Source organism: Bos taurus, chromosome 2, assembly GCF_002263795.3.
Source record: "Bos taurus isolate L1 Dominette 01449 registration number 42190680 breed Hereford chromosome 2, ARS-UCD2.0, whole genome shotgun sequence".
Taxonomy (NCBI): domain Eukaryota; kingdom Metazoa; phylum Chordata; class Mammalia; order Artiodactyla; family Bovidae; genus Bos; species Bos taurus.
Window position 1 is genome coordinate 132,903,470 of NC_037329.1, and position 133,611 is coordinate 133,037,080.

General features: G+C 52.5%; 2 protein-coding genes and 1 non-coding gene across 12 annotated transcripts; 1 reads left to right on the forward strand and 2 right to left on the reverse strand.

Annotated features, from left to right (window-relative positions):
* The first annotated feature begins 12,272 nt into the window (after positions 1-12,272).
* Positions 12,273-117,355, forward strand: TMCO4 (transmembrane and coiled-coil domains 4). 10 transcript variants are annotated; one of them, XM_005203348.5, is made up of 16 exons: positions 12,273-12,316; positions 15,206-15,296; positions 20,897-21,010; positions 35,330-35,507; positions 42,859-43,033; positions 43,776-43,803; positions 54,704-54,836; positions 62,373-62,470; positions 62,866-63,009; positions 64,022-64,141; positions 68,491-68,655; positions 69,514-69,650; positions 72,305-72,389; positions 99,667-99,784; positions 106,178-106,295; positions 116,131-117,355. In XM_005203348.5, the coding sequence occupies exons 4-16, from the start codon at positions 35,338-35,340 to the stop codon at positions 116,536-116,538; spliced, it is 1,899 nt and encodes a 632-aa protein (XP_005203405.1). In that variant the 5' UTR covers positions 12,273-12,316; positions 15,206-15,296; positions 20,897-21,010; positions 35,330-35,337; the 3' UTR covers positions 116,539-117,355. The 10 variants fall into 10 exon arrangements, with proteins under 10 accessions (XP_005203405.1, XP_024838934.1, XP_059735967.1 ...); XM_024983166.2 differs by lacking the exon at positions 15,206-15,296 and adding an exon at positions 113,627-113,691; XM_059879984.1 differs by lacking the exon at positions 15,206-15,296 and adding an exon at positions 106,684-106,879 and having other exon boundaries at positions 116,131-116,212.
* TRNAS-GGA (transfer RNA serine (anticodon GGA)) lies at positions 83,354-83,425 on the reverse strand. Its single transcript has one exon. It is a non-coding gene; the product is annotated as a tRNA-Ser (tRNA).
* A 2,125-nt stretch (positions 117,356-119,480) lies between the features above and the next one.
* HTR6 (5-hydroxytryptamine receptor 6) lies at positions 119,481-131,909 on the reverse strand. The gene is made up of 3 exons (NM_001205717.1): positions 131,196-131,909; positions 120,134-120,292; positions 119,481-119,930 (listed from the first exon to the last, which is right to left on the reverse strand). Exons 1-3 carry the CDS (start codon positions 131,907-131,909, stop codon positions 119,481-119,483), a joined length of 1,323 nt encoding a protein of 440 aa, NP_001192646.1.
* Positions 131,910-133,611: the final 1,702 nt, after the last annotated feature.

The following is a 133,611-nucleotide window of genomic DNA, read 5'->3' on the forward strand; positions in this document are numbered from 1 at the left end:
CCAGAGACAGCAGCCCACCAGGCTCCCCCGTCCCTGGGATTCTCCAGGCAAGAACACTGGAGTGGGTTATCATTTCCTTCTCCAATGCATAAAAATGAAAAGTGAAAGGGAAGTCACTCGGTCGTGTCTGACTCTTTGCGACCCCATGGACTGCAGCCTACCAGGCTCCTCTGCCCATGGGATTTGCCAGGCAAGAGTACTGGAGTGGGGTGACATTGCCTTCTCCAGAGAAAAGCATAGAAGCCGCCAAATGCACAGCATACTCAGGGGCAGAGAGTAGACCTGCCTAGGTCAGGAATCAGCCAGGAACAGGGAAGAGGGCTGCGCCTAGCGGCAGACGGTCCTGCGTGCCAGGCTCTGGGCCCACTTGTGCACGTGAGCGTGCGGGCACGGACATGCTCAGAGTCAGCCCCGCCCTGAGACTCTGAACTAGCAGCACAGACTCTTGTTGGCAGCCCGTGACAGGGGAGCCCGTGCCTGTGTGCATGAAACGATGTGTCCACTGGAGGTGAGCGTGGTGGGGAGAATGGGGTACGAAAGGATGCAGTGAAGAGTTCTGGGCTTTGCTCCACTACTACAGAGCCTAAATAAACTTCTTTGGCCTTCAACAGCACCCAACCCTGTGTGAGGGGACATGGGGCAGTTTCAAGTGGTACTAACAGATATTCACTCGCTCACTCACTCATTCATCCAATAATATCACACAGTAAGCATTACCAGGCCTCCTGGTGGCACAGGTGGTGAGGAATCTGCCTGCAAGGCAGTTCAATCCCAGGGTCAGGAAGATCCCCTGGAGAAGGAAATGATGACCCACTCCAGTGTTCTTGCCTGGGAAATCCCATGGATAAAGGAGCCTGGCGAGCTTCAGTCCACAGGGTCACAATGAGTCGGACACGACTTAGTGATTAACACTAACACGAGGGTTAGCTTAGGTCCTAGGGACACAAGAGTCAGTGAGATACAAGACTGCTGGCCCCCCTGAACTTACCCTGGGGCACTGAGGGCCGCCTGCTCAACAGCCATCCCACCTTCTGCCTTCAGAGAAACCTGATTTTGTCCATGCAGCAATGTGCTCAATCAAGGCCGGCAAGAGTAGTCTCGGCTCAGTGCCCCATCCTTCACAAGGCCCCATCTGGCCTCTCCCAGCCATACCCCTCCTGACAGAGAGAGGAGTCTACAAGGCCAAGAGGATGTGCCCACCGAGCCCACACTGTGGGTACCTGGCACCTCAATATTCCCTGTCCAAACAGCCCAAGCCCACTTCCAGCCTGCTGGAGTGAGTCCCTCCCCGACCCACTCTCCTAAGAGTGCAGCCACTGCCCACATCTCTAGGCTTGATGAGTGGCGAAAGGGCAGCTGTTTGCAGGAGGGAGGCAGACAGGGCTTGGGTGTGTGGGAGTCCTTGTATGGGACGGGAAGGAACCAGGGCTGGCAAAAGAAGGAAGAGGGGCAGTGAGCCAGGAGCCACATCCTGGCCTGAAACTCTGAGAAGCTGGAGGATTCTAAATTCACACCTGATCTTCCATATTGTTTGAAGGTGTGTCTGTTTGGAAGGTTAGGACATGTTTTTTTATCATTCTATGTTCTTGCCCTAAGCTCCACAAATGTTCAAACTGGCCTGTTCCTTGCTGCGGGGATCTGAGTCAGTAGCCCTTGCCAGATTCCTTGCTTTCCCAGACTCCTTTGCCGCCAGGAATGATCAAGTGATCCAGACATGTGATCCCAGCAAAGGGATTCTGGAAAATCATTTCTCCCTTGATCATGGAAGAGAAACCTATGAGGAAAGGCTCATGAGGAGAGCTTCCTTTTTCTCTTTTCTGTTTTTGAACACAACTGCTTAAGAACCATCTCTGGGGCACAGGATGACAGAGTGTGCAGCAGCCAGCATGCGAGGATGAAGAAAGACGTAGAGACCTCGGGTCTTATCGTGCATGCTAAGCTGCTTGTGTCACGTCTGACTCTTTGCAACCCTGTGGACTGTAGCCTTCCAGCCTCCTCTGTCTGTGGGCTGCTCTAGGCAAGCATACTGGAGCAGGTTGCCAGGCCCTCCTCCGGGGGATCTTCCTGACTGCGCTCAAGTCTGTCTCCTGCCAGGCCCTCCTCCAGGGGATCTTCCTGACTGCGCTCAAGTCTTATGTCTCCTGCGTTGGCACTAGCACCACCGAGGTCATGGAGCTTAGGGCCAGCTCTGGAGCCATCTGCCTCTGGATTTTATGCTCCACAAGTCATCAGTGTCGTCATGGTCTTGGCCACACTGTGAGCAGTGAGTGATACAGCAGTGGCCAGCCATCCAAACAAAAACTTTGTGGTTTTTAATTTGTTTTTTGTATTTTTGTCCATGCTGCATAGCTTGCAGGATATTAGTTTCCCAAACAGAGATCAAACTCGGCCCCTGGCAGTCAAAGTGCAGACTCCTAACCACTGGACCACCAGGGAATTCCCAGAAACATGCTTTCCAAAGACTAGTGACAGAAATCAGTCCGGCTGGAAGATCAGCAATCTGGCTGGTGACATCTTGCCAGTCTGTGGGGAGGATTCCCCATCAGTTCAGTTCAGTTGCTCAGTTGTGTCTGACTCTTTCCGACCCCATGAATTACAGCATGCCAGACCTCCCTGTCCATCACCAACTCCCGGAGTTCACTCAGACTCATGTCCATTGAGTCGGTGATGCCATCCAGCCATCCCATCCTCTGTCATCCCCTTCTCCTCCTGCCCCAATCCCTCCCAGCATCAGGGTCTTTTCCAGTGAGTCAACTCTTCGTATCAGCTGGACAAAGTATTGGAGTTTCAGCTTTAGCATCATTCCTTCCAATGAACACCCAGGACTGATTTTCTTTAGAATGGACTGGTTGGATCTTGCAGTCCAAGGGACTCTCAAGAGTCTTCTCCAACACCACAGTTCAAAAGCATCAATTCTTCAGCTCTCAGCTTTCTTCACAGTCCAACTCTCACATCCATACATGACCACTGGAAAAACCATAGCCTTGACTAGATGGACCTTTGTTGGCAAAGTAATGTCTCTGATTTTTAATATGCTGTCTAGGTTGGTCGTAACTTTCCTTCCAAGGAGTAAGCGTCTTTTAATTTCATGGCTGCAATCACCATCTGCAGTGATTTTGGAGCCCCAAAAAATAAAGTCTGACACTGTTTCCACTGTTTCCCCATCTATTTCCCATGAAGTGAGGGGACCAGATGCCATGATCTTCGTTTTCTGAATGTTGAGCTTTAAGCCAACTTTTTCACTCTCCTCTTTCACTTTCATCAAGAGGCTTTTTAGTTCCTCTTCACTTTCTGCCATAAGGGTGGTGTCATCTGCATATCTGAGGTTATTGATATTTCTCCCAGCAAAGACTAGTGACAGAAATCAGTCTGGCTGGAAGATCATCAGTCTGGCTGGTGACATCTTGCCAGTCTGTGGGGAGGATTCCCCATGGGTGAAGTCAAACCAGAGGAAATAGAGAATTCTTTGCTATACCTGCATGCTACTTTTACTATTATTGTCTTTAAAAAATAATCTCATTTTGCCTAATGGTTTAAAATGAACTACATCACTATTTAGGGCTTCCCTGGTGACTCAGTGGTAAAGAATCCACCTGCCAAGGCAGGAGAGCTGGGTTTGATCTCTGAGTCAGGAAGATCCCCTGGAGAAGGGAATGGCATCCTACTCAAGTATTCTTGCCTGGAAAATTCCATGGACAGAGAAGCCTGGTGGGCTACAGTCCATGGGGTCACAAAAGAGTCAGACATGACCTAGCTACTGAACAACAACATATTACTACTATAAATGAAAAGCCAAGATGATTTGCTATTATAGAAAGTAATAAAAAGATTTTTTAAGTGAAATCCATGCTGAAAATAAAAAACTCTAAGTGCCTGTGGTATCCCACATTGGATCCTGGGACTGTAAAAGGACATTAGTAGAATAACCAATGGGACTTCCCTGGTGGTCCGGTGGTTAAGAACCCGCCTTCCAATGCAGGGGACATGGATTCAATCTCTGGTCTGGGAGCAACTGAGCCCATGTGCCCCAACTACTGAAGCCCAAACACCCTAGAGGATGTGCTCCAGAACAAGAGAAGTCACCACAGTCAGAAGCCTGAGCATCAGAACAGGAGAGTAACCCCCAGTCATTGCAACTAGAGAAAGCCCATGCACAGCAATGGAGGCCCAGTACAACCAAAAACAAATAAATAAGGAAATATTAAAAAAAGAAAGTGGAAGTCGCTAGTCGTGTCCAATTCTTTGTGACCCCATGGACTATACAGTCCATGGAATTCTCCAGGCCAGAATACTGGAGTGGGTAGCCTTTCCCTTCTCCAGAGTATCTTTCCAACCACAGGATCGAACCCAGGTCTCCCGCATTGCAGGCAGATTCTTTACCAGCTGAGCCACAAGGGAAGCCCAGGGGGAAGAAAAGAAAAACCAATAAAGTCTATACTTTAGTTAATGGTAATGTACCAACACTGTTGTCAAGTCCAAACTCGTACTGCTTACCACACAACACGTCAATAAACCGAGCAACAAGCTGTTGGGGCAAGGAATCGTGACTTTATTCAGAAAGCCAGCAGATCAAGAAGACGGTGAACCAGTGTCCCAAAGAACCATCCTCCCCGAGTTAGAACTCAGGCTTCCTTTACACTTAAAGGGGAGAGGGTGTGGTCGGGTGATGCCAGCTTCTTGGTGTCAAAATCCTTTACTCTTGAAGCTGTCCACACAGGTCAGGTCAGGATGTTCTTCTAAACCTCCAGCAGGGCAAATGCTATTCTCTGCTCTGCAACTTTTTATCTCTATGTGAATGGGAAAGTGTTGTATCTTTAAAGATCAGAGCCTTGAGAATGGGCTAGCCTGCGCATTTCAGGCCATAGGCAACATTCTTAACTGGAAGAAAGAGCAAAAGAATACAAAGGTTAAAGTAAAAGAAACAGCTCCAATACAGAGTCAGATTTGTTCTTCCTATTACAATACTGGTGTCTCTGTCTTAAAAAAAAATGTGGCATGGTTATATAAGATGTTAACACTGAGGAAACAAGGTGAAGGATTATATGGTTCTCAGGTAAGAATTCTGTACTGTCTTTGGAACATTTCTGTCAATCTAAACTCCTTTCCTTCCAAAATAAAAAGGTTATTAAATAAATAATCCAGTGCTTAAATCCTAACTCAGTATTCTGGAGAGCCAATGGCTCTGAGCTGAGGCCTGTTCTCCCTTCATTAAACAAAGATTAGCAGATGTTATAGGAGTACAATGGTATACTATTCTGTCTTAAAAAAGGAGAAGATAATCCCACTTGTGACAACATGTATGTACCTGGAAGACACTGCTCAATGAAATAAGCTAGACGCAGAAAGACAAGTATTGTATGATCTCACGTGGGTGTATCATCAAAAACAGTCAAATTCACAGAAGCAGGGAGTTAGAATGGTAGTTTCCAGGGGCTGGCGGGAAGGCGGCGGGAGATACAAGGACACGTCGGTCAAAGGGTACAAAGTCTCAGTTATACAAGATAAATGACTGTAAGCTCTGAAGATCGAACACACAGCACGGTGACCACAGGCAACAACGTGAAAGGTGGTCGCTCGGTCGTGTCCGATTCTCTGCAGCCCCATAGACTGTGGCCGGCCAGGCTTCTCTGTCCCTGGAATTCTCCAGGCAAGACTACTGGAGTGGGTTGCCATTTCCTTCTCCAGGGGACCTTCCCGACCCAGGGACCGAACCCAGCTCTTCCACATTTCAGGCAGATTTTTTACCGGCTGAGCCACCAGGGGAGCCCATATAGGCAACAATATTGTATTGTATCCTTAAAATTTGCTAAGGGGATAGATATTAAACCAAATCTTCTCAGCACACACAGAAACTATGTAGGCATGATGGATTAAATTATTCAGCTTGATTGGAGTGATCTTTTCACAAGGTATACATATATCAAAACACCAAATCGTATACCTTAAATATATATAATTGTATATGTCAAAGATGTCCAATAAAGTTTTTTTTGAAAAAGAAATATACAAACCTTTTGTTTATGAACCTGTAAGTCACAAAGAAAAATGGTTTAAATAACGGCCTTGATTACTAGTTTATGAGAAACAAATAAAAATTGTACCTCAACAACAACAAAAAGATTCAATAGTATCAAACTGTGTTCTCAGTAGAATAAAGATTGAAGGGAATAACTTTCTTATATAGGACTCAAGGTGATTTAACACAAGTTCACGTACCAGCTGAAGATACCTCGTGTATCACCAGTGATAAGAGTCTCATGCACTAGAAAATATTAGATCAGGGGCAAATACAAACATTCTTAGATGAGAAGCAAGTAGGGGTCAGCACTCATGCCTCCGTGTAAGAGATAAAGCAGAGAACTACAAACGTGTTACCTAACACACAAGAACAGTGGGGGAAAATATTAACCCAAGTGACTTTGACCCTAAATGACTGCCATTCAGCTTAGCCAATTCTAGTTGATGGTCCCATCAACAGAAAGATGTTTAGTTCTTTGGGTCAAAGACACCTTAGAAACGCAAACAAGAGATAAGTCGGCAACACAGCAGTATCCATGGTAACGAGAAACCACCCACAGTACCCTCCACCCTGACTCTCCTCTGCAGGCGTGTCCAGTCCTTCCCCATGGTACCCCTGTTTATTTCTGAGTGTCATTAGGAAAGAAGTGACCATAAACGCTCTTCTGTGTCATTCAGTCTCAAGTTCAACATGACAGCATCATACGGATATTCTACAGGAAGGGATACGGGGCTGCTTTCAGCGACGTCACCCCCAGAACTCAGTACCATCCAACAAACACTCATGCCAGGCCAGCCCCCACCTACATCCTGGAAGGACAGACATCAGTGGAACACAGTGAAAGAGTCTCGTTCTGCTGGGGAGCCATTCTCTAAAACTCATCTAAATATCTTTGAACCTGTATTAATGTTTGAGCCCATGGGATGGCAAGACAGCAGAACCAATCAGATGTGGGATCAAATCCTGGCTCTGTGATCGTGGAGCTTGATGGCCCTGCCCAAGTTATTAAACACCCACCCCACCAAGCTTCAGTTCCTTCCCCTGTGAAGTGGGGTGAATAACAGTATAAACTGCATAGGATTAAATCATAGAAAGCGTACACGGGACATGAAGAGCTAGCCGCAAGAATAATGGTCTCTGAACAACATCCATGACAATTTCTATAATTTCTGGGAGAATCAAATCCAATGATCTGGTTGCTGCAAACCTAACTGATCACCCAGGGAACTTTTTAAAATATAAATTCCTCGGCTTCCACACACCTGAGAAATTCTAAATTGGGCCAGTCTGGGGCAGTACCCAGGAACCTAGGCTCCATGATATACATTTACAGTGTTTCACAGTGCCTAGTCTGCAGTGGGCCCTCAATAAATGCAGGCCTCATCCCTGGCCTGGACCATTGCACCAGTCTCCTAACCACTCACCTGTGTCCACTCTTATCCATGTGTCCACCTCCGGAAGCCAGCGGAATCCTTTGGAAACGTGAAATCATGGCACATCACTGCCCCCAAACCCTCTACAACTCCCCATTTCTTACCGAATAAAATTCATGAACAAGGCCATACATCAGCAGCTCCTGGGCACACATTAGAAATACCTAGTGAGCTTGTGAACAATACATAGGCCTGGCCTAACCCCAGACCAGCAGAATCAGAATCTCTAGGGGTAGGGCGCAAGCAGGGCCGTTACCCCACATAGAGGACACCCAGTTACAATGTACCCAGTGAATAACTTTGTGGTATAAGTATGTCCTGGGGAATATGGGGACATATTTATACTGAAAAAGTATCTATTTCTTGTATATCTAAAATTCCAGTGTAACCGAGTATCCTGTATTTTCATTTGCTAAACCTGGAAACCCTAGGCCACACATTAGCCTTTCTAAAAAGCTCACAGTGGGGCTTCCCTGGTGGCTCAGTGGTAAAGAATCTGCCTGCCAATGCAGGAGACATGGGTCCGATCCCGGTCAGGAGGATCCCACATGCTGCAGGATCGCTCCGCCTGTGAGCCACAGCTACTGAGCCTGTGCTCTGGAGCCCGGGATCGCGACTGCTGAGCCCACATGCTGCAGCTACTAAAGTCCGGGTGCCCTGGAGCCCGTGATCTGCAAGAGGAGAGGCCGCTGCAGCAGGAAGCCAACCCACCACGACTACAGAGTGGCCCCCACTCAGCACAGGGAGGAGCGCGTGCAGCAACCAAGACCCAGCACAGCCAAGGCTAAAGAAACAAATTAAATTATATTTAAAGAAAGCTCACAGTGAAACGGCCCCCATCACCTCTCATCTATTCCTCTCCCTCAAATCCCACCACTCCATCCTTCTCCTTTAAAGAGTCAGCCGCCTTGCCTGTCTCTACAGCTTGCGGTTGCTGTCTGCCTGGGATGCCCTGTCTGTGTCAGACACCAGCAAGCCTCCCTGACCTCTGCAAGAGCACCTTTTCCCAGGGTTCCCCTCGCCCTGCCTTACTGTGTCACTGTAGCAACCACACGACATGATGTATCATTTGTTTGGCTGTCCATCTCCCTTCCCCCACAAACTAGACTGTCAGCTCCATGACTTGTTGGAGACACTTTGGTTCTTTCCTCACTGTCTGTACAATGCCTAGAACCCTGCCAGCTACTCAGTAAATTCTGGCTGAATTAGTTAATGGGGGATGAAAAGACCCTTCCTTCCAGCACAACTCCCTAAGCATTCCCGTGGGAGGAGCTGCTAGATATCTTGGCTGAACTGGGTCTTGCTTGTGGCATGCGGGATCTTTAGTTGCAGCATGCGAACTCTCAGTTGTGGCCATGTGGGATCCAGTTCCCTGACCGGGGATCAAACCCGGGCCCCCCCTGCACTGGGAGTGTGGAGTTTCAGCCCCCGGAACACCAGGCACGTCCCAGCCCCAGCAGAGGTATCTTTTACTGAGATGAGAGCAGCTAACGTTTACTGAGCTTGTCCTGTGTGCCAGGCAGCATTCAAAGCACTTCACCTGCATATGCTCGTTTCATTCTCATGACAATTCTTGTAGGAACCATAACGATCCTCATTTTAAGAGGAGGAAAGTAAATTTTTCAACAGCAGACCTCAAAAACCTCCAGTGCCTACACCAGAGGGACAAATGTACTTTCTCTACGTTTCCTTCCTGTACCCTGGATTCTGGGTCAGGTCCCATGTGCTGCTCATTGCTGGGGTGAGGAGGAAACTGGGGTCAGGGGTGAGCACCGCGCAAAGCTGTAACTGCTCCAATGTCTGCAGTCAAGAGCGTTTGACACAGGGTCTCTCTTGAACTACACACAGGGCAGGGCTGTTGGGCAGAGTGGTGCCTGGAACCATAAAGCCAGTCTGGCTAAAAGAGACACTGAGCCCAGGAGGGCTGGCTGGAGGTTTTCTGTCCATGTTCGCGTCCATGTAGTTATTAATTCTGCAACTGATAAGGCTCGCGTGCTCAGAGATAGACCTCCCATGTGCACACCCATTTGACCCTCACAGTGGCCTCACAGGAAAGGAGAGCTGCTACTCTTTGTCCTGAGTGGCCAGTGAGATGAGGAGACACAAGCCTAGAACATTCCACAAGATGCATGAGTCACAGGCTTCTTGGAAGCTGGTCTCTGACCCTGATCGGTGCCTTTCCCGTTCACAGCACTGGGCTGTCTTCACCTGGAGTAACAGCGACAAGCTTGTGGCCGCAGTGACTCACCCTGGCTCACCACTACTGCTTCGGGGGCAGGAGAGAGATGGGCCCTAGGTGGCACAGCTTCTCCCTGTGGACAGAAGCTCCGTAACAGTGGGATGACGAAGGAGGCTGGGCCCTGCCCAGGTAAAGAGATAAAAGACCATATATTCCTCATTCTCAAAGTCAAGAACTCCCTGACCACACATGCACAGAAAGGCTCCTTGGAGGTCAAAAAGGGAGGAGGGATCACCTCATAGTAAGTGATATCAAGTACTCATAAGCCTCTTCACCAGAATCCACCTTGGCTGAGAGACGAGCACTGACACATGGGGGGATCCTGAAAGTGAAAGCGATACTTGCTCAGTCAGGCCTAACCCCAGGGACGGTAGCCCGCCAGGTTCCTCGGTCCATAGGATTTTCCAGGCGAGAATTCTGGAAGGGGGTAGCCATTCCCTTCTCCAGGGGGTCTTCTCAATCCAAGGATGGAACCCACATCTCTCACATTGCAGGCAGATTCTTTACCATCCGAGCCACCAGCGAAGCCTTAGAGAGGATCCTGAAACACACCAAATACGGACTCAGAATCAGGCAAATCAAAATGATTGGCCAGAGAAAACCTGGAAAAAATGCCATAAAAGTAATTCAAACTACCACAAGGATGCAACTTAGCAACTCTGAGTACTGTACTCTTGTTTTCCTCCTAATGAACACCTCACTTGTTTAACTACTTTCTGTTTTTGTGGGAATTCTTTTCTGCACAGCCAAAGGGCCAGGGCCTGGTCACTGGCCACTGGCTGACTTAGTGGCCAGGATCTGGTGCTCTCACAACAGGAACCTGGCCTCAGTCTCTGCTCTGGGAACCCAAGCTCCACTCCAAGCCACTGCAGGCCGAGACCACCTGAGATCACTGTGGCTTCTGCACAACCTTGACCTGAGCCTCAGTTTCCTTTCCTATAGAATACATGTGATGAGAATTCACAGGATTGCTAGAGGAATGCGGTCCATTTACACGTTTATGGACTCCAAAATCACTGCAGATGGTGATTGCGGCCATGAAATTAAAAGACGCTTACTCCTTGGAAGGAAAGTTATGACCAACCTAGACAGCATATTAAAAAGCAGAGACATTACTTTGCCGACAAAGGTCCGTCTAGTCAAGGCTATGGTTTTTCCAGTGGCCATGTATGGATGTGAGAGTTGGACTGTGAAGAAGGCTGAGCACCAAAGAATTGATGCTTTTGAACTGTGGTGTTGGAGAAGACTCTTGAGATTCCCTTGGACTGCAAGGAGATCCAACCAGTCCATCCTAAAGGAGATCAGTCCTGGGTGTTCTTTGGAAGGACTGATGTTGAGGCTGAAACTCCAATACTTTGGCCACCTGATGCAAAAAACTGACTCACTGGAAAAGACTCTGATGCTGGGAAAGATTGAGGGCAGGAGGAGAAGGGGATAACAGAGGATGAGATGGTTGGATGGCATCATCGACTTGATGCACGTGGGTTTGGGTAGACTCCGGGAGTCCGTGATGGACAGGGAGGCCTGGTGTGCTGCGGTTCATGGGGTCGCAGAGTCGGACATGACTGAGTGACTGAACTGCACTGAACTGAACACATTCATTATATCATTCTGAACCAAGTACTGGGTTCAGAATCATTCTCAGTCCCTGGGGCTGGGCACACGGCAGAGGACTGACTCTCCTGGCTTTTAAACTCTAGTGGGGACCGCAGGCAATAAACAGAAATGGGAAGATAAACCAGAACAATTTCACAGAGTGAGAAGCACTACAATTGACATAGAACAGGACGCGAAGCCTGGAGTGGGATTCCCCAGGCACTTAAACAGTACCTGGCACACGTAGGTGTTCAGAACTATTTTTTCTCTGACTGGACATGCTGGGTGGATGGGGAAGACTCACAGATGCCACCCTAGGGTGGTGGCGGGGAGGGCGGGGGGGAGGAGGGGTGGGCGAGGTGGGGCACCGGCAGGGAGAGCCAGGGTTGCAGCACCAGGCAGTTCAGTTCAGTCGCTCAGTCATGTCCAACTCTTTGCGACCCCATGGACTGCAGCACACCAGGCCTCCCTGTCCATCACCAACTCCCGGAGCTTGCTCAAACTCATGTCCATCGAGTCGGTGATGCCATCCAACCATCTCATTCTCTGTCGTCCCCTTCTCCTCCCGCCTGCAGTCTTTGCAGCGCCAGGCAGGGGAAACCTCAAAGGCAAAGAAACGGAAGGGAAACTTGACGGCTGGATAGATCTCAACGCTCTGTGAACTTCACGGGGCTGTCTACCTAGGTGGGAAGGCTGTGTCTGTGGCCTGCTCTTTGATTTCACATCATTTGCTTTTGACGATTTCCCCCGGATGGTCGCGCGGCTCTCGGCGTTGGGGGACCGAGTCCGGCGAGCACTTTCCGCAAAGCCGAACCCGCGAGGGCGCCGCGCGGCGTCCCCGAGGGCGCACGGGCCCACGGAGCGAGTTTCGCGCGGGGCTGCCGGGTCCCTGCCTGAGCCGGGCACCCCGGGACACGCTCCGGGGCCCGGAGCCCGGAAGCACCGGGAGCGCGCGGGGCGGGGCGCTGGGCGGCGGGGCGGGGCCGGAGCAGCCCGGCGCCCTGGCCTCCGGCGCGCCGCCACCGTCAGGTAAGGGGCGCGCGCCCCGCCGCGGGAGCCCCCGCCCCGCGCCGCCCGGCCCGCGGGCCCGTTGCCCCCTCCCCCGACCCCGGGTGCCAAGTGCGCGGCGGCGGCCCGGCGCCGACCGGCCCGGAGTCGAGGCCCCCGGGCGGCTTCTTGCTTTCCGTCCGAGCCGGAAGTGCGCTTAGAGCCACACGCCCTGGCCGCAGATGGGGAAACTGAGGCCGGGCCTCCCCTGGTAAATGAGGACTCTGGTCCGGGCCAGGGAGAGGACGGTGCTTGCCCAACCCAAGGTTACCCGGGGTCGCCGGGCTTCCCCGTGGCTCACGGGGCCCCTCGGGCGCTCCTCACCCCGCCTTCTTTGGCCCCTGTAGCCCTCTGAGCTCTCAGGAGACACTTAAACTGGGAGGGAGGAGAAGGTGTTGGGAATAACCTCTGGAGAAAAGGCCCCAGGGTCACAGGGAGCCCAGGTGGCCGCCTCCTGACTCCTATTGTTAGAGGAAGGATGAATTTCTGCTACCGATTTACTAACTTTGGGGGGGGGATTTTACACCTGGGTAAGCTGAGGCTCAGAGAGAGGAGGGAACTTCCCCAAGACCACTCGGCTGGGAAGGAGGTCAGAATAAGAACCTGGATTCTCCGACTCCAGAGCCTGACCCAGCACCTGGCACAGAGGAGGGCTACACACACACACAACACACACACACAGACACACACACACACACACCCCTCCAGTCTCCTCTCTGCCCTGCTCAGGGTGGCGCAGGAAGGCAGGACCACAGCGGGGCTAGACTCCAGGCCTTGGTCTGGACACCACTGCCTAACGCGGCGTAGGAGTCAACAGTGAGTTCTCTGTTCACTAACAGCGTTCATTTCAGGGCAGAAACATGAAGCCCTTTAAGCTTTGGGGGCGTCTACCAAATACTTATTGAACGCCTACTGTGTGCGGTTTAGGCACTGAGAATACAGCAGTCATCGAGACAAGAGCTGCGGGGGGTGGGGGGGGACGGGGGAGCGGGGGGAGGGGGTGGGGGAGCGGGGGGTGGGGCGGGGGGGCGGTGCGGGTGAGCAGTAGCTGGGTGGGGTACATTGCAATTGCAGAGAGTGGAGTAAACCCTGCCCTTCAGCCTGAGCGGGAGGAGGGATGAGGAGGAGCACTGGAATCTTCTCCCCCTGAAGTCGGAGAAGAGGGCAGGAAGGGATGAAAGCTCACAGCTCCAAGTCCTACCGGGCCTTGTTTGGGATGTTTTGCCAGCCTGAGCTCCCCCAACCCCACCCCCAGGGATTTGGGGAGGAGGGGCTGGGTGGGTAGAGGGCGTCCCTGAACTGACCTTAGAGTCTGGAAAGCTAGCTGTGTAATCTCGAGTGCGTCATTCTACCTCTCTTGGCTTCTTTTCTCGTCATAAGGTGGGAGTCACGATACTTCACAGCGTTGGTGGTGCTGTGCTGAAAGGCTTCGGAAATCGGGAGCAGGGTCCAGGCTGTGGCTCACATCAGAGGCCTTGCCGACTCAGGCGTGAGCCAGGGTGTAGTGTTTATTTAGAGGCTGTAGTGACCCTGTCAGAGAAGGCAATGGCACCCCACTCCAGTACTCTTGCCTGGCAAATCCCATGGACGGAGGAGCCTGGTAGGCTGCAGTCCACGAGGTCGCGAAGAGTTGAACACGACTGAGCAGCTTCACTTTCACTTTTCACTTGCATGCATTGGAGAAGGAAATGGCAACCCACTCCAGTGTTCTTGCCTGGAGAATCCCAGGGACAGGGGAGCCTGGTGGGCTGCCGTCTATGGGGTCGCACAGAGTCAGACACGACTGAAGCGACTTAGCAGCAGCAGCAGCAGTGACCCTGTGGATAACCCGTGAGTGCTCTCCGTAAAGAAATATAAGAGGCAGAGGGAGGCTGAAGGCTGGGAGCCTGAGCTTCCCTGCTCTGCTGTCTCAGAAAATAGAGCGTGTGTCGCGGTCTGCGTTTCAGCTCTCAGAACCCTTGCGGTCACATGTACTGCATCACACAGAGGTGGCTCAGGCCGTCAGTCCACAGCTCCCGGAGTCATCCTGAACAAGCTAAGTGACCTGTCTGTGCCTCGGTTGCCTCACCTGTAAAATACCTGTCCCCAGGGTTGTCACTGGGACGAAAGAGGCCAAAGCCACAAAGGGCCCTGTGTAGAGCTGCCACCCTCAGAGCCTTTCCAAGACCTGGGAGTGGTTGGATGGCACAGTTGGCTGCCTTGGTTGCCGTGGCCGAGCATGTACCAGAATGGCACCGTTTAGACACTGGGGTACAGCGGTCAACAAGACGCATGCTGCCCTGGTTGGGGTGGTGGGGAGGGAAGTTCATCAACGTCACAGCCTGGAGAGTTTCTCATGAGCCTGAGATCATCTTTCCCTGCACTAGTACCACGAGGCTGCAAGTGGCTGGATCAGCCTCCCGGGCCCTCACGTGGGACCTGAGAAATGTCATTAGGTGGTTTATCCTCACTCTGTCCTTTATGACCTGATGGTTTTGTGACCATTGCTGTACATTTTAAACTGCGGTAGCAGATGAAATGGGGGAGGGGGGGCCCTCGCTGCCTTGAATATGTTACAACGAGCAGAAGGGGGCTAGAAAGGGTATCGAACCCACTTGCCACTTTGCCACCCTCCTCTTGACAACCAGACCCATCCGATTGTACCACCCTCTGCTCAAAACCCTTCTGTGGCTTCCTACTTTCTTAGGGTAAAGAACAAAAACCTCAGCATGGCCCTTAAAGTCCTGCCACCTGGGCCCCACCTACACCTGGCCTCCTCCTCCAGCTGTGTCTCAGACCACTTTATCAGTAGCCCTCTGTACTCAAGCAGGCTGCTGCCTCCTGCCTCAAGGCCTTTGCACGGGCTCTTATAGACTGCTTCTCCTCCCTCAGCTCCCTTTTTCCAGGGTAACAACTCATCTGTCAGATCTGATCCCAACCTCGACTGGCATTCCAAGTTCCCCAGGCCACAGGACTTCCCCAGGTATGTGGGAGGTTTTTGTCAAAGTGTAATTATACTTGTGTATAATTGTGTAAGATATCACTGGGATTAATCTCAGCTTCCACCCGGTCACACACCCCCACCTCCAACTGTAACCCTCATGATTTCTGGGACTGCTCGGAGTTTGCTCTGAGATGCTCAGTAATGAAATCTCTTTGGGAGCAGCTCTTGAGTGCACCTGTGGACTTGCTTTATCTAAAATTCTATTGTCCTTCATCAAAAAAGAAAAATTGCACACGTCACTTCTTAGCTGTGAGGGTAGGTGTTCATTCCTTCTTTCACCTGCTCTGCCAGGCACTGTTCTAGGAGACATCAGGGAACGTGACACAGTAGCCACTGCCCTCATGGAGCTTTCTCTAATGAGGGAGACAGACCACAGATAGACAAACCTATCCTCACTGCCAGGTGGTGGCACACTGGATTACGAAAAGCCACACCGGGCAGTGGTGGCACCTGATATCTTACACCTGCATAAGGAGGCGCTCTGCTGAGGAGGTGGGAAAGCACAGGTGTCCTGGGCATCACCCACTGCCCCCCGCCCATCCTGCTTGGGGAGACAGGCACGTAGGCAACCAGCCTTCATGCCCAAGAGGAGGTGAGGTCCCCCAGAGAAAGCATACGCAGCGCTTCAGAGGTGGCAGGCTGAACAAATCCAAGAAGTCTCATGGCAGCCCCTGAGGCCCCTTAGTAAAACGGAGCTGGATTGGGGTCTCAAGTCACGTGCACCTGGGGAGATGGGTATCCTGGTCCTGCCATTTGCCACCGGTGTGGCCCTCCCCTCTATGAGCCTCAGTTTTCTCGTCTGTAAGATGGGGACAGTGTTAGTCTCTTCCTCGCAAGGTAGTGGTGAGGCTGAGCTGGGATCAGGAGAGTAAGTCTGCCGGAGCTCTTCACTGACTTTTCATTTTAATTTATGCTTGCACCGGGTCTTCATCACTGCCGGCGGGCTCTCCCCGGTTGCAGCGCGCAGGGGCTGCTCCCCAGTTGTGTGTGGGCTTCTCGTTGCGGTGGCTTCTCTGGTTGCGGAGCATGGGCTCCAAGTGCACGGGCTTCAGTACTTGTGTGCGGGCTCAATAGCTGTGGCACGCAGGCTCAGTTGCTCCTCAGCGTGTGGGGTCTTCCTGGACAAGGGTCAAACCTGTGTCTCCTGCGTTGGCAGGTGGACTCCCAACCACCAGACCACCAGGGAAGTCCTGATTTTATTTGTAAGCTGTGGTTTTGAAGAAGGGGGCTCCTCTGGTAGCTCAGATGGTAAAGAATCTGCCTGCAATGCTGGAGACCCGGGTTTGACCCCTGGGTGGGGAATATCCCCTGGAAGAGGGCATGGCAACCCACTCCTGTATTCCTGCCTGAAGAATTCCGTGGACAGGGGAGCCTGGTAGGCTACAGTCCATGAGGTCACAAAGAGTCAGACACGAGTGAGCGACTAAGGTTTTCACTTTCACTTTGAAGAAGGGCATTATTTGGAGATGAGGATCCGCTCCAAGAAAAAAAAACAGCTTGAGCTTCGTCCTGAGGTGGGAAACCCAGCATAGGCTGAAAGGAGCAGCGGCTCAGCTTGGGGGAAAGCTGCCTAGAAGGGGAGTGGGGAAAATAAAGTTGAAAAGTGGGGTCGTTACTGAACCAAACTTGCGTCTGTTCACTCGCACAGACCAATCTACTGTCCAGCTACTGAGACCTGTTGTGGTGAAGGAAAAAGTGCAGCATTTATTATACAGGGCAGATCAGGAGGTCAGGGCAGCCATTCCCAAAAAAACCCAAATTCCCTGATGGGTTTCAGGGAAGTGTTTGTTTTTGTTTCGATGCATAGTTGATCGACAGTGTTGTTAGTTGCTGGTGTATAGTAAAGTGATTCAGTCATACGTATATATACATAATTCTTTTTCACATTCCTTTCCATTATGGCTTGCTGCAGGATATTGAATGTAGTTCCCTGTTTTATACAGTCGGACCTTGTTTATCTACATCTGGGAGTCATTCTGTTTCATAGAGAATTTCACTTGTGTCATATTTCAGATTCTACATACAAGTGATGTCAGATAGTATTTGTCTTTCTCTGGCTGACTGGCTTCACCTCGTATGGCAGTCTCTAGGCCTTCCATGTTGCTGTGAATGGCATTATTTCATTCTTTTTTATGGCTCAGTAGCATTCCATTGTGTATATTTAACGCAGCTTCTTTATCGATTCATCTGTTGTGGGGCATTTAGGTTGCTTCCTTGTCTAGGCTATTGTAAACAATGCTGATATAGCATTGGGATGCATGTATCTTTTGAAATCATAGCTTATTCTGGATACACACCTGTGAATGAGATTGCTGGATCATATGGCAACTCTATTTGTGGTTTTAAGGAACCTCCATACGGTTTTCCATAGTGGCCGCGTCAGTTTACAGGGAAGCGTTTTCTTTTTCAGGGAAGCAGTTTTAAAGACCAGCTGAAGGAGGGGAGTCACAGAGTGTGTGATCAGCTTGTGCACAAGTCTCTGACTGGTTGATGGTGAGGTAACAGGGTGGTATCACAGGAGTTAGCATTAGCAATCCTCAGGCTCCAGGAGGTCTGGGGGCTGTGTTCTCGTGGTCATGGAGTAATTGCATCCTTCCATTTGATAGTGGTTTTATCATCTGTAAAACAACTCAGGGACTGTGTATCAGACACTGTTATCTAAGGACTTCAGGGAAGAACTAAAGATTCTTTGACTGCCATATGACTGTTTAAATTGTTACCGGTTCTCCTGGCCAAACTGCTGCTTTTGTCATGACGCAGTCCTTTCAATCATTAATTCTTGGCTCCGGGGAGGCCTGGAAGACTATAGCTTTTCCATAAACAATTGGCAGGCAGAGGACATGGGGGAGAGGGTCTGTCACATAAAGGCCCCCTAGGTCCTGCTCGGTTCAAGATGGAGCTAGTGAGATTCTAATTTGGCAGTTTTCAGATTGTGTTTGAAGTCTTTTGGGCCACCTCGGTGTATAAAGTAGACCAAAGAGGAGCAGTGTAGGCCCTCCTTGAGCTAAGACCCAGGTGCTCATTGAAATCCCACATCACTTATGCAGTGGCCTTTCCATTTATTTGTCAGGGCCTCTTTCTCCATCCATGAAACAGAGATAATAGCACCGACCTTATAGAATCATTGGGAGGAAATGAGATGGAAAAGAGTGGCATATGGCTAATATTTACGAAGTACTAATATTTATAATTTTTTAATTTAAAAAATTGTGATGGAATACACAGAACATAAAATTCACCATCCTAACCATTTTTAGCTGTGCAGTTCAGTACCATTACGTATAATCACGTTCTTCTGCAATCAATCTCCAGACCATTTCAATTTGCTAATCTGAAACTCTGTACCCACTAAACAACAACTTCCCCACCCCCTCCGCAACCCCTGGCGACCCCTACTTTACATTCTATCTCTACGATGTTGGTTACTCTAAATAGCTCATATAAATGGAGCTATACAGTGTTTGTCTTTCTGGGACTAGTCGATTTCATTCAGCATAATGTCCTTGCAAGGGTTATCCATGTTGCAGCGTGTTAGAACTTCCTTCTTTTAAGGCTGAAAAATGTTCCATTGTATGTATATAACACATTTTGTTTATCCTTTCATCCACCAATGGCCACTTGGCTTGCCTCCCCCTTTTTTTGTTGTTGTTCAGTCACTGAGTCATGTCCGACTCTTTGAGACCCCATGGACTGTATCATGCCAGGTACCTCTGTCCTTCAGTATCTCCAGGAGTTTGCTCAAATTCTTGTCCATTGAGTCGGTGATGCCATCCAACCATCTCACCCTCCGTTGCCCCCTTCTCCTGCCTTTAATCTTTCCCAGCATCAGGGTCTTCTCCAGTGAGTTAGCTCTTTGCATCAGGTGGCCAGAGTATTGGAATTTTAGCTTCAGCATCAGTCCTTCCAATGAATATTCAGGGTTGATTTCTTTAGGATTGGCTGGTCTGATCTCCTTGCAGTCCAAGAGACTCTCAAGAGTCTTCTCCAGCACCACAGTTTGAAAGCAGCAATTCTTTGGTGCTCAGCCTTCTTTATGGTCCAACTGTCACATCCATGAGTGGAAAAACCACGGCTCTGACTATACTGATTTTTGTCAGCAAAGTGATGTCTCTGCTTTCTAATACATTGTCTAGGTTTGTCAAAGCTTTCTTTCCAAGGAACAGGAGTCTTTTAATATCATGGCTGCAATCGCCGTCCACAGTGATTCTGGGGCTCAGGAAAATAAAATCTGTCACTGCTTCCACTTTTTCCCCTTCTATTTATGATGAAATAATGGGACCAGATGCTGTGATCTTAGGTTTTTTAATCTTTAGTTTCAAACCAGCTTTTTCACTCTCCTCTGTAGTTCCTCTAAAGCCTCTTTAGTTCTTTTGCTTTCTGCCATTAGAGTGGTATCATCTGCATATCTAAGGTTGCTCTTTCTCCTGGCAGTCTTGATTCCATCCAGCTTGTGCTTCATCCAGCCTGGCATTTTGCCGGATGTACTCTGCTCCACCTTTTAGCTGTTGTGAAAAATGCTGCTGTGAATATGGGTGTGCAAATACCTTTTTGAGACTCTGCTTTTGGTGCTTTTGGGTATGTAAGCAGAAGCGGCATTGTTAGATCATTGACTGTTACAATTTGAAGGTGGGCATGGATGGCTGCCTCCGTGTCTTCTCTTGCCCGTCAGAGTAGGAGAGGTCCCTGGGACCCTGTGGACCAATTTGAAAACCAGTCAGTCAAATGAACCATTGCAGACTTTGCCATTTCTCCCCCTTCCTTGCCAGGCAGATTTGCCGCTTAAATTATACTTTAGTTATCCCTAGTGGAAACCGCCTTCATTCAGCAAATGTTTATCGGTTCCTACTATGTTCCGTGTGGGCAGAAGGAGATAGACAGTAAGCAGTAAACATAAACAAGGAAAGGCTATGGTGTGTCAGAGTGAGGCCTGCTTTGGCCCAGGCGGAGGAGCCAGTTGACAGGGATTGGGAGGAGAGGCTGGGGGTGCCATGGTTTCCCTGAGCTGTGAGATTTAAGCAAAGACCAGAAGGAGAGAAGGGAGTTGACCATGTGGTTACCTAGGGGAAGAGCATTTCCGGCAAAGGGAACAGCCCGTGCAAAGGCGGGAGCACGCCTGGTGGGACCCTCTGGCAGCCAAAAGGAAGGCGTGTCTGGAGCCAAATGAGTGGAGGACCCGGCAGGAGAAGGGCAGGGTGCACGTGGCCCGGCGGCCACTGTGAGGAGGCTCTGGGTGAGAAGGCAGTGGCTGGAGGTTTGGAGCAGGAAAGGGACGTGATCTGACTCTCGTTTGAGTGGAGCTTTCTAGATGCTGTGGGGTGGATAGCTAGGGGTAAGGGCGGAAAGAGGTGGGAGAGGAGGCTCCTGCCAGAGAGATGATGGCAGCTTGTACTCTGCTGGGAGTCAGGGAAGAAGGGCGTGATGATAAATGAGGACAAAACACCCGAGAACCTGGGCGTCCACCCTGGAGCACACTGTTGCCTTCCCGCCCTGCCCCAGCACCCCGCCCCTCCTCCAGGCTCCCGAAGCCAGGGTGGGCTGGGAGCTTGCCCTCCATGCCAACTCCCTCTTTTTCTTTCCAGTCTGTGCTGGGATTGTCCAAAACCCTCTGGGTTCTTCTGTGTTGAAACTGCTGCCGAGACACCTCCTGAGATGGTGCAGTTACCGCCGACCTCCAGCTTAACTTCCCCATAGAGGTATAAAATGAGTGGGTTTGTCTCCTAAAATGCTGAGAGTGAGGAGTAAGCTGGGCCTGCCTAGGAGCCCCGCTTCTAGGACCATGTCAGGATTGTCTTGGGGGGGGGGTGTGTGTGTGTGTGTGTGTGTGTGTGTGTGTGTGTGTGTGTGTGTGTGTGTCCGCGTTAAACTACAGTCTTCAGAATTTCTGGCTTAACAGCAGTGCTGTAGCTCTGTTTATTACAAAAAGATTTCTTTGGCCCAATGTTTTTCCTTCTCCTTGGGTCGTCAGACTTCCTCTGACACTGTAGTTATCTCTGTAGTAATGGTTGTTTTTAAAACAGATGTATATATTATTCATTTATTTTTAATTTGGCTGCATGGGGTTTTAGTTGCAGCATGCAGGATCTTTTGTTGCAGCATGCAAATTCTTAGCTGTGGCATAGAACATTGGCTCTTAGTTCCCCAGTCCAGGATGGAACCTGGCCCCCCTGCATTGGAAGTATGGAGTTTCAGCCACTGGACCACCGGGGAAACCCTACTGATGGTTATTTCACTGAAGTACTGCAGACTCATTTAAAAATTCACCTGTGGCCACTTAACTCTGAAAAAGAGGAAGAGAGAGAGAAAAAGAACATCACACCCCAGATGCACCGGGCTCCCCTACCCCGCAATCCCCTCGCCAACACACACACACACACACACACACACACACACACATCAAAATTTAAAAAAAAAAAAAAAAGGCCACAGTTGGCTCGCTTTTAAGAAAAACAAAAGAAGTTCATTCTTGCATGACATCTTTTAAAGACTAGGTCCTGCAGAACTTCCCCACCCAGGGATTGAACTTGCGCCCCCAGCTGTGGAAGTGCAGTCCTAACCAGTGGACCACCAGGAAGTCGAAAGGCCTTGGAGTTTTAATGATGATTTAAAGGACTTTCAGGGCTTCCCTGGTGGCTCAGTGGTAAGGAATCCACCCGCCAGTGCCCGAGATTCAGGTTTGATCCCTGGGTCAGAAAGATCCCCTGGAGAAGGAAATGGCAACCCACTCCAGTATTCTTCCCTGGAGAATCCCATGGACAGAGGAGCCTGGCGGGTTACAGTCCGTGGGGTCGCAAAGAGTCAGACACAACTTAGCGACTAAATGACAACAACAGAGGACTTTCAGGGATGATGTTGACCACATCTGATTTTCTCCTCGGTGCTGACTTTGGGATTTTTGCCGCTACAAGAAGGAATCCCACTGCATTGTTTATGGCATCCATCAAGAAATGTGGGTCGAGCACCTCCGTGGCTGCCTGTAGAACCCAGGACAGATGTTTGGGAATGACCAACTCCCCCTACTACTGACAAAAATAACCCAGCCTGTGTTTTCTTTGGTGACTGATGATATGACCTGTAAGACAAAAGTCATGTTCCCGTTCCAGACTGGCCGCCTGCATCCCGCCTCTGGGCCATGAGTCCAGCCGTGGATCGGTATCCCCCCAGGCACCTCCCGTGTGCGTGTCGTTTCCCTGAGCGGCGGGGCTCTCCTGGGGCAGAGGTGGACCTTTCTCAGCGTTCCTTGGGATCTTCGTGTCACCTGGGCAGGGACAAGATTCCCAGGGAGTAGGGACTACTCCCCGCATCAGTGATGTGCTGGACGGCCCTGTGCACGTGAGGTGGCCCCGGGCACAGAGGCACCTCCAGCCCTGACCAGCAGGGTCTTTTTCTCACCGCAGGAATCCAGCACCCTTTCGCCGTCTCTCTCAGAATCAGTCCAGCTTCTCAGACATACTTGAGACTCTCGGTTCAGCTTTGGACTGGATCCTGATCCCTATCCAGACCAAGGAGTGGAGGCCACTGAGGGCCAGTGTACACGGTCCAGGTGGCGCCCCCCGCCTCCAACCTCAGCCGCCACCACACTCCCGCGATTGAAAGAGTTTAGGGCCCACCCCATCCGACGGGCCAGTCTGTGGAGTTGGAACCCTGGGCTCCTCCAGCCCACCATCACGGATGGCTGAGAGTTGCCCTTGTCCATCTTGTTGATTATAAGACCTGCTGGTCAAAGGAATGCGGCTTAATCGTGACTTCACCCACACTGGCTCAGCTGGGCCACATGAGGCCAGGGCTTTGTGAGATAAAGCACTCCCCTTCTAGTGATCAAAAACACAACAAATTTTAATTTAAAAGATTTTTTTTTAATTATTAAAGCTCTAATAAAGACTTCCCTGATGGCCCAGTGGTAAAGAATCTACCTTGGATGCAAAGGACTTGGATTCAGTCCCCGGTCAGGACGACCTAGCATCCCACAAGCCACAGGGTGAGTAGGCGCACCTGCCACAGCCCATGTGCTCTGGCACCTCTGCCCCACAAGCAGAGAGTCCACACGCCACAGCGGAAGATCCTGTGTGCCGCGGCTAAGACCTGACTCAGCCAGATAAATGGGTAAATGTTCTTTTAAAAAAGCTCTAATAAGCTTGCGACAGAAAAATGTTAGAAATCCAGAAAAAAAAGAATAAAAACCGATTACTTCTAGGCCCACAGCCCTGCCACCGAATGAAAAGGATCATTAACTTTTTTTTAAAACTGGAGGATAGTTGCTTTACAATGCTATGTTGGCTTCTGCCATACAACAACTCGAATCAGCCGTAAGTATGTGTGTGTGTATATATATCCCCTCCCTCTCAAGCCTCCCTCCCACCCCTCTAGGTCATCAGAGAGGGCCAGGCTGGGCTCCCTGTGTTACATAGCAGCTTCCCATTGGCTGTCTGTTTCACATATGGTAGTGTGTATGTTGGTAAAGAAGCAAGGTCTGATGCTGTAAAAAGCAATATTGCACAGGAACCTGGAATATCAGGTCCATGAATCAAGGCAAATTGGAAGTGGTCAAACAGGAGGTGGCAAGAGTGAACGTTGACATTCTAGGAGTCAGCGAACTAAGATGGACTGGAATGGGTGAATTTAACTCAGATGACCGTTATATCTTCTACTGTGGGCAGGAATCCCTTAGAAGAAATGGAGTAGCCATCATGGTCAACAAAAGCGTCCGAAATGCAATACTTGGATGCAATCTCAAAAATGACAGAATGATCTCTGTTCATTTCCAAGGCAAACCATTCAGCATTACGGTGATCCAGGCCTATGCCCCAACCAGTAACACTGAAGAAGCTGAAGTTGAACGGTTCTATGTAGATCTACAAGACCTTTTAGAACTAACACCCAAAAAAGATGTCCTTTTCATTATAGGGGACTGGAATGCAAAAATAGGAAGTCCAGAAACACCTGGAGTAACAGGCAAATTTGGCCTTGGAGTATGGAATGAAGAAGGGCAAAGGCTAATAGAGTTTTGCCAAGAGAACGCACTGGTCATAGCAAACAACCTCTTCCAACAACACAAGAGAAGACTCTACACATGGACATCACCAGATGGTCAACACCAAAATCAGATTGATTATATTCTTTGCAGCCAAAGATGGAGACGCTCTATACAGTCAGCAAAAACAAGACCAGGAACTGACTGTGGCTCAGATCATGAACTCCTTATTGCCAAACTCAGACTTAAATTGAAGAAAGTAGGGAAAACCACTAGACCATTCAGGTATGGCCTAAATCAAATCCCTTATGATTATACAATGGAAGTGAGAAATAGATTTAAGGGACTAGATCTGATAGATAGAGTGCCTGATGAACTATGGATGGAGGTTTGTGACATTGTACAGGAGACAGGGATCAAGACCATCCCCATGGAAAAGAAATGCAAAAAAACAAAATGGCTGTCTGAGGAGGCCTTACAAATAGCTGTGAAAAGAAGAGAAGCGAAAAACAAAGGAGAAAAGGAAAGATATTCTCATTTGAATGCAGGGTTCCAAAGAATAGCAAGAAGAGATAAGAAAGCCTCCCGCAGCGATCAATGCAAAGAAATAGAGGGAAACAGCAGAATGGGAAAGACTAGACATCTCTTCAAGAAAATTAGAGATACCAAGGGAACATTTCATGCAAAGATGGGCTTGATAAAGGACAGAAATGGTATGGACCTAAGAGAAGCAGAAGCTACTAAGAAGAGGTGGCAAGAATACACAGAAGAACTGTACAAAAAAGATCTTCATGACCCAGATAATCACGATGGTGTGATCACTGACCTAGAGCCAGACATCCTGGAATGTGAAGTCAAGTGGGCCTTAGAAAGCATCACTATGAACAAAGCTAGTGGAGATGATGGAATTCCAGTTGAGCTATTTCAAACCTGAAAGATGATGCTGTGAGAGTGCTGCACTCAATATGCCAGCAAATTTGGAAAACTCAGCAGTGGCCACAGGACTGGAAAAGGTCAGTTTTCATTCCAATCCCAAAGAAAGGCAATGCCAAAGAATGCTCAAACTACCACACAATTGCACTCATCTCACACGCTAGTAAAGTAATGCTCAAAATTCTCCAAGCCAGGCTTCAGCAATATGTAAACCGTGAACTTCCAGATGTTCAAGCTGGATTTAGAAAAGACAGAGGAACCAGAGATCAAATTGCCAACATCTGCTGGATCATCAAAAAAGCAAGTGAGTTATAGAAAAACATCTATTTCTGCTTTATTGACTATGTCAAAGCCTTTGACTGTGTGGATCACAATAAACTGTGGAAAATTCTTAAAGAGATGGGAATATCAGATCATCTGACATGTCTCTTGAGAAACCTGTATGCAGGTCAGGAAGCAACAGTTAGAACTGGACATGGAACAACAGACTGGTTTCAAATAGGAAAAGGAGTACGTCAAGGCTGTATATGGTCACCCTGCTTATTTAACTTATATGCAGAGTTCATCACGAGAAACACTGGGCTGGAAGAAGCACAAGCTGGAATCAAGATTGCTGGGAGAAATAGCAATAAACTCAGATATGCAGATGACAGCACCCTTATGGCAGAAAGTGAAGAGGAACTAAGAAGCCTCTTGATGAAAGTGAAGGAAGAGAGTGAAAAAGTTGGCTTAAACCTCAACATTCAGAAAACGAAGATCATGGCATCTGGTCCCATCACTTCATGGGAAATAGATGGGGAAACAGTGGCTGACTTTATTTTGGGGGGCTCAAAAATCACTGCAGATGGTGATTGAAGCCATGAAATTAAAAGATGTTTTCTGCTTAGAAGGAAAGTTATGACCAACCTAGATAGCATATTTAAAAGCAGAGACATTACTTTGCCAACAAAGGTCCGTCTAGTCAAGGTGATGGTTTTTCCAGTGGTCATGTATGGATGTGAGAGTTGGACGGTGAAGAAAGCTGAGCGCCGAAGAATTGATGCTTTTGAACTGTGGTGTTGGAGAAGACTCTTGAGAGTCCCTTGGACTGCAAGAAGATCCAACCACTCCATCCTAAAGGAGATCAGTCCTGGGTGTTTATTGGGAGGACTGATGTTGAAGCTGAAACTCCAATCCTTTGGCCACCTCATGCAAAGAGTTGACTCATTGGAAAAGACTCTGATGCTGGGAGGGATTGGGGGCCGGAGGAGAAGGGGACGGCAGAGGAAGAGATGGCTGGATGGCATCACTGACTTGATGGACATGGGTTTGGGTAGACTCTGGGAGTTGTTGATGGACAAAGAGGCCTGGTGTACTGCAGTTCATGGGGTCGCAGAGTTGGACATGACTGAGCAACTGAACTGAACTGATGTTGGTAAAGAATCTGCCTGCAATGCAGGAGACCCCGGTTCGATTCCTGGGTCAGGAAGATCCACTGGAGAAGGGATAGGTCACCCACTCATGCATTCTTGAGCTTCCCTTATGGCTCAGATGGTAAAGAATGTGCTTGCAAGGTGGGAGACCTGGGTTTGATCCCTGGGTTGGGAAGATCCCCTGGAGAAGAGATAGGCTGCCCACTCCAGGATTCTGGCCTGGAGAATGCCATGGACGGTTCAGAGCTGAACTTGACTCAGCGACTTTCACTTGCACACGGTAGTGTGTGCGTCAGGACCATTAGCGTTTGATGCATCGCCTTGTGTTCTGTGTGCTCTGTGATTGCCTTGTGGTCCTTATGCTCTGTGATCGCCTTGTGGTCCTTATGCTCTGTGATCGCCTTGTGGTCCGTATGCTCTGTGATCGCCTTGTGGTCCTTATGCTCTGTGATCGCCTTGTGGTCCTTATGCTCTGTGATCGCCTTGTGGTCCTTATGCTCTGTGATTGCCTTGTGGTCCGTATGCTCTGTGATCGCCTTGTGGTCCTTATGCTCTGTGATCGCCTTGTGGTCTGTGTGCTCTGTACTCTGTGAGGTGTTTTTTAGAAACACAGCTGCATCGTATTGTGTATCCCGCGATGTACTGTTAACCACCTCCCTGGAAAAGAGATTCCCTTCGTCCGTGGCACTTGCCAGTTTCTGTGATGGAAATAACCCCTCTGAGGCCCGTTTCAGGCTCCCAGCATCACTGAACGTAGATCTGGGAGAGGTGCCAGTCTGAGCTGACATCAGCACACCATATTATGATTTAAAATCATAATCCATCAGGGACTTCCCTGGCAGTCCAGTGGTTAAGACCTCTACTTCCCATGCAGGGGGTGTGGGTTCGATCCCTGGCTGGGGAGCTAAGATTCCACATGCCTCCAGGCCAAAAAACCATAACATAAAACAGAAGCAGTATTGTAACAAATTCATAGACTTTAAAATGGTCCCCATCAAAAAAAAAATATTTAAAAAAAATCTCTTCATTCTGATCTTATAGTCAATACACAGTCATTATTGAAAATTCATAAAATTTAAACATAGAAAAGATTAAAATCATACAGAATCTGTAGCCACCAACCCCCACCCGCCCCACTCCACCCCAGTGTACAGACAGTCAGTGTCAGCCACCCTGCTGTAAGTCCAACCATCCCCTCCATGCAGGTCGAGACATGAAATAACTGTCTTAAGAGTTTAAAAGAATACAGCTCTGTGGCACTGGGGAAATCCAGAAGAGTCTCTGGTATCCCACCATCCAGAGATCCCCGTGATGACTGTTCTTCCAGGCATTTTACTTGTCTATCTTTTTAATATGGTTGGACTTGTGGCTTGAATCTCCTGGTTTACAGTCATACTACATGCTCGTGCCTCGTAGGAAGGTAACATCCAGGGGAAGGATGTTACCGATGGTAATCGATTAAAAACCCTTTGGAGGGTTAAGAGTCTGCACTTCCACTGCAGGGGCCTTGGGTTCGATTCCTGGTCTCGGAACTAAGGTTCTACAGGCCACACAGCATGGCCAAAAAGAGACCTGAAGAGGCAGAAAGTATTCTGGCTCCTTGAACATAGAAAATGGCCTGTTAGGATGAAGCTCAGATTATTTGAAGTTTGGGTCGCTGAGCATCTTTGGGCGTCCTTGGGCTGAGCGTTATTGGGTCGCTGAGCATCTTTTTGGTTCTTCAGAAACACCTTCTCTCTGCTCCCGCTGGGCTCTGGGGCGTCTCTGGGTAATTCAGGTGCTGGGCCCTTGTTGCATCTGCCTTCCTCATCTGATGCTCGAGGGGAGGGTGAGGAGTGCCTTTCCAAAGAGAATAACCAGGAAAATCTAGCTTTTGTTGACACCTCAAAACTCGTTCATTCACTTGCTCACGTCACAGGTGATTTCTGAGCACTCACTGCATGGCACGCAAATGGCTGGGCCCCGGAATACTGGTGTGGAGGAGATCCAGTGCCAGCCCTCTGCCGCCAGGCTAGCCAAGCAGCGGGTGCAGCACCCATGGCTCAGGGTATGAAGACTTGGAACGGACAATTCATGCCAAGAGCCAGGCTGCTCTCGATGAATGATCGATGCCTACAGACCTGGGGGACAAAGGTCAGAAGTAGGGTCAGGGCTCCCCTGGGCCCTGGGGCTAACCTCCCTCTTTCCCACAGGCCTCCTCCCAGTCCCACACGCTATGGACCTGCGGGCTGGTTTTTCTGGTTTGTTCCTCCAAGGCAATTTGCGTATTTCTCCAGGAACTTCCAAGAAGCTGAACAGCCTGTTTTCAGACTTAGAGAGAAGGGAGGCCCAAGGTTGTTTCTTGAAATCTGGATAAGCATTATATAAGGTTTCTTTCTCTTCAGAACTTTCGTCATTGTTTAAAATGATCTTTCTTTTTCAGTGTTCTCTATTTTCTTTCCAACTCCTTGTGTGGAATAGAATGATCTTAATTTAAATGTTTTGAGTTTACCTGTCGTCTGTCTCCCTGCTACAGTGTATCTGCATGGTGGAAGGTGCTTGTCCGTGTGTCTTAGTCACTGCTGGCTCCCCAGCATGTAAGACAGCATCTGTAATATTTATTGTACTCATCTGGTACGTGTTTGGTAAATTAACTGATTGATTTGAAGTGGAGGTGAACATTTAATTTGGGTTTATTTTAAGTTGAGGTTCTCAAATTCTATAGCAATGCCGCACTGCTTGTTTCTTTTTAATTGATTATGGACTCACGGGCAGTTGCAGAAATAGCGCTGAGAGGCCCAGTGCACCCTCCCTCAGCTCTGCACGCGGCCCTGGCCTGCACAGTCGGGTTGGACTCCTCAGCTAGGCGCGCTTGGTCCCCTCAGGGTGTAGCCCCTGGCAACTTCCCCTCCAACCTCATTTCTTCCCTCCCCGCCTCTACACCCACCCATTGCTAGGCGCACTTGGTCCCCTCAGGGTGTAGCCCCTGGCAACTTCCCCTGCAACCTCATTTCTTCCCTCCCCGCCTCTACACCCACCCATTGCCCAAGCCCTGGCTACGCTGAGCATCCTTTTGGTTCTTCAAAAGCATCTTCTGTCTTCTCCGTTTGGGACTGACACGTTGTCTCCTCTGCCGGAACACTCTCTTCCCACTGACCCCGCTCCATCTGAGGTCGCCTTCTCCGGGAAGCCAGTGCCGGGCTCTCCTCTGCGTGTCTGGCTGTCTGGGTTTCCTCTGCTGCAGCACTTGCCCCACTGCTTTGCCGTCGTCTGGTACCTGTCTGTGTCTGCCACCGTCCTGTTTCTCCTCCTAGATCGCCTTCTCCGGCCCATCTTAGCTCCTGCAGGCGTCTGCTGGAACGGCCCCTTTCGCCTGATGCCACTGCCACCCCCTCCTTCCTCATCACTGCGTACTCCGCTCTCCCTGGTTGCTCTTCCCTGGCCGTCACCGAGTACTTGACTGAATATTTACCTGTTTATCTGCTTACTTACTCATCACTTGCCTCCTGGTGACTCAGATGGTAAAGAATCCACCTGCCGTGCAGGAGACCCCAGGCTCTCAGTGCAGGTGCAGTCTTCAGGTGGGGAAGAGCCCCTGGAGGAGGGCATAGCCGCCCACTCCAGTATTCCTGCCTGGAGAATCCCATGGACAGAGGAGCCTGGCGGGCTACAGTCCATAGGGTTGCAAAGAGTCGGGCACGACTGAGCGACTAACACTTTCACTCATTACTTATTTATTTAGTGACTGTTCAGAGCATGGATCATGCATTCAGTTCCTCTGAGTGAAAAAAATCTCAGTTCCACCTCTTAGTAGCTGTGTGATTATGTGCAAGTTACTTAAATTATTATGATTATGACGTATCAGTATAGTATTGCCTGTCTCCCTCCTGAATGTGAGCCCCTTGAGGGCAGGGAATTTGTCAGTTTTGTCCAGTGATCTGCCCCAAGCCTGCCCAGAACAGGGCATCCTGCATCATATATCCTTCATTCATCCAGCAAGTAGTGTTTGAACACCAACCATATTCCACGGCTGGCTCAGAAAGCTTTGGGTACAGCAGTGAAAAAACACCTAGGGCCTGCCTCGGGGAGTTAGCATTCTCCTTATGCACACAAGTAAACAAATACTCTAAAAGTATATTACTTAAGACGGAAGTAGGTATTACAGAAGTAGAACAGCGGACTTGGTTAGAGAAGCAGAGTAGCTTGGCCTAGAGGAGGTGACATTCGGGCTGAAGCCAGAATGATGTGAAGGGCGAATGCAAAGTGTCCCGGGCTGGGAGGACAGCAGGTGCAGAGGCCCAGGGGGAGGACCAGCTTGCGTATTGAAGAGCGAAAAGACAGTCAGTGTGGCTCTAGTGCAGCGAGCGCGGTGGGCAGGGGGTGTACAGGCTGGGATTTAGAGGCAGGCAGAGGCCAGACCAGGACTGTGTAGACCACCATGAAAGGACTGGTCTTCATCCTGGGGCGATGGGAGGCCTCTGGAGGACTTTAAGCAGTGGAGTGACATGACCGCTATGTGTGACAACAAGGCCGCTCGGGCTGCTGTGCAGAGAATGGATTTATAGGGGCGTCACGAGTTTATTTTGTTGAATGGATGAACGAACGGATGAATGGATGAATTTGGCCTGAGCTGAGTTCTTCGGGCACTCAGCACACCCTCTTCCCCGCTGTGGTTAGAGGCAGGCCAGCTTAGGATTCTCTGATTAGAAGGCTGTGTCTTCTCGAGCTGAGACCTAACATAGGGTCAATAAACTACCACCGTGGGCTCCTCTGGGTAGGAGCAGCAGTTACTCCAGTCTCCAAGTGGCACATGGTGGTGCTGATTAAAGGTAGTAGGAATCGCCGAGTCTGCTGACATCAAGGCCGGGCACTGCCCCCGGTCATCATCTTAGTTCATGGTTTGTTGCTGTGCCCTTTGTTCACGGCCATGGTCTGTGCTGATTATCTGAGCCAGGGAGTTCAGTTCAGTCGCTCAGTCGTGTCCAACTCTTTGTGACCCCATGGACTGCAGCACACCAGGCCTCCCTGTCCATCACCAGCTCCCGGATCTTGCTCAAACTCATGTCCAGCAAATCGGTTATGCCATCCAACCATCTCATCCTCTGTCATCCGCTTTTCCTCCCGCCTTCAATTTTTCCCAGCATCAGGGTCTTTGCCAGTGAGTCAGTTCTTCGCATCAGGTGGCCAAAGTATTGGAATTTAAGCTTCAGCATCAGTCCAGCCAGTGAATATTCAGAATTGATTTCCTTTAGGATGGACTGATTTGATCTCCTTGAAAAGCTATGACCAACCTAGAGGGCATATTGAAAAGTAGAGACATTACTTTGCCGACAAAGGTCCGTCTAGTCAAGGCTATAGTTTTTCCAGTGGTCATGTATGGATGTGAGAGTTGGACTGTGAAGAAAGCTGAGCACCGAAGAATTGATGCTTTTGAACTGTGATATTGGAGAAGACTCTTGAGAATCCCTTGGTCAGCAAGGAGCTAGGGAAATCCACTCCAAAAGATCTTGAACCTGGGTTCCTGGAGCAACCGTTGGAGGCCAGTCTTGCTGGGTGACATTGGGCAAGGTCTTAACCTGTCTGGCCCTCAGTTTCTCCATCTGAAATGAGGGGAGGAGAATCCCTGTGCCTGATGCAGAGGAGAGAACATGGGGTTTGGAACCAAAGTCTGGTTTGATTTTCATCACGTACTTACTGTGTGACCTTGGGGAAATCACTTGACCTCTCTGAGCTTGTAGTTACAGGAGAGAGTCATAATGCCTCACATGCTACTTAACCTTACCTGGCAATTGTAAGAATTAAATGGATTTACAGTGCTTTGTGAGCTGTTAGCCTGCTGTCCAGATGTTGGCTTGTGGCTTTAACTAGCTCAGAGTTATTTTGAAAAACAGATGCCGTGTTAGCTGCCAACAAACTTTTAAATAATCCCTCCATAGATGAAATATTTTGAGAACAAAAGATTTTATTGCTCAGCTGGATGAGAATGAATTGTGAGCCAAAGTCAGTGTGGCATATGGGTATTAAACTAGAAATCTCTGGGCAATAAGACGAATGTTTAAAACGGAGATGGTGCAAAACAAACAAACAAAAAAAACAAGAGATGGTGGGTGAGATGTCTGGCTAAGAGGTCTAGCTTTGGGTTCTATTGTGCTGTTCTCTGGCATATGACCCGGGCCCAGATCCTCCTCTGAGCCTGTTCCCCCAGGAACAGGGAGAAAGTGTTAGTGTGTTAGTACCTGGCTCGTAGAGCCAGCTGAGACAGTGTGTGTTAAAACTGCAGCCTGGGGGCCTGGCATCCAGCGACGGGTCCCTTTGGTTGCCTCTTACTCTTATTTATGCCCCTTTGCTGCATGCCAGGCACAGTGCTGAGCACTTGTTTGTTGATAATTTTATTAATTTATTTCTTTAACATTAATGTAGTGTGAGCCCAGTGCCAAGTTCTGTCTTTTCAGTGCTTTATAAATACTGACTTGCACGGCGGTGTTCCTCGTTGCTTGCACAGATCTTCCAGACACATACTATTATAGTTCATTTGTAGGTGAAGGAATCTCAGTGCAGAGAGGTTGAGCTTCCCCAAGTCCCACACCTTCTTCTCATCACACTGTCTGCCTGGTCCTGAGCCTGCATTTGTATCTGCAGTGCCTGTGGTCACGGCTGGCTACCCTTCCTGGTCCCCCCTCCCAGGGCCCTTGGAGGCCTGGCTTGGCGGGGTTTGTCCCTATGCCTGCCTTCCCTCCGTCCACTTCAGCCGCCGGCAAAGAAGAACAGAGTAGAGGGAGGGGCAGAGGGAGGGCAGGGAGGCCTTACTCGCTCCCTGCCCCTCTTCTGTGGCTGCGCTGGGCTTCTCTGCGGCATGCCATGCCGGCTTCTCTCGTGTGCCACATGGACTCCAGAGAGCTCGGGCTCAGTTGTTGCGGTGGGGCTTAGTTGCCCCTCAGAATGTGGGATCTTGGTTTCCCAATCAGGGGTCGAATTCACGTCTCCTGCATCGGAAAGCAGATTCTTAACCACTGGACCACCAGGGAAGTCCCCCAAATACACAAATCTTAAGTATACAGTTCAGTGGATTTTAAAGTCACCACCTGGGTCAAGATACAGAACGTTTTCTTCACCTAGAAGCCTTTCTGTATCCCTTCTGGGCCAGTATTCCTCCAACGGCAACCCCTCTTCTGACCCTTCTCGCTATAGATTGGTTTGACCTATTCTTCAAGTTCATATAAACATAATTCTACAGTATACGCTCTAGCGAATGACTGTCTGCTTATCATTAAGATTCACTCGTGTTGAAGCCTGTGCGTCAGGCTTTGTTCTTTTTCATTGCTGTGTACATTCCATGGCATGACTAGACACAGGACGTCCGATCCACCCGTGGGTGAATGTGTGGGTGGTTTCATTTAGGACTGTTACGAATGAAGTTTCTCTGAGCATTCATGTACATGTCTTTTGGGGGACATAAGCCCTCATTTCTCAGGAGTGGAATTGCTGGGGTGTAGGGAAGACATTTGGAGAAGGCAATGGCATCCCACTCCAGTACTCTTGCCTGGAAAGTCCCATGGATGGAGGAGCCTGGTAGGCTGCAGTCCATGGGGTTGCTAAGAGTTGGACACAACTAAGCAACTTCACTTTCACTTTTCACTTTCATGCATTGGAGAAGGAAATGGCAACCCACTCCAGTGTTCTTGCCTGGAGGATCCCAGGGATGGGGGAGCCTGGTGGGCTGCCATCTATGGGGTCACACAGAGTCGGACACGACTGAAGCGACTTAGCAGCAGCAGCAGCAGGGAAGACATTTGTTTAACTTTACTGGATAAAGTGAGACCATTTTGCCTATGGTTATACCAAGTTACATTTTCCCCAGCTGCATATGAAAGTTCTATTTGCTGCTTATTCTGTTAGTATTATAGGTCTTTTTTAGTTTTAACCATTCTGATAGGCGAATGGACTTGGGCTTTTTTCCTTTTAAAATTTGTTTGCTGGGTCAGGTGTTAGTTGCAAGATCTTTAGTCTTCGGCATTCGAGCCCTTGGTTGCAGCATGTGGGATCTAGTTCCCCAACCAGGGATTGAACCCAGGCCCCCTGCACTAGGGGAGTGGAGTCCGAGCCGCTGACCACCAGGGACATCCCTCACTGGAGGTTTTCATTTCCGTGTCCTCAGTGGGTGATTCACACTCCGCCAGTATGTTTGCAAGTTCTTCTGTCTTTTTTCTTTGTCAGCACTTGGTGTTGTCAGGTTTTCAAGTTTAGCCATTCTGATGGGTGAGTAGCCATGTCTTACTGGGGTTTTTATTTTTGTTTCTCTGATTCATGATGTTGAACATCTCCGCACGTGCTTATAGACCACTTTTGTAAAGATACGTGATATCTTTTGTGAAGTACCTACTCAGGTCTTTTGCTGGCAAAACTAATACAATTATGTTAAGTTTAAAAATTAAATAAAATTTAAAAAAAAAAAGAAAAAAAAATTTGCTTTGTTTCTTTTTCTCAGTGACTTGTAAGAGTTGTTATCCTTCTGGGGATACTCAGCCTTTGTGATAAACACATTTGAAAATATCTCCCCATCCCCCACCGCCCAGTCTCTTAAAGATGGTAACTAGAAGTTTTTCATTTGAATGACGGCTGATTCATCCGTTTTTTCTTTTATGATGGGTAGTTTGTGTCCTGTTGAAGGAGGCTTTGCCAACCTGCTGAAAGCAGCCTTTCACTGGGATTTTTCCCTGCAGGACTGGAAATGGCCGCAAGGGACGGGTCGGGCCCGAGGCTGCCCCGGGTGGCTGAGCCAGGTGTGGAGGGGGAGCCGCGTCTGCCCACGGGCCGGGAGCTGACCGAGGCCAACCGCTTCACCTACGCCGCCCTCTGCGGCATCTCCTTGTCCCAGCTCTTTCCAGAGCCCGAGCAAAGGTGAGTGCTTCTATCTCACAGAGAGAGATATTTCAAGTCCTGCTATTTCAAGGAGATGATTTCTGGCAGCCAGGCAGCCTTCCAGGTGCTACCAGACGGTACAAAGAGGACAAAGCCGTTGTCCTCGCCTTTAGGAACTCACATCGTAGGGGGACAGCGACCCCTCATTCGGTACCCACTCCTTTATAGCTTCACAAGGCATTTAAGGAGCGCCTGCTGTTTGACCAGGCACCGCTTGAAGCACATGGAAAGTGTTCGTGAATAAGATCAACAGGGCCACCTCTGCCCCTACACTCAAGGAGGACACCCCCTAATGCAGGACAAGATGTCTGTGCATTCAGTGAGCACCTACTGTATACTGAGGATTGTGAAAGGCCCTGTGGAGAACGCAAAGAAAAGCAAGGCCTGGCTCCTGTTCTCCTGGTGCTTACAATCAGGGGGCTAAACCAGGTGTCTGGGTTTGTGTGTTTTGTTTTGTTTTCATTTTTATTCACTTATTTATGTATTTATGACCGTGCTGGGTCTCCGTTACTGCGCTTGGGCTTGCTCTAGTTGCAGCGAGCAGGGCTTCTCCCTGACTGCGGTGCGCATTGCCTCACTTCTCCTATTGCTGGGCGCGGGTTCTAGGGCGTGCCGTCTTCAGCAGTTGCAGTGTGTGGGCTCCATTCCCCAAAGTGAAAGGGAAAGTCGCTCAGTCATGTCTGACTCTTTGTGACCCCATGGACTATACAGTCCATGGAATCCGCCAGGCCAGAATACTGGAGTGGGTAGCCTATCCCTTCTCCAGGGGATCTTCCCAACCCAGGAATCGAACCAGGGTCTCCTGCATTGCAAGCGGATTCTTTACCAACTGAGCTATAAGGGAAGCCCTGGCATGTGGAATATTCCAGAACTAGGGGTCAACCTGTGTCCCCTGCACTGGAAGGCGGATTCTTAACCACTGAACCACCAGGGAAGTCCCCGGTTGACTGGTTTAAGAGTGGATGGATGGGCTAAGTGCTGCGATGGGGGTAGGTTCAGTGAGTGTTAGGATCAGAATAGTAGAGGGGCTAGGAGCGTGGGCTTGGCCTTCAGGGATGTGCAGGGGAAAGTTTGGAAGGCCAGAGGGGCTTGTTGGAAAGCTGGTGAAGCTGTTTGGAGAAACCAGGACAGTGATCCGGAGGTGGAGGAACAAAGGGGAGGCAGCCTTTTTCGGGGCTGGGGACAGCTTGGGTGCTGTGGAGGGGCAGGCGGAGCCCCCAGACTGGGACGGAGGGCGTTGGAGCACACAGATAGTGTTGCTGAGGCCGGAAGTGGTGGGTTTTGGGGACAGGAAGTAGAAGAAGGTTTTGCTTCTGCATTATTTCCAGGAGCCGCGCCCCCTCAGTCCCAGCATGGGCCCCTTGCGTAAACTCCTCTGTGCCTTGAGTCTTAGCTGGGCTTTTTTTTTTTTATCTTTGTCATCCTCACTGGACCAAACACTTGCGCGTATTCATCTCCTTGGGGGTCACCTCCAGGAAGCCTTCCCAGACCCTCCTCACCTCCCGGACAGGATGCGTCTCCACCTGTCTGTCCAGTGACCTGCCCCCATGACCTCCGGCACACTGCACTGCAGCTCTTCCCATACCTGCTGCCCCACTCCTGTCCCTGGAGGGCAGGAACTGCCCTGCTCATCGCTTGAGCGCCCAGTGCCTTGCACACAACTTGGTGTAGCGAAGACAGTAAAGATTTGTGAAAGGAAGGAGTGGATACATACTGACTCTGTTAGCACAGGAGACAAACCACGGGATTTGGACTCAGATCTGGGTTCAAATCCTACCCCTGCCACTTTGCGATGACATGTGACCCCTGGCAGGTTATTTGGCTCCCCTAAGCATCAGTGTCTTCAGCTGTAAAGTGGGGCTAGTGATGCCCACCCTGCAGGGTAGTTCCCAGAGTCAGATGAGATAATGTAGGTAAAGCATGTAGCGCAGTGTCTGGCCCACAGTAGGCACTAGATAAATGTTAATGCTTACTAACTCTGTGACTTGCTTCATTTGTTCAGTTTCCTTATCTATAAAATGAACTGGAACTGACCCCTACCAGTCAGGGAGCTTTGGGCTGTAAGTAACAGGACACTGTACCAAAAGAGATTTAAATAATAAGAGGTTTTTCTCACTTGATAAGAAATCAAAAGGAAGAGAGTTCCAGGGTTGATAGAGCACCTCAAAAAGCCTTTGGGTTGGCTTCTCTGTAGCTCTCCTGACCTTCCTCTCCTGATCACAGAATGGCTGCTGCAGTGCCATACATCACACCCTCACAGAATAAGACTCGAGACGAGAAGGGGAGGACGAGGATGCTCTGCAAGTCTCTCTCATTAGGGAGGAACTCTTTCCCAGGATACCCTGCAAAGGCTTCCCCTTTTATGTCATTGGTTAGAGCCAGTCAGATACACTAGCCTTGCCTGGAAGGGAGGCATGGAAAAACTAAAGACACTTGTCATTCTCTGTCTCCATCATGGGAGGGGGCTTCTACTGGCCCAGAAGAAGGGGCTGGGGAATCACTGCTGCTGAGAAGCAGCCATCCATCAGAGAGGGTGGTCCTGGGGAAGGAATGTGTGGATGGCCGCTGCAGAGCCTGGCACAGAAAGTAAAGAAAGTGAAGTTGCTCAGTCGTGTCCAGCTCTTTGCAGCCCCATGGACTGTAGCCTGCCAGGTTCCTCCATCCATGGGATTTTCTAGGCCAGAGTACTGGAGTGCGTTGCCATTTCCTTCTTCCAAACCCAGGGATTGAACTCTGGTCTCCCGCATTGTAAGCAGACCTTTACTGTCTGAGCCACCAGGGAAGTCCTGGTTTCTTTCTTTCTTTCCTTCTTTCTGGAGATTAGAATTTATCTCGTTGGGTGTTCTGTTCCTGAGCAAGCAAGGGTCCAACTCCTGCAAGGGTCCAACTCTCTCCCTGCTCCAACCCATACCTGTGCCATACTTCAGTTCAGTTCAGTTCAGTCGCTCAGTCGTGTCCAACTCTTTGAGACCCCATGAATCGCAGCACGCCAGGCCTCCCTGTCCATCACCAACTCCCGGAGTCCACCCAAACCCACGTCCATTGAGTCAGTGATGCCATCCAGCCATCTCATCCTCTGTCATCCCCTTCTCCTCCTGCCCCCAATCCCTCCCAGCATCAGAGTCTTTTCCAATGAGTCAACTCTTTGCATCAGGTGGCCAAAGTACTGGAGTTTCAGCTTGAGCATCATTCCTTCCAAAGAAATCCCAGGGCTGATCTCCTTCAGAATGGACTGGTTGGATCTCCTTGCAGTCCAAGGGACTCTCAAGAGTCTTCTCCAACACCACAGTTCAAAAGCATCAATTCTTCGGCACTCAGCTTTCTTCACCGTCCAACTCTCACATCCATACATGACCACTGGACAAACCATAGCCTTGACTAGACGGACCTTTGTTGGCAAAGTAATGTCTCTGCTTTTAAATATGCTATCTAGTTTGGTCATAACTTTCCTTCCAAGGAGTAAGCATCTTTTAATTTCATGGCTGCAATCACCATCTGCAGTGATTTTGGAGCCCCCAAAAATAAAGTCTGACACTGTTTCCACTGTTTCCCCATCTCTTTCCCATGAAGTGGTGGGACCAGATGCCATGATCTTCGTTTTCTGAATGTTGAGCTTTAAGCCAACTTTTTCACTCTCCTCTTTCACTTTCATCAAGAGGCTTTTTAGTTCCTCTTCACTTTCTGCCATAAGGGTGGTGTCATCTGCATATCTGAGGTTATTGATATTTCTCCCAGCAATCTTGATTCCATACTTAGGAAGCTCTTATCTTTCCAGAAGCTGCCCCAATCTGGTAAATCCCTTCCTGATAAGCCGGTAGATATGCGGGGGAAGAGCTTTGCTCACTTTGTCCACATAAAGAAATGTTTATGAACCTGAACTGTGTGCCAGGCCTGTGCTGGGCACCACCTCCACCTGGGGGGGCTCAGGGAGAAGCCATTGTTCTGTGGGCCCCCCCCCCCAAATCCACATCTGGTTGTGAGCGCCCGTGGCTGTGGCTGAGCCCGAAGCATTTGCCTTGGGGGTGTTTCCTTCCTGAAAGTTGAGTGTGTGTGCGTGTTAAGTCACTTGGGTCCTGTCCAGCTCTTTGTGATCCTGCGTAGCCCGCCAGGCTCCTCTGTCCCTGGGTTCTCCAGGCAGGAACACTGGAGTGGGCTTCTGTGCTGCAGCGCAGCATGAGCAGCCCTTTCCACGTGGTTGATCGTGGTCGTCTTAAGACCCAAAACATGCTTGGGAAGGGGGCGGTCTCTGCAGTGGTTCAGCATGGCCTCTGGAATCCGAGACTTGGGGGCTTGGACCCTGGAGCTGTCACATAACCTCTGTGGGTCTGAGTATCATCCTTGTTTCTCGAATGGAGGTAAAAATAGTGCTTCCCGCCCTTGTGGGGCTGTATCCAGAAGTCAGCGAGCCCATGTGTATGGAGCAGCTAGCACAGGGGCTGGTGGATAGTTGCTCTGCGGTCACCATGGATTCTCCTTGCCATTGACTGTCATATGTTTTGACTGGGGCTTCCCTGGTGGCTCAGATGGTAAAGAGTCTGCCTGCAATGCAGGAGACCCGAGTTCAGTCCCTGGGTCAGAAAGATCCTCTGGAGAAGGGAATGACTACCCACCCCAGTATTCTTCACCAACCACATCAGAAGCATTACCAAGACCCCGCCATTCTGCAGTGCTGTTTCCTCGTTTAATAGATTGCCACACTGGCCCTTTATATATGTTCTCATTCATTTGTTTATCCAAAGAAACACCTGTATAGGGCTTTACACCTGCCAGTTTGGTTCTGAGCACGTGACACCTGTTAACTTGGCTAATCCTTTCGACAACCCTATGAAGTAGGTTTCATTCTTCTTGCTGGTGTTTCCAAGGCACAGAGAGGCTGAGTAACTTGCCCAAGATCACACAGCTCACGGCAAAGCTGGATTTGATCAGAGTTCATGCTCTTCACCCTTCCACGCGTGAGATGCAGCGCTTCTCTGCATCCGTGGACGTAGGGCCCAGCCACGCCGCTGCCCTCGGCCCCGAGCCCTTTCTGCATACATGTTGACACAGAAATGACACTGGATCCACTTAGTCATCCCTGCCCCCCACTCACACCCACACGTCACCCCAGGGTAATTCCAGTAATTCCAGCGGGGCAAATCATAGTAACTGTAACAGCGGTAGCTAACATTTATGGAGGGTTATCGTGTGCCGGGTGCTTTTATCTTGTGATTTAATCTTTCTGGCCAATCTCTGAAGCAGCCCTGTTATCATCTTCACTTTACAACAGAGGAAAATGAAGCTGAGAGAAGTGAGGGAGGCTGTGAAGCCAGGCACCGAGGGGCCAGCACTCTCCCAGGGGTCAGGTTTCAGAGCCCAGCTCAGCCCTCTTCACTACCTCCCTTGGTCACCTTGTAAATAAAATGGTGATGCTGGGACTTCCCTGGTGGTCCAGGGCTAAGACTCTGCGCTCCCAATGCAGGGGGCTCAGGTTCAACCCCTGGTCAGGGAGCTAGATCCCACACGCTGCAGCTAAGACCCAGTGCAGCCAAATGAATAAATATGTTTAAAAAAACTATAAATAGTGATGCTAACCAACATTAATTATCTACCGCATGCCAAGCCTTGCTTGGGGTGCTTCATATGTAGCTTCTCATTTAATCCTCAAGCAGTTCTATGAAGTCAGTCTCTTACACCCGTTTTCAGGTAAGGAAACCGAGGCACAGAGAGGTCAAGGTACTTTCACAGCCTCGCTCAGCAGTGAAGGACGTTTCCACCGACCGCGGAGGGGGCCACCCACGTGGGCTGGGCCTGCCTCAGCTGCAGAGAGCCACCCTCCCCAGGATTCTGCCCCCTTCCTGGGGCATCTGTTGTCCGATGACTCTCTGATGTGAGGGTATGAAGGCCCAGCCCTCTCGCCCCACTAGGGGACATCTCTCAGGGGTCACCCCATCTTCAGATCTCCCCACAGGATCAGCTGAGACTTCTGTTGAGACTGGATCTCAGCTCCCTCCCGCCCACCAAGTTCTTCATCCTCCCTGCCCATCCACAGGTGTTGACCCCGAGGGACTCCCAGTAATCATTTCAGAGCTACTTCCTGGAGACCTGGACCAAAACGGTGGTGTTCCCAGGATTTGAACCCGAGTCCTGCACCCACTGCATGGGCCCAGCCTGCAGACCTCTCTCTGCTTGGGCTTTGGCAGCAGCGGCTCTGAGGAATGGGTTGGGTGCGCTGCCTGGGATCCGTGGAGACTGGAGCCAAGCAATGCCAGCGGAGAGCCTCCTAAGGTCACCCCCATGACCAGGAAGCTCACCTTGTTTCTGGGAAACCTTTTCTCGGAACTTGCCTAATCACCTCCCAGCTGACTCTCCTGCTCCACATCCCAGTGGTAGCTTTGAATCAAAGCCTGATGTGGGCTCTGCCAGGGTCCCCAAGATGCCACGAAAGTGAAAAAGTGTCAGTCACTCAGTTGTGTCCGACTCTTTGTGACCCCATGGACTGTAGCCTGCCAGGCTCCTCTGTCCGTGGAATTCTCCAGGCAAGAATACTGGAATGGATTGCCATTCCCTTCTCCAGGGAATCTTCCCCACCCAGGGATCAAACCTGGGTCTCCTGCATTGCAAGCAGATTCTTTACCATCTGAGTCACCAGAGAAGTACCCCCAAGATGCCATGGGCTTCCTGCATCTCCTGGGGTCCCTTCTGCCCTGGAGTACCCCATCCATCCCCCACCCAGGGACCCCTGTGGGACTCAGCTCAGATACTCACTATGGACAGAGACCCCACGGTAATGGTTGCATAACTTCCTCCATACTTTGTCCACTTCTGCGGCGGCCAGCGTGTTTCTAGAAAGCATGTCCGTGGCTGTTTCCAATAGCAGGAGGTCGCCACATCTGCAGGAAGCCTTTTCTGGTCGCCACCCCTCGCCTCCCAGGTGGATTCGGGGCCCCCTCTCTGGACTCATCAGGGCTGGATTCCTGCCTCTGTCCTAGTGTGTCCCATGGCGCTAGACTAGTTAGTTCCGTCTGGGTCTCTACCCCTCGATGAGCTTCTTATCCAAGATCCGTCTTGCTCATTTTTTATTTCACAGCCCTCAGGGCAGGCTGGGCTCAGGGTGTTTGTCAGTAACTAACTGCTCATTGCCCTCATTCCTATGGTTTATCAGCTCTTTGTGGTTAAAGTTTTGGTGGAGTAAGCTCAGATCCGCTCTCCTGAAATCAGGTTTGGCTCTCTCGCTATATTCCATGGGCCACAGTTGCCATGGTTTTTTGTAGATGCCAGCTCTTCACATCCCTTAACATGTCTCGTCTTGTGAGTTGCATGGTCCAGGGTCTCAGCTGTGTTTGTCTTTCAGATCCTTCTGCACAGACTTTGTGGCTGGCCTGGTGAAGTGGCTGGACCTGTCTGAAGCCGTCTTGCCTACCATGACTGCTTTTGCCAGTGGTCTGGGAGGCGAAGGAGCAGACGTGTTTGCTGAGGTTTTGTTGAAGGACCCCATCTTGAAAGATGACCCACTGGTGATCACTCAGGTACACCCACTGCCCAGGTAGCAGCTGCTGGGGAAAGCAGACAGCTTCCTCTCAAAGTCAGCCTGAATATCACTTCTAGCTGTGTGGGGGGAGTTCAAAGGTTAAATATTGCATCATAATATCTGATGATACGATGATTGTAGCTAGTGTTGAATTATCATTATCGAATATTTACTATTGATTTATTACTTAAACATTGCTTCTTATATGCTAGCATCTTTACTCATATGAACTCATTTAATTCTCAGAGCATTTTTATGAGGTAGGTAAAGTGATCATCCCCATTTTATAGATGAGAACACTGAGGCACAGAGAGGTTTAGTAACTTGTTCGAGGTCACACAGCGGATTTGAAGCTTGCCGTCTGACTCAGAAGCCCGTGCTCCTAGCCGTTAAGCTGCGGTGCCTCTTTTCGGAAGCATCAGCTTTGCTGTGTGCCCTTGGGTGTGTCACTCACCTGCTCCGTGTGCATTTGAAGCAGGCAGACGCTTGACCCGGGCTCTCGGTGCCAGCAGAGCAGATTTAAAACAGCCCTTGCCCTCCTTCATCTGACTCCCTGAAGTTCTCACGCATTTGTTTGGTTATGTGCTGGCTTGTTGGTCTGCCTTGCCACTCAAATGCAGGGCAAAGGTATTTTGTCTGCCTTGTTTTCCCACTTATTGTTAAGAGTCAGTAAATGTATGTCCAGTGAGCAGGCTGGTTACATATCAACCTATCGCTAATTCCTGTTACTTTTCCCTCAGGATCTTCTGAGCTTCTCACTCAAGGATGGTGAGTTGATAGTTCCTAAGTTCTGTAAATTGTGGGCACGTGTCTCCCCCTCAGCCAGGGAAGCCAGGGTTAGGTGTTGCCTCTGTGGTCCCATGCTCGTGGCCTTTTCAGAGCAAGAAAGGGAAGGGAAGCCAGTAGCGCTGGGGGGCCGGGGAGCTCTCCATTCACACCAAGGGCCAGCGGCGTGATGCTCCTTGCGGTTTTACTGATTCCTTACCGCACCCCCCAGTCTAACCTTCTCAGTAGCTCTGGAGCCTGGCTCTTGCCCTCCAAGGTCTGTTCTGCTGACATCAGGGAGAAGGAACACAGAATTGAAAATGACATTCCAACAGCCTCTGTACCGTGTAATAAAGGGAAGTTTCAGGGACTTCCCTGGTGGTCCAGGGGTTAAGAATCGGCCTTGCAATGCAGGGGACACGTGTTCAATCCCTGGTCAGGGAACTAAGATCCCACAGCCCACTCGCCATAGCTAGCGAGCCTGCACACCACAAGGAAAGATCCCACGTACCACAGCTAAGACCAACTCAGCCAAATAAATAAACACTTTTTATAAACAGAAGTTTCCCCGAGTCTCCACCGAACCTCTGGCTCGTGGGGGATTGGAGGGGTAAGAAGAGGAGGAAGAAGAACAGGATTTCACGAGTAGGCATAGCACACGGAGGAGCGTTGGCAGGAGAGAGCGCTCAGAGGAGGGTCACGGGGGCCGGAGCCCAGTGAGCTCTGCACGTTCACAGGGTCCCAGGCGGTTCCCGTGGAGTTTACAGTCTGAGAAGCGCAGCTCTGAGGCTCAAACCCCAGCGTGGCCCTTTTCCAGCCACGCAAAAATTTTAATTCTGTATCTCAGAGCTGAATGCGGATCACGCAAGGGTGATCTGGCCCAGCCCCTGCTTTTAGGCGGGCACAGCCTGAAGTAACACTTCTTCCTTTAAAAAAAAAAGATTGTTTATTTATTTTGGCTGCACTGGGAGACGTGGGTTCAATTCTTGGGTCGCGAAGATCCCCTAGAGGAGGGTATGGCAACCCACTCCAGTATCCCTGCCTGGAGAATCCCCAGGAACAGAGGAGCCTGGCGGTCGCAAAGAATCAGACACGACTGAGCACAGCACAGCACTGGGTCTTACTTGGGGCTCTCAGGATCTTCGCTGCACGAGGGCTTCTTAGTTGCAGCATACAGGATCTAGTTCCCCAACCAAGGATGGAACGCGGGCCCCCTGTGTTGGGAGTGCAGGTTTAGCCGATGAGGCCACGTGGCTGAGCTGTGGTCTGAGGATGTGGTGGAGCTGGTCTGAGAATCCTCGGCAGAATCCCTTTTATTTCTGCAAACTGAAATGAGGGAATATTCAATCGTCCTGGATGGTCTTAGAATGAGAGGTGGTTTGCCCAGAGGTCTGGGGCACAGGTTTCGGGAGAGCAGGGTAGCCGGTCAGCACACACACACTCTCACGTGATCGTCATGGTAATGACAAAGCGCTGGGTCCGGGCACTTGCTGGGAGGCCAGACGGCTGCCAGGGGCTGTGCAGACTTGGAGTCCTCCCTGCCCCCTGAGGGGTGCTGGCGGGCTTTGTTCCCATCTTGCAGGTCAGGGTCCTCTTGGGTGAGACTCATATTTCCAGGAGGAGCGACTGGGGCCCAGAGAGGGGAAGGGGCTTTCCCGGCAGCACACGGTGGCAGGTGACCTTCTGGTAGGAACCAGGTCTCCGGCCTCCTGGGCCAGCCCTCTGTCCCATGGCCTTATCACGGGGGAAGCAGCTCCTGTGTGTGCCAGACTCTCCCTTCCGTCTCCCAGAGCCATGTGTATCCTAGCCCGCCACCTGCCCGCACCTGCCAATCACAACCCTTCTGAGCACCCATGAGCACCCCAGGACACCTTAACTTACCACCCTTTGCTGTGGTGGGTGTGGGTGTGGGTGCCCTTGGCCTGGCTCTCACACAATAGTTAGAGTGGGTTTGAAATGGCCTGTGTGTAATATCACCGTCTGGTACTTCATGTCCTCCCGAGGGCGTTCTCGTAGGCAGCCTCTAAACTGGCATTCAGTTCAGTTCAGTCGCTCAGTCGTGTCCAACTCTTTGTGACCTCATGGACTGCAGCATGCCAGGCCTCCCTGTCCATCACCAACTCCAAGAGTTTACTCAGACTCATGTCCATTGAGTTGGTGATGCCATCTAGCCGTCTCATTCTCTGTTGTCCCCTTCTCCTCCTGCCTTCAATCTTTCCCAGCATCAAGGTCTTTTCAAATGAGTCATTTCTTTGCATCAGGTGGCCAAAGTATTGGAGTTTCAGACTGGCATTGCCTGTTAAATTTCTCTGGAGAATCCCCCCACTTGCTAAGCACCTGCTCATGCTGGTGACTGCCCCTGGCCCTTGTCAAACACAGCATCCTCATCTCCATCCTTTCATGTAGACAGTCCTGCTTCACAGATCAGCAAACTGAGGCTCAGAGAGGTAAAGAAACAGGTCTAAGCTGTTAAGTGGCAGAGCCAACATTCTAAAATAAGTGCTGTTAACAAAAACCTTCTCAGATTTTACCCGTGGGAGTTGGAGGGATGCAGAGGCATCCCCACAGGAATATAATAATCCCTCATGTCTAAGCCGGCTTCCCAGGTGGCGCAGCAGTAGAGAATCTGCCTGCGAAGGCAGGAGACTCAGGAGATGCAGATTCAATCCCTGGGTCAGGAAGGTCCCCTGGAGGAGGAAATGGCAACCCACTCCAGTATTCTTACCTGGAAAATCCCATGGACAGAGAGGTCCGTGGGGTCACAAAGAGTCAGACACGATTCAGTGACTGAGCATGCATGTCTAAAGAATACCAGTCTCTGGCAGCATCTGAGGGGTCCCTTTGGTTTGTCTCAAAGCCCCTCCAGATGCTGGCATCTACAAATAGGAGCATGGTCAGTGACACACCAGGACCCCCAGTGGGAGCTGGTGGAAGGGCTCGAAAGTTCCCCAGAAGGCAGAGGTAGGAAGCCCCTCAAGCCATCCAGATGGCCCTCGTCGGACACAGGTGGGCCCCAGAGAGATGGCAGGTTCCGTTCCAGCCCCCACAGTAAAGCAAGTCACATGACCATGTGTGGTTTTCAGTGCATCTAAAGTTATATTTACACTATGCTGTAGTCCGTTACGTGTATAATAACGCCATGTCTAAAAGGGGGTCACAAAGAGTCGGACACGACTGAGTGACTGAACTGAACTGAAAAATCCAGGGGACAAACTTTAATTTTAAAATGCTGTTGGAAAAAAATGGCACTGATAGACGCGGGATGCAGGGTTGCCATAGACCGTCAATGTGTGAAAAACAAACGAAACAACACATTGTCTGCAAAGTGCCATCAGGGTACAGCAGAAGCCTGTAGTTGAGAAAATGATGCCCAGAGTGGGAGCGGCTACTGTTGTCACGTCCAACTCTGTCCTTATTAATGAAGAACCAAGGACCAAGATGGCAGAGGATGAGATGGCTGGATGGCATCACGACTCAATGGACATGAGTTTGAGTAAGCTCCGGGAGGTGGTGATGGACAGGGAGGCCTGGCGTGCTGCAGTCCATGGGGTCACAAAGGGTTGGACACGACTGAGCGACTGAACTGAACCAAAGGACCAAGAACTGGGAGCACTGGGGGATCTGCCTGCCTGGTGTTAAAATTCATCGGCAAGTTGCTGAACGTCTCTGCCTCCGTTTCCTTGGGCATCAAATGGGAGCCACAGTACTCTTTACCTCGAAGGGCGGCGGTGAGGACTGAGTGGAATAACCCAGGTCAAGTGCTGAGAACAGAGCTGGCGCTCAGGACGCAGCCCCTGAGTGCTGCAGGGCCGCGGTGGCCGTGGGGAAAAGGGAAACTCCTGGGAATCAGGAAACCTGGACTCTCATCCTGTCTCCGAGACACTTGTGATGTCCAGTCACTTCTCTGAACTTCAGTTTCAAGTACGAAGAGGCAAGAGCTCAATGCTACTTCAAAGCAAAACAAAGCTGTCTTTGGTCCTAAGAACACAGTCAAGGGTCTTGTAAGGAGAAGGTCGGTGTCATAGCTGGGCCAGTGGTTCGAGGCCTATCTCGTAAGCTCCGTGAGGGCAGGGCTCCTGTCTGGCTTCTTCACTGTTTTTTCCCAGGGTCTGCAACGCTGGAGGACAGATGGTGGGCATTTAGTGTTTGTTGGATGGATGGAGGGATGGTTGAATGGATGGACAGAAGGAAGAATGGATGGTCTTTCCCTAGAGTGCAAGCGTAGGCGCTAGCAAGGCGGTTTGTCTGGACTATAGGGTTAAGCCATCTTTTTCTGCAGAGACTGAGCGGGTAGGTCGCACAGCACAGAAGAAAGCTGTCTGTCTGTGTGGCTGCGTTTCTCTGGGTGTGAGGCATGGTGGTTAGTCCTGGAATCAGCCCAGGAAATCAACATGAAGAGCTGCAGGTCTCAGAACTTCCTGGAAGGTTGACCTTTTACTGACGATGTTGGGATCTTAGTCACGGAACGATGGCCGTCTTGGCAGCAGTAGGGTGGAATTTCTTTGCACACCAACCATTTTCTTCTCCTCACCCATTAACAACCCACGAAGCCTCTGGCCTGCCTAGCTGGAAAAATAAGCCTTTCATATGTTGACGGTTAAACTGAACCTGAGCTCCCTAAACCGGGTGTACACAGTGGCAGCACTGCAGACATTGGGGACGGGATCGTTCTTTGTTGGGGGGCCCTGTGGTGCCTTCTGGGAGATTTAGCCACCTCCCTGGCCTCTTTTCACCAGACGCCAGTAGCCCTCCCTGACTTGGGACAACCAGAAATGCTTCCATACTTTACCAGATGTTCTTGGGATGGGGCTGCAGAGCACAAAAACGTCCCCAGTGGAGAACCATTGGTCCAGGACCCACAGTGTGGCCAGGTGGGGCTGGGTTACTAGCAGTTGGTGGTCTTCATAAGTGACCTAGGAATTCCCTGGTGGTCCAGTGGTTAAGAACCTGCCTTGCAATGGAGGACACGTGGGTCCAATCCCTAGTCTGGGAACTAAGATCCTGCATGCTGCAGGGCGACCGAGCCCACACACCGCAACTGGAGAGACCATGTGATGCCTCAGAGACCCTGATTGCCACAACTAAGGTGAGATGCAGCCTACACAAATAAATAGATAAAAGTTACCCAGTTGCTCTGGGTCATGTAGCACAGATGGTGAATGACTGTGTAATAATATATAATCCTTAGCTCAACTGCTAGAATAGATAACTGTTATCTCCACTGGGAGGAAATTAGGCTCAGGAGGTTAGGTAACCAGAGGTGAAATTTCAAAATAAGTTTCAAATTCCATTTAAGGCAGTGAGTCTCATGGTGAATTATGAGCCAGAGACGTAGCTGAATCATGGTTCTCGCCCTCTGTACCCTGAATCCAAAGATAGCTTTGGCTCCGGGCGATGGGACCCAAGGAGGTGCAGCTGCAGGAGACAGAACCACCTTCACCGCAAGCCCGGCTCTGCTTTCTGACCCAGTCTTTATGACTAAATTGCAAAGCCTACCTCACCGATGAATCAGAAGAGCCTGAGAGGTCGTCTTCGATCGTGGTGGAACGCACACATTGTCACCTGGTGGCCTGAGTCTCCATCAGGATCCTTAAGACTCGGCAAGCTTGTTATCCGTATTGAACTGATTGACACATTCAGCCAGTAAGAACTGAGCCCCACTGCGTGTGCCAGGCCCTCTGCTGGGCGCCGGGAGGAATCCTCCCCGGGGCAGATGCTCATGGAGTGCCTACTGTGTGCCAGCCCTGAGCAGAGTGCTTTTATGATTTGTTTCAGCCCCTCAACAGCACTGGGAGGTTGATGCTGGCCCCTGTCCCCTCGTTGTGCTGACGAGGCCACGGTGGCCCAGCAAGGGAAATCAGCTGCCTGAGGTCACACCACTGGGGAGAAGGAGGGCAGGAGTTGAGCCCAGGCATCATGGTTCCAGAGTCTACTCTTATCTTCGGCCATGCGGCATGTGGGATCTTAGTTCCCCAACCCAGGATCAAACCCATGCCCCCAGCAGTGGGACCTTGGAGTCTTAACCACTGGACCCGCCAGGGAAGTTCCCCACCATGCACTCTTGACTGGTGTTCTCCTTCCAACGAGGAGATGAAATGATAGAACCCTCATCGTTACAGCTGCCTTTAAGGGGATTTGATGAGGCCAGAACCAAGAGCGAGCACCCCGAGAGGCAGGGTCCTGAGGAGCGGCCAGACAGGGCGGCATCTAAGAAGGTGGAGCTGGAGGAGGGTTTCGGAAGAGGCCCCTTGGCTCCCATGACCACTGGCCTTGAACTACGCTTGTTACCACCTGAGTGTCCTTCATTGTCCCCCCAGAACAAGCCGCAAAAAGGAGTCATACCCGGAACCATCTGAGGTCAAGTCCTGCCCTGAGTCGGGGTGCATCTTAGAAGCCCCATCCCTCCAGCCATGCTCTCCCCACCAGTGTGAACACCCTGACTTGTAAGTCAGTCTAGCACCCAGTGTGGGGGCCCCGGGGGGCATGGGACTGGAGGTAGGTGTGCTTTCTTTGTATGAAAAAGAATTCACTGAGGGTGAAACTGGGTATTAATATTTCAAATGCTATATAACATATACAATTAGAAAAGTTAGGGGGAGGCCTTCCCTGGTCGTCCAGTGGCTAGGACTCCACACTCCCAATGTAGGGGGACCGGGTTCGATACCTGATCAAGGAAACTCCTATATGCCGGATGCCACAGCTAAGACTCAGCCCAGCCAAGTAAATAAATAAATAGAAAAGAAGAAGAGAAGAGTTGGGGGAATTCCCTGGCAGTTCAGTGGTTAGGACTCAGCACTTTCATTGCTGGGACCCAGGTTCAATCCCTGGTTGGAGAACTAAGATCCCTCGAGCCACATGGCACAACCCAAAAGAAAAAAGAAAAATTGGCCCATTGAGGGATGGCAGCGCAGTGGGCTGGGTAAGTGGTTGTATGAACGTGGCCTGAGAGTGCCCTCGGACCCTAAGGGAGCGGTGAGACAGGTCCCCAGGCTGACTCAGCAGCTCACAGCCTCACCCCAGCAGTCCTTGCTTCCTAGCATCTAAGGATCTAGGAAACATGACAGTTTATCATAAAAAGGGTACTATCAGCCACCCTTTCTCAACCACAGTCCATGGGGTGGCAAAGAGTTGAACAAGACTTAAGTGACTAACACTTTCACTTTCCAGCCACCTTTATCTGAGGACTAATTTGTAGAGTCACGCTGTGGCTCAGACGGTGAAGAATCCACCTGCAGTGCAGGAGACCCATGTTTGATCCCTGGATTGGAAAGATCCCCTGGAGAAGGGAAGGGCAACCCACCCCAGTACTCTTGCCTGAAGAATCCCATGGACAGAGGAGCCTGGCGGGTTAAAATCTATGGGGTCGCAGAGTCAGACACGACTGAGCGACTGACACTTTCACACTTGACCACTTACTGCATCCTAGGTGCTGGCCAGGTCCATCACATGTGTCTTCTCATTGCATCTCAACAAAAGCCAGGTTAAAAAGATATTCTTGCCCCCATTGTACAGACGAGGAAACTGAGGCTTAGAGAGATCAAGAAACTTGTCCGAAGCCGTTCAGCTATAAAGATAATCAGATGAAAATTCAAACACCAGTCTGTGTGGCAACTGCCTGAGTTTCTGCTTGAGTTCCTTTCCTTTAGTCTTGAGGGCAGCCCCCCTGCCCCCAAGGGAAGGGCTTGGCAGTGATCTCTTCCCAAATGTCTGGGATGCTGCTGCTCTCCATGGAGAGGCGAGGTCAACCCCAGGCTGGTCACCCCGGCTCCCGAACTCAGAGCCGTACTGAGTGCAGAGGCTGGTTCAGTGCCTGGCAATGGAGGTTGTACTGCTGAGGTTGTACCCCCAAGGAGGTGCATGTGGCTGTGTAGGGAAGGTGGGGCTTATCATGGTGCCTGGGGTGCACCTGGCATGTAGTGCCAGGCTTCATGGGTGCTGTTCATCCTTTAATGCACAGCATAGTGTTAGACGGTGAAGTTCAAAGTGCAGTAGCTGCTCTGTTGAGATAAAGGTGAGAGAAGGAGCCCAGGGGTGTGAGTTCTAACCCTGGGTCTGTCCAAACACACTGGGTGACTTTGGACTTGTCCCTTGCTGTATCTAGGCCAGAGGGACCCGTTGGACTCCAAGGGTGGAGACTGGGGTGGGTACTGGGGCTGCCAGCAGTTGAAGGCTGGTGTTAACTCCGGCTCCACTCAGGGCAGAGTTCGTGTTCCCCTCCAAGATTTTCCAAAGAATAGACTGCCTGGGTGTTGGGTCATTTGTATGTGTGCCTGTGGCCCATATCCTAGGGCTACGTGTGGGATGGTGTGGTGGTTGTTACTCAGTCGCTAAGTCACGTCTGACTCTGCAGCCCCATGGACTGCAACACGCCAGGCTTCCCTGTCCTTCACTATCTCCTGAAGTTTACTCAGATTCATGTCCATCGAGTCGGTGATGCCATCCAGCCATCTCTTCCTCTACCACCCCCTTCCCCTTTTGCCTTCAGACTTTACCCAGCATCAGGGTCTTTCCCAAGGAGTCAGTTCTTCACATCAGGTGGACAAAGTACTGGAGCTTCAGCTTCAGCCTCAGTCCTTCTAATGAATATTCAGGACTGATTTCCTTTAGGATGGACTGGTTTGATGTCCTTGCAGTCCAAGGGACTCTCAAGAGTCTTCTCCAACACCGCAGTTCAAAAGCATCAGTTCTTCAGTGCTTATAGCTTTCATTCTGGTCCAACTCTCACATCCACACATGACTACGTAAAAACCCTTGCCTTGACTAGACGGACCTTTGTCGGTACAGTTGTGTCTCTGCTTTTTAATATGCTGTCTACGTTTGTCGTAGCTTTCCTTCCAAGGAGCAGGTGTCTCTTAATTCCATAACTGGGAGGATTAGCAGCCCCGATTGCAAGCCTGTCCGGTGGCTCCCGGCCTTTTTAGGAGCGCCGTGGATGCTGGTTTCCTCCCCTACAGAGGTCACAGGAGGAGTCTTCATCATGTGGCTGCTTCTAGGCATGAGTGCCCCAGACCTTCTGAGATCGGGGGTTGCTAGTTAGAACAAGTGCAGAGGCCCTGGGGCAGGAATGAGCTTGGCTTCTTGGTGGGACAAACCCTGGTGCGTGAAATAGGGATCAGTAGAAAGTGAGGTGGGAGAGGGTGGTGGGAAGCGGTCAGATGGTGTACAGCCGTGCAGACCGTGGGGGAAAACGTGGGTTTTATTCCAAGTGCATTGTGGAGTTTCAAGCTGGGGAAGAGAAGCTCCCACATTTGTGACTATCTTTCAAGCTGCTCTGTGGCAAGCAAAGTGTGGGGGCAAGGGTGAAAGATGAGAAAGCGAGGAGATGGCTGGTGAAGCGCTGTGGCTGTCGTGGTGGCCATGACAACAGAGATGGGGAGCTGTGCTCAGACTCAGGATATGCTTTGGAGGGGCAGCTGTCAGTATTAGCTGGTAGATTGGGTGTCAGGGGAAGGGCAACAAGAAAAATCAAGAACATTGCCCAGGCTTTTGGCCTGAGCCCCAGGTCAGGCTCTTTATTGAGATGGGATGGATTGGCCCTTGAGGAGTCAGTTAGTTGCCTGGCAAGTTGTCCTGGGTAGCCCAGGATTCCTCCGCACCTCCTCCACCACTCACCACCTGCGTGAAGTAGAGCCTCAGCTCCAAGCCCAACAGTCTGGCTGTCAAGGTCCTTGAAATGACCCTTCCACGAGGCTGACATTCCAGAATCCCTTGCCCAGGAATACCTTGGAAGGTTTTAATCACCTGGCACCTGGCACTCTATATTCCAGAAACTAAATCATGGCAACCTTGACAAATGGAGTATGAATTAGTAGCTGATTATCATCGCCAGCAATTAATCACCATGGCCAAGGCTTATTAATTCCCACAGCTCGATTATGACCTACGTTCAATGATCTGTGACCCTAGGAGGGAGCAGGGAGCTCCCTTATTCTTGGAACATCAGCGGATCAATAACCCCAAGACGTGATCTGCCAGCGTCCGTCTCCCAGCGCGCAGCCAGATCCGCATCCAGGGAGGCAGCTGAGGGCAGTGGGACACGTGCTGCCAGACCACAGCTCGCTCCGAGGCCCCTCGCTCCAGGGAGGACTGCAGAATTACCATGCAGCATTGCAGACGCCCAGCAGAGGAGGCCGGTTCTGCAGTGTTCATAGAGGGCTCCTCGTGGGCCCGGAGTCCTCTGCTTGAAACTTTGTGAGATGACTCTCGCAACTTCTACCTGAGTGAAGGCAAATGACCCCTACCTGGGTCATTAATCGAACATTTATTCTTTATGCCGGGTGCTCTCCTAGGGACTAGCAAACACACAGAGTTTATACATATAGGCTCTATACTTCTTGGGGAGAGAAAAACAAAAGTAAGTGGACATGATGTCAGACTTGGGCAAGCTCCATGTGGAATGAAATACAAGGCAGAAGGGTCGAGGGTTGTGTGTCAGGGTCAGGGGGGCCACTCTGGACAGGAGGCATTGGAACAGAGACTTGAAGGAGGAGGAGGCACCCCACAAGATCAGGGGAACGAGCCTCCCAAGTGGTGGAAACAGCCTAAGAGCAAAGGCCCTGTAGCAGGAACATTCTAGAAGGTGAGGTCGTGGAGTGGGCCAGGGGCCTTGTAGTCAGTGTGGGATGGGATTTGGTTTTCATCACGAAAACCTCCTTAAACAGCTTTGGGATGTGAAAATTGGAATCTTTGCTAATTTGACTGCTGAAAAACGCCACCTTGCTTCTGATTCAGGGTCGTGAGTTACCTACTGCTCTGCCCCGGAAGCTGTGCTCCTGTTAAATGCACCAGCTGGGGGCCTTGAGTCTGGGACGTGTCTCGGGTTCGGGTCTCATGCATCGCACTGCGGTGAGCATCTCTGTGCTTGGGAGCTGAACTGACCCCTCCTCTTTCTCTCTCTCTCGAGGCCACTACGATGCTCGGGCCCGCGTCCTCATCTGCCACATGGCCTCCCTCCTCCGAGCGCCCTTGGAGGAGCTTGACCTCCTGGAAGAGACCTTCCTCGAGAGCCTGAAGGAAAGCAAAGAGGAGGACTCTGAGTAAGGGACCCCTGGCCCTGGCCCCGCCTATCGGGAATAGAGGCCTCCCACTTCTCAGATAACACAGTCCAGTCTGCGCCTCCTCCCGCCTACCTGGAATCTGGGATTTCCACTCCAGTGGACTTCTGAGATGTCTACCACTTCCACCCATTAGGAGACCCTGAATGGAGAATCCTGGTACAGCCCTGACTGGCTGTGTTACACTTTAGCAAGTCACTTTCCCTCTCTGGCCTCCACCCTCATTTATAGGAGACAGGGATTGAGCGGATGATTGCTCGAAGCCCTGAGTTTGTGACTTTAACAGCCTGTGGTCTTGACACCCCCCTGCACTTCAGTTCATATGGCACCTTGTCCGTGGGTCAGAGTGGCCTGGGTTCTGACCCCTGTTTACTTTTGACCTTGGGCAGGTCGGCCCCCCTTTCTCTAAGCCATAGTATTCTTATCTGTAGTATAGGAATGAGAATAACATCTTAAGGTTGTTGTGGGAAACAGATGCAACTGTATTATCAAGTGCTTGGCCCAGGGCTGGCACACAGCAACGGTTCCATACCTAGGAGTCCTTACCTTCCCCACATGTCCCCATGCCTGCCAAGGCTGATGGGCTTTGCTCTCTCTGTATGGTCAGGTGTATGTCGAGGGAAATTTTCCTGGCAAACTTGGCCAGAGCTCAGCTCTTTGTCGAACACCCTACAGAGGATCTAATCCCAGAGTAATAGATCAGTCCCAGTCACAGCCTAACTGCATGCTCCTTGCAGCCAGGCACATCTCCCAGCCTTGAGTTTTGTTCAGCCACGAAGAGTTTCTTTGAGCAGCCAGACTGTGCCAGTTCAACCGAACTGAGAATTTAGCTTTGAAGCCAAGCTCAGAACTGCATCCACCCTCCCCCCACCCAAGTTTGTAGGGCAAAGGGAGGGGGTTGTTTCCTTGAGAAAGAAGGAAAGTTAATCTGTCAAAATAACCCCAAATAGCCTTGTTTTGACTCGCAGAGCCGTGTCAGTACAGAAAAACCTGGACCGAGCCCCGTGACCACAGTCACAAGGGCTGCCCAGCACCTTTGGGTATACTGGACGTTTGTACCACTTCAAGTATGCCTTGAAGTGAAAGAAACTCTTGAGTATTGTTTGGAAATCTGTTGTCAGAAAGAAACATATTACCCAGAGGTTCTGTTCCGAGAATACCAGTCATGCCAGATCAGGGACGGTGAAACAGAGCCCACCTCTGCCACTTACCAGCCGTGTGATCCTGGCCAAGTTACTTAACTTCTCTGAGCCTCAGTTTCCTCACATGCAAATGGGGATAATAATAGCACCCTCTTCAAAGCTTCATGTGGGGCTTAAATGAAGTTTCTATACCTAAAGTGCTTCGAGCAGGCCTTGCAGAGCTGTGTGTGTGTGTGTTCAGTTGCCAAGTCATGTCTGACTCTTTGTGACCCCATGGACTGTAGCCCGCCAGGCTCCTCTGTCCATAGGGGTTCTTCTGGCAAGAATATTAGAGTAGGTTGCCATGCCCTCCTCCTCCAGGGGATCTTCATGACCCAGGGACTGAACCCATGTCTCCTACGTCTCCTGCACGGGCAGGCAGGCTCTTTACCACTGGCACCACCTGGGAAGCTCTGCACAGACTTACTAGGTGATAAATATCAGCATTTGCTATCGTACCAAAAGATTGATGCTTTTGAACTGTGGTGTTGGAGAAGACTCTTGGGAGTCCCTTGGACTATAAGGAGATCAAACCAGTCAATCCTAAAGGAAATCAACCCTGAATATTCATTGGAAGGACAGATGCTGAAGCTGAAGCTCCAATATTTTGTCCACCTGATGTGAAGAGCTGACTCATTGGAAAAGACCCTGATGCTGGGAAAAATTGAAGGCAGGAGGAGAAGGGGACAACAGAGCATGAGATGGCATCTCATCTCATTGGATGGCATCACCAACTCAATGGACATGAGTTTGAGCAAGCTCTGGGAGATAGTGAAAGACAGGGAAGCCTGGCGTGCTGTAGTCTGTGGGGTTGCAAAGAGTCGGACACAACTTAGAGACCAAGCAGCAACATTGCTGTTATTTCATTGTGGGGCCATTTCCTTGGGAAAATACTCCATAGGTGTCATTTTTGAAACTAAATCTTAGGGACTTTGGTGACCTCTGGGTTCCATCTGTGGTCTGTGGAAGAATCTGGGACCCAGGGAAAGCCTAGGGACTGGTCAGCCAAGCAGCCTGGTCCTCTGACTCTGCTGCTAAGTCTGTGTGGCCCTGGGCCCTGGCTTTCCCTCTCTGGCATCAGCACCCATGTTCTCACCTGTCCAAGAAGAGGATCGAATTGCGTGTAGGTGTCTTTTAACCCTGAGGTTTTGTGTTTCTGTAAGGTGAGCTTCCTGGCACCCCGGGGTGATCCTTTGCAGCTGGGGTTCAGGGTGCAATGTCCCACCTCTGTTCTTGGGGCCTCTTTGAGCCCTGTGGCCATCCGAGCTTCCCCTCCTGGTTGGGTGACTTCACTTCCCTATGCCTTAGCTTCCTTGTCTCTAGCACAGGGATAGTGATCGTATCTCCATCATAGGGCTGTCCAGAGGATTAAATAAATTCATTTTATCAAAAGCTTGGAACAGTCCCTGGCACATAGTAAACAGCGAATGCCAGGCTGGAGGTTGATACTGAGCCCATCATAATAACATGGTCAACATCTAACCTTTACTGAGTGCTCTCTAGATGCCGGTACAAGATACCGTCTCATTGGATTTTCACCGCAGTCCCCTGAGGCTTTGGCAGAGGAAGAAACAGAAGGTCAGAGGGTGACGTCACTCGCCCAGGGTTGCCCAGGTGATTGGATTCAGCTTCCTTATCCAGTCTGAACGTCACTCACTGCATCCCCTTCGGGCGTGGCTGGGAACCCCCAGTTTCCTCCTTAGTTCTGAAGAAGGCAGCAAAGATCATTCTTCTATGGGTTGTCTGAGCTTTTACTCGGAATGTGTCTCTAGACTCCCCAGAGATAAGCACCCCCTCTCTATTGACTGGAGAAAGTGATTTAAAAAAAAAGACAGAAAAGGGTGGACTTCCCTCGTTGTCCGGTGGATAAGAATCCACATGCCAACGTAGGGGACACGGGTTCTGTCCTCAGTGTGGGAAGAGAAGACTCCACGGTGGATAAGAATCCATGTGCCACCACAGGGGACACGGGTTCTGTCCTCGGTGTGGGAAGACCCCACGTGCAGCGGAGCAGCTAAGCCCGTGTGCCTCACTGAGCCCCCTCCAGGGCCCGAGAGCTACAAGCACTGAGCCCACGGGCCGGAGCTACTGAAGCCAGTGCCCCTAGAACCTCGCACCTGGGGTCCCCAGCAGGGAAAACCACTGCAGTGAGAAGCCGTGCCCCGCATCTGGAGAGTAGCCCCCCACTCTCCAAAACTAGAGAAAGCCTGCTCGCAGCGACGAAGACCCAGCACAGTCATGAATAATTCTGGGAAAAACGAGAAGGGTGATGATGAGGACAGAAGAGGGGAAGGCACCCCCTCTCACGGGAGATAAAGCGGCCGTGAGGGAAATTTCTCTGTGGAGCCGAGAGATGAGCAGTATGGTTGTCTGCTCCTCACAAGGTAGCCGTGACTTCAGCCTGGGATTTAGCCCTGATCTGCATTTTGGCTTCAGCCTCTGATAGCTCAGCTGGTAAAGAATCCGCTGGCAGTGCGGGAGAGCTGGGATCCCCTGGCAAAGGGAAGGGCTCCCCACTCCTGTATTCTGGCCTGGAGTATCCCATGGACTGTATAGCGCATGGGGTTGCAAAGAGTCAGACACGACTGAGCAACTTTCACTTCTGTCTTTGGGAGGCTGACCTGAAGTCCAGCTCAAGGTCACTTCCAGCATCCCAGGTCGTGAGTGTGGCCAGGGGCTCTGTGATGGCAGAGGTGGCCATGGTGCCTCAACAGCAGGCAAAGTCAGGAAGAGGAGCAAGGCTTCGTATGGATTTAGTGTCGTGCTCTGAATTCTCACTTCCCAGTATAGGAAGCCTCGCAGATATGACTCACAGCCAGTGTCTCCTCTTGTTTAAATTCAGTCCGGCAGGGACCTCCCTGGGATTTGTTCTAATATCCCGGAAGCTTCATTCTTGATGGTGAGTGGCCTGAACTCTGGCTAAATATTTTCTTTAGCCAAAATGTATGTGCCCTCTGGTTTTCATAGACGTGGACAGTGAGCAGGAGAATAGATCACTGCACTGAGATGTTCACCTCCAAATCTTTCTTTCTGAGGAACATCTTCTGAGCTGCATCCAGGTGCCAGTCCCAGAGCCGGCTACTGAGGGTGGAGGCAGGAAAGGTTTGATCTATGTCCTAAAGGCTCACCCCGGCGGTTCTCAAACTTGACATAACCAGAGAGCTTGTTACAAGTAGTTTTCTCACCCAGGAAGTCATGCTTTTTAACACCTCCCCGCTGGGGCTCCTGATGTGGTTCATCCAGAGCCTAGCCTTTGAATTCCAGGCTAATACAGCACAGAGGGTTAGGAAGGTCTGGGGTAGGGGCAGTCAGGCAACCTTGAGGCTCAGGGTGTGCTTCCTGGAGGAGACGACTCTGGAATGGACAGTGATGTTTAGCCAGACAGAGGAAGGTGAGAAGGTCCTTGGCAGCCAAGGGGCAGCAGGAACACAGGACTGAGGCTTAGGAGGCGTGCCTGCAGGCACTTTAGTGTTTCTGGAGGGTAAAGTGTAAATTCGGAATTAATGAACCATGAGGCTGTGAAGGAGGCAGGGGCCAGGTCACAGGGGGCCTGAGTGTCCTGCTGGAGAAGTGACCCCATCCTCAAGGCAGAGGAGGAACTGGGAGGGAGGGAGAAACAGGGGCAGACCGTCACGGTTCTTATTCTCCTGCTTGGCGTTGGTCACCTTCTGGGGCTCCATCATCATTTCCAGTCCCGAAGTGAGAAAACTGAAGGTCAGAACAATCGGGTGAGCCAGTGAGCTTGTGGCAGAGCTGGGCTGAGACCTTTCTGCCCCCAGTTTGCAGAGTGTTTCCACACTCTGCAGCGTTTGTTGAACCAGATACTACTGGTCGGTCCGCAGAGCCAGTTGCTCGTGGCCCCTGGGTGTTCCTCACATATGTTCCCCCAGCAGCTGGAATTCCTCCTCAGGCCTTGAACTCTGCTGAAAGCAGCTCATTTCCAGCCTTCCCTTTTGCCCCAAATGGTGCTAGCAGTTCAGGGCCAAAGTATATCTGCAGCCTGTGTTGAGGAAGTTATCACAACCATGGAAAGAATGATGGGAGCAATAAACACACGGGATGATTACAGCGTGCTAGTCACCTGTGTGCACTCTCGTTTCGCCCTCCCAGTACCCCTGGGAATTCAGGGCTATTATCATCCCCTCTTCATGAATGAGGAGACTCAGACAGGACAAGTTATTTGTACCTAATCCCGAGGTTAGTAAGTGGCTCTGTCCACCAGGATAGGCTAGGTTTTGCTGCAGTAACAAATGACCTCCGTGTCTCAACGGCTTACAGCAAGAAAAAGGTGCGTTTCTTTCAGGTTGGCTGTGGCTTTAGTCCACTCTGTCTTGGTCCCAGGGTGACAGAGTGATCTTGGTCCAACAGGGTTGCTGGTCTCGGGGCAGAGCAGAAGGGGTCTTAGCAGGAGGTGACACAGATCCCTTCCCCCTCCTGGCCAAAGCGGGTCATGGGGCCACTCAGCTCAGCAGGGCAGAGAAGGATCATTTTTCCTTAGGGGGACCAGCTCAGGGCATAACTGGACATCTGGAGAACGCTGGTGGCCCACCACAGCAGAGGCAGGATCCAAGCCTAGTTTACAGGGTTTGAAACCTGACTGCACAACCCAGGCCCTTCATCACCATCGTGTGATGATCGATGCGTGTGGTTCAACCTCTTCCCGCACGTCTGAGGGCGTGCGTTTCAATCACAGGAAACCAGCACCTGTGATCACGGAGAGCTGGTTTCCGCTCAGTAGTGAAGCAACCAAGAAGTTGCTCCTGGGCTGTACCCCCAGGAGGATAAGAACGTCTCCCTCCTGAGGCTGTTGGTTTTAAAGATTAGATTTGTTAAGGAATCCATCAAGGAATTGAAGACAGTTGGTTGAGGTGAGCGGGCCGACAACCAAAATGCTTAGCAGGTCTCTGAGTGCCCATCTCAAATCCCACTCCTCCTCAGTGACTGGAGAATGAACGGTTTCTCACTATCACATGTGGTTCAGGAGGCGAGAGATGGGAAGGGAACAGTTCTGATTGAGGACTGCGTGGTCCTGTTTGCCAGCACACAAAAGTGCCCGCCCGCTGTCCACGCTCCATGAAAGTCTGTCGATCGAAGGCGTGAATTAAATTAAGTCCACACTGTCTTGGTTCTGGGTCCCAGGATGACTAGAGTGATCTTGGTCAACAGTGTTGCTGGTCTCAGGGCAGAGCAGGAGGAGGCGCAGCAGGAGGAGGCGCAGCAGGAGGAGGCGCAGCAGGAGACTTAAATTCCTTAATGAATTGAATCCTTACAAACCAACAGCCTCAGGAGGGAGACGTTCCTATCCCCCTTTTTACAAAAGGGGGGACTAAATTTCGGGGAGATGGAGCTTCGTGGGAGCGGCCTCCATCTGGGGCCCCACGTGCAGGGCCGGCTGTCGGGCTCTGTGTCCGAGATTCCCTACACTGCTCCCCACTGCCACTCAGAAGCTGGGTACGCTCATCCCCGAACGCGGCTGTGATACGCGGACAATAAAAAGGAAAACTGCTTCTGGGATAAGATAAGCCATTCGAAGTGCAAAGCACAGTGGCAGTCATGTTAAAAGTCCTCAATAAATATTAACCCTTCTTTCATTATTGCCGTCATCTGCCATCGCTCCAGCACTGAGTTGTTGTCCAAACTCCAGGTTCAGTGCAGAGTTCACGCTGGTAATGACTGCACCCTCCCCCGTCTCCCGTCCTGCGCCTTATTGCCCCGAAGCACCGCGGGCCGAGTGTCAGACAGGACAGTTGGCCTTAGTGACGGGAGGGATTCTCAGGATTCTCCTGACTCGAGTTTCCAACACTGGTTCCCTTTTGCTATGTTCGGTCAGGCTCAGATCTCAAGTCCGGACGGTTCTAGTTGTTGCCCCAAAGCCAAGGTCTCCAGCACAGACATTTCTCTAACCCATGTCTGAAAGGGTTATTCTCAAGGGAAATTGGTTTCCAAAAGCAGATGGCAGAGCGCGGGCTGGGGAAGGAGAGAGTGAGGTGATGGAGTCTGTAACTGTCGAGTGCTCGTTCCAAGTCCGTCTGTGTAAAGATACCTTTGTGTTTCTTTTGCTGTTGCTGTTATTACTTCTTTGTCTTTTCATTATTCAAATTGCAACCCTGTTAGGATGGATCGACTGGGTAAGTAGCATATCCCACATACTGGGTTTTTAGAACGTTTTCAGCTTTTTAAGACCGTCAATGATGGATGGGCCCGGGGTAACCTTGGTACCTCACTCTGCATGATAGAGCCTGTGGCACGGAAGCTAGTTTGGGGGGTTGGGGAGGAGGGGTGGCATCAAGGTTGCCCAGGCACCGCCGGCCCTAGAGGGCAACCTCTTCTCCCGCAGGTCTGCCGAGGCATCCCGGAAGAAGAAGGAGAACAGGAGGAAGTGGAAGCGCTATCTGCTGATAGGCCTGGCGACCGTGGGAGGCGGGACGGTGATCGGTAAGATGAGATGGGACATGTGGCCAGGCCGGGTGGGATGACCCCAGGGACTGGCTTCAGGGCACAGTCACGATGGACTGCTTGCTCACTTGCGTGTTGAAGGTGCTTTGCTCTCTCCCTCTTGCTCTGGGGAGAAATTCAGACTGCTTGCCGCAGCTCGCGTGCTCCTGTGCGGTCTGCCACCCCCCTGAACACTGTCTGCCAGCTCCCTGCTCGAGCCACCCCGTGCTGGCACCGCTAGGCCTTCCCCTGTGTCCCCCCGCTTGGTGTCCACTGCAGGGGGATCAGCTGGAGGGCTGCCTCCCTCCGCGTGCAGAGGCAGTGTGTTCACACGTATGTCGGGGGGCCGCGTGCTCACGCCCTCCTGTCCCCCGCACGGGCGGCTGTCCTTGCAGGCGTCACCGGGGGCCTGGCCGCTCCTCTCGTCGCTGCCGGGGCCGCCACCGTCATCGGCAGCGCCGGGGCCGCGGCTCTGGGCTCAGCGGCAGGCATCGCCATCATGACCTCGCTGTTCGGCGCCGCTGGAGCCGGCCTGACAGGTAAGGCTCCAGAGCAGCGGCGGTCGTGAGGGGTCTGCGGCCCCGGGTGGCCCAGCCCCGTAAGGGTCATGCCCAGATTCTCACCAGGGGAACTCCCTGGGAGATGGAGGAGGAGGAGGACGTGGCTTTCCTCTTCTCTGAGTTCCAGAACCTGCGGCAGGCTTCAGCACGGGTCTGGGGAAGGGCCAAGGTTGTGAAACTGCCCCAGTGTAGACGCTTCAGGGAGGGTCTTACTGGACTTGTTGTCGCCACCCGGGAAGTTTCCAGGCGGGATGCCTCAGAGACGCTTGAGCTTCCCCGTGTAAGAGACACTTACACGAGAAACTTACACTTACACTTTACAAGAGAAAAGAGCTACTTTTCATTCACCAGCATCCCCTGGGTGGGGGTGGGAGGGAGTCTCCCCAAGCCACCTGTGTCATAGGCCCCTCATCACACAGTTTCCTGTTCCTCTCTCCAGGTGGCCTGTAGCTTCCCACGTTAAGAATCTTGCTCATGGGAACTTCCCTGCTGCTCCGGTGGTTAAGAACTTTGCCTTCCAGTGCAGGGGGTAAGGGCTTGATGCCTGGTCCAGGAGCAGAGATCCCACGTGCCTTGCGGCCAAAAACACCAAAATAAAACAGAAGCAGTATTGTAACAAATTCAATAAAGACTTTAAAGATGGTCCACATTTTTAAAAATCTTGGTCTACTAAGATGGGTGTGTTACGCTCCTGAGGTTCGTGGGCAGGAAAACGATATAGTACCCACTGAATCAGGACAGAGCAGTGGTTTATAAACTTGGATTCTGAGTTTCAACCCCAGCTCTGCCACTCACGGGGCTCACTGGACTTTGGAATCTTCTTACTCTCATCTGTAATTAGGGACAATCGTGGCACCAACATTAATGAGTTCAAAACTGAGACGTTTGTTGAGGAACAGGGCACAGAGTGTGTGAGTACACAGAGCCACGCCGACAACATTCCCCAGGGGCCCCAGGCACCCCCATCCTCATTTTTGTGTCTGATCTTTAGGATACAAGATGAAGAAGCGTGTTGGGGCCATTGAGGAGTTCACATTTCTGCCCCTGACGGAAGGCAGGCAGCTGCACATCACCATCGCCATCACGGGATGGCTGGCATCCGGAAAATACCGTGAGGACCGGGGGCAGAAAAGGATGCTGAGCGGGCGGGCATTGGCTGAGCTGGGTCTGCTGCTGTGGGCCAGACGCTGCCTAGGCTTTTGGTCAGTGTATGTCTGTAGGGCTGGGGTAGGAGAGCCCCATTTTTCAGAGAAGACTGAGGCTCAGATTGGCGAGATAACTTCATCCCATAGTCTTCCCATCCATCCATCCATCATCCATTCATCATCTGTTTGTCTACCCATCCATCTACCCACCCACCCACATCCATCTGTCCATCTAACCATCCGTCTATCCATCCATCATCCATCTGTCCATCTACACATCCATCATCCATCCATCCATTTGTCTATCTGTCCATCCATCCACCATCCATATAACCATCCATCCATCCATCCATCCATCCATCATCTGTTTGTCTACCCATCCATCTACCCACTCACCCATAGCCATCTGTCCATCTAACCATCCATCCATCTACCCATCCATCATCCATATAACCATCCATCCATCCATCCATCATCCATCCATCATCCATATATCCGTCCATCCGTTCATTTGTCCGTCCATCCACCCACACATCCACCCATCAGTCCATCCTTTCAGCAGGCTTTACAGAGCACTGAGCACACCCTGCCAGGCCCTAGGAATCCAGTGGTGAGCAGCACAGTCGTGGCCTCTGCTCCCATGGAACATATGGTCCAAGGCAGGAGACAGATCACTGAGCAGAGAATCACAGGGACGCAGTATGCGCGGCACAATAGGGGAAGCACAGTGTTCTGGGGAGTGAGGGGAAAGTCACCAGAGGAAACTTTTTAGGCTAAGGACTAGCTGGGGATTAGCCAGGTAAAGAAGAGAAAGCAACGAATACCAAGTTAAAGGGCAGCGTGTCGAAAGGCCTGTGGTGCCAAAGAAGCACAGGATGGCTGGAGCAGGGGGCTGGGAGACAGGAGTTTGGGGAGGCCACATCATGTAGGAGCGTGTGAGCTGTGGCCAGGGGTTTGGACTTCTCCTCAGAACAAATGGAGGTTAGCAGGGGACTTTTTAGCATGAAAGTGAGAAATCGGTGCACTGGCTGTGTGACCTCAGGCCATTTCCTTAACCTCTCTGTGTCTTGGCTGTTTCATTTGCGAGGCAAAGCAGATTATCCTTGCCTTTCAGGGCACTCACAAAGATTAAACAAGGTGACCTGTAGAAGATTTTTAGTGACATTTCGTAAGCATTACTTAGTTCCCTTTGCTGCTGTAATTTGAACATGTGTGAGTTGGGGGACTTCCAGCCAGGGTGGCCCTGAGGAATAAAAGTCAAGGTCCGCTTCCTGCTGGCTCACTGTTGCAAGTGCCCACGGGAGGCTCAACAGACAGGATGAGCCAGGTCATCAGCCCAGGGAGAGAGCAGGGTGAGCCCAGGACGCTGGAGCATCCCAACCAGATACGCACGCTCAGAGCCTGGGGGGTTCCCAGGGGGAAGCCACAGTTCTTCTGAGTGACATAGCAGGAAGCAGACGAGAAAATGCCCAGGCTCTGTTGAGAGGCTTTACTGGGCCCCAGAGTATTACTGGTAAGGCTCACCCCGGCCAGTCCATGCACAGCAGTCTCTGGCATTGACTGAGCACCTAGCACCCTGAGTCAGGCATTTCACCCACACGCTAGGGGCCTGCTGTACATGACCTCACGTGACCCTTTGAAGTAGAGCTGTTCTTTCCCTGATCTGGATGAAGAGGAAAGCTAGAGGGGTCCCATGGCAGACAGGCGGCACAGCAGGATTCCACCCCAGGTCTCCTGAGCCAGGGGTCACGGGTTCCTCTTCATTTGTCTCATGGCACGGTCTGTGCCACGGAAGGACCAAGATAGGAAGTAAGGACGAAGGGTCTCGAGTGAAGCAGTTGGCAGCTTTGACCAGTGTGGAAAGAGAATCCTTTATGGTTATTCTACCCCCTGGCTGAGTTGGCTCCAGATCAAAGTCAAGTTCGTCTGGGGGGTGGGGAGGAGGAGATTGTCTTCAGGGCTCTCCTCCAGCAGCCTAGTGCAGTATGTGCCCCAGGCAGAGGGGGGGCGGTTATAAGAAATGCAGCCGAGCTAGACGAAGTTCTGGAGGGAAGGATCACCTGCCTCCTTGACGCCAGGAAAGTCTCTTATCCTCGCAGGCCTGCTTCCGCCTGTGACGGGAACAGATGGACTTTCTTGGGTCTGTCCCTTTATTAAGTAGCATTGCACGTAATCGTGAGAGCGGCCTAGTAGCTTGCTGCTGAGCCAGGCATCCTGCATGCACTGGCTCACGTAGGCCCTCACGTCGAGCCACAAAGATGGGCATCGTTATCACCCCCATTTTACAGATGAGGAAACCGAGGCTGATGAGGGCTGCCCAGAGTCACCTTCTAGTCAGGGAACAGGGCACGGCTCACCCGCTTTCTGTCTGGCTCCATGGCCCATGTTCTTGGCCGCGGGGTGATAGAAGGCAGGAGAGCGCTTATAGTTTACGTAATGCTTTTCATGCAGCCTATCAGGCGGTCCCCGTGACCCCGGTGAGTCAGATGCCCTCTTTCCATTCTGACACCTGCAGAAACCGAGGCTCAGAGGGCAGTGTGCCCTGCTGCGAGCCTTGGGACCAGGAAGCTGCCCGGCTGGGTGCAGAGCCTGGGCCAGCATCACAGCCCACCACGCACACACATACATGCACACACACACACACACACACACACACACACACACACACGTACACACTTGCACACATGCATGTACATACACTTACATGCGTGCACATACACACATGTACACACGTACACACATGCATGCGTGAACATTCACATACATGTTTACACACATGTACGTGCATGCATATGTGTACAGTACATACACATGCAGCCTTACATACGTGTGCACATGTGTGTGTGCACACACACACACACAAAATCTGCCCACATCTTCTCTCAGAGCTGACTGTCTTCTCCTCCATAACTAGAGACAGTTAACCCCTGAGCTGCTGCAGAGCTCTGCCTGGGTCCCTGCAGAGATGGGGAGCAGCCCCTCAGGGGTCTTTGTCAGCAAAACTCCCATCAAGGCGCCTGGCTGAGCCGGAACCCAGAGGCAGTGGGAAGCTGTCTCCTCCCTCCCTTCACTCATCCTGCTTTCATGAGGCTTTGCAAATCGAGCGCTTGGCAGACAGGCTGCGGGAGAGATGGGCATCAGACGAAGCAAAAATAAATGGACAGTCATGGGCCGTGATGAGAACTCAGGGCAGGAAAGCGCGAGATGTGTGAGACCCATCAGAGGGCCAGAGGGGATTCCCTGGAGATAAGTCAAGCATGCTGGAAGCTCATAGAAAGGTAAGGATGGAAGGTCGCTTGGGCCACAGGCAGAGATGCACAGGGCTTCTCTGTACTCCCACAGTCCGCAAACCAGCGACTCCATGAGGTTTGCACGGTCCTCTCCCTCCCTGGGCTGAGGGCTTCTTATCTGGGTGGCTCAGCCTCCTGCATTGTAAAATGATATAACATTATCCCTTGTAATTGTGGGGCTCCATTTCCGAATCTATGTCGAGGGTTAAATCAGAGAGTCCATGAGAAAACCCTCAGTGCAGAGCTGCCCAGTGCTTGGTACCTGCTCACTGCACATTCCTGCAGTGACCAGGGTCTGCATCTTCAGGGTCAGGCTTCGGGCCTGGTGTGGTCTAGGTCCCCGGTTAACATCTGTATAGGAATGAAACAGTGAACAAAGAGATGGAATCAAAAGCATGTGCTTCCAAAGGGCAACATGATGAACAATGAGGCTGTAAGGAAGGCAAGGGCCAGGTCATGAGGGGTCCTGAGTGTCCTGCTGGAGAAGGGCCACTACCCTCACATCTGAGGGCGGACCGGGAGGGAGGACGGTGCCAGCGTCGTGGTTCTCTTCTCCTGCTTGGCGCCGGGCACATGGCGCTGCTGGCATCACCCTCCCATTTCCAGTCCCTCGGTGAGAAAATTTAGGCTCAGAAAAGTCAGGGGAGCCAGCGAGCTCACGGCAGAGCTGGCCTCAAAGCCCTCCGCCCCCAGTTTGCAGACTGTCCCCCAGGTTGTGTGAATGAGGCCCACTCACCCTCACGGGGGAGACAGGAGGACCAGCCCTGCCCATGGGCAGCAGCAGGCAGTGGGACCGAGGCCTACTCACCCTCGCGGGGAAGACAGGAGGACCAGCCCTGCCCATGGGCAGCAGCGGGCAGCGGGACCGAGGCCCACTCCCCCTCATGGGGGAGACAGGAGGACCAGCCTGCCCACGGGCAGCAGCGGGCAGCAGAACCGAGGCACCGAGGCCCACTCCCCATCGTGGGGGAGGCAGGAGGACCAGCCCAGACAGGAGAGACCCCACCCGCCTGTGCTCTCCCCAGGCACGTTCAGCGCCCCTTGGGCTGCCCTGGCCCGCAGCCGTGAGCAGTACTGCCTGGCCTGGGAGGCCAAGTACCTGATGGAGCTCGGCAACGCCCTGGAGACCATCCTCAGCGGTCTTGCCAACATGGTGGCCCAGGAGGCCCTGAAGTACACGGTGTTGTCTGGTGAGCCTCCCCTCCCCCGACCAGCGGCATGCCCACCACTCCCAGGCCACACTGGTTCTGTGCCTTTGCCTGCCTGAGGCCCCAGGGAGTCAGGCACTGTGCTGTTCCCTCGGTGCCCCTGTCTGTGACATGGTTATTATGGTCTTCATGGGGAGGAAATAGACAAACAGCCCATCACGTTATCACCTAGTGTATCAGTTAGTAAGTGCTGTGTAACAAGCCACCCCACAACCCAGTGACTTAAAATAGCAGTCATTTATCACAGTAGCTCAGGAGCGTTGGCTTCCTTTGGCTGACTTTTGCTGGGCCTGCTCATGCATCTGTGTGTCAGCTGGCCAGCCAGGTGTTGGCCAGCTTTGTCTGGGGTGACCAGGGTGACTGGGCTCTGCTCCATTCGTCTCTCCTCCTCTCCTGGAGTCGCAGGCTAGCCCACACCCCCGGGAGAAGTGCATCAAAGGCACAAGTCCATTTCACACCTCTCATCCAGCAGCATCTCATTGGCCAAAGCGGGTCAGGTGATGGAGCCTAGCGTGGACGGGCAGGGGGCGGGGCCGGAGGCGCTGCAGGGTTATGGGAAAGTGGGAGGGACACAGGGTGGTGTGATCGATTGGGCCATCTCTGGAATCCCACCCGTGGCAGATGCTTGAACCTGAGATCTAGTCCACGTATCAGAAATGTGTGAGCTTCCCTTTTCTTCCGGGCTAGTGAGCGGTTTGGCAGCACTTGGGAAACTTACAGACCCCAAGTTAGAGACTGCAGGCGCTCACTCGGGCATCCAGTAGCCAGCCAGTCACTTCCCTAGGAGGACCCCCCACCCTCACCCCCACTGCCTTCATCACCTGTACCCCTCCTCCCCAGGCCTCGTGGCCGCCCTCACCTGGCCAGCCTCACTCCTCAGTGTCGCCAACGTCATCGACAACCCCTGGGGCGTGTGCCTCCATCGATCGGCAGAGGTTGGCAAGCACCTGGCCCACATTCTGCTCTCCCGGCAGCAGGTACCCAGGACTGGCTGGAGCGGAGGTGGGAGGGAGCAGGGGAGCTGACTGGTGGGCGGATGTCATACCTCAGATGAGCCCATGTCAGGGTAGCCCGGTGGCTTTAAAGGGTCCCCACTGCTCCACCAGCTCAAGTCACAAAAGTGTCCTAGGAGAACTTGCCTGGCTTAAGACTGCACTTCTCTGCAGGGGGCCCAGGTTCCATCCTTGGTTGGGCAACTAAGGTCCCCAATGATGTGTGGTGGGTCCACGCCCTGCAAAAATATATCCTAGGATGGACCAGTAAGAATTACTGACTGTGCCTCCCTAGCAAGTAATCAAGTGAGGACTGAGTGTCAGAGGCCTCTGCAGGTGTGGTCGGGGTCAGCTCTTCCTTCGCACATGTCTACAGAGCTATACTCTGAGCAGCGGTCCAGATACCACATAAAACCATCAGGGTTCCGTCCACATTCCAGACAGTCAGAGGCAGGAAGGTACAAGTGAAAGCTCAGGAAGATCCCACATGCCGTGGGGTGGCTGAGCCGGTCGCATCCCTTGGCCAGGACTCAGTCCTGAGGCCGTCCCTGGCTACAGGGAAGTTGGAGAAACTTAGTTTTTGGCTGGGTAGCTGTAGGGGGTGGGGGGTGGGGGCAGAAAAGCTCAGGAGTTTTGCTACCAAGGATGAAGGGAGAGTAGCTGTTGGGCAGTGACTGGCAGCCTTGACTGCAAAGTTCCTGTGGAATTGGAATATGATTCAGTGGAGGGACTTTTGTGGAAGTAAATGGAGGTGGAACAGCAAGGAGCGGATGCAAGTATTGGCCCAAAAAGCAAGGGAAAAGCGTAGAGTGCTGAGCCCTGCTGGTCCAACGAAACTCGCCTGCCCTGCCGTCTGCTTCCGTGTCTGTAGACCCTGTACTCAGACCCCTCTCCTGACCTTCTTTTCCAGGTTTCCCTTCTGCAAGTTCTTTAGTCAGAAAGTGCCTCTGTGCATCTAACTTGGAACCCCCCATTTCTCTCTTTATGTGTTTTTTGTTATTTGGCTGCCTCGGGTCTTCACTGCATCATGTGGGATCCCTCATCGAGGCACGCAGACTCTCGTTGCGGTGCGCAGGCTCAGCAGTTGCGTTGCACAGGCTTAGTTGCTCTGAGACATGTGGGATCTTAGTTCTCCAACCAGGGATCAAAGCTATGCTCGCTGCATTGGAAAGGATTCTTAACCACTGGACCACCGGGGACCCCATGGACCATAACCTACCAGGCTCCTCTGTCCATGGGATTTTCCAGGCAAAAATACTGGAGTGGGTTGCCATTTCCTTCCTCCAGGGGATCTTCCCGTCCCGGGGATCGAAACCAGGTCTCCCCCCATTGCAGGCAGATGTTGTACCATCTGAGCCACCAGGGAAGCCTTACCAGGGGAATCCGTTTTTATGTTTTTTTTATTATTATTATTGTGGTGAAAGTCACATAACATAGAACATACTGCTTTAACCGTATTTAACTGTCCAGTTCAGAGGCATTAGTACATTTGCATTCTTGTGTAACTCTCACCATCATCCATCTCCCGAATTTTTCACCTTCCTAGACTGAAACTCTGACCCCATGAAACACTGAGTCCCGTCCCCCCTCCCCTCCGCCCCCCACGGCTCCTGGATCTACCAGGGTCCTTTCTGACTCTATGAATCTGACTCTTCCAGGCCCCTTGTATAAGGAGACTCAAACAGCACTTGTCTGCACCTCCTGTACGTTGGAATGCATTGTTCAGTTCAGCTCAGTCACTCAGTTGTGCCCAACTCTTTGCGACCCCATGAACCACGGCACGCCAGGCCTCCCTGTCCATCACCAACTCCCGGAGTTTACTCAAACCCATGTCCAGCGAGTAGGTGATGCCATCCAACCAGCTCATCCTCTGTCATCCCCTTCTCCTCCCACCTTCAATCTTTCCCAGCATCAGGGTCTTTTCAAATGAATCAGCTCTTCGCATGAGGTGGCCAAAGTATTGGAGCTTCAGCTTCAACATCAGTCCTTCCAGTGAACACCCAGGACTGGTCTCCTTTAGGATGGCCTGGTTGGATCTCCTTGCAGTCCAAGGACTCTCAATGCATTGTTAAGGTTAACTGAATACACGTCCTACAAAAGACGGTACCTCCCCCCCGCCCCATGCTATACAGTAGGTCCCCTCATCAGCCTTCCAATCCAGACACAGCAGTCTAACGTACTGTCTCCTCTTCTAGTCTAAGGCCAGCATTTCATACCCCGCTTTCCTCTCTAGGGACAGAGCAGTCCCCCTGCTCCACGTCACCCTTTGCCCTCTTCTCCATCGCATCTGGGGGTACCTCCCGCCCCCTCTTCCAGCTCCAGAAGGGCCCCCTTCACTGCGGTCATTTGCCGCACACAGGTAGACGGGGAAGGAGAGATGGCTGCTGGGCAATGGTGTGAGATAAAAGGGAATTAACCCAGTGAAACCCTGCCTGTCAGCCTCAGAGGAAGCCGGTTCCCGAGCAGGTGCCCTCCTGCATAAACACCTCTCCTAATGGAGACATCAGAGCCCGGGGTCAGGAACGGCACAGCCACCATGCATGAAGCGCAGAGCAGCCGCTGACAGGTGTGCAAGGGCCGCCGTCATCAGGGCAGCCTTTCTGGAGCCGCTGTGCACACCTGTGTCCCTTCTTCCGCAGGGCCGGCGGCCTGTCACCCTGATCGGCTTCAGCCTGGGAGCCAGAGTCATCTACTTCTGTCTGCAGGAAATGGCTCAGGAGAAAGGTAAGGCTGGCTTGTTACAGGTGAAAACCCTTCCTGAGTCCGTCCCCAGGCCGGGGGCTCCACACCGGGGACCTCAAGTCTTGTGACTGTGTTCCCAGATCTTCGTTAAAAGCTTAAAATGGTTTGAAAAAGAGAAAATAGTTACTTAGAAAATTGTATATTTCTTCCATATGTAAATTAGAGTGGATGTGAGATAGTCCTATAATAATGGCCTTAGTTTTCTGATGTGGTTTTTTTTAATTTACTTATTTGTTGATTTTGGCCGTGCTGGCCCTCGTTACTGCACGCGGGCTTTCTCTGGTTGTGGCTTCACTGACGGGCGTGGGCTTCTCCCTGGGCGGCTTCTCCTGTTGCAGAGCACGGCCTCTACAACATAGGCTCAGTAGTTGTGGCGACGGGCTTAGGTGCCCCGAGGCATGTGGGGTCTTCCCAGAACAGGAATCCAACCCGTGTCCTCTGTGTTGGCAGGCAGATTGCTAACCCCTGGACTGCCTGGGAAATCCCGATGTGGGTTCTAGAGTGGGAGAGGAGGGGGGGGAGGGCTCTGAAGTTGGGGTGTTGGCAGGGCCGCGTTCCCTCGGAAGGCTCTGGGGGCACCTCCCCTCTTCCGGCTTCCAGTGCTGTTCGTACTCCCCGGCTCGTAGACGCGACGTTGCACTCATGCCTCATCCTCGTCACCTTCTGCTTTACGTCTCCTCTTCTGCCCTAAGGACAGTTTTGGTGCCTTCAGGGCTACCCGCTCAAATCCAGGATGACCTCGTCTCACGTGCAGGCACGTGTGTGCTCAGGCGTGTCTGACTCTTTGCGACCCCATGGACTGCAGCCCGCCAGGCTCTTCTGTCCTTGGGATTCTCCAGGCAAGAATACTGGAGTGGGTTGCCCTTTCCTCCTCCAGGGGGTTTTCTTGACCCAGGGAATGAACCCACATCACCTGCATCTCCTGCATTGGCGGGTAGATTCTTTACCACTGAGCCACCTGGTACCAATTACCCGTGTGTGATTTAATTTCTTCTGCAAAGACACTTTGTCCAAGTCAGGTCCCGCTCACAGGTTCTGAGCGCGTATCTCATTGGGGGACGGGGCGCTGTTCCACCCACTACAGACACCTGTGGGAGCGTGGCATGCCGTTCAGTGATGTGCTTTCAGCGTGGAGGCAGTGGAAAGCCTGGATGCCTCTGCCCCAGCCTCAGGTGGGTGAGGCCTCCAGGACTGAATGCTGGCTTGTGACAGATCTGTCAGCCGGGGCTGCCGCCCTGGGGGTGGTTACGGAGGGTGAGGTGCAGAGCTCGGGGCACTTGGGGTGGTCCGCTGCTCTGCAGAAAGGGTTCCTTCTCTGGATGGGGCGAGTGACAGAGAACTGTCAACGATCTTTAATCTCACACGCACTCTGTTGGTCAGAGCAAGTGACGGTCAAACCATACAAGCAGGACTTGAGTGTTAGTTGCTCAGTCCTGTTTGAGTCTTTGCGATCCCAAAACAAATTGGATTCATTTCCATTGACCACTCTGTCCATGGGATTCTCCAGGCAAGAATACTGGAGTGGCCTGAGCATTCCCTTCTGTGGGGGTTCTTCCCGACCCAGGAATAGAACTTGGGTCTCCCCCATTGCAGGAGGATTCTTTACCCTTTGAGCCACAGGGGAAGCTCAGATCAGCAGGGTGGAGCAGTGCATTCTGTCCACAGTGGAGGGGGAAGGGAGCCAAATGGTGGACTCTGACTCTGGGGTTAGGAGGGCATGGGCTTTGCCAGCCTGAGACCTGGGTCTGCAAAGACCAGCCTCTGCCCAGCTGAGGAACCTGGGTTGGGTAAGGATGCAGCCTCCCTATGCGTCCATCCCTCCATTTGCAACAGGAGGTTCACGTCACCTCTGGGCAGCGGCAAAGGGCAGAGAGACCATGGCAGTCAGGCCACCGGCCAAGTGCTGGCTCCTGACCCTCCCCTGGCCTTCAGGCTGAGGTGTCCCTGCCGGCGCAGGGGGACCTTGCACCCACCCCTGCTCTCTGTAGTTGCTACCCCCACCCCGGGAGGTTATCCTCCTCTGTGCCATCATCATCTTGCTCCTTTCCTGGTCATCCATCCCCAACCCATGCAACAGACCATCTGCCAGGCTCCTCAGTACCTGGATGTACTCAGTACTCAGTACTCAACAGTTGTTGAGTCACTCACTTGTGTCGGACTCTGCGCCCCCGTGGACTGCCGCACGCCAGGCTCCTCTGTGCTCCGCTGTTTCCTGGAGTTTGCTCAAATCCATGTCCATTGAGCCTGTGATACTACCTAACCATCTTATCCTCTGCCACCCCCTTCTCCTCCTGCCCTTAATCTTTCCCAGCATCAGGGTCTTTTCCAGTGAGTCGACTCTTTGCATCAGGTGGTCAAAGAACAAGGCCACCTGGATGACACGGTCTTATTAACAGGACCGATTCTCAATTCAGAGGAGAAAGGCATACCTTTGGCTCCAGTGAGCATAAATTACTTGTTAGCTTCAGAACATTAATACAAGCCAACTCTTCAATTCCCCTGCTGAACAAATTGGATTCATTTCCATTGACCACTTGGCTGAGGCCATCAGAAGTGAGATCGATCGTCAGCAGCCTTTGGCAAGTGAGGCTGGAGACTGGGGCGAGGATGATGTCCTGCCTCTCCACCTTTGCAGGACTGGTTCCCAGAGCAGCTTCCTTCCAGCCCCTTTCTGGTCACTGCTTCCCCCCTGAACCTTTGCTGCCAACCGATAAGAACTGGGGCTCTGGTATCAGGCGGACCTGGATCCGGGTCCCAGGTCTGTCACCGACGAGCTGTGGGACCTCGGGAAAATCACTCAACTCCTCTGAGCCTCAGCTTCCTCATCTGACGTGGGGTTTGGTACACTCATCTTGGAGGCTCCTGGAGAGATTAAAACGAGACCGTGAATGTGGAAGTACCTTCCACAGGTTCAGTTCAGTTCAGTCACTCGGTCGTGTCAGACTCTTTGCAACCCCATGGACTATACAGTCCATGAAATTCTCCAGGCCAGAATACTGGAGTGGGTAGCCTTTCCCTTCTCCACGGGATCTTCCCAACCCAGGGATCGAACCCAGGTCTCCCGCACCGCGGGCGGATTCTTTACCAGCTGAGCCACCAGGGGAGCCCACGGTGCTTGTCATTTTACATCTACTTTCTGGCACACGTATTAGATCCTGAACTCCAGGTGGACAGGGTCTGCCTGTGCCCCACCATCTCCCTGGCACCCAGCACGTTTGAGAGCTCAGGGAAGGGCGGGGAACTTGACTCTCAGTGAGGGAATCAAGCGTGGGCTGATGTACTCAAGAGCCAGGTGCAGACTCCCCCTGCGCCAGGGGCTCAGTCTCCCCATAGCCCCTGGGGGAAAACTGCATGAGGCCACACAGAGGAGCCACTCAGGTGCTGAGAGCTGGAGCCCGGATCTGACCCCAGGGCGCCGGGCTTTAGTCCTAACACTGCTGTACTTTGCCAGGGGAGTATGGGTGGGAGTCCTCCAGAGGCCCAAGGGGGGAGGGCATTCCCGAGGCCCAGGCCGGCAGGACAAAGGAAGGGCTCTCAGCGTGTCTGGAAACGTTGAGTCCGGTGTTCTTGCAGCCTGTGAGAGGGGCGTTGAGCTGGAGGCGGGTCATGGTTAGGACAGGAGCCCCGCACAGGCTGAGGAGTTGGAACTGATGCTTAGGCACTCGGCCTCTGAACTGTGGGGCGAATGAAGAGCTGAGCAGGTCCTGCAGAGGGAGGCACTGGGGGCAGGGCGGGGGGTCAGCCCCGGACAGCCCGCGGTTCACACCCACACACGCCCATGCACGTATTCCCATGTGCTCACACACATTAACACATAGAGCAGCAACTCAGCCAGCCCCAAGGACCTCTGCCGCCCCCATTGTTCTCTGTCCAGGGAGGATTTTAAAAATAGAAGGAACTAGGATGGGAAGCTTCCCAAATAACAAGAGTTTGATCGAATCTGAATAGAAGCCCTGTGCTCAAAAGCACAGCTGGTTTTGTCCCCACCTGATCACCTCCTAAAGGAAAAACTTGAAGCCAGAATGCTCTGAACGAGAATGGAGAATCGTCTCCGTCAGCCTGGGGGTTTTCCCTCTGGCAACATCCCGTCCCAGCGTGTCCGGACGGGAGGGGAGGCGAGAGAGCACCCCAGTCGCCCTTTGCCTCGCCCTTGGTTAAGAGCTCTCCGAGAAGGGGTCTGCCCGTGGTGGCAGAGGCTTATTCCAGACGTGGGCTGCACTCCCGTGGTGAGAGGTGGGACACATTGGCGGGGTGGTGGGGGGGCAAGCCATGCCCTTTGACCCCATCCACCCTGCCGGCCCCCTCGGCGCCTCCAGGTAGACGGTGAGCCCCTGATACCAGGCCTCAGAGTCCTGTATTTGCCCCGTTTCTCTCTGCCTTTCCAGAGAGCAAGAAGGGAACTCCTGAGGGTTCATAGAAATAGGAAGTCAGAAACAACACACACCCACCTGCAGAGCGGTGCAGAGGGTCCTGAACCCGAGAGCCAGTTGCTGCTGCGCAGCCTCCCTGGGGGCCTGGGCCCAAGGCCAGCGGGGCCACGGAGTAACTTGAATGAAAACGTGGACAGACATTCACAAAAATAGGCTCAGGCGCCTGCGTGTTGAGCGGAGCCCTCTTCTTCCTGTGTCCTCTTTCCCCCTTACTGCCCACATTCTCTCTCCAGCCATCCACGGAGCCTCTGGTCTGCAGGACTTCACCGCTTACCACCCACTCCCAGGTTCCATCCCTGGGTCGGGAAGATCCCCTGGAGAAGGGAAAAGGCTGCCCACTCCAGTGTTCTTGCCTGGAAAATTCCATGGACTACACAGTCCGTGGGGTCGCAGGGTCGGACATGACTGAGCGCCCTTCACTTTCACCCAGTCCCCACCCATCAGATGAGAGGCGGACAGAGCCGGAAGGACTGCACAGATGCAGGCCTCAGACGGGGCCACAGACTCTTCCCCACCGAGAGACCCAGCTCAGCTGCTGCAGATATGCAGGCTCTGGAGTCTGGGCATCCCCTTTGAATCCTACACCCACTACGAGGCAAGCCTCACCTTTCTGAGCTCCAGGGGACTGGGGCAACACCCTGAGTAATAATAGTATTGTCGTCAAGGCTGTAAGTGTTACATGCAATAGTGCACACAGATGCTGGTATGTGAGAGCCTGAGGATTCTTATTGAGCACTTATTTTATGCTACGATCTGTCTTAAGCTGTATAAGAGGGAGCTGGCTTGAAATTCCCTGAAGGTCCCGTGGTTAGGACTGTACGCTTTCACTGCCGAGGACTCAGGTTCGAGCCCCGGTCAGAAACAAAGAGCCCACAGGCTGCACAGTGAGGCCAAAAAAAAAAAAAAAAAAGGCAACGGGGGGGCTCATAGGATTAGAACACACCACACACACAGGTGACCTTAACCAAGGCCCCAGTTGGGAAAAATCGGCCTCCCATCAGAGTGGGGGCCCCCAGGTTCTGTTCCTCTCTGCTCCTGCACTCGCCTTCCCCCACCACCCTGTCTTTCTTGACAACCCCTCCCAAGCGCTGGCCTGGGTTACTGGTGGGGCACCTTCAAGTCTGCAGCTGACTGTGGTCATGAATGAATTATTCACCCTTTGCCCGGAGCTGCTGTTTCACATCTAATTCATTCCAGCTCAGCTGTCTGGTTTCAGGCAGCCCTGCTCATTTAACACCCAATTAATCTTTACACAGAGAAGACCCTCTCCTAATTGCAGGAAAGCTGTCATTATCTGAGTTGGGGGAAATGTGAGAAAGGAATTACTCTAATACAATTGAATGTACTAATTGTCTTCTGGACTCCCTGGAGACCGAGTAATGCGATGTAGCGATAAATGAATCGCCCAGAGCACAGCACCCTTCAGCCAGCCTCCCCGGCCCTCTGGTCCCACCCAGCCTCCCCAGCCCTCTGGTCCCACCCAGCCTCCCCTGGCCCTCTGCTCCCACCCAGCCTCCCCTGGCCCTCTGGTCCCACCCAGCCACAGCCCATCCTTTTTCCCCTCCCCCAGGAAAAGCTGCCTATGGCATTAACCACCTCACAGCTTCATTTCCGTCCTGAGTGATGTTGCAGACAGCAGGGGGTTACTGCTTAGGGGATATGCAGCCATCCCCAAGGTACCCCTCGTCTGGTCCTGCTCCTCCCTCCAGCTCAGGGTGGGCAGCCTACTTTCAAATAGGTGTCTGGACCACGAACCCCTTGAGGGCAGGAATTGCGTGTGAGCAGCCTCTGTGCCTCGTGTATCTGGGATGAAGCCAACAGAGCGTGCACGCCCTGTAAGTGATGTGTCTAACATAAACAGTCACGCTGTATCAGTCAGGACAGGTGAGGTTACGCTGCAGTGACAAACACCCTCGCATCCTTAGAGGTGTAGCCCAGCAGAGGGCTTCACTGTGCTTCCGATCCACTGTGGGTAGGCGGGGCTCTGGTCTCTGTAGTCACTCAGCCATCCAGCCCAGTGGAAGCTCCCTCAGTAGGAGGTCGAGATTGTGGTGAATTACACACTAGCTCTTCAGTTTCACCTGGAACTAACACGTGACTTTCACTCATGTTTCGTCAGCTAGAGCAAGGCAAATCGACGTTTCTAACATCCGGGAAAGGCCAGTGAGTACTCCCACCAGGGGCTCCAGCTGGAAGACTTTACTTGGATTCTAGCCTCTAATTCTCAGTTGAAACATTAGTTTCTTTATCTACAAAATAGGGACTTTCCTCTCTTCCCTTACCCTGCCTCATAGCTTGCAGGATAGAAGAACCCCTTGATGGGAAGCCAGAGTGTGGCAGGTCCTGAGGATGCTGGGATGAGAGTGACAGAGGTTGATGGTACCCAGGAGCTCCAGCCACGGGACCCCCGACACAGACAGAAGCAGGGATGGTCCCCAGAAGGTTACCCACCAGGGGACCAGAGATGAGGCCAGTGTAGAGCTGGGTCCAGTCCGGCAGGGAGCAGGCTCCAGGCAGACAAAACTCTGAGCTGTGGTGATGGTGACTGGCTCCAGCCCAGGGCCCAGACAATCAGACATGACCTATGCCCTGGAGATGTAGAGCGAGTGTGCTCAGTCGCTGAGTTGTGTTCGATTCCTTGCGAGGCCGTGGGCTGTAGCCCACCAGGCTCCTCTGTCCATGGGATTTCCCAGGCAAGAATACTAGAGTGGGCTGCCGTTTCCTTCTCCAGGAGGTCTTCCTGATTCAGGGATTGAACCCGAGTCTCCTGCGACTCCTGAATTGGCCGGCAGGTTCTTTACCACTGAGCCACCTGGGAAGCCCTGACGGCGGAGTGAGTGAGTGAGTGGGTGAAAGTCGCTCAGTCATGTCTGACTCTTTGCAACCCCCCTGAACTGTACAGTCCATGGAATTCTCCAGGCCAGAATACTACAGTGCGTAGCCTTTCCCTTCTCCAGGGTATCTTCCCAACGCAGGGATCGAACCCAGGTCTCCCACATTGCAGGCGGATTCTTCACCACTGGGCCACCAGGGAAGTCCCTGCTCTTGGCTCTGGTGTCTGTCACCACAGATGGGACAGATGTCTGTGCCAACGCTTGATGGTGTCAGTTTTGTTAACTCGGATCCTCGCAGCCTCCTCATGGGCCGGCATCTGACTCACCATATTCTATAGAGAGTGGACAAGGACTTTGAGACTCAGAGAGTTGAAGGGTTTCCCCAGAGTTGGAGCTGGGAGGTGGCAGAGCTGAGGCTGCCCCCCAACGCCTGGCCCTGGCCCTCGGTCCGGATCCCTCTCCTGCGGCCACGTCCTGCTCCCTCCCTCTCCCCTTGCTCTGCACTCAGGACTCTGGGTCAGGCCCTGTGTGTGTTGCTCACCTTGTGTCACCAGCTCCTGGCAGAGGCCCTGGCACGTACGAGGTACCCGGTAGCTGTCAGTGGCTGATTACCTGTCGGTTGATGAGGAACGTGAAACCTGTGTTTCATGTTCTCCATGAGTGCCACCTGCAGAGAACGGTGCCAAGGCCTTTGGTGGTGAAAGGCTGGAGCTGCATGAGCACGTGGACCCCACCGGCCCCGAGACCTCGGCCAGGGGTCACCCACGGCTCCTGGTGACCCAGGCCACTCCGCTTCTGTACCTCTCGGCAGGCGTGGTCAGCCAGCACGTGCTCGGCGTGTGCATGATCCGCCGGCTCAGATCCGGGACAGAACGTGCGTCTGCCAAACTTCGGGCAGGAGAGGAACATAACCAGGATTCCCAGGTCCATCTGCCCGCCGACAGGAGGAATTTGCTTTGGAAGTGACTGATCCTCTGACCAAAGGGTATTTCTGGCCCCAGCAGGTGGCCGGGGGTGGAGTGCGGGGCCTGATGCCAAGAAAGGCCACCATCCAAGCACGAGAGACCCTAGGCCCCAGATCCAGTGGGTTTTTCCTATGCATTCACTTTCAAAGGCCTCAAAAAAGTGGAAAGAGAGCTCAATTCAGACTGACTCATGGAAGCGGAGCCAGGAAGTGGCCACATGAACCGAGAAATCAGTTCTGCTTCAGCTGTTTATGCACTGATGCTTCTCTTCATTCTCAAAAGATGTGAAGGGAATTCATTAGTGACCCTGCACATTGTCTCTGGCCAGCGGCCCTGTCCACGCTGTTGGCAAGATGTGCTGGGATATGCTGGCTCGCCTGTTCATATTTTCACTCAGCCAATAAGAGCCCGCAGGGCCTGCCACACTCTGGGCACCCGAGCCGGTCCATGGCGTCAGCCCTGGCTCCCCCTTCCATCCTGCATCTGTAAGTTGGCTCCATCCAACTGCTTCTCCTGGAGACTTCAAGGTACACGAGACCGTGACCTGAGCGCAAAGCCAGGCCCTGCTCATCACTGTCCAGGTGCCCTTAGGTGAAACCACTTTGCCTCTGAGCTTCAGGCTGAGGAGTTAAAGGGGACACGGGGGCCTCCTGGGCTTGCTCGGGGCTTAACCACGAGCTCTGTACCTAAGGCTTCCCTGGTGACTCAGACAGTTAAGAATCCGCCTGCAGTGCAGAGACCAGGGTTTGATCCCTGGGTCGGGAAGATCCCCTGGAGAAGGGAAAGGCTACCCACTCCAGGATTCTGGCCTGGAGACTCCCCTGGACAGAGGAACCTGGCGGGCGACAGTCCACGGGGTCACAGAGTCAGAAACGGCTGAGCGACTTCCACTCGGTCTGTACCAGGGACCCCCACTAAGAGCTTTGCGCGTTTTCTCTCCTTTATTTTTTTAACTTTTTTTTTTTTTTTAATGTGGACCATTTTTAAAGTCTTTACTGAATTTGTTACAATATCGCTTCTGTGTTGTGTTCTGGATTTTTGGCCAGGAGGATTGTGGAATCTTAGCTCCCTGACCAGATATAGAACCCACAGCTCCTGCGTTGGAAGGCAAAGTCTTAACCACTGGGCTGCCAGGGAAGTCCCGTGAGTTTTCCCTTAATGTGCAAACAAACCTAAGATGCGGGTAGAGATCCTTCTCTTTTGCCAGTGAAGAGGCTGGAGGCGGGGACAAGAATGAAATGGATGACTTGGCACGGGGGAGAGGCACACTAGTGTGCAAGGGGACGGCCCGGGACCCAGTCTGACGGCTCAGCCTCTCAGGGCAGTGGGTGAGACCACACAGCACTTGCTGTTACTGTTCAGCCGCTCAGTTGTGTCCGACTCTTTGTGACCCCGTGGACCGCAGCACGCCAGGCCTCCCCGTCCTTCACCAACTCCCAGAGCTTGCTCAAACCCATGTCCATGGAGTCCGTGATGCCATCCAACCATCTCCTTTATCGCCCCCTTCTCCTCCCACCTTCAATCTTTCCCAGCATCAGGGTCTTTCCAAATGAGTCAGCTCTTCACATCAGGTGGCCAAAGTGTTGGAGCTTCAGCTTCAGCATCAGTCCTTCCAATGAATATTCAGGGTTGATTTCCTTGAGGACTGACTGGTTTGATCTCCTTGCAGTCCAAGGGACTCTCAAGAGTCTTCTCCAACACCACAGTTCAAAAGCATCAATTCTTCGGTGCTCATTTTATCCCACAAACATCAGAAATTATGGACTCCTATACTCAGGGTTCCAACAGACAATTTGGAGTCATCTGGTTCAGACCCCTCACATATAGGATCCCCTTGACATCATCCATCAGAAGTCTCTACTAGCATCTGCTTACTTGCTCCCAGTGATGGGAAGCTTACTACTCTGCCCAGGTTGGTTAGGAACTTAGGAAGGGATCAGTTTAACCTGGAAGTCGATGGCTTGTGGGCTGTGGAACATTAGGCCCTGCTCAAAGAGTCTGTCAAGGCTGCTCGTGTTCACGTATTTCCAGGGAGGCTCTGGCACCACAACAGAGCCCCGAGGGCTTCAGAGCCTGGGTGGCCAGCGTGCCCCCAGGTCTGCTCTCAGGCTTTTCAGAAACAAGATTTTACCTATTTTGAACCCGGAGCTGATCAGAGCCCCTATTAAGCACATTCACAAGAGACAGCATTAGGAACTGAACACTGATTCACTTTGGTCCACCAGTAATTGTCAATTTCCTGCAAATGGAGCAGATGTCCATGCTCTCTGTCCGAGCTCCTGGGAAACAGATTATCTACCAAAGCTTCTCTCTGCAGGGCGAGGGAGGGGTAGCCTCCAGGAATTATTTTCCTGGCCATGGTGAGCCCTGGTGCCCCCCCAGCCTCACGAGCATGCCCCCACCAAGGGACCTTTCTCAGTTTCCCTCCCTCCTGGGCCTCCCCCTCACTGAGAATGTTGTATAAATGAGTCCCTTGCATGAGTCTGGTTGATAATAACTGAAGAATCCAGACCTCTGCAGTGAAGGAGCAGCCCTCTGGGGGTTTGGGGGTCCCAGCAGGGGAAGGAAGCACCTCAGTTCAGTTCAGTTCAGTCCCGTCCCTCAGTTGTGTCCAACTCTTTTCAACCCCATGGACTGTAGCCTACCAGGCTCCTCCCTCCATTGATTCTCCAGGCAAGAGTACTGGAGTGGGTTGCCATTTCCTTCTCCAGGGGATCTTCCCGACCCAGGGATCGAACCCAGGTCTTCTGCATTCCAGGCAGACGCTTTAACCTCTGAGCCACCAGGGAAGCCCCAATATATGTAAAGCACTTAGCAAAAATGGCTGGCAAGTCGCAGGCGTTCAGTAACTGCTATCTTTGTCCCTGTTACTGCTATGGTTGTACTTTCTCCTGTTATCACCCAGCTGCTATAACTGAGCTGTGGCTTCAACTACTCACTTCCTAGCCATCAGAGCAAAAGCAGAAAGCATTGATCCTATTTCTCACTTCCATAAGGGGACTTGGAGATACCAGCTCTGCTGGTAGTAAGACCTTCCTTTTCAACCTGTCTCACTCTGAGAGTTTCACGCTCTCCTGTGAGGAGCTAAGTGCTCAGGTTCAGGTTTAATTAGCCATCAGAGCCTCAAACAGCTCTGCCTTCTGCTCGCTGGAAAGGTTTACAGACCCAGTACCACGAAGACCACACCATGGCTGGGAATGACCTCTCCAGGGTGCTGCCTAATTGTCTGGAGGGTGGTAGCAGAGCTGTCTGCAGAAACTCAGGCAGGGAGATAATTTCTTCAGCTTTGAGCACCTGGGTACTTGAAAGAATGTTAATTGGGCGGCAAGTCCCAAGTTGGGCTCTCATTGGCGTAATTTTACATTTAGTAATTTAGCAGTTGCTGGGGGGAGAGGCTTCAGGGGACTGTTGTTGAACATGGCTCACAGCTTAGTCAGTTTAGTTGCTCAGTCGTGTCTGACTCTTTGCAACCCCATGGACCCCAGCACGCCAGGCCTCCCTGTCCATCACCAACTCTCAAAGCTTGCCCAAACTCATGTCCATCGAGTCAGTGATGCCATCTAACCATCTCATCCTCTGTCGTCCCCTTCTCCTCCTGCCCTCAATCTTTCCCAGCATCAGGGTCTTTTCCAGTGAGTCAGTTCTTCGCATCAGGTGGCCAAAGTGTTGGAGCTTCAGTGTCAGCGTCAGTCCTTCCAATGAACATTCAGGACTGATTTCCTTTAGGATGGCCTGGTTGGATCTCCTTGCAGTCCAAGGGACTCTCAAGAGTCTTCTCCAACCTTGGCCCAGCCTTAGATACCCCATAAGAGGGCTGTGGGGTTTTTTTGTTTGTTTGTTTTTTAATATGTATTTATTTATCTATTTGGCTATGCTGGGTCTTAGTTGCAGCACATGAGATCTAGTTCCCTGATCAGGGATCGAACGTAAGCCCCCTGCATTGGGAGCTCAGAGTCTCAGCTGCTGGACCCAAGGGAAGTCCTGTGAGGGCTTGCTGAACCGCACTCAGTGAAGCCAGCTGACTGAGTCACCGTTCCTGCCAGGTTCTTCCCATGAAGTGTCTCTTTGATGGTCCCAGCCAACCCGGGTGCGCCTAGGCCCCGTGGCCCATGGCAAGGCCCACTGCACTGCCCGGGGACCCTGGACCTGTCTCTTGAATGGTGCCACTGAGTGCTTACCCAGCTTGTCCAGGCTGCACAGCCAGTAAAAGGCAGGGTCGGGTCTGGAGCCTTCCTGGGGCTCGTCTCAGGGACCCTGGGGCGTGGCGGGTGCTCTGGGGTGTGGTCAGCCCAACGCTAGCAGGTGGCTTTCCTGGAAGGTCCTGGCCGAGTTTCCCGGGACACCTGGAGCATCTGTGGCTGCCACAGCACCATCTGGCGGTGACTTGTGGAGCACGCACCTCACGAGCCCAGCTCAGAGCGGGCTTCCAACAGGCGCTGGCAGCCCGGCCTTCCCTTGAGGGTTTGTGCAGAACTGAGTACCTCCTCCCTCTGTCTGAGAGATTTCCGTGTCAGCCAGCCACATCCTCCCTGTCTGTATTTATTAGACATCAGAGATACAAAGCAGCGGGGTAGTTCCCTGGCAGTCCAGTAGTTAGGACTCCATGCTTTCACCGCTGGAGGCCTGGATTTGATCCCTGGTCGAGGAACTAAGATCCCACAAGCTGCAAGGTGTGGCCAAAATAAAAGACGGGGCGGGAGCGGGGGATGGAGATACAAAGAGGGGGAGGATCTAGTATTTACCGAGCTCCTGCTGGGAAAGGTGTTTCCTGGCATCATCTCTTAGAGCCCTGCAAGTCAGCAATTCTCCAGCCCTTTCTGGATGAGGAGATGGACAGGCGTGGCCTGGCCCGGCTCCCGTGGCCCTATCGGACCCCTGCTCATGTCATCAAAGCAGAAGGTCTGCCCTCCTAAGCGTCACTGGGCTTTCCTGGCAACAGCTACCCAACGTGTGCTGTCGTTTCCGTGAACTTTTTCCCCTCCCCAGATGAAAATCAGGAGGAAATATTCTGAAAAAGAAGTTCTCTTAAGAAAAGAAAGAAAAACCAAATCCCATGAGTACATTAGCGATGTCCCCTTTTTCTTTAATGACCAAAAACTATACAAGATGAGGTTCCCATGGCACTTATTTTAAAAGATGGAAGGGAACTCAGATGGGATTGGTTTTGAGGATTCCACAGCATCACAGAGGTCACTGGGAGGCCCCTGCCCTGTGCCAACCCATGTGGAGAAAGTCATTGGCAGAGAAGAGAAAGAGCAATGACCAGGTTTCTGATATGCCTCCAGTTACCCCACCAGGAACTTGAACTCAGGCCCATAGACATGCGTTCATGCTCACTGGGTCGTTCAAAGAGGCGAGCGGCTGCCAGAACTGGGCCCATGCCGGGGTCTGAGGCTCCCAGTTTGGCAGGGCTGTTCATGCAGGGATATGGCAGCGTTAGTCATAAAGACATTACTACCAGCAGCCTTATCAGTGATCTCTGCCCTGACTGTTCCTGACCAGCAATCACTGTACCATCTGTTTCAGAAATGGAATAAACAGTTATAAAGCTTGAGAGCGGGTAAGAGGAAGCAACCACGGGGAAATCTTACTTTGAACCCAGATCTAGGCACTTTAAGTAAAATTACCCAGTGGAAACATGACCACTGCTGTCAGAATGGGAGCCTGACATTGGAGTCCAGAGCACCTCAGTGTAGTGGACTCAGACTTGCTAAACTGTAGGCAGCGCTGTGGACCCCAGGTTATAAGCACTAGCAGAATGGGAATAACTGCTGCGGACTTTCAGCCAGGTTCCCAGCCACAGGCATTACCATACAGGTCCTCAGTCCAAACTACACAGATTCGCATGTAAGAGCAGCTTTAAAGATGAGGTCTTATTCCATAAAGTTTATAAAAACACATGGAAAAAAAAAAAAAAAAAACACGAAAAACACCATATGGGAAAAGCGCAAAGAAGCAAACATCAAGATTAGATCCTTAATTTAATAGAATGGCCTAAAGGAGTGCCCCCCTCAAAAAACTAAGCATGATTACAATAATTAAGGACATAAAACATTGAAGGATAAGTGGAAAGAGTAAAATGTTGGGGGAAAAAAAAGTACAGGGAGATTTTTAAATGAAACCAGTGGAACTTTTAGAAATGAAAAAAATAGTCATTGAAATTAAAACTTTGGTGGGAAAGTTAAACAGATGAGACAAAGCTAGCGAGAAATCTTTCCCAAAGGAAAGATCTTTGGGGTACGTATTAGGTATGTTAAGGTCAGAAGAGCAATGGCTCCTGAATGGCTCACAATTCAACAATCTGGCAGTCAGAAGCACTTTACAAAGGAGAGGATCACTCTGATAATGAACATACCAGGGCTCCCTTGGACTTGAGACATACCATTCTAATTTCCCCTACAGGAGCCCTGGAGAAGGAAATGGCAACCCACTCCATTATTCTTGCCTGGAGAATTTCATGGACTGAGGAGCCTGGTGGGCTCCTCTGGGATTGCCATGGGAAATAATGAATTGGAAGATTGGTTTGAAGAAATTACTCGCAATGCATTGTGGAGAGATAAAGAGATAGAAGATAGGAAAGAGAAGGTAATGTTCAACAGTTGCCTAATTCCAACTCCAAAAAGGAGAGAATAGGAGAGAGATCCACTTTACTGACTGAGATTGACCGACAGGCGTGACTCCTAAGGTTCAGGGAACATGAGTCTTGAGCAGAATAAATGTGTTACACCTGCAGAGATCAGAGTGAACTCCAGAGGTAAAAAGGAATTATTTAATTACTTTTTAAATGAATTCTTAATACTTACAAAGAAACCTCAACTAGACCGATGCTATGCTATGCTATGCTAAGTCACTTCAGTCGTGTCTGACTCTGTGTGACCCCAGAGACAGCAGCCCACCAGTCTCCCCTGTCCCTGAGATTCTCCAGGCAAGAACACTGGAGTGGGTTGCCATTTCCTTCTCCAATGCATCAAAGTGAAAACTGAAAGTGAAGTCGCTCATTCGTGTCCGATTCTTAGCGACCCCATGGACTTCAGCCCACCAGGCTCCTCCGTCCATGGGATTTTCCAGGCAAGAGTACTGGAGTGGGGTGCCATTGCCTTCTCTGACTAGACCGATGAGACTTCTCAAAACAATAGAAATCAGAAAAGGAAAAAAAAATTGTCAATCTAAAATTGTATATCCATCCAGCTAAACTATCATTTGAGGTGGAAGCCAAAAGATATTTTCAAAGACTGAGCAAGTTTACCTTGAAGAGACCCTTGCTGCAGTAACTACTCAAGGAACTCTACTTCAAAAAACAGTGAATATTACTGTTATAATATAGACAGAACATCTAGCACTGTTCCCGGAATCCAGGACCATGCTCGTAACCACTAGCTGCCTTTATCATACTTGAATAAAAGCCTCCAGACCCCGCTCTGCAGCTCTGACCACTGGCCCTCTGGACCTGGTTGCTTGATCTTGCACTTGATTAAATCAGTGCTTGAACACCCCACCTTGATCTTGCCCAAAGGATTCTGCTTTGGCCTATTTTCCAGTTCTCTAGGAGGATCCTGCCTTCATTCAGGGTCCCAAAACCACATCCCTGAAAACAGCCACTTGCCAACATCCTGGCTGGGCCACTTCAGTGCCCAGGCGACATTCCCACCCAGTGTTCCTCCCACTCCTCTTCTCACTGGGTGAGAATTCAAAGAAACATTTCCCTAGTACTGGTACCACCAGGGGTTTTTAACCCATTGCTTACTGCACACGAGCTCTCACTACTTTGCAGTGTTTCAGATGTATTGTGTATATCTGTGGTAGACTGATTGCAAAAAAAAAAATGGCCCTACTTCTTCACCCCTCCCTGTTTTCACATCTTTTCCAATATGACCTTGAAGCTCTTCCCATCAAGTGCAGTCTGTTTCTCCAGGCTTTGAATCTTGGCTGGCCTTGTGACTTGTATTCGCTAAAAAAAAAGTAAGTAAAGGAAATGACATCGTATCCATTTCAAACTTAAGCTTCAGAAGGCCTTGCACATGGGTTTCACCCTCGCCTTAAGAACAAGTCAAGACTAGCCCCCTGGAGGATGGAAGACACGTGAGGCAAAGCCACGTAATCTCAGCCAGCCCCCAGCCTACCCACCAGCTGGTCATAAACACGTGAGTGAACCCAGTGGGATCAAGCATGCCGGGATAATCTCAGCAGAACTGCATAGCCCATTGGTAGGCTCATGAGAAATAACAGATGGTTACCTCAAGTCACTGAGTGTGGGGGTTATTTGTCACACAGCAGTAGCTACCCAATAGAAAGACACTTTACTTGTGTATATGCGTATAATGAAACTGCTGGTGTTACGCTGGCTCACAGCCTGAAGCTGACCAGCAGCTGTGCTTCTATTCATGTCATCTTGCTCAGTTTAACCTTTCTGGTGGGGAATTGAGTGCCCATGCTAAGGTGGATGGCACCCCACTCCAGTACTCTGGCCTGGAAAATCCTATGGACGGAGGAGCCTGGTAGGCTGAAGTCCATGGGGTCACGAAGAGTCGGACACGACTGAGCAACTTCACTTTGACTTTTCGCTTTCATGCATTGGAGAAGGAAATGGCAACCCACTCCAGTGTTCTTGCCTGGAGGATCCCAGGGACAGGGGAGCCTGGTGGGCTGCCGTCTATGGGGTTGCACAGAGTCAGACACGACTGAAGCGACTTAGCAGCAGCAGCAGCAGGGTGTGGACCGACAGCCGTAACTGCCCATCAGAAACTGCGCAGTGTGACATGTCTCACTCAAACCCCTCTTTCTTTGCGTGATCTTTCCACCCACTTGGTTTGACAGGTGTTCCCAAGAGTAGCAAAGCAAAAGGTCGTGTGCCTTTGGCATGGTGCCCACATCAGGATGTCAGTCTTCCAGCAAACTCCAGCCTGCTGGTGTGTGTCTTGAGTCAACCGAGTAAGAACTGTTTATCTTGGCAAGTTGTGTTGTTCTATTTTTAATATTCGATTTTAGAAGATGTCACCGTTATCAAAAGACATGTTTTGGTTCAAGATTAGGGAAGTAGAGTAGGAGAGAAAATGTAGGGATCACTGAATTCCACTCTGCCCCTTATTGTGTGACTTTGGGCAAATTACTTTGTGTCTCTGAGGCAAGTTTTTCCCACCATAAAATGGGAGTAGTCCTGCTTACCTCCTAGGGTTGTTACAAGAAGAAAATGAAACAGTATATGTATAAAGCACTTAGCCTAGGTAAGCTGTGATGATGATAAGAAAAGAAGGGAGGTTAAGAAATAGAATACCAGACCTTCCTTCAAAAACAAACAACAAAGGAACGACCTCTGCAGCAAGGTCTCTCTCTCCAGCTTCTCTCCCAGCTCCTCTGAAGTTAGACCAGCTTTACTGCCTGTGATACTTGAAGGATAAAACCAAGGCAAAGAGTTCCTCAGTGAGCTCAGACACACTTAAACATCCTGACCTTGAATTCCTAAACTCTCACTTAGCTGAAAACTGCGTCTGGGGTGTCACTAGATACCAGTTGAAATGCAAAGCAGACTGTCATTCAGTCAACTGGCTCTTTCATCTCCAGCAGACATCGCCTTTGATGTGATTTCTTTCCCTTCTACAGAATCGCATCTCCCAGTTGCTTTGTCTGCAGCCAGACCCCGCTTTAGCCTCCCCTGGAGAGGCGGGTGGACAGCCACGAGAGGTCAGGCATGCAGATTAATTTTTCGGGCCCCCGGATGCCAGTAACAGCCTTACCACTTTGCCGAATGGAAGAGAAGGGAATCAAAAGGGAGAGATGAAGGCTTACTCCTTCCATGAAAAAATCATCCCAAATCCCTATAATCCATCAACGGGCTCCCTTAAACGGTTCTTTCTAGTGTGAACGTCATTCCACTGAAGGGTTGGGAGGAGGGGGACAGTCAAAGCTTGCCTTCATCTCCCTTCCCTCCGGCTCCTGGACCTCTCCCTCTCCCCTCCGCTGCGTCTGTGGGTTTATCTTGTGTGTACGTGTGTCTTTGGCATGGATTTCATTTGTGTTAGATGCAGTTCACAGCATTTTCTTCAAGGTCTGTTTTCTGGACCCGCCATCAGGAGATAACTTCCTCCTTCGTTTCCCACCTTATCACTCCCTGCACACACGACCCCCTGCCAGGAGGAAGAACATCCTTCTTTTTCGCTTCTCAAACTATGGTCTTTGCAGCGCGGGAGAATCTCATTACTGACAGTGTGATAGGCCTGTGGGAGCGTGTGATGTGGCCTTTCCTGCCATGTGATGAGATTTCTGTGTAGCTCCTAGAGGAGGCTGGTGGGAGAGACCTGGCAGGCACTGCCAGGGCCTGCCTCACGTTCCGAAAGCACGTGGTCTGGAGAGGACAGAATGACAGAGGCGAAGCTGGGAGTGGCCATTCCCAGTGACACAGGGCCCCCCTCATTGTACAAAAAGGATGCTCTGTGGGACTCTGAAAGAGCTAGCCCTACTTGGTACATTTTAAGAATGTTTAGTTTGACAGAAACAATTTATCAACAACCTCAGATATGCAGATGCTACTACTCTAATGGCAGAAAGTGAAGGGGAACTGAAGAGCGTCTTTTTGAGGGTGAAAGAGGGGAGTGAAAAAGCTGGCCTAAAATTCAGCATTCAGAAAACTAAGATCGTGGCATCTGGTCTCATCACTTCATGGTGAATAGAAGGGGGAAAAGTGGAAGCAATGGCAGGTTGTATTTTCTTGGGCCTCAGAATCACTGCGGATGGCGACTGCAGCCATGAGACTGAAAGACGCTTGCTCCTTGGAAGGAAGGCTATGAGAAACCTAGACGGCACATTAAAAAGCAGAGACATCACTTTGCCGACAAAGGTCCATGTAGTCAAAGCTATGGTTTTTCCACTAGTCATGTAGAGATGTGAGAGTTGGACCTTAAAGAAGGCTGAGTGCCAAAGAGCTGATCTTTCAAACTGTGGTGCTGGAGAAGACTCGTGGGAGTCCCTTGGACAGCCAGGAGATCAAACCAGTCAATCCTAGAGGAAATCAACCCTGAATATTCATTGGAAGGACTGATGCTGACTCCAAAGCTCCAATACTTAGGCCTCCTGATGCAAAGAGCTGACTCATTGGAAAAGACCCTGATGCTGGGAAAGATTGAAGGCAGGACGAGAAGGGGACAACAGAGGATGAGATGGTTGGATGGCATCACCGACTCGATGGACATGAGTTTGAGCAAACTCGGGGAGATAATGAAGGATAGGGAGGTCTGGTGTGCTGCAGTCCAGGGGGTCGCAAAGGGTCAGACACGACTTGGTGACCGAACCACAACATAGAGGATTTTAAAGACCAAGGGTCCAGAGTGAAAGAATTCTTGCTGTTGTGAAGAACTAGCCATTCTCAGCTCTTGGGGGTTTTTTTGTGATTTGTTTTGTTTTGTTTTTTGAAAAGCTAAGACAATCTCCAGACTGCCAGGAGCACCCCAGTGGTAAAAGTGTCATATCAGGAATCTGGCATGATGAGAGCAGTTGACAAGATAGAAATTGATTTATCTAAATCCTGAGTGATAAAAAGCAAGGTGTTTGCATAACAGTGTGACTGTGCTTAATGCCACTGAACTGCACTCTTAAAAACGTTATGGAACTTCCCTGGAGGACCAGTGGGAAGACGGAGCCTTCCAGTGCGGGGGCTGGGACCCCTACTCAGGAAACTAAGATCCCACAAGCCTCAGAGCTCAAAAATAAAAATAAAAAATAAAACAGAAGCAATATTGTAACAAATTCAATAAAGACTTTTTTAAAGGTCCACATCAAAAACATTTTTTTAAATGGTTAAGATGAAAAGTCATGTTACGAGTATTTTACTATTTTTTTTTTTTTTTTTTAATTTGGGGACTTTCCTTGCGGTCCAGTGGTTAGGACTGTCTGCTTTCCCTGCCAGGGGTGCAGTTTCAATCCTTGGTTGGGTAACTGAGATCCCACAAGCTGAGTGGCGGGGCCAAAAAAAAAATGTTTTTCAGTAAATGAGGACGTGTTTAGCCGTAGTTCACAGCTCTGCAGCTGCTTCCCTCCAGGCTTCGTCCTCCGACCAGGTGCCCGGTGTCACCACTCCCCACCACTGACTCCTCACATAGTACCTGCAGTTAGCAGCTGGCTAGGAACAGGCACGGAGAAGGCAATGGCACCCCACGCCAGTACTCTTGCCTGGAAAATCCCATGGACAGAGGAGCCTGGTGGGCTGCAGTCCACGGGGTCGCTGGAGTCAGACACGACTGAGCAACTTTGCTTTCAGTTTTCACGTTCATGCATTGGGGAAGGAAATGGCACCCCACTCCAGTGTTCTTGCCTGGAGAATCCCAGGGACGGGGGAGCCTGGTGGGCTGCCGTCTATGGGGTCGCAGAGTCAGACACGACTGAAGCGGCTTAGCAGCAGCAGCAGAAACAGGCGTGGTACTGTAATGGCGAAGCCATCTCCAAAGACAGTGCGTCCTGCCCACCATTTCTACCTCGCTGCCAACTTGACTGTCTGCATGGGAAAAACAATGGATCCCACTGACCGGGCATGTGCCAGGCACCACCCTGAGCATATAACAACCTCACTCCAGCCCTGGGAAATCAACGTTATTGTATTATCTCCATTTTACACGAGGAAGCTAAGGCTCCAAGTTACTAAATAACTGACTTCAATTCACACAAAACCAGCATTTGAAGATTTCTTTTGTGCTCAAGGTCAAGCAACTTCTCCCAGACTGGCGATTCCCAGCGTTTCTGTGCCCCTGGGCGCTTTCTGCTGGCAAACATTTCCCAGCCCTGCCTGTGGCACTTGTCACTCTTTCAGCGTCTCCTGGTGGAGAAAGTATGTAATGACAAAAAAAAAAAGCTACCTGAATCCAGAAATTCTGTGAGTTTCAACAGCCATCCGATAGTTCTAATCATGGCACCTGCCGTGTGAGACAGGCGGCGTTTAATTGGCTGGCGGTGGTTTGCCCTTACGCAGGCCCTCAAATTCGCTCCGGATCTTTGCCCCCAGAGATGGAGCACCTTGAGCTACACCACGAAGCTCCTGAAGGGTCTGGAGATCCCGAGCCTTCCGTATCATGTAGGCCAAGCCCAAGGGATTCTGTGAATATGGCTGATGTTAGGTGCTTCTTGGGAGGGTCACCATGAGCCTCTGGCTCACACTGTCAGAAGCCAGGGGAGGGTCGGCTCAGTCAGGTCAGGGTCAGAAGGACCAGCTCCATCAGGGCAGGGTCAGAAGGACCGTTCATGTTCTTGCCCGCTGCAGACCGTAGCTAGCCACAGTAGCAGCCGTTGCCCTGGAGCAGAACCCTGGAAACCAGCAGTTAAAGAGCTGAGTGGGTGCTTGAGTGCTCAGTTGCTTCAGTCCTGTCCAACTCCTTGCGACCCTGTGGACTGTAGCTCACCAGGCTCCTCCGTCCATGGGATTCTCCAGGCAACAATACTGGAGTGGGTTGCCATGCCCTCCTCTGGGGGATCTTCCCACCCAGGGATGAAACTCATGTCTCCTGTGTTGCAGGGGCATTCTTTACTGACTGAGCCACCAGGAAAGCCCGAAAAGCTGAGAGCAGTGGTTAAATACTCACATTTACTTTCAGCAGAGTCAGCACTTGCTCTTCATTATCCAGTCTACAGAGATCCTCGACTGGCACCTCTCAATTAAAAAAAAATTTTTTTTGCATGTATTCTCACCACAAAGGGTTCATACTGCCGAGTCCTGTGGCTTGCTTTCATTCATCCCACAAGTACTTACTGAGCACAGCACCTCTGCCAGGTGCTGTTTGCTGAGGGCACTGGGGATTCCCTGTTGTTGTCCAGTTGCTCAGTCGTGTCCAACTCTTTGCAACCCCAAGGACTGCAGCACACCAGGCTTCCCTGTCCTTCACCAACTCCCAGAGCTTGCTCAAACTCAGGTCCATTGAGTCAGCAATACCATCCCACCATCTCATCCTCTGTTCATCCCCTTCTCCTCCCGCCTTCAATCTTTCCCAGCACCAGGGTCTTTTCCAGTGAGTCCGCTCTGCATCAGGTGGCCAAAGTATTGGAATTTTAGCTTTAGCATCAGTCCTTCCAATGAATATTCAGGACTGATTTCCTTTAGAATTGGCTGTTTTGATCTCCTTGCTGTCTAAGAGACTCTCGAGAGTCTTCTCCAACACCACAGTTCAAAAGCATCAATTCTTCAGCACTCAGCCTTCTTTATGGTCCAACTCTCACATCCATACATGACTCCTGGAAAAACCACAGCCTTGACTAGACAGGCCTCCCTGGGGAACTTGAGAAAGAACAGTCTCAGCCTCGGGAAGCTCCCATGTAGTGGCTGGCAGACTGAAAAGAGATTTTAAAAGACAACTAGGTCATGAGTCAGATGGTCTCAAGTGCTGTGGAGAAAAGGAAATCAGAGAAGAGAGATGGGACTCCTGGTCGGGGTGGGAGGTTGAATCCTCCTCCCTTTGGAGGGTGACAGTTAAGCAGAGAGGTGCCAGGGGAAGGCGTGTGGATGTCAGGGGGAAAGGCATTGGGAGGAGGGGTCAGCGAGGGAAAGGCCTGGCATGTTCTGGAACAGCGAGGCCAGTCTGGCTGGAGCAGAGCGAGTGAGGGGATGCGTGGGGGAGGTGTCGGTGGGCTTCAGGAGCTGCTGAAGATGACTTACCCCAGGAGAGATGGACCCCATGAGAGGGTCTTGAGCATGAGAGTGAAATGATCTGACTCTCCCTCCAGTGTAATTTACATACTACACAACCCCCCTGTCTTCAGTATATAATTCAGTGATTTCCAGCAAACGTACAGTCCAAAGCATTCCACGACTCAGTTGTTGAAAATTTCCATCCCCCGAGAAGGTGCCTACCTCGTGCCTATGACCTGACTTTTAAAGGGATCACTTTGGCTCCCGTATTAAGAATAAAAATAAGAGACAGAAGTCAAAGACAGTTTGGAAAAGTAGTGTTTCTCATAGCACACGTGAGTGACGAAAAGCACCGAAACTGGAGAGGAGAAGGCAGGACCGATGAGCACTTCCTGGCGCTTCAGTGGCCAAGACTCCTCACTCCCCGTGCAGGGGGCCTGGGTTCAATCCCTGCTCGGGGGACTAGATCCCACCTGCCCCAGCGAAAGATCCCACGTGCCTCGACTCCAGTCCAGTGCAGCCAAATAAATAAATACATAACTAAAAAGATTAAAAAAAAAAAAAACACAGGAGAGATAGAGCATTTCTTCTCCACTGCTGGAGGGATGGCGCTGCCTTAATTCCAAAGTCCTAACAGGCTGAAGGGCCTCCACCTTCGCAGTAAAAGCATTGTATTGGAAACATACACAGGATTGCTTAAAAAATAAGAAATCCACACCTAAAAGCTGGACATGCCTGTGTCCTCTACTCGAAGGTGACCAATGCTTGTTGGACCCCTGACTGTTTATAAAGCTATGGGACTATCTTCACACCTTAAAAATTCACAGGAAGAAAAGCTGATGGTAGCAACTGGAATAAATCTCACACATTTCAGAAAACATTTATGGTCCCTGCAGTTAAACGGCGGTAAGGTGGTCTTATGTTCGTTATCATTGTTAAGATATTAAATCCCAGTTTCTTTTTTAAAACATTTATTCAGCTGTGCTGGGTCTTAGTTGCGGCACGTGGGGTCTAGTCCCCTGACCAGGGGTTGAACCCAGACACCCTGCATTTGGAGTGTGGAGTCTTAGCCACTGGACCACGAGGGAACTCCACGGTGACATGAAGGCTCACATGTGCCCACGGAAGGGCCCTTCTTGACTCTAAAAGTGGTACCTGAGTGAGGGTTTTCTGTGTTTTACCTGGAAGACTGGAATTTTCTGGTATTATAAAGTTTTGGACCAAACAATGAATTTTGACATTTTTTTTCCCCTGGCATCTAATTCAGTGGCCAGTTTTCTTAACTCAGACTTCCCCTCCTGGACTGTATCATTCTGGGAACAAGACATAGAGTTCTCCCTTGGGTAGGTCTAAAATGAGGCAATGGCACCCCACTCCAGTACTCTTGCCTGGAAAATCCCATGGATGGAGGAGCCTGGTGGGCTGCAGTCTATGGGGTCGCTAAGAGTCGGACACGACTGAGCAACTTCACTTTGACTTTTCACTTTCATGCATTGGAGATGGAAATGGCAACCCACTCCAGTGTTCTTGCCTGGAAAATCCCAGAGGCGATGGAGCCTGATGGGCTGCCGTCTATGGGGTTGCACAGAGTCGGACACGACTGAAGCGACTTAGCAGCAGTAGCAGCAGCAAGTTTTTTTGGCTAACACCTGTGTGTCACAGACAGTCTGCTTCGTGGCTTATCTCCAGGTTTGCCTTTTGTTCCAGAGAACAAATCATGTTTTAAAATGTAAGGAGAGCACCTATGACTGTGTAACCGTCAGAAGGGGAGGAGGTCTCGTTAAGTCAGTTTTCAACCAGGCTTCAGTAAACATGTTTCCAGCTCGCTGCCCACCCTGGCTGGATTTGACGGTTCTGGACTGTTTTATGAGTTTCAGCTGCTAGTCTCAGTTCAGCAAAAGGCAGCTATCTCTTTGCTGTTCATCACAGCTGTCTGATGGGAATCACGGCATCCTGGTGGTCGCCCTAGGCGACCTGGTGGGGAATGCCGCAATCCCACTGCTGGCCACAAGGCGTCCCAGCCCGCCAGGTGATGGCCCCTGGGGCAGCGGAGCTCCTGAGATAGATTCATCCGGCAGGTGCCCTGAGTGGCCGGCATCCAGAGAGAGCGCAAAGCTCCATCATTGGTCTTGACCCACAGCCGTTGGCACTGTGGGGTGATGATAACCCCTCCATGATCGCTGCGCTCTGAGTTGCTGCTGCCGGAGGGATGCCCAGGACCTGGCAGCTACCCAAGTGACCTTCGGCACGCCCCCTCCCCTCTGAGACCCCGTGTTTCCTCATCCGCCAAGAGCAGGGTTCAGAATAAAATCTACAGCCTCGCTGGAAGCACAAGCACCTGAAGTAGCCCTTACGTGGAAGAGCATCTGAGTCATCTTTACCATTCAACACGAACCACCAGCTTCCCGAGGCTTCACATCTTTCTGCCAGATTATCCTCTCCCTGGAAGCCAAGGAGTGACGTCAGGATTCTGTGCCAGGGAATCTGATCTGTCAGAGCCAGAGGAGCACAGGGGTTCTCAGACTCCCATTAGCCCAGAACCCTTTACTCAAAGTCTGACATGCAGCTCAAATGGAAACCAAATGCGCTCTGGTTAGAAACCGGAGCCCAGGAAGAGGAAGCCAGCTGCCCTGTGTCTCTCAGCAGGAGACGGGCAGGGCTGGCTGAGTTGTCCCTGTAGGGCCCACTCCCCAAGAATAACACGGAGCAGGTAACTCCCCAAGTGTAGGGGCGCTCAGGACTCTAAGAAGGAGCTACGTGCTGGGAGGTGGGAGAGCAAGGCAGGCAGGGGGTCCGCCAGCTTCCTCTGTGCGTTCACCACCCTGGGTTTTTCCCCACCATGACTTCATCCCTATAAAGACCCTCAGTTCAGTTCAGTCACTCAGTCGTGTCCGACTCTTTGCAACCCCATGGACTGCAGCATGCCAGGCCTCCCTGTCTGTCACCAGCTCCCAGAGCTTGCTCAAACTGATATCCATCAAATGGGTGAAGCCATCCAACCATCTCATCCTCTGTTGTCCCCTTCTCCTCCTGCCTTCAATCTTTCCCAGCATCAGGGACTTTTCCAATGAGTCAGTTCTTCGCATCAAGTAGCCAAAGTATTGGAGTTTCAGCTTCAGCATCAGTCCTTCCAGTGAATATTCCGGACAGATTTCCTTTAGGATGGACTGGTTGGATCCCCGTGCAGTCCAGAGGCCCTCAAGGCAGTACCATAGCCACTTGTAGGCTCAGAGAAGTGACTTAGCTCAGAAGTCACTAAGCTGGGATTTGAACCCAGAGCTTTGCAGCTACAAAGTGCAGATACTGGCTGTCCCGGGGGATGGCCGTGTATTTACTCACCCATTCATTCACACCCTTCTTGAACCCCAAGGATAGACCAGGCAGCTGTGACCATGGCAAGCCGGAGCCCCGCCCTCCCTGAACCCAGAGGTTAGAGGAGGAGACAGATGTAAACAAGTGAGACAAGGCCAGAGCAAACAGAGCTGGCTCGGGGGTGGACAGCGGCTGGGGGTGGGGCGCGCGTGTGCACCCCGGCAGGCTGAGAGCAGCACTTCTCAAAGTGCGTGTGAGCTGTGGGTTTCCAGTCTGCAGGGACATCAAAGAGACACTGCTGCTCTGATCTATACTGAGAGGACGGACACCCCACGGGCCAGCGCTCATCCACGAGCTGCAGTGTGAGGAGCCCTTGCCTGAAATACCCTGAACCGCTAGGTCAGCGCCGATGCGTCCACTCCATGCCCTTTCGCCCCCCCTCTCCTCTGCACTCCCGCCTTACCGCCAGGCCATACAGGCCCCCAGGGACTGTTGCCAGAGGAAGGCTGTGGTATCTCCTGCCTGGCACATGCAACATGCCAGGGACCATGAGTCCCTTCTAAAGGGAAACACTCCATCTGAGTGTACGGTCAGTCGTGAGCTTCACGGATGGTGGAAATAGATGTGGGTCCCCACTTGGACTGTGCTACCCACTGGCCATGTGATCCTGAAAATGTCTTTGGTTTTCCTAAACTCTGAAACGGGGATAATGTGTGCTTGGATTATTCATTCATTCCTTTTTGACTGCGCTGGGTCTTGCTGTGGCCGTCTTCTCTAGTTGTGGGGCACAGGCTCGGTGTGCGGGCTTTGTAGGAATGGATCAGGCACCAGAGGGCTTGACCCAGGGCCTGAGCCTCTGTGAACAGAAGCCGCAGTATGGTGTGCGTTTGCATGAATGTGTGCACGAATGTGTTTGCGCCTGCAGGGACAGGGAAGCCTGGCGTGCTGCAGCCCGTGGAGTCGTAATTGTCAGACATGACTGAGCGACTGAACAATAGTGAGTGCATATGTGCCTTCTCGTGGGTCTCATATCCATTTCTTCCACGGCTGTTGGACGGTCCCTCGCAGGACCCACTGTGGCCAGGGGCGCTGACGGTCTTTTCTGGGGTCTCTCTCCAGATTGCCAAGGGATCATTGAGGACGTCGTCCTGCTGGGCGCACCTGTGGACGGAGAAGCCAAGCACTGGGAGCCTTTCCGGAAGGTGGTCTCTGGAAGGATCGTCAATGGCTACTGCAGGTCTGTCCAGACCTCGTGCTGCTGGGGAGCTGACAACCCTAACTGAGCGCCTAGTGACCTAGTGACCTAGGTGTCGCCTGGGGACACAGATGTTTGAGGCCAGGCCCTCGTCCCGGAGGATCTCAGGGAGCAGTGGGGCACCGGCCCTGGAAGGAGCAAGGCCCAGGCCAGGGATCCTGAAGTGGGCAGCGTCCGTGTCCATGGGACGATGCACGAGAGGGACAGGTCCTGGGGAGGACTTCCTAGGTCAGGCCCGAGACCAGATTATAGGATGACTCGAGAGGCCAGGCTGGTCACCGTGATCTGGGGCAAGAGGGACATGGGTGAGTGGCTGAGACAGAGGCAAAGAGCGAGCCCCAAATGGGAGGTCTTTAAGCGATGACTAACGAGCCCTGGTGTGCTGTGTTCGTTTATTGTTTTTTGGCTGCGCTGGGTCTCTGCTGCGGCCTGCAGTCTTCTCTAGGCTCGGTGTGCGAGCTCAGTAGTTGGAGCACGCAGGCTTAGTTGCCCCGTGGCGTGTGGGATCTTCTCTCTGACCAGGGATCGAACCCATGTCCCCTGCATTGAAAGGCGGATTCTTAACCCACCAGACCACCAGGGAAGTCCCTCGTGTGCATTATTTGGTAGGAAGGGAGTGGGGATTGTCCAGGCTTTCAGAGCAATGTCTCAGGGTGGGAATGACAGCCCTGGGGGGCCCAGCACCCACAGCATATGACAGATCTTCCAGCAGGAGCTGAGGGCTACGGAGGCTGATGGCTGTGGGGCTAGAAAGGAGGCATCCCGGCCGGGGATTTGAGAAGGACTTGGGGGCTTCAGCCAAGGTGGCGCCCTAGACACAGGGGAGGAAGGGAAGATCCTACCCCCAAACCCTAAGGGGTTCATATTATTGATCCCATTTCACAAGTGAGAAAGCTGAGGCTCAGAGAAGTTGAGTCGCAAGGCCGGTTAACTTTAGTTTTGATCTAAGCCCAACCATCCCAAGTGGAACCTGCACCTGAATAGAACAGATTTGGAAAGTCTTCATCATTTTGATAACTTAGCCCACGTCCAGAGCTAAAGATAAAGATGATCTTTAGCCATGGATAGAGGGCATTAACCAGGACACCAGAGTTCAACCAATTAGTATGGCTTTATCGTTCATATTCTTTTTTCTTTTCAAACTTTAAACTTTTTACTTTGTACTGGGGTATAGCCGACGAGCAATGCTGTGGTGGTTTCAGGTAAACAGCGAAGGGACTCAGCCAGATATGTACATGTGTCCATTCTCCCCAAACCCTGTCCCTCATATTCTCAGCTGAGTTCTTAGAATATGGTAGAGAGAACAAAGAAACAATGATAAAGAGCCATAATATATAAAGAGCTCAATCAAATCAATTTTTAAAATCCAATAAGAAAATGGCCAGAGACTTCTCTGGCCATCAGTGGTAAGATTGCACACTCCCAATGCGGGGGGCGTGGGTTCACTCCCTGACTGGGAAACTGAAAATCCCACATGCCGCATGGTGTGGCCTAAAAAATTTAAGAGATAAAAGAGAAAATGGCCAAAAGATGTCTACACATAAGCATGGAATAAATGCAGTGAATAAACTGTTGAAAAGATATCCAACCTCATTATTAATGAAATAGATGCAAAGTAAAGTAAGTAAAATACTGTTTATCATCCGTCACATCGTCAAACATCTGAAATGTGAATAGCATTCAGTGTCGGTGACGATGTGGTGAAATGGGCATTGTTATACTCTTGGTGGTAGTTGAATTTAGTGAATCCTTTTTGGGGGTAATTGGCAATATCTATCCAAATTATTAATGTGCCAGTCTTCTGACACCACAGACTCTGGCTCCTGTGATCCTACATAAATAGATACTCACATGCACAGAGATGGATGCACAGAGGGGATCCTTGCAGCTTCGTTTATAAAAATTGAAAGCAGCCCAGTGACCTAAATGACCACAAAGAGGGGAATCATGTTTTTAAAAAAGCAAGGGCAGCAATCCATTCTATGGGCCCGTTTACAGAAGAAGAAGTTTCTGTGTGTGCATACATGTATCTGTGTGTCTGGAAATGAACAGGGAGGTCCAGAGGGACCATGAGACTCGGATAACAGTGAAACCCATGAAGAGTAGATAGGGATTGCAAGGAGGGCTTGGAAGGGTTTTTTTCCCCATTGATACATAGTTGATGTCCAGTATTGCTTTAGTTCCAAGTATATAGCAAAGTGATCAGTTACGTGTGTGTATATATGTGCTTCTTTTTTAATAAAAGAGACTTTTAAGTAAGGGCAGTTTAAGAAATAAGAAAAAGAATGGACACAACATTGACATCAAACAGTCCTTGGTTAAAATCTTGGCTCCATGCTTTACCTCTCGGATGGCTTTGGACAAGCAAATCTGAAGCTCAGTATTCCTACCTGTGCAATGGGAATAAGAGGCCGTCCTGCACAGGAGGTCTGGGAAGATTAAAGGAGATTATGTGGGGTAGGAATGGCAGTTTGTGGGTACCCAGTAAGCAACATGGGCATATTCACAGCACAGGATGTTTTTGGTGTGTTTCATAAACAGCAAAGGGAAGGAATTAAAAGTGCATGTGTGCAATATCAAAGCAGCAAAATCCGATTAAAGCCACCTGTTCTGTTGAGAACCTGAGGCTAATAAGCTTGGTTTCCATTATTTTGTGAGATCCTGAGCCATCTCTCCAGAGAGGAAAAAGGAGGAGAAGGAGGAAGGAGAGAAGAGGGGAGGAATGTGCAGACCAAAACAGTAACTGTCGTTTCTTGATTAAATTAAGCAGCAGCCAGGAATTCACATTCTTGGCCCCCAAACACTCTTTGGTTGCCGTGAACTTACTTAAGATGGAGAGTGAGTGAGGGGGTAAGGGAGCTTCAGGCCAAAGCTACCAAACTATATCCATTTATACATTTATAATGTGCATTAATAAAACTCGCAAGCTCTTCGCCTGCTTTCACACACTCCCTGGGAGCCAGCCGGGCTGAGTGGAGCTGTTCCCTGTTGTACTGCAAGGACACTGAAGCGCAGACAGGGTCAAAGGCCAAGGTCACACAGCAGAGCCAGGATGTGAACTCGGGTGAGCCTGTCTCCTGACCCCTGGGGCATCTGCAGTGAGAGGGTTTCATTCTGAGCTCCAGGGGACCCTGAGTGGTGTCTGCTCCAGTGCCGTGTGGGGAGGGGCTGATGTTAGAAGGAGTGGGCAGTGGGAGGGCGGACCCCTGCCCACAAGCGGCTCCAGGCCTGAGAGGACCCAGGGCACAGCCTTCTGCAGGTCCCACGGTGCTGGTCAAGGGCCAGCTTGATTCGTGCATCCGCCTGGCCTGGAGCACTGAGGCCTGGCTTGCTGGGCACCCCACCCACCAAGGGGTTTCACGACTCCACTTGGGAGGCAGGATGCAGGTCTAGGGCACGGTTCTACCCTCAACGAGCTCTCTGCCCAGGAAAGGAAAATACCCAGGGACGGACCCACAGAGGACATGTAACAAACACCGAAAGGGGAGCACACGGCAGGCGCCGGAGGGACAGGGGTTATTAATGTCAGGGGAGGGGCTCAGGGCCACTCCTGGAGGGGGCACGTGCAAGCTCGATGGTGAAGGAGGGGATAGGAGCCCGGCAGAGCCGGGAAGAGTAGGCCTGGCAAGAGCGGCCACGGAGCCCGTGAAGGCCCCGAGCTAGGGCTGTCATCGCAGCAGTGCCTCCCGGGCTCGCGGGTGTGAGTGCTGGGCGCACAGGATGCCCTCTCTGGGCGTGCTCCTGCCCTCCCCGCACGGTGACTCACAGTGACCAGCCTGAGGCTCAGAGGGGTCAAGCAACTCGCCCGAGGTCACACAGCCGGCGACTGACAGGGCAGGACTAGCGCCATGCGGTCCAGGCGGGGGCTGTGGCCCACCCGCCGTGAGGGGGTCTGGCAGCCTCTACAAAAGCGCTGGGCTCCTTCAGCAGTTTCGAGGCTCTGGAACCTTCTAACACGAGATCTCGCCTTGTCTGTCGTCACCGTTCTGTCGCCTAGTCACGTCCAGCTCCTGCGACCCCGTGGACTGTAGCCCGCCAGGCTCCTCTGTCCTTGGAAGTTCATCCGTACGTGTGTATAAACGAGTGCAGTTAGCGTCGTTAAGTAGAGGGTGGTCAGAGTTCAGATGGACCGTGGGCAGGAACGACGCTGGCCTTGCCCGTTGATGACCTTCTTCCTGTCTTATCTTTTGGGTTGTTCTGGGTCTTTGTTGCCAGGCGTGGGCTTTCTCCAGTTGCGCTGAGCGGGGGGACCACTCTCGAGTTGCGAGGCACAGGCTTCTGGTTGCACTGGCCTCTCTTGTTGGGGAGCACGGCTCCAGGCGCCCGGACTCAGTACTTGTGGTACTCGGGCTTAGTTGCCCCACAGCATGTGGGATCTCCCCAAGCAGCGGTCACACCCGTGTCCCCGCACTGGCCGGTGGATTCTCACCCACCGTACCCCAGGCACGTCTCTCATTTACAACTTTCCGTGTCAGAACCATCTCGGGGGCCTCCCTCACACCCTGTGTTTGATGCACGAGTCTCATGATGACTTGATAGAACAGCTCGGATCAGTCTCCCTTCTCCCCTTAGCCATCATTCTGAGGGACACTCTCCTGGGCCTTCAGTATGAGGCTAACCATTGGGGTGTGCAAGCATTGCTGTCTGGACGGAGTTAAGGAATTTTCTAGAAAAGAACGCTTGTGGGCAGTGGGGAGTCTCGGTCAGCTACTGAGAGGACAGGGGTCGGGTGAGAGTTTAAGGAAGGGGAGGGGCTGGGGGAGGGGCTGCCTGATTTCAGAGCTGGAGCAGAAGGTCCTGGGGGAGCGGGCAGGCGGATTCAGTGATCAGTGGCCTTCCAAGGGGGGAAGGGGGACCTGGGACATGGTCCTGCCGGCTTCTGTTTGAGGGACCTGGTGGGTGATTCACACGGTGGAGTCGGCGGGGACACAGCAGGTGGGTCTGTTGCCTGCGTACGAGTGTACTAAGTCGCTTCAGTCGTATCCAACTCTCTGTGACCCCATGGACTGCAGCCCACCAGGCCCCTCTGTCTTTGGGGGTTCTCCAGGCACTAATACCAGAGTGGGTTGCCATGCCCTCCTCTAGGGGATCTTCCTGACCCAGGGATCGATCCCACATCTCTTTATGTCTCCTGCACTGGGAGGTGGGTTCTTTACCACTAGCGCCGCCTGGGAAGCCCAAGGGTCTGTTGAGAGCCCCTCAACTCTGGACCCCGGTCCTTCCAGGGGTGTCCAGGGTGGTACCACACAGACACCCATGTGGTCAGAGACCCTGAAGGGTCAAAGCTACCAGGGAGCCTAGGGAGCCCGCCACACCATGGGTCCCAGACAGCTCGGGGGCCTCGCCTGTGATCAGACAGGCAGGGCAGGGAGCCCTGACTCTCAGCCGATCCCCCCCACACGGCAGGGAGGGAGAGCCCTGCTTTCAAACAAGCGCAGAAGAGTAATGGACTCAGGGGACCCTGCAAACCAGAGTCAGACTCGGCCTAAACGAAGGACAGCCTGATGTGCCGAGTAGAGTTCCAGTCCTGGAGACTGAGAGGGAACAGAAGTGTCCACGCGCACGGACCTGCTGGAGAACAGGGCCAGCGTCACCCCGGGCAGGGCGCAGGGGCTCGAGGGGGAACACTGCCCCATGGACCCTGTAGACCAGGCCTTCTGTGGACACAGCTCGGTGTACCTGAAGAATCAGGCTGCAGAGGGTCCGGGGTTATCCTCTCTCTGGAGTGCAGGGCGGATGTCTGGCTAGGAGTGACGGGGTACAGAGCATGGGGTTCACAGCACCCCTGAGAGCGGAGGAGGACTGTTGCAGGGCTGTGACCCACCTGGGGGTCACCCTGGCCTCCTAGTGAGGGCAGGAGGCTGCAGGCTGGGCCTGTCTCAGTCCCTCCCGTTCACAGTCAGATGGGGGGCCCCAAACCCAGAGTCCCAGCCTGCAGAGATGTGTCCTGGACCCCCGTGGTCCTCTCCCCAAGACAGATGTCCTGCTGCCTCTCTTTGATCTCCCAGGAGCCCTGGCCCAGACACCCCGGGGAACTGGAAGCCCACAACCAGCGGAGAGCGTCCCTCTCAGCCTCATGCTGATTTCTGGAGAATGGCATGCGGTTCCCTCAGTCATCCACTCAGCAGAGACTGTCTGTTGCTCTCAGCACTGTTTTCTGCCCCAGGGAGCCGGCAGGGAACCAAGCGGCTTCCCCGGAGCTGCCAGGCCCAGCGGTGCTCCCAAAGCATCGGCACCTGCAGCTGCCCCCGCCATCCCGGGGCACAGCGAGCCCCAGTTTCCCACAGAAGCGCCCATCCCGCCAGGCTCGCTGGAGCCGGGCCGGGCCCTCCTGAGCTGGCGTCCACCCCTTCTCACTGCGTCCTCTCCCTGCAGGGCGGACTGGCTGCTGAGCTTCGTCTACCGCACGTCGTCCGTGCGGCTCCACGTGGCCGGCCTGCAGCCTGTGCTGCTGCAAGACAGGAGGGTGGAGAACGTGGACCTGTCCTCCGTGGTGAGCGCCCCCGGGCCCCCTGGGGCCGACTTTGGGGGGTGGGGATGGCGCACGTCTTACTCCAGCCCAGCGACCCATGTGCCAGGGACGCGCCCCGGCCCGGTCCACCCCAGACGAGAGGATTGTAAGAACTCACTGGGGAACCAGTAAGTCCTGTTCACAGGCACCATCCCTGTGCCAGGGCAATGCCCCCAGGCCCTTGGCACACGTCCTCTCTAACCTGCACATGGTCTCAGGGCCAGGCATCATTATCCCCATTCCGCAGATTAGGAAACTGAGGCTTAGGAATGTTCCCATCATGCAATGCTCGACTGATAACCTGGATTTGAACCTCCAAAGCCCATGTTCTCGCCCCTACATTACTGCCCTCTTTCCACTCCTTCCCCAGCCCTCACTCACTCCCCGAGCCCAGATTACTAGTCAGGACAGTCTGTTTCTCCGGAGAGTAACCGGAACAACCAGAGGATACACGTGGAAGCGTTCAGGCTGGACCGGAAGAGAAGCACCTGACCGCCAGGCTGTGAAACGGAGTGGGCTTCCCGGGTGGTACTAGTGGTAAAGAGCCGCCTGCCGGTGCGAGAGAAGTAAGATGTGTGGGCTCGATCCCTGGGTGGGGAAGATCCTCTGGAGGAGGCCGTGGCAGCCCACCCCAGGATTCCTGTCTGGAGAATCCCGTGGACAGAGGAGCCTGGCGGGCTACACAGTGCTGCACAGAGTCAGCACAGCTGAGGTGATTTAGCACACACGCCCAAAACCTTGGAATAGGGAGCAAGGAGGGTGTTTAATTTATGACAGTGTTGCTTCTGTTTGATGTGTTTGGTTTTTTGGCTGCAAGGCATGTGGGATCTTGGCTCTCCCACCAGATATTGAACCCACACCCCCTGCATCGGAAGGCAAAGCGTGTTCCAAGGTCCCTGACCTTTGACGCATCTGGAGAGTTTACTTAAAATGCAGATCCCAGAGCCCCGCTGCCCAGACCTCCTCCATCAATCTCTAGAAGTGGAGCCTGCTCGTCTGCATATTAAACATACTCCCCAAGGACTCTTCCACATCTCAGACTACTCAGGGCAGACGGTCCAAAGCATTCTTACTGGGAAATCGGGGGGACCCACCCCAGCAGCCACACAAACCTAATTTGGGTTTCTAGATCCATTTTCCAGGCTTGCAGGAACCTCGTCCCCCCACTACATGTCTGTCCTAGAGAGTTAATAATAGCTTCATGTACCAACGCGATGCCCAGCTCTGCCCTGAGCCTTTTTCAGTGTCCGTATCCCCACTGTATGGATGTAACTGCAGCCCACGACCTCTGAGGTTTTGAGAGGCTAAGGGACTTGCCCAGGGTCACTCAGCGGGAGCATGGCAGAGCAGGACTCAAGCCCAGGTCTGAAGCCAGTGGGCATCGCCCCTGGTTGGGTAGATGTGGGAACCAGTGGCAAAGGCACCAGCTGCCAGGAAGGGGTGGGTCGTGGGCTGCAGTTACATCCTCAAGCAAACTCCGCCAGGGGAAGTCGCTGCGATGAAAGTCCCCCGGGAACAGGAGCTTCAGTTTCCAGTTACTACACTACCAGCTGCCATGTGTCAAGTGCCAAACATTTCCCAAGCATAAACCAGTTGCCCCAGGTACTGCATACGCGTGGTTTGAGCCAGCCACGCCGTCCTGTCTGAAAGCAGGCAGACCAGGCCCCTCCCTGGGCATCTGAAAACTCCCCTGGGGGTGGGTAGCCAGGACAGCCTTGGCTCCTCCCTTCAGCTTCAACATCAGCCTGGCCCAGCAACACCCCCCAACACACACACACACACACACACACACACACACACACACACTGCACTTCGTGGTGGGGGAAGCTGGGCACCCTGACCCCCACCAGCACAGCTAACGCCAGGTTGCGTGAGGTTTTAGGGGTTTTCTGATTTGCTTTTTAAAGATTTTTTTTTTTGACAGTGTTGCTTATGTTTTACGCTTTTGGTTTTTTGGCTGCAAGGCATGTGGGGTCTTGGCTCCCCGACCAGGGATCGAACCCACATCCACTGCACTGGAAGGTGGCGTCCTAACCACTGGACGTGGCAGGGAAGTCGCCGGTTGCATGTTTGTTAAACTGAGGCCTGAAGAGAGCACGGGGGTTTCTAGCACAAAAATGTAAAACTGGAACATTCTCAGGCACTGCCAGCCCCGGAGCTCAGGGGCCGTGACCTTGCCCTGAGGACCCCTGGGTCTCTCACCCGGCCTGCCACCATCTCGCGGGGGCCAACTTGTCCTGGCTCATATCTTTACTCCCCCAGACTCCCAGGGCCCTGGCTCACAAGTTCTGACCCACCAGAGGAAGGCAAGTGAGGAAGGGGAGCTTCAACCCCCAGAGTCATCTCTCTAGATCATCTTTACCCCTGAGAGACTTGCTTCATGCGATATCAACCTCACAGCAACCCTGTTGAGTAGGCTGTGGGCATCCCCAAGTCATAGACTAGAACACTGAGGCTTGAGACAATGGGTTTCCCTGGTGGCTCAGACAGTAAAGAATCTGCCAGCAATGCAGGAGACCCAGGTTCGATTCCTGGATTGGGAATATTCCCCAGAGTCAGGAATGACAACCCACTCCAGTATTCTTGCCTGAAGAATTCCATGGACACAGGAGCCTGCAGGCTACGCTAAGAGTCAGACATGACTGAGCGAGGCTTGAGACGATAGACTCACAGAACCAGAGTCGTAGATCCGATCTCTGAAACCAGGTCCGGAGTCTGTGCGGTCCGCCTACCTGTGGGAATGAGGAGAGCTTGGCTAACAAGACTAGGAGACCACCAGACTCTGATGCCCCCTGGCCCGTGTCCAGGGGTCTCTGTCCTGTTTGACTTGATGCCCCACCATGCCAGGGGTCTCCCTCTGCCACAGGAATCAAATGTGAAAAAGTGTGGCTGAAATTTCCTTTTCAATGAAAATTTCCTTGAAATGCTACAGAGCCCTTGAAAGATGCCGATTCTGCCCTGGGAAGCCTCTGAATGGGATGTAGTGGGAAGAGCACAGCGGTTGATGCCAGGGAGGCCTGGCTTGGAACCCGCCTCTGCTGCTGCTGTGCTGGCTGTGTGACCTCAGGCCAGCGGCTTAACCTCTCTGTGCCTCGGGTACCGCATCCTAGAAACAAGGCTACCACCTACCTTCCAGGGCACATGCGTGATGCTTGGTGCGCAGGAGGCCCACCTTTAACGCTAGGCCCCGCCTCCCCTGCCCCCGTCTCCATCTTCAGTTCTGCCCCCGAGACCAGCAGCTGCAGAGATTCCTCTCCGGGCTCAGATGCCTTCATGGCAGCCTCCCAGCTCCTGCCTAATAATAGCTCTTTATCGCATTAGGATGCAGCACAGAAAGCAGTGCTTTCCTTTTCTGGGTAATTAGAGGTAATTAGCATTGCCTTCGTGCCGCCCTCCTATTTTCCTTGAAAATTCTTGCTGGAGGAGACGTTGCTGGCAACAAAGTCCTCATGACTGCTGTTGGCAAGCAGTACCTGCCCCGTGCTCAGGGCTGAGACCTAAGGACATGCCTTCTCCTGGCCGGGCCCACGTGGGCAGAGCCCTCTGCGTTAGCCCAGAGGCAGTCACGTGACACAGACCTGGTCTGCAGAGGCTCCTGACCTCAGGACAAGCCTGAGCAGGGGTGAGCCGGGGTCAAGCTCTGACACAGACAGAGGGCATCTCCAGGGAATGAAGCAGACAAAGGCCAGGCTGCCTGACACTCTTTCAGCCTCTCCCGTGTGGGGACTGGTTTGCAGCAGATGGGGTTTCTGCCTCCCCAGAGACCACCTCTTGAGGCTTCTTAGGCGGCAGAGACCCAGTCAAGGGTCTCTGGAATCTTGGTGTTCCAGAAGAAATGCCAGCTGGCTTCTAGGACTTAGCCAGGGCTCGGCACACAATGGTGGTGGTTTAGTTGTTCAGTCATGTCCGACTCTTTGCAACCCCTGGACTGCAGCCCGCCAGGCTCCTCTGTCCATAGCATTTCCCAGGCAAGAATACTGGAGAGGGTTGCCATTTCATTCTCCAGCGGATCTTCCAAACCCAGGGATTGAAGCCAGGTCTCCAGCTTTGCAGGCAGATTCTTTACCAACTGAGCCACCAGGGCACAAGATAGACACTCAATAATAGTAACAGTAGCCAACACACCAGACACTGCTCTGCACGGGTTACAGACCTTATGTCACTTGATCCCCATAGCTGTCCCGTGAAGCAGGAATGGTAACCCCATTGTACAGGCATCAGTGCAAAGAAATAGAGGAAAACAACAGAATGGGAAAGACTAGAAATCTCTTCAAGAAAATTAGAGCTACCAAAGGAACATTTCATGCAAAGATGGGCTCGATAAAGGACAGAAATGGTATGGACCTAACAGAAGCAGAAGATATTAAGAAGAGGTGGCAAGAATATGCAGAAGAACTGTACAAAAAAGATCTTCATGATCCAGATAATCACAATGGTGTGATCACTCACCTAGAGCCAGACATCCTGGAATGTGAAGTCAAATGGGCCTTAGAAAGCATCACTACGAACAAAGCTAGTGGAGGTGATGGAATTCCAGTTGAGCTATTTCAAATCCTAAAAGATGATGCTGTTAAAGAACTGCACTCAGTATGCCAGCAAATTTGAAAACGCAGCAATGGCCACAAGACTGGAAAAGGTCGGTTTTCATTACAATCCCAAAGAAGGGCAATGCCAAAGAATTCTCAAACTACCGCACAATTGCACTCATCTCACATGCTAGTAAAGTAATGCTCAATATTCTCCAAGCCAGGCTTCAGCAATACATGAACTGTGAACTTCCAGATGTTCAAGCTGGTTTTAGAAAAGGCAGAGGAACCAGAGATCAAATTGCCAACATCCGATGCATCATGGAAAAAACAAGAGAGTTCCAGAAAAACATCTATTTCTGCTTTATTGACTATGCCAAAGCCTTTGACTGTGTGGATCACAAGAAACTGTGGAAAATTCTTCAAGAGATGGGAATACCAGACCACCTGACCTGCCTCCTGAGAAATCTGTATGCAGGTCAGGAAGCCACCATTAGAACCGGACATGAACAACAGACTGTTTTCAAATCAGGGAAGGAGTACATCAAAGCTGTATACTGTCACCCTGCTTATTTAACTTATATGCAGAGTGCATCATGCGAAATGCTGGACTAGATGAAGCACAAGCTGGAATCAAGATTGCCAGGAGAAATATCAATAACCTCAGATACGCAGATAACACCACCCTTATGGCAGAAAGCAAAGAAGAACTAAAAAGCCTCTTGATGAAAGTGAAAGAGGAGAGTGAAAAAGCTGGCTTAAAACTCGATATTCAGAAAAGTAAGATCATGGCATCCAGTCCCATCACTTCATGGCAAATAGATGGGGAAACAAGGGAAACGGTGATCGACTTTATTCTGGGGGGCTCCAAAATCACTGCAGGTGGTGACTGCAGCCATGAAATTAAAAGAGGCTTGCTCCTTGGAAGAAAAGCTATGACCAACCTAGACAGCATATTAAAAAGCAGAGACATTACTTTGCTGACAAAGGTCCATCTAGTCAAAGCTATGGTTTTTCCAGTAGTCATGTATGGATGTGAGAGTTAGACCATAAAGAAAGCTAAGCGCCAAAAAATTGATGGTTTTGAACTGTAGTGCTAAAGAAGACTCTTGAGAGTCCCTTGGACTGTAAGTAGATCCAACCATCCATCCTAAAGGAAATCAGTCCTGAATATTCATTGGAAGGACTGATGCTGAAGCTGAAACTCCAGGACTTTGGCCACCTGATGCAAAGAACTGACTCCTTGGAAAAGACCCTGATGCTGGGAAAAATTGAAGGCAGGAGGAGAAGGGGTTGACAGAGGATGAGATGGTTGGATGGCATCACTGACTTGATGGACGTTAGTTTGAGCCAGCTCCAGGAGTTGGTGATGGACAGGGAGGCCTGGCGTGCTGCAGTCCATGGGGTCACAGAGTCGGCCACGACTGAGCGGCTGAGCTGGGCCAGACGGGCATAGAAACTGGGGCTGCAGTAGGGCACACTGCATGTGGGCGGCAGAACCGGGTGAACCCAGAACCTCCCTGAGCTGGGACTCTTCACCACTGCGTTCACGCTGCCTGTGTCCACACATTTCTGTGGCTTCTTGTCAGTGACATCCGGCCCTCAGCCATTAAGCCTGTGACATGTATTATCTCACTGAAGCCTCACAACCAGCCCACGTGGTGTACGTATCTTTATTAGCCCCATTTTACAGAAGAGGAAACCGAGGCCTGAGAGGTAAAGGCACCCCCAAAGGGTCCGATAGTCTTGGAAACGGTTGGGCAGATGGCAGCAGCTTTGGTTTGGGAAGTCGAGGTGTCTTTCAAGGCAGGAAGCAGGAAGCCCTGAGGCCCCCTCACCCCACATTGATAAGCCTGAGCATCTGCAAGGTTCAGGGCTGGGTGTGGGGGGTCAGGTCCTGCCCTCCCCCACACAGTCTATCAGAACAGAGACCGAAGCTAGCAGATGAAAATGGTGGCGTGTTGTGAGTGTGGTCACAGGGGAGCCCCCGAGAGGGTCCCTAACCAGCGTGGGAACGCCAGGGAGGCTTTGCGACCCCAGGGAGATTCAGCGTGTCTCCCCGCAGGAGGAAGCCCTCCGTCAAGGCAGCCAGGGAGACGGTCCTGGACTGCAACCTTTTCTTTTGCTGCTCCGGGTCTTAGTTGCGCACTCAGCGTCTTCCATCTCGGTTGCAGAATGCTGGATGTTTCAGTTGCGGCGTGTGGGATCTATTTCTCTGACCAGGGATTGAACCCGGGCCCCCCTGCATTGGGAGTGTGGAGTCTCGGCCTCTGGACTACCAGAAGTCCTAGAAACTTTATCCAGCGTCAGCCACAGCAGAATGCTCCTCTGCACAGAAGAGATTCTTTTCCCACCCACCTCACTCCTGCTCTCCTGTTCCCCCAGCTCCCTGTAAAATTAGAACTTTGCCAGCCAGTTCTTTCTCCCTCTCCATCTTTGCAGAATAGCAGCTCAGGGGCCAGGGTTGGCTGAGGCCTGGACCAACCTGTGGCCAAGAAAGGCCAGAGCTGTACATTCTGGGGCAGTTGCACAGTGCAATTTCCATCTGGCATCGGCTGTGGCCACAAATACCTCCCTTCCTTCCTGTCCTGCCTGCCTGCACCCAGCCCTAGTATCAGCCCTTTGCCAACATTGAAAAAGTATAAGGAGGCCATCCTTGTTTATCTCTCTGGGTCTAGGTTTCTGCTGGCTGGAATTCACATGTGATGGCTTGAGCTTCAGCAGCCATTTTGGGTTCCCAAATGGATCAGCCCAACTAACTCCCTACCTTCTATCTCTCCTTCCAAGAAAACTAAAGTAAAGGAACTCATATGCATGGCGTACCTACTGTGCACCAGGAGCTGTGCCTTGTGGTTTGTATTATTTCTTCCCACCACTCCTGTGAGACGGGTATGACTAACTCTAACTGGGTAATGTCCCTTTTTTAAAAGAGGTTTGGGTCATATATGGAGCAGAATAGTTCCTGCAAAGTCCCAGGCTGTTGAACTCTTTTAGCAGATATTCAAGGTATGCAGTATGGAGGAGCTGGTGTTCAGGACATTGTAGACTGACCTCGTTACTAGTAAGAGACAGAGCCAAGTCTAGAACCCCGATTTCTCTGATTCAAACTTAGGTGCTTTCTAGCACCACGCAGCCACTGATGTCCACCCTCTAGGAAAGGATGCCTCCCTTCCTTGACCTCCACCCTGAACCCAGGGATCTGAAAAGCCTCTTCTGTGTATATGCACGTGCGTGTTTCACTGAACGGTCTTCGAAAGCAGTTGTACAGAAAACAGCAAGAAGTAGGCAGGTTCTGGTTATTATGAGAAAATAACAGAGCTGTGCAGGGAGCTGTCTTTTGAGTTCTGGCGTGGTCGCCGGGCTGGCCCAGTGTGGTTTGTGGCCCGAATGGGAGTGACGGTGTTGCTGGCTGGGCCTTCGTGCCACCTCCTCGGGTCCCGGCAAGCCTCCCCTCTGTTCCCTGTCTTCTTTTTAAACAAAAACCTTCCTCTCCAGCCTTGAGGGACTGTCCAGTCTTGTGTTTGCCTTTGGCACTAAAGCAGGCCCCCTAAGCTGGCTGGGGAGAGCGTGAGGCTCCGTTTCAGGGAGGAGATTTGCGCGGAGCAGCTTCCAGAGTCAACCTCTGAAATGCCGCACATGGCTGCGCCCTTCACAGGCTGCGTGTCATTAGGCAAATCACCACCCTTCTCTGGGCTTCTCTTTTCTCATCTGTAAAACGAGTATGATTTTTAAGGTCTTCCCCACCACACACTTGACTTTCCACGAAGAGAGAAGGTCTGGATTCAGAGCCCAGCTCTGACATCTGTGTGACCCTGGGCGGGTCCCTTTACCTCTCTGCCTTAATTGCTTCATCTGCAGTTAGCACCCAATACCTGTCAAAGGAGTATAGCCAATAAATGTATTTCCTCCAATGTATTAAGGACCCGCTGTGTATCAGGCATTGTCCATTATCACAATTAGGCGTCGGCACTCCAGTTACACCCCTATTTTTCACTCACTGACATATATCCCAACACAAAAATAGAGAAGTCTCTTTTCTCTCAGGAACGGAGCAGGCGCTTCATGACCCTTGTGTTAGTGAAGATTCTGTTCATAACAGAGGCCCAGATTAAGTGGCTTAAACACACAAGAGGTGATGCTGCCACATAGGAAAAGGCCAGAAGAGGCATTTCAGGGCTGGTGTAGAGGCTCCACAGCCTTCAGCGGCCAAAATTCTCTGTCTTGCCACTCCGCCATCCTTACTTGGCTCACGATGGCTGCTGAAGCCCTGGCCATCCCGTCTGCATTCCAGCCAGCAGGAAAGAGGAAATAGGGAGAAAGCAGAAGCATTCCTCCTTTTAAAGAGACTTCCAAGGAGCACTGAATAACGCTGTGCTTCATCTCATAGGCCCGAGCGCATCCCCATAGTACACTCACCGGCCAGGGAGGCTGGAGAGTATGTCCAGTGATCGCTTGTTCTTATGACTAAGGGGAAGGAGGAGAGTGAACTGTGGAAAGTACCTTGCAGTCGTTCTAGCCATAGCTCTGTTTTCGATTTCAGAAATTCCTGGGGGAACCTTCAGAGCAACCCTCTGAGCTACTCACTCTTCCTGCCCCCATTTTACAGCTGAGGCAAGTGGAGGTCAGGGGGATACAGGGCTTGCCCTGGTCCCTCAGCTGGTGAGCCACAGAGCCCTTCCACTGTAACCTAAAGCTGCAGACAGAGAACGGGAACTGCCCCTCCAGGCTTCTGTCAGGAGGATCTTTCCTGCCCCACAGGACCCAGACTCTGTAGAGAAGCTTCCTTTTGTTGTTCAGTCGCGCGGTCATTTCTCTTTGTGGACTGCAGCACACCAGGCCTCCCTGTCCATCACCAACTCCTGGAGCTTGCTCAAACTCATGTCCATTGAATCAGTGATGCCATCCAACCATCTTATCCTCTGTCGTCCCCTTCTGCCCTCAGTCTTTTCCAGCATCAGGGTCTTTTCCAACAAGTCAGTTCTTCACATCAGGTGGCCAAAGTATTGGAGCTTAAGCATCAGTCCTTCCAGTGAATATTCAGTGTTGGTTTCCTTTAGGATGGACTGGTTTGATCTCCCTGCTATCCAAGGGACTCTCTAGAGTCTTCTCAAGCTTTCTTTATCTTTATTCAATAAATTCTAGAGCAGCCTTGAACCCAGAGGCTTCCCACTCATTCTGGATTGGAGAATCATTGAGGGTTGGAGTGATGGTGTTGGTTGACGACACAGGGAGAGGCCCAGGGGTCCTGGGAGGACTGGGCTCTGCGGTGCTCACTTTCCACCCTCCTGCAGGTCAGCGGCCATTTGGACTATGCCAGGCAGATGGACGTCATCCTGAAAGCCGTGGGCATCCGCACCAAGCCCAGCTGGGACGAGAAGGGACTCTTGCTGGCCCCAGGCAGCCTGCCCCAAGAGGAATCCCGCCAGGTGGCAGCCACCTCTTCATCAGATCAGACCACCAACCAGGATGGGCAAACCCAGGGTCCTACATCCAGAGACATCCCCAAAGCAGCCATACCCCCTGATCTCCACCAAGCCCAGGTGCCAGCAGGACTGGACCAGTCTGAAGGGGCCTCCCTTCCTGCTGCTACCAGGCCTGCTGAGAGCCCCCCTCTCTGCAGCCATGGCCTGGGCGCCAACCCACTGGGCTGCCTTGCCTGTGCCCGTGAGACACAGGGGCCCTGCCCAGGGCTGGACTGACCCGAGGAGAGTCACCTTCCCAGACGGCTACACGGAGCACCCTCTTACTCCGCTTCACCGGCTCCCCCGCCACGAGCTCTGGAGATGAAGAATCTCTACCACTGCCTTTGCTAAATTGAAGACGTCAGTACTGGAAGGACAGGGGCTTGTAAGGAGACACTGTCCCCTCCCCGAGGAATGGAAGCCAGAGCTCCACAGAGTCAAGCCAGCACAGTATGGATCCCTGGGGCTGAACCGGCCGGGCACCTCCTGTGCTTTGGGTCAGCGCTGGGGGTCTGATTGCCCGTCCAGAGCTCTCTGGAGCCACCCTGCCAAGCTCTCCAGCCTCAAGAGCCTGGTGTCCGCCCGCTCCTCCAACCACTGTCCAGGGCTGTGCTCCAGCCCACAGGCACCATGGAAACACCTGCAGAGCAGGTCCAGTGGGGAGCGGACAGCTTACCCTCTCTGCCCTTGGGAGATCCGATGAGATTTGCCGCATGCAGCCATCGGGCTGAGCCCTGCAGAACCACAGGGGCAGCCATCAGAAACATGTGACGTGAAGGCCCCCCCCAAAGTTAGCCACAGGGGGGGCCTGAAGATAATTGTTACAGAGCAGGGTGCACAGACGCCGGATCAGCAGGCCGTATGGACGCTGGATCAGCAGGCAGTGTGGATGCTGGAGCAGCAGGCCGTGTGGATGCTGGATCGGCAGGCAGTGTGGACAGGAGCTGGGCCTGGGACAAGAATGAAGTGTGTGGGGGCAGAATTTCCTACGGCAGGAACAGAGGTGTGACAATCATAGTAGTAGATAATAATACTCGCTACCGTTTATTAAGTATTTATCGTGTGCTCTTTGTACGGATTGTCTCAGTTGACCCTCACAACACACCAATGAGGTAGGTACTGTTGTCTTCATTGTCATGTCAGGCCCAGAGCGTTTCGGGAACCTGCCCGAGGTCACGCAGGTGATCAGTCTCAAAACCCAGTCAGTTAACCTCCAGAGCCCGAGCTCTTGGTCACTGTAGCTGCATCCCTGAAACCTTCCTCCTTGGTCCTCCCACTGGCTCTGAGTGACAGAGCCAGAGATGATCCCTGTCCCGCACTGTGCATTTGGGGAAACTGAAGCCCAGGCAGAGAAAATTTTGACAAACCCGGGAGGAGGCAGCTGGGGTTGGAGAGAATCGGGGGAATTAGAGTATTGGAGCTGAATCGGTCCTCGGGGGGGATGTGTATCTGTTCCTTCAGCAGATATTCACAGAGCCCCTGCTGCTCTTGGTCCAAACCGCTCATGTCACCCATGGAAGACTGAGCCCCAAGAGAGGAAAGGACGTTGCTGAGGTCCCAGAGCAGGCTTGGGCAGACTCTGGACCAGAACACAGGGCACCGGCACCCAGAGTCTCTTCCCGCTTCACCAGCAGCTTCTCCAGCCCAAGTGGCCCTTCAAGCAGATTCAGTCCACACCACAGTCACTCAGCTAGGGCTTATTGAGAGTCCACTGGGGCAAGCCTGGGGTAGAGGGGGAGCCCGACAAGCACCGTGGCCCCTGTAGAGTCAGTGGCATGGCCAGAATGGAGTCTGCTCAGTACCACGGAGAGCGCCAGGCCGCCTGTGGAGGCCCCTGGGATCGGGCTTGGTAGAACTTGGTGGGAAGATGGGAGGGAGGTGGGCAATGGAGGAAGAAAAACCTCAGACTGAAAGGGAACCTAAAGCAGATAAACTTTGGGAACCAAGAGTTCCCCATCAGAAAAACAAAAACAAGTCCTGTGCGGGAGTCCACCTGCCTCCCCCAGGGCACCTGCCCGTACCAGGGATGGGTTCTCTACAACTCTGCTGACCCAGTGCCCATACCTGCTTCCCTCACTGACCCCAGGGAAGGCCAGAAGGCAGCGGGAGAGGGACTGGCTCTGTCCTCATCAGATGGTTCCCTTCTAGGCCCAAGGAAGCCCACGGTAGGGAACACCCATCCTTGATCTTGAGCAAGAACCCAGCAGCTACCCATGTGCCCCCAGGAGGAGCAGGGCAGCAGCCTAGCCAGGAGTTAGGGAGACAGAGTCAGATCGCGGGCTGCGGGCCGGGGCTGAGGAGAAGGAGGAAGGCGGGGGTGAAAAAGTGGGAACAGTGGCCCTTCCTGGCCCTCCACCAGGAGCCAGGGGATTGGATGGCCAGGAGTTATAACAGCAGCAGGGACCACCCACTAACCACCTGCCGAGTGCTGGGTGTTCTGTGCCCTTAACGCCCTAGGAGGCAGGCATCATTTCCCCATTTGCATGTGGAATACCAGGCTCAGAGAGGTTAAGTAACTTTCCAAGGGCTGGAAAGCAGTGAAGCGGAGGTTCAAACTTTGCCTGCCTGACTCCCAGGCTCAGATATTTACTATGCAGCATGTGTATCCTGAGAGCCTAGCTGGTCTGAAAACTGTCTAGCCAGACATCTTCAGGTTAAAGATCCCTGAGCCAGCACATCTCAAACCATAATGTGCAACGATTCACCTGGCGACCAGCAGGTCTAGGGTGGGGCGGGGACGTGCACTTCTAACAGACTCCTGGGAGCTGATGCTGATGATCATGACCCGCAGAGCAAGGGATCTGGCCCAGCGCTGAGCCACCTTTGCAGACAGAGGCATGGCTCCCACGCAGGCTGATGGGATGTGCAAGGGAGATGGTTGCCTGCATCCTAAGCTGGGCCAAGAGGGCCTTACCCCACTCCCGGGAGCCCTCCAACCCTGCTCTACACACACCCACCAGTCACACTCAGTGGTGAGGCATCCTGGATAAAACTGTCCTAAAGCCAGCAACCAGGCGTCCAGGTTGGAGGCCCATGGTGGGCAGAGGGTGCTGACTCAGTACATCCACTGGAGCTCAGAATGGCTCCCCGGAGGACCTGTAGCCTCCTGGTTTTAGCCAAGAGCTTGTCCAAGGCCTCGGGGGACCTGGTCCCATCCAGTCCAGCTCTCCAAGCCTGCATCAGTTCGTGGGGGTCCCAGGCGGACGCGGCCGCAGCTCGGGCTCTGCGCGATCGATGCTGAAGAAGTTGACTGTAGTAGTGGCCCTGGCAGGCGGCGGGGGATCCCGGGTGGCCTCGCCAGGCAGCAGCAGCTGGGCCGTGAGCCGCGGGCCAGAGAAGCCCCCGGAGCCCGAGCCCGAGTCCGAGTCCGAGTCCGGCGGCAGGGGCAGGGGCAGCACGTGCTGCAGGCTCAGGCCGGGCCGCGCACCGCTGTGAGAGGTCCGCACGGAGGGCGAGGCGAGGCCCGGCTGCTGCTCCCGGGGGCCGCGGGGACACGGCAGGAGCCTGCCCAGGGCCCGCTTGAAGTCCCGCATGAAGAGTGGGTAGATGATGGGGTTCATGGTGCTGTTGCAGTAGCCCAGCCACGTGAGGGTGTCAAAGAGCCCCAGGGAGATGCAGTCGCACACGGCCTGGAGGGGGTGGGGGGACATCCTGGAGCCGGGACGCAGGGCACCCCGCCCAGCGTGGGTGGGACAGACCCGCAAACACGTTTGCTCTGAGTGGCTGCCTGCCCCCCTCCCTCCCCAGCTCTGGGGGTGCGGGGTCGGGGGTGGTGGGATTCGGGGCCTCCCCATCAAGGCGGGGACTCACCCACCTCCAGCGGTGGCATTACCTGGACTATGTTGGCCACAAAGAAAGGCAGCCAGGTCACAAAGAACATGCCCAGCAGGATGCCCAGCGTTAGGCTGGCCTTCAAGGCCTTCCTGCTATGCTTGGTGGCTAGACGCCTGCTGTCAGCTGACTCCACCCCTGGGCGTGGGGTCCTGGGCACCTGCAGAGAGGAAGGCCGCGTGACTTGGTCTGAACCTATTCCTGGCCCCAGACTGAGCCTTAATCCCAATTCTAGACCGAGCCCTTAATACACTGAGCCTTGACCCGTGAATGGGCTCCAGTTGTAGTCCTAGACTGAGCCCTGACCCTGACTCCAGGCTGAACCTTGACCCTGGCTTCAGAGTGAGCCCTTCAGCAATAAACTAAGCTCTGCTCACGGCCCTGACCACTGATACCTACCATAGATTGAGCCCTACATAACCACAGTCTCAAAGTGAGCCTCCTCCCTGGACCAGACTGAGCCCAACTTTAGCCCCAGACTGAGCCTTGATCCCAGAAATAGACTGAGCCTTTGTCCTGGTCCTGCACCAAGCCCCGACCCTGACTAGCAGTGCACAAGGAGCTCTAGGAAGGGCGGGGAGATTTCCTAGGGGCTCAGGTTCGGGCTTGTTGGACAGTGTCGAGCGCTGTGCTTTGCAGGAAGTGTGGCTTCCTGAACTGCTAGCTTTGTGTCTGGGCAGAGTGTTGTCCTGCACTGCACTTGGGCACTTCAAGGATTAGCTGTGATGGAACAGTACTTGACGAAAGAGGACAGCTGCTGTCCGAGGCCTGACAATCTCTCTGCCTGTGAATTGACTCTCTTCGTATTTTGGAGTGACAGTTCTGCACCACTGTTTTCATGATCCACAAAATAAAGTTTATTTTGAAAACATGTGCCCCAAACAAATGTGTGCAATTAAATATCTTATAAGTCACTAGGGACGGGAGTGACCTTGGTATTTTAAACTTGGATTTCGCTGTGGACTTACAGACATCTTCATTCCCACACATGGACTTCATGAGCAGGAGCTGGGAGAAGAGGAAAAAGGAGGGGCTCCACGGGAGACAAGGCATGAGGGGCTCGAATGCGACTTTTATAAACTGGAGACCAGGAGTCCCAAAACATAAAAGGCTCTCTGTACCAGATGACCAATTGGCCCAGCAGTTCTCTTAACTTTTTCAACTTTATGAGCCCACTGAAATTCAAATGAAATCTACACAACTTACTCCCCAGAAAACAGCTTGTAAATGTTTACAAACACACACACACACACAGAAGAAAAAGTTTCCCACATAGCCAGAGGGTTCAGAGGCCACTGCAAAGTCCATCCCTGGAACCCCTAGGAATCTACAAAAGCTGCAACATGAAGCCCTCCTCTAAACCATGTGTTGTAATCAACTTGGATTTTCATATATCCACTTGACAAAGTGAAAGCCACCTATGTTGACAGCTTATGTAGATACTGGGGTGAGCATAATTCACTGGACTAGGAAAGGGTATGTGTGCTGCCTGGGAATACTCCTGGGCTTTAAAGGCCAGAGATTCCCCCCAACACTTCCTAAACTGTGCAAGAGCCCAGCTTAGCTCTTGAGGCAACCAGAGACAGGTTGGGTACGGGAGGATGAAAGAGTCAGGAGGAGGCAGGAAGGAAGGAGCCAGGTTCCCAGGCAACCTTCACAGATGGAAAGGGGTGAAGGCAAAGCCAAGATGCGTGAGCCCCAGGGAGCATTAAAGATGCCCACACACACACCGCACCACCCCCACCCCCACCCCCCCACCCCCCCCACCCCCGCCACATGCAGGAACTCCCCCTCCCAGCCTTGTTCTCACTGGTCTCTTCAGGGTACCCAGGCTTGGTTCCTGTCCAAGGTGCTGAAACCCCAACTGCATGCTGTCCTTCTGTAGGATCTGGAATGGCAGTGGGCAGGAGAGGGGAGACAGGCACCCTGTAACTCCTGCTTTTCGATGTATTTGTCCAGGTGAAATCTGGTTAGACAAATATCAAGGCTCACACAGGGAAGCCTAAAAGAGGCCCTTGATTCTTCCCACTTTCTTGGTGGGGCACAGAGGCGAGAGCTGGGCTTTTAAAACAAGTGATCAGGCTTCCAGTTATGCCTCTACCACTCACTCACTTGTGATCTTGAGAGAATCCGCTTCCACATTTGTCAAATGGGAGAAAACGCTCAGCTTATGGAGTTGCTGTGGAGCTGCGGATAATGCACGTACGCCCTGTGCTGGACACGGAGTTAATGCAAGCACAGCAGCCCTGATATCGTTCAGTGGTGTGTGGATGAGGCTGGGGAAGTTGTAGCGCCCTCAGGAGCCTTGTCCTCCTGCCAACAGCTCAGGCTTTCCAAAGCAGCGCAGACCTCAGGACAAAGGCTCTGACTCACTGTGCGGCAACCAGGGAGAAAAAGAGGGTCTGCTTTTCCCTCCCCTCTCATTTTCTCTTCTCCAGAGTGGACTCTATGGCTTCTGTGGCCCCATTGGTCAGCCTGGAGGGAGAGACTCCTGATTCCCCAAAAGAATCTCCCAAGAGCTGCTCTGACTTTGGATTGCTGCCGTCAATGGGAACAGACAAGGGGAGGAGGGAGACACCATCTCCCGAAAGCCCCAGCCACACAGGTACCCCCTCACCCCTGGAAGCCTGGTGAAGAGGCAAGAGACAGCCATGGCTCTTGGGCACTGGGGAACCAAGGCATTCAGGGAGATAAGATAGGGGCCGTCATCAGGGGAGGCTGACCCAAAGGGATCAATCATGATATGAGGGTCCCTCTCCAGTCTTCCTGGGAAGAAACCTGCATTTTCCTGCCTCTTCTTCTCCCCAAAGAATTGACTCAAGAAAGCAGGCAAAAGGGAAGAAATTGAGGCTCAGAGAAAGTAGGGGACCTTCCCAAGGTCACACTGTGCTCAAACCAAAGCACCACATACCCCCTGCGTTGTTATCCCCGCTTACTGAGTGCTTACAATACATCTGCACCTGATATTCATTCTGTCATTTGGTCTTTCTGGGAGGAAGGTATTATAATCTTCATCTTGCAGATGAGGCTGAGAGAGCCAGGAGTCACACAGCAGACAAGAGTTGAGTCAGGGAATTAAAGTCACCTCCAGCTCCAGACGCTGAGCCTTTCCCACTCTACCATGCTGCTCCCATTCTGGAGGATGACAGCCCCAAGCAAAAGCCCACCACTCTCACCAAGAGGCCCTCGTGGAACAGAAGCCGAGGGCCACCACCAGCCCACGCCCTGGGGTCCGGGTGACGCCATCCTTCTCGCTTCTCTCTGCCCTAAAGCCACCTCAAAACCCCTCGTGGCTCCTCTGTTGTCCGCACGTCCCTTATATCAGCACACGCCTGTGGCATTTGCCACTGCCAGAGGGGACGACTTGACAGGGCCCTGCAGGGCCCGATGTCCATAAACACCCATACACCTGTCCACTCAGCACAAAAAGGATGTATACTGCAGCTCCATTCGTGACAGAAAAAAACTGGAAACAGCTCACAAGTCCATCAGAAGAGAGTGGTTAAATAAACCCTGGTTTAGAATACTATAGTGAAAGTCACTCAGTCGTGTCTGACTCTTTGTGACCCCATGGACTGTACACAGTCCATGGGATTCTCCAGGCCAGAATACTGGAGTGGGTTGCCATTCCCTTCTCCAGGGGGTCTTCCCAACCCAAGGATCAAACCCAGGTCTCCCACATTGCAGGCGGATTCTTTACCGCTGAGCCACCAGGGAAGCCTTAGAATACTATACAGATGTTTAAAAGGATAAGTCAATCACACGGAAAGATCTCCACGACACATGATCAAGTGCTAACAAGAAGTTTCAAAACAAGAGAGACGCATGATTACCTTTGTTTAAAAAAAGATGCAAGGCATAAGCTTCTTTAGGCACATAAACAAATTCACAAACACAGAGAAAAGGAGCTGGAAAGACGTGGAGAGACAGGAGTGGGAGGTGACTGATGAGGTCAGGGGGGCCTTTTACTTTATCACTACCGATGAATTTTCATTTTAAAGTGGACTTACATATTCCCTCATGTAATTTCAAATTTGTATGACCAGCTAACCATGTGTGTGCTCAGTCACCTCGTGTCCAACTCTTTTGAGACCCCACAGACTGTGGCCCACCAGGCTCCTCTGTCCATGGGATTTTCCAGGCAGGAATACTGGAACAGATTGCCATTTCCTCCTCCAGGGGATCTTCCTGACCCAGAGTTCCAACCCACATCTCTTGCATCTCCTGCACTGGCAAGAGGAATCTTTACCACTGTGCCCCTGGGAAGCCCAGCCATCTAATCACAGTGTGAGGGTGATAAGATAAACCTTGGAGCCAGACTGCCCGGCTCAAATTGTGACTCTGTTACTAACCAGCTGAGCAACCTTAAGCAATGTACTTTACCTCTCTGAGCCTCAGCTTTCTCATCTGTAAAATGGCAATTCTCATGACATCCACCTTGTAGGATTGTAGTAAGGATTAAATAGGATTAAATAGGATAATAGAAAGTTACTTGAACAGTGCCTGGTACAAAGTACTGTGTGAGTACTGTTAGTTACTAAGTTAGTGATCATGGTTGGTGTTTATTGTTATTTGTATTCACCTCAGCTCCTTGATAATGATGATGAGGCTGCTGGTGGCAGCCATGGTTATTTTTGCCCCTAGGAAGACTCAAAGGGGTGAACTTCCCAGCACCATGCATTTCACCATCAAGAGGAAAGGACAGAGCTAACATTTGTCAAGCAACAAGCAACTGCTGTGCACCAGGCATATTTAAATCACCCCACTGATGCTTCAAACAGCCTCAGATGATAACTGGGAGAGAGGGAGGTGAGCAACTCACCCAGAGTCATCCCGCTGCAGTGAGAGAGAGGCAGGATTTGAACCTGGGCCCAGACAGACGGACAAGCCCCCCGCCCCGTCCCGGCTGCAGCAGGCTGCCTCGTTCAGAGCGGCGGCCCAGCCTGTCACGCTCAGCTCCACTCCTGCTCTCCCCCTCCTCCCCCTCTGAGATATTTCTGGGATCACAGCCTCCTCTGAGGGGGAGGAGGCAGAGATGGAAGGGAAGACGGATTGCTGGGACAGAATGATGCATAGCTGGGTGCTGGAGGGTGAAGAGAGCTGGGGGAGGAGGACCAGGAGGAGAATCGGAGGGAGGGAAGGAAGAGGAGGATACAGGGTGCACGGGAGAGGGGCTGAGACTGAGCCGAAGGGGAGGAGGAAGGGGGACGATGGGGCGGAGAGGAGGGCGGTGGGGAGAGCGTGTGGCCAGAGACACAAGAGAGAAAAAAGGGCGCAGGACACAGGGACGCCCAGCCGGGCTGCCTGCTGCTCCCCAGGAGGCTGAGCGCCCACAGGTGGTCCCACAACAGTCCCTCTGGAACCCCCAGGGGTGAGCACCATCACCACAGGAGCGCCCACCTTTCACACACACGCAAGCACACACTTGCCCTGGCTGCATCTCATGGGCACCCTCGCCACCTCTCACGCCCCTCCTGCACCCCCAGACACAGCCCCTGCCTGACCTCTAGGCAGGACTCCTTTCCCAGAGCCCCTGGGGCTGAAACCACTGAGCCAACCGGCGGCTTTCTAAGAGCTCATTCGCATCAACAGGCAGACAGAGGCAGAGGAAGCCACTCCAGCCAGCTCGGCAACCACGTCCGAAACTCCAGAAAGGCCAGGACTTCAGGGACTGGGAGCCAGCCCCTGTCCCTCTGTGGGAAAGCAAGAGACTGGATCGAGGGAGCAGCCAACGGTTCAGTGGAGCCGGGACGGGGAGGAAGGGGGCCTAACACCCCCCCAAGTTCTGTTCCTTCTCATCAGTTCCGCTGGGTCCAGGCAATGAAACACCTCCACCCCCAGGCCGGATGCGCCACCTCAGGTGATGAAAGAGGGTCACAACCCAGGAGGCCAGAGTAAGGCGGCCTCCCAGAAGCCACGTCCCCGAACACAGGCACTTCTCCAGGTGGTACGGAAACTAGCCAGCACAAAGCTTGCTTAGGATCTGGGTGGTTTGGGAAGCAAGCCGAGTGACTTCAAGCTAGGCACTTGCTGGATGGTGGAGTCTGACACGTCCTTACTCAAATCAAGAGAAAAGGCATTCCAGAAAGCGGGAGATATTCGCACAGACATATTTCAGGCCTGAGAGGCCGAGAGTCATTCTGCCTCAGAGGCAGTGCATGTGTGGGCTAAGTCGCTCAGTCGTGTCCAACTCTTCGTGATCCTATGGACCGTAGCCCGCCGGGCTCCTCTGTCCATGTCATTCTCCAGGCAAGAATACTGGAGTGGGTTGCCATGCCCTCCTCCAGGGGATCGTCCAAACCCAGAGATCGAACCCACATCTCTTATGTCTCCTGCGCTGGTAGGCAGATTCTTTACTGCTAGCTCCACCTGGGAAGCCCCGAGACTAAATGACCCATGAAGACACCTCTCAGCCTTCCGTTTTGTGACTTCCTTGATTTTGCAAACATACGCACAGGGAGTGATAGATTTTTGACGTTTGCTAGAAGAGACACCCTTCTTATAAGCTCCAAAACCCTCATCATGATAGGGTTTTGTGACTACCATCTCTCTCTCCAACTAGAACGTAGATTTCAAGAGGGCAAGACCTTCTCAGACCCACTCATGCCTGCACTCACAGCCCAGGACAGCTCCTGCACAAGACAGGTCCTCAACGGAGTTCCCTGGTGGTCCTGTGGCTAAGACCCTGTGATCACAATGTAGGGGGCCCAGGTTCCATCCCTGGTCAGGGAACTGTATCCCACATGCCACAATGAAGACTGGAGATCCCATATGCTGCAACTAAGGCCCAGGACTTCCCTGGTAGGTCAGCTGGTACAGAATCCACCTGCCATGCGGGAGACCTGGGTTCGATCCTTGGTTTGGGAAGATCCCCTGGAGAAGGGAAAGGCTGCCCACTCCAGTATTCTGGCCTGGAGAATTCCATGGACTGTATAGTCCATGGGATCGCAGAGTCAGACACGACTGAGTGACTTTCACTTTCAAGACCCAGAGCAGTAAATAAATAAATAAAAGAAGTACTCAACACAGCACCGAGGAAGTGAATGAACGTACTGAAAAGCGCAGGATTCGTCAGCTACAAGAACTGCTTCTACAAGTGGAAGAGAAGGGAGAAGCGTGAGCTGGGGTTGAATCCTGGGCTCTGTGGGGCACTGTGTCCATTTCGTTCCTTCCATCATTGTGCAATGAACACTCACGACACTCCTTCAGATCCTGAGAATCCAGCGGTCAAGACAGGTCCTCAGCCTCACAGAACTTACATTCTAGTAGGAGGAAGCAAACACGCCAATGATAAATGGAAAGTATGCAATTTGTGCCATTTGCTGCTGAGAACAACTTAGGAAATGAGGGCTGGAGGGGATCTGCACAAGTGTGACCTCGTTACTAACCAAGCGGTTAGTAAGACAGCCAAGCAAAGGCCAGAGGAAAGGGACAGAAGTTCGGGGCAGATCTGTGTGGTGACGTGAGGTTCCCCAGGCAGAGGCAACAGCAGGTGCAAGGGTCCTGAGGCAGGAGCGTGCCTGGCACTCAAGGAACAACAAGGAGCCCAGTGTGGCTGAAACAGAAAGCGTGAGGGGATGGAGGGAGCAAAGGAGAACAGACAAGGGGCAAGGAATAACACGACAGGGCCTGCACTTTTCTTTTTTTTTTGGCTACACCTCCCGGCTTGTGGGATCTTAATTCCCTGACCAGGGATCGAACTCAGGCTCACAGCAGGGAAAGTGCCAAGTCCTAGCCAGTGGACCACCAGGGAATTCCCAGGGATCGCTATGGCTGCAGTGTAAGTCGAAAGGAAGCAAGAATGGGCTCAGGAAGCCAGTGGAAGATCAATGCGATAACCTGGGCACCAGATGAAGGGCTCAGCCATTGAGGGGGGCAGCAGTTTACATATGAGAAGTGGTCAGGGCCTACATGCGCTTTGAACATAGAAAGCACGCAGGGTGTGCAGCAAGAGGAAAAGAGGCTGCCTCCAAGGTTCCTGGCCTGAGCCACTCGCGTCAATTAGTCAACGTAAGGAACACAAGTCAAGGACTACATCTGGAGCCGGGAAAAAAAATCCCAGATTCTGTTGGGGACGAGGTAAGTGAGTGATCCAGGCTGGAAGTCATCAGTATGTACGTGGTACTTCCGGCCACAGGATGAGATGAGCTCACTAAAGAAGTGAACGTGGAAAAAAGCAAGAAGGTACAAGGACCGAGGCCGGGGAGTGCCTCAGATGGTGGCAGAGCAGGAGGGCCCGGCAGAGGCGACTGAGAGGCACATCCAGTGCAGCAGAGCACGGGACCCAGGGTGGTGACCCTGGAGCCAGGTTTCGAGGGCACGTCACCGCCGGCTGGCAGCACGAGGCTCAGACCCGGGCTCTGCGCTTGAAACTCCCTGACTAGACGTGCAACCGTGGGCAAGTTGCCTCCCCTCATCGACCCTTAGTCCTCCAGCTGTCCAACAGGGACGGGGATTATTGGCCCCTTTGGGTGTCCGGGGACTACCCCAGTAGCTCAGTGGTAAAGAATCCGCCTGACAATGCAGAAGACACGGGTTCGATCCCTGACCCAGGAAGATCCCACAAGCCACGGAGCAACTAAGCCCGTGAGCCACAACTAGAGAAAAGCTTGCACAGCAAGGAAGACCCAGCATCGCCAAAAATAAATAAATAAAATCATTTTTTAAAAAACCCAAGTGCCAGCTGGTTAGCTTCACGGAAAGAAAATCTGTGTGTCACAGGCTCTGCTGTAACCAAGAATCTAGACCTCTCCACTCCAACCCCACCAAGACCAGCCAACTCCACACCTCCTTAGTCATTAGGGCAGAGTGAGACGAGGAGATGACCTTGGATGGTGAATGAACACCCAACAAAATAACTGAGTCACAGAGTAAGAACAGAGGCCTTTAGAGCACCCTCCCAGCTCCTCTGGTTATGTCAAGAGAAAGTCTCATGCTGATGCTACTGTATCTTTAACGTCCCTCCAACATCTAACAAGGAGAAAGCAGGCCTTGGGCTCAAGCATCTCCAGCCATCCAAGCTGGACTTCAGCAACACTGCTGGGGCTTCTGCGGCCCCAGTGAAGTTATGGTTCTGATCACCTTCTATTTCTGGCTAGGATACTGATCTTCCGTTACTGCAAGAGATAAGAAGTTTTCTTGCTAAATAAATTCATGGAAGTAAAAAGATGAGATGACTCCAAGAAATCGCTAAGTACATATGGCTGCAGAGACTCGCAGACTGTGTGAAGCTGGGAGGCAGGGTAGCAAGGCAGATGCCACGAGGCAGTTCCCCAAAGCCTGAAGTTTGGGAAACGCTGCTTTACAAGAACCCAGGGAGAGGGTGTGGATAGCCCATGGCAGCCACCCTGAAGTTCGAGAACCAAGTCAGGGTCACAGCCACCTGCAGAGACTGGAGAAGTTTCTCCAGTGAGTATAGATCAGGAGAGAGCTGGCTGCAGCCAAGGCCTCCTGTCCACCCAGGACGCCATCATCCTAGCTGATGGGCCTCACTGCAGGGGTGACATGGATGAGCCACTTGGGGGCTGCCAACCAGGATGTCAGCCTCTCAGCTCCGTCTATCCAGTAACCCCCACCCCGCAAGGGACCTGCCATCCTGCAGACACCTCCCACACCTGAGGCCACACCTAGAGGACGCTGGAGAGCCCCGCTGGGACCTTCCTGGGGGCCTGTGGTCTAATTCTCTGGGGCTCAGGCCCGGCAGTCTGAACACCCATCCCTGGGCAGTGGAGTGCTAGGGCTCAGGTGCTACGCAACCCGCTCCACTCTAGACACCGCAGGGCCTGCACCTAAGAGCACCCGCCCCATTCACAAGGGTTCAGGGACACCTACTACCCGCTCCACTCTAGACACCGCAGGGCCTGCTCCTAAGAGCACCCGCCCCATTCACAAGGATTCAGGGACACCTACTAGGGGCAGTGGAGATCGAAACCCACCCAGATGAGCCCAGCCCTCGTGGGAGCTTACACGCCAGTGAGGGACACAGACAATGAACAAACAGCCAACAAACTGGGGGTCGAGATGGTGAATAACAGGGTGGCGGGCGGTGGGACGGTCTGCAGACAGGGTGGGCAGGGTGGGCCCCTGGGAAGGAGTAACCTGTGAACTAAAGACTCAGGCAAGGACAGCCCCAGGGGAAGAAAATTCCAGAGGGCACAGCCAGCGCAAAGACCTAGGCACATAGTCTGGCGCCTTCTGGGAGCGTCAGAAGGACACACGGGGCTGGTGCAGAGAAGCGGGGAGTGGGGAGGGGAGGGAGTGCAGCTGGAGAGGCTGGCAGGACCAGGTCCCAGGCCAGAGCCTGGCCCGGGTCTCCTCTGCATCTTGAGAGCCACAGAGAGCCGCTGAAGGGCTTGGAGCCAAGGAGTGAGGGGACTGCCTTTTGTTTCTCTTTGTGCAGAAAATGGACACGGCGGGTCTAGGGTGGAGGCAGCGGGAGACTATCAAAGGCTCCCGGGTAAGGGCCTTCCCTGGTGGTCCGGAGGCTAAGAATCCGTCTTCCAATGCAGAGGACACAGGTTCAGTCGCTGGTTGGGGAAAGAAGATCTCATGTGCTGTGGGGCAACTAAGCCCCAGTGCTCCTGAGCACCTCACTGAAGACCCAGCAGGGGAAGGAAAGAAAAAGGCTCCAAAGTAAGAAGCAATGGTGGCTTGGATCAGGAGATCAGGAAGGTGTCCTCGGGGATGACACAGGCACAGAGGGGCTTGTGAATGCAGCCCGTGAGTACGAGAGGGAAATTATTCCCAAGCTTCTGGGCCATGATGCCATGATGGCACCATTGGCCGTGATGGGGAAGACGGGCGAGGAGCAAGTGCAGAGAGTTGGGACCCCCTGAATGCCCTGTTGCACTTGTTACCCTTGAGAAACCCGCCCACATCCTGGCAGGTCCTGTGGACAGTTGGGCATTGAGTCTGGAGTTCAGAAGGAAGATGGGTGCTGGGAATGACCACTTGGAAGTGCCAGCAGTTGTATACTGAGCCGTGGATGCCCAGTGGGCACCCAATGACTGCTCATTCCTCTCCGTCCCCCACGCCCGGGTCTCCCTGCACGCCCCGCCCCATACCTGCAGCGTCTCCAAGGCCTGGCCGGCAGTGCCGGTGGTGAGGGACGCCACCTGGATGGCCTGCTTGCGGGCAGCCAGCAAGATCCTGCTGTAGGTGAAGCAGATGGCGCCGGAGGGCAGGAAGAAGGTGAGGCCCGACGCCACGAGGACAAAGGGCAGGCTGGCCAGCAAGCGGCACTGACCCGGCGCGGGTGCCCGCGCGCGGCCCGGCTCGTGCCAGCCCAGCAGCAGGGGCAGGAAGGAGGCGAGCGCGGCCAGGCTCCAGGCGCCGAGGACCAGCGCCAGGGCGCGCGCGGGCGTCATGCGCAGCTTGTAGCGCAGCGGCGAGAGGATGAGCAGGTAGCGGTCCAGGCTGATCAGGCAGAGGTTGAGGATGGAGGCGCTGCAGCACATCACGTCGAAGGCGGCCCAGAGCAGGCAGAGGCCCCGCGCCAGCACCCAGCGGCCGTACAGCACGTTCAGCATGGCCGGCGGCATCACCACCAGCCCCACCATCAGGTCCGACGTGAAGAGCGACACGAGGAAGAAATTGGACGTGTTGCGCAGCGCGGGCTGCGCGCATATGAGCGCGATGAGCAGCGAGTTGGCCGCGGCCGTCAGCGCGATGACCACACACAGCGCGGCGGCCACCCAGCCGCTGCCCCCGGGTGCCCACGGCGGCCCCGAGCCCCAGTCCGGGGTGCTGTAATTGGCGGGGCCTTGCTCTGGGACCATGGGGGCTCTGGGGTCCGGAGGACGAGGCAGGGTGGGCGTGGAGGCTGGCTGGTGGGAAGGCGGGGATGGGCGGGGATGGGCGGGGGAGGGCGGCCCTCTGGGTCAAGGGTCAGCACCCTGAAGGGGATGGAGAGGGGGTCTGGGGGCGTCCGTGGGTGGGATGCAGAAACACCTGGAGCAAACACCTGGGTAGGAAGTTTGGGAGGGGGCACCTGAGGAGCAGGGTCCTCTAGCAGGAGCGAGTGGCAAGTCAGGAGGACAGGAACGCAGAGCCCCTGGAAGGGGCGGGCGGTAAGATGAGTCGAGGGCAGAGACCCGGGGGGTGAGATCCCGGGGCCACTGGGCGCTCTCCAGGCCGGGGCAAGCCCCTCTCGGCGAATGGACATAGAGAGGTGCCAAGAAGGACCCGGGGTGCTGGGAGTCTCAGGGTGGGGGCCCCCGGAGGGGAGCGCAGGTCTCGGACCCAGCGCAGAGGCACCCCGGGCTCGGGCGGACGCGGTCCCCGCGGCGAGCTGGAGGATACCGGCCGGCCCGCCGGGAGAGAAAGACCCCCTCCCGACCCGGCCGCGGGTCTCCGGCCCCGCTCCCGCCCGGGCTCGGTACCTGGAGCGCTGCTCCGCGGCCGGCGACTGCGGCAGGAGCCGTGGGCCCGGGAGAGGCAGCGGCGGCCGCGGGCCGGGCTGGCGCCCAGGGACCCGGGAGACGCCGCGAGGGCCCGGCGCGCGCGGAGGCGCGGTGGCTGCTTCCAGGAGCGCGCGGTCCCCGCGCCGCGGAGCCTGCGTCCCGCCCCGCGGTGGGCGGGCAGAGCCGAGCCCTGGCCCAGCAGGCGGGCGGGGTCCCCGGCACCCCTGGGCCTGCGGAGGGATGATCCGAGAGCCGGGCCGTGCCAGGTCGCCTCCCAGCTCTAGCGGCCTCTACCCGCGCCCCCCAGGCCTGCCCCTCCCCACTCACACTTGGCGCAGGAGGAACTCGGAGAAGGGGGTTGTGGGCCACCTTCATCCAGGACTGCTTCCAATAGGGGGCTGCCCACCGCTACCAGGGCGAGCCGGTTGGGAGATATTGGGCAGACCGCTTGACATATGTGTACATATATGTTACAATATGTTGTTGTTGTTTAGTCACTAAGTCATTTCCCACTCTTGCAACCGCATGGACTCTAGCCGGCCAGCCTCCTCTGTCCATAGGATTTCCTAGGCAGGAATACTGGAGTGGGTTGTCATTTCCTTCTCCAAGGGATCTTCCCCACCCAGGGATAGAACCTGCATCTCCTGCATTGATAGGCAGATTCTTTACCACTGAGCCACCTGGGGAGCCCTATATAATATATAATTTGTTGCGCTTCCTTCAAATCTTTAATTTAAATAGATGGCAACCTCCTCCTGGAAGTCCTTCCCGGCGCTAAGGGTGAAGGACCAAGCTGTCGGCACTCTCAGTCTACTGAAGAGTGGGAACAGGGAATCCCCAGGCCAGGTGGGGTGGAGTCACTGCAGGTAGATAGGCTGGCACACCGTGTGTAAGGCTGCTACGTGTATCCTTGCCTCCTCCCGCCCCTCACAACCGGAGCTAAGAGTCTCTACTGGACACGTCACAGGTTAATATCATGGATTCAGTCAGTCAGTTCAGTCGCTCTGTCGTGTCCGACTCTTTACGACCCCATGGACCGCAGCACGCCAGGCCTCCCTGTCCATCACCAACTCCCGGA

What these genes read in the sequence shown, in the direction of transcription:
- HTR6 (NM_001205717.1), bottom strand. Translation starts at nt 131,909, where the DNA reads ATGGTCCCAGAGCAAGGCCCCGCCAATTACAGCACCCCGGACTGGGGC. An exon ending in AGGCCTTGGAGACGCTGCAG is followed by an intron (nt 120,293 to 131,195) that starts GTATGGGGCGGG and finishes TCCTCTCTGCAG; the next exon opens with GTGCCCAGGACCCCACGCCC. An exon ending in TTGTGGCCAACATAGTCCAG is followed by an intron (nt 119,931 to 120,133) that starts GTAATGCCACCG and finishes CACCCCCTCCAG; the next exon opens with GCCGTGTGCGACTGCATCTC.
- TMCO4 (XM_024983142.2), top strand. Translation starts at nt 35,338, where the DNA reads ATGGCCGCAAGGGACGGGTCGGGCCCGAGGCTGCCCCGGGTGGCTGAG. An exon ending in GAGCTTCTCACTCAAGGATG is followed by an intron (nt 43,804 to 54,703) that starts GTGAGTTGATAG and finishes CTCTCTCTCGAG; the next exon opens with GCCACTACGATGCTCGGGCC. An exon ending in CGCTGGAGCCGGCCTGACAG is followed by an intron (nt 63,010 to 64,021) that starts GTAAGGCTCCAG and finishes TCTGATCTTTAG; the next exon opens with GATACAAGATGAAGAAGCGT.